This window comes from Pleuronectes platessa, chromosome 19 (genome assembly GCF_947347685.1).
Source record: "Pleuronectes platessa chromosome 19, fPlePla1.1, whole genome shotgun sequence".
In the NCBI taxonomy this organism is placed as follows: Eukaryota; Metazoa; Chordata; class Actinopteri; order Pleuronectiformes; family Pleuronectidae; genus Pleuronectes; species Pleuronectes platessa.
In genome coordinates this window covers 5,097,004-5,221,297 of record NC_070644.1, presented here as the reverse complement: position 1 = coordinate 5,221,297, position 124,294 = coordinate 5,097,004, and the positions used below count along the sequence as shown (strand labels likewise).

The window sequence follows — 124,294 nt, the reverse complement described above, 5'->3', positions numbered from 1 at the left end:
TATTAATAAGTAATGAAAAGGTATGAAAAGTTACAGCAAAGCAATGGGCACCCAACGCACAGCCCCAGCCCTCGAGCAGCACTGGGCAGTCACGAGTGCACCGCACGGACGGCCGTTGTAAAATTTTATAACAGTAGTATAACATTCGCCAAAAAAGAGGGATTTTTTATAACCCACCTGGGCATTGTTCTTTTAACCTTAAATCTAATTCACAAATTCACAGTCCTGCTCTAATCTTGAACAGACCTATAAGTCTGTAGGTAATCATAGTGATGGCGCCACCTACTGGCAACAGGAAGTAAGCTTTGTTTTACAACTATCATTCGATTTACATAACATTTTCTTGTTGAATGAATTTTATAGATTTCTTTGTCTTATTTAGTTATTTATTTAGCTTTAATATCAAATGGTGATCAGACACTATCAGTTCTTTGTAAGCATTTTTTAGAAGTTGTTTTTAACAGAAAACTGCTGTTTCATCATTTATTTTTAAACAGCCGTAACCTTTGCACACTGGTGTAAATGTACAGTTACATTTTTACCACTAAATAATTAAGCTGGGAAACAGATGCAAATATACACATTTATTAGCAAATAAGGAAATCGGCACATCAACTTTATTGCTTTGGCCTTAAACTTGATTTGGGGCTTAGTTGCAACCTTCTGATGTGGATTATGAAAGGTTAGAAAATATGGACATTCATATTTGAAACACTGGGTGTCGCCAAAGCCCAATTAATATGAAGACTAAGAATCTTGTAAGATGATCACTGGTTACTGAAGCCTTAAAACATTGCTTACATTACTCTGCTAATACAAAGTACCACTGTGATGCAATTTTTACCTCAGGCACATTCACACTAGGTTTGTGTATGTGTGTCAATATCCGTGAGTGTGTGTTTCCAGTCTCCTCTTCAAGGTCAGCAGGGCCACAGATCACTGCTGAGCTCCAGATGGGAACTTTGGACTCAGGCCTGGAAGCAACGGTATCTGAAAATACTGCCTGACATGGATTCGCTTTAATGACCACATGTGTTGGATAAGCAGTGCAGTGTTCAGTATCAGTGTTTGCCACCACAAGGCCTTTCTACATTCTTATGCTTGTAGAAAACTGTCTGGGCCCACCCTAAATCAGAAATTGAGACTACTTTCCTTTAAACTATGGCTTTGTAGTAGATGACATCTTGTGCCCAGCAATTCAACTTTTGAATAAAAAAATAGCTTATGGATCTTTCAAATATAGGGTAAGAATAAAAGTAACATGTTAAAATGTCTGACAAGGATCTTTAACTCCACACCTCTTGATTAGATGGAAAACATCCCACTTGCAGATCATGATCTGTTTTTTTTTCTTGATAATGTGGAAACAGGTTCACACAGGTTCATAATAATGGTTTTAATTTAGCATACATTACAGCCATGGTAGTCTTTGGAGACATTAAGGATTAAACAAAGTGTCAGGGGAAAAAAAGTGCTAGTGTGACTAGGCACGTCTGCATGTATTCCTCACCTTTATGACTGTTTACAAGTAGATACACAGCTCACAGACTCCTGGTTGAGACGTGGTGTCAGGTTAACAGCGGGAGAGGCTTATTTATAGCTGAAGATCCCCCCTAACCTCGCGCAAACACATGCACTCTACCCCTGTTTATTCACACTCATAACCCATATCTCTCCCTTCAAACACTCCATGGTTCATGCATTATTACCACCCTGCAACACCGAACAGACTGATGAATATAATTGATCAATGTAGGTCTGCAACTAACAACTATTTTCATTTTTGATTCATCTGCCACTTTGTAATCAATAATATAGTTTATGGAATATTAAAAAAAACGGTTTAAATGTCACTAAGCAGAGGGTGACATCAAAAATATTCAGTTTACAATGATAAATGGCTGAAAAAAAGCCAACCCTCACTTGTGGGAGGCTGAAATGCAAATATTTTACACTTTTTCACTATTCTTGTTTGAAAAATCACTTTAACAATTATTTGATTATCAAAATACTTGCTGATTGTCTTTCATGTTGATCAACTATTCTATTAATCTCGAAATAAGTGATAATAACAATTGAATTCATGCGTTAAATGAACTGCAGGGTGCAAATTATAAAAACTAGACTGAAACATTTAAATCTATATCTCACACCCATCATACTGGAAGTTTTAAGACTTAGTTAGATTCAGGGCAAGGTACTTGACATTAATATCATTGAAAAATACTGTTGCTTCTCTAAAGTATTATACAATGTCCTTTTTCTTTAGTTGGCTCAGTTGATAAAGCAGCTGAACTATCTCCTTGTTTTTCGGGATTAACTTCTGTTATAGCCGAATCCGGTGATTTCATATTTATTTCTTCTGAAGCAGTTTGTTTTGTAGCTGTTTCCCTTTGTTCCTCTTCTACTATTTTGGTGTCTTCCCCCTCGGCTGCCGCTGGTTTCGCGTTTGTTATTTGACTGCTTTCTTTCACACTTTCAGTTTCCTCTGCAGCCAGTGCATATTCAGACAAAGAGGACAGCATGGGCTCCTCTCCATCTCCGTCTCCTTCGTCAGCAGTCTCCTCAGGTGATGCGGTCTCTTTCTCTTCTTCCCTCTGCTCCTTTCCACCAGCTTCTTCTTTTTCCTGTATAATGGCATCAACTGGAGTCAGAGGTGTCAGGTCCAGACTTGCCTTTGGAGAGGTTGTTGCCTTTTTCCTGGGAGGGGCAACTGGTTTTTGCACTTCCAAATCTTGTTTCCACAGTTGCTGATCTGAATTGCCGCAGATATCTTTCTCATCCAGGGTGGTTGGATGATCATCTGTAGTTCCCCAGTCTGGTTCCTCCGCAGGAAACTCAAAGCTGGAGATGCTAAGTGGGTCTACTGGGATTTCAGTGACTTCTCCTACTGATATGGTGACATTTTTTTTTGTCTTAGCTCTAGTCTTTGGTGCTGGTTGCGTGTCGTCCTCCTCTACTGATCGAGAGAGGGGCTCCATATCAAACGGAGAAGAGTTGGCACTAGACCTGAAGAAGTCGGTTATTTCTTCCTCTGAATTTGGCACCTCACCTTTTTCAGGCTTGGACAGACAATCAAAATCATACAAATCTTGACACAATGTCCGAGTACCTTCTTCTGGGCCTTTTTCTTTATCGGTTGCAACCACCTCCACCGCAGGAGTCTCATCTACCAGGGCATATTTCTCTAAATATCCCCTGGCCTCCCTGTCTGAATGCCTACTGTGGAAGGACTTCTCCGAGGTCATACTCTCTGTATCCTCTTCTTTCTGTCGACTGCCGATTGCTTCCTCATACAGGTCGGTATACAGGAAGGCCATGGCTTTGGGCTCCTCTAGCAAAATGGGGTCAATAATTTTGGTAGGTCCTTCAGGTAGAAAGATCGGTGTCAGAATGTCTTCTTGGCTTCCAAATAAAGTCGAACCACTTGGTTTTGACGGGAGCCTCAAGGGCGTACCTTTGGCATCTCCACCTCTGACCTCTCTCTCTTTATTGAGATATTCATCTGTACCAGCGTAGAAGACCTCATCTAGAAGCTCGATGTTAATTTCCTCTAGACTGACTGTATCTGACCTGTCGAGATTCACAGGATTTGCTGTGGTGTTTTCAGACTGCGTTTGTTTTGCAGGATCCTGGCTGTTGGCGGTACCCTCGACCTCGGGCTCCACTTGTCTCTCTGCCACCACAGCAGGACTTCCTGGAGCCTGGGCATCAATCAGGTGGAATGCCTCAAAGTAGTCCACATGTCCTGAAGCTCCTCTGCCTGGAGGTCTGGCCACTGGAGCCCCTGGTGGATCCATTCCATGTGGACCTATGGGAAATGAATGCTGCGTCTGTTCAACTGACACTGTAGGGGTGTCTGTTAAGAACATTATTTCATTATCATTGGTCTCCTCGTTTGCTTTAGGAACAGGGCTCTCCTCCAGATAAGACAAGTTGTCCACCATTTCTTTGCTCTCCGCTTCATCCACAGTATCATGTTTAGGTGGAACAACAATGTTAAGGATTTCGGAGCCTTCAGACACTAAGCTGAATAGCCATTGTTCTTTATCTTCCTGTGGCTCGGCAGATTTCGCTTCAGCTCCTTCTCCTTTGGTTTTCACGTTTGGCTCGGAGACTCCCACTAATTCTGGCCTTCCGGAGATGTTCTCAGAGCTCTCTGCCAAGACTTCTCGTTGTCTCCTCTGACCGCTTGCCCTCTCTTTAGTTTTCTTCCGTCTGGAAATCAGCTCCTCATCCATGACGAAGATTATCTTCCCTGCTGGAACAGACCCAGGCTGTGCATGCCGTACTGCAACCGTAGAGCTGAGATCCAGAGTTGATGATCCAGCTTCGGATGCCCATGGTGTGCTACAGCGACTAGGGGTCGTCTCCCATGCGATCCCGCTGTCCTCTCCTTGCATGGTTACCATGGAGAATGAGGAGTCCATCATCAGGCACTGCATCTTAGGCTGGACGTTGTCATCGTGCACAACCTCACGTAAACTGAAGACACACAAACACAAACAATGTGGCAGTGAGATGACACCACTCAAAATGTATCTATATACAGGTAATGCCAGATATTGCTCCCATGTATGAACGATGGCAGTCAGTTTCATCATGTGTTGAGGAAATTTCACCACGGGAGTTTCAAGTTCTGCTGCTGTAATGAGAAGATGATGATGTTATGAAGGGACCTGATACTATTTGAAAATAGTGATAGTGAGCTCTGAGCTGCCAATGACACCACACCATGGGGCAATGCTATGACATAAATAAGCAGGATGGTTGTAATGGGAAGTTAGATAATATACCAAATGTATTGCTAAAGCAAAGCAGTCTCTGACAGTTAATGAGACGGGACAGTGACTGAGATGGACAGCAAAATAGTATAAAGCAGGTTTTGTTACAGTCCGCTTCATAACAATGGCATCATTTTTAAACTCAAACTCATTCAAATTATATTCAAATTCAGCTTTAGGGAGTATCATTCTTGAGTCAAAGATCCGACCAGCAGGTCTGGACCTCGTGTAAATTTTGTTTATTCCACAGAGAAAATTGGCAAATGCAACAAAGCACTAGTACCTTCCTCTTAACAACAAGTGCTTCTACGAGCAGTTCTCCCAACGGCTGGATGACGAGATTTCGAAACTTGTTGCTGAAAATTAAAGAGACACCAATTGGCTCTTAATCATATTTTACTCCCTTTTGTTTCTTCTTTTTTTTTTTACCTCCTCAGAATATATTCTCTCCCCCGTCCCCCTCTCATGTTTTTGAGAAGGGGGAGGCATAGGTCATTTTTTTACTTCTATTACCTGTATGTGGTCAATTGTTTATGTTGATATGAATGAGTTTTCCTCCAAACTCTATTCTTTTGTCAGATTTACAGTATCTCAAACAAACACACAGTCACCAGTTTAGCTACAGCTGGCTAAGACAACCATACAGGAATAAATAGGAACAATTTATCTTCCAAAAGGATCAAAGTTCAATCTACGTCTTTTTGACACCGTTACAAAAACAGTGCACAATAACCCTCATGATTTACTGACTGTATTGGATTGCATTCTACTGTAAGTGTTACTAATAATCTGCTGAATGTACAAACATGCACCCTAACACCTACAGACACACACAAATACACACACACACTAGTCAGTCACACTGATGCAATTTCCTTAATTATTTGATCATCACTGTGTAATAAACCGTGTCCTCTGAGCAATAATTGGGATTTGTGAAAAACATGATTTCACTTAACAACCAGATGAAAAAACAATTAAGTGACACTACAGAAAAGAACCACAGCTCCTGATCTGCACCTTTTCCGAAGGTTCTCCACTTCATCGCTGGCGTCGAGGGTTTCCTCAATAATATCTTCAGGCGTCAGCGCCGTCATCTCAGCGTCAACATCTGACCGTGCAAAATCCTCCGTCACGCTATCCATTATTGTAATATCTTGATGAATTCTCTCCAGCCTCTCACCACAACTCAGCACTGCCCGGTCGATCCCATTCTAAGCAAGTGGGTCTGAGTCTGGTCTTCATGCTCAGCCTAATCTTGAAATAGAAAACGAGTCTTCCAGTGTTTCATCTGGAGCATTTGCAACATGTTGGGAGGTTAATTTGTCATCTGTTCACACTCTTTATACCCATGTCTTTGGTATGCACTATAAAGCCGGTTGATCTGGGTTAATAAATTGCAGTCAGTGACTAATCAGAAATGTAGAGATAAAATGCAGCCGCATGAGGTAAATGTCTTGGTCTAAATATAAGTTTTTGCTGCCAGCCTGTATCCAGTGTCAAGAGTCTGCACGCCTGCAGATCGGGAGTGGGAACACTTTGGTCTTTAGGTGTGCACAACAACAAATAAGACATCACACAAATTCAAATTTAAGCTTTAACAGTTGACAGATAGGAAATTAAAATGCATAAATAGGAAGCTTGAGCACCACCACCTTTACCTTTATCACTATTTTCCCCTTAATAATTAATACACATGGGCTAGTATTCAACTGTTAATTCAATATTTCTATACTCTATGTAAACAATGAGCCTTTCTTGATTCCTGACAGACACATAACTGAAAATGTGCAGCACAAGTCTGTTGTTGTCTGTCCTGCAGTGTGAGGGGGACAACATGGCAAATGAAAGAGAGTTGCGGGGGAGGGTTCAGTCAACAGGTCGTATCTGGGCAAAAGTTGTCCTTGTGTGCAAACCAGTCCCACTTACCTAATCATAAACTGTAACTGTGAACAACATAATTGAATCTGTTACATTATTACTTAAATGTTATTCCTAATTTAGAGTGTATCAAATCCCAGTGGTTAAATGTAACTAAGTAACATTTCCTGAAGCATTGTAGTTAAGTACAGTTAAATAATAATTAAAAAAAAAACTCTGGCTCCAAATGCACAAGATGGCAGAATTACTATGTTTTATATCTGGATAGTGGGATGATGTGGAGATTTGTCGTCCTTATATACAGTCTATGGGCATGATGGTTATCCACACAGGTTTGTAATGCAAGTTTATCTGAGGCCAAACACTGTTAGTGACATTCTTTCCCACTGTAAACGGCTGTAAACGTCAAACCAGTCTACAGAGTAATGATTTGGTTCTTGGGGGGGGGGGGGGGGGGGGGGGGGGGGGTAACAAGTGGACTTGGTTTGACTCTGGCGGCTGCAGGGTAGTAAAAAAAAAAGGAGGCAGTCGTGGACACATCTCAACTAAATCAAAAGGGGGCTTCATCCCTTGGAGGACCCGGTCAACCTGGATCCAAAACAAAAAGAAACACGCTGATGTACCGAGGCTGTCCAAGATCAGCATCACCAGCTCATCCTGCCTTTATTTTTCTTTGGTTGAGTTAAAGCCTGATACTCAAGCATCAGACGTCTTGTCACTTGCCGGGGGCCATTACCTCTTTGAAAAACGGTTTGTCAGTGGGGGATAGGCTGGGCTATGGATCCATCCGTTGGAACCTTGAGGATGGAAGAACGCATTTGTTGGCTGCATGTGAAGGAACCTTGGAAGTCACGCTGCTATGACGCAATCGGTCCTCATATGCAGTATTTAAAAGGACGCGGCCCCCGAATTGAGAAACGGTGATAAAGTCGAACACTCCAAGTAAAAATGCCCTGCCCAGTCAGGGGGCCCAACAAAGCATTTTTACCCCGGTGACCCCCTACAAGTTTTATACCACAAACATGTGGTATAGTGCAGTGTGATTTGTTGTTTTTTTTACCCATATTTCTGGGCCTTACGTTGCAAACTACACATCTTTATCTTGGCCGCACACCGGAAGTGAGAACACAGTTTGACCAGTGACATCAAAACTTCACTCGGCAACGTGATGACGTCGTTATGGTAACGGTCCCCGAGGGCGGAGGAGGACGATGAATGAGCCGAGAGGGGCTGACAGGGAGCAGAGGGGCCGGGGCGAGACGAGAGGATGAGCCGGCCGACGGAGCAGCAGCAGCAGCATCCGCACCAGCCTCCGACCACATCTGCTGGATCCCACTCGAAGCTCCGATCCGAGTCAGAAATTAGGACGAGCGACCGGCGTTAGTTTCACCGTTAAACAATCCGCCGCTGAGGATGTGATGCCGGAGCCCGGATCATGCACCGATTCCCCCCAGACGGCGCAGGGGAGGTGAAGCCCCGTCATGAAAGAAGATGTCCGCTTTGAAGGACTCGCTCGGCGGCTGTGAAACCCGCTAATCTCGGACGGGGTGGGTCGAAGGGGGGGGTGCGCTGGAGGAGGAGGAGGCGGCGGAGGGGGGTTTGATGGCACAGCGGAGAAGCAACGAAAGCACCAGGGGACTGACAGCAGGGTTGGTGAACAGCGGGGTGTGTTGAGACCGGAGGAATGGACGTGGCTGTCTTCGGTTCGGGATAAGTCTCCAGACAGCACTCACAGACCGCGGGCGAGCGGCGGAGGGGTGCACGTGAACGCTGCGGTTTCCCCCCTACATTTGAACTTGGTTCTTTTCTCAAAGGCAGCTGCGGCGCTGTGAGGGAAATCGGGCTGTAAACCCAACGGTCCTACCGGGGGGGAGTCCGGGTCGCTAATCCCCGCCTGGGCTCAGGAGGAGTTTCTCTCTTTAGCTAGCTAGCATCCACTACTGCCAGGGGCTGCGGTGCGTTCACGGGCACCATGCAAGCGCGCGAGCTCGGGTGAAACCACCGCCAGCCACCAAAATGCACCCAAGGGCATAGCAACAACATTAGCAACAACAACAACAACAACAAGTCATGTCGGACTGACAACGGCACCGTGGCTCCACCGGCCGCGAAGTCCCAGCAGCGACCACAGCGGCTCATTGCCAGGCGGGGAGAGAGAGAGAGAGAGACAGAGGTGGTGGGGGGGATCAGACAGCTAACCCCGCTCACATCGCCCTCCGGAGCCCACCGGCGAGCAGCAGCTTCCAGCTCCTCCAGCCTCCACCTCCAGCCAACATGGGGTAGGTAACTTGTTATTCTCCCCTCAACGTGTCAGGGTGTGGGGGACTGTAAGAGGCGAGCTTTCAGCGGGAGGGGGTTAGCCACCTCGTGCTAACTGCGAAGTGCTCCCTGTTGTTACTGGGAAGTTAGCGACACATGGGGAATAACCAGTGGAAGAATGCACGGACCTGGCCAAGTGTCACACACACAACACTGGACTGTTGTGCCCACGTTCTGCCTCCATACGGGGACGTGTGGGTGACAGAAGCCCAGAGATCAGCCTGTGATGAAGCAGGCTGCTGTTTGGATGTGAGACCACAGGTCGGAGCAGTGAATAACTAGTCATAACAATAACGTGATTTATTCTGTGTAGGAGGTTGATCAGTCACATGTGGAGCTGAAGCTATTCGTTTATGGACTGAATATTTGGGTGGGTTTGTCGTTTCCTGGACTTTTTACAGACGTAAACTGCTCAGAGAAATGTTTTGATGTTTTTCGTAAAACCAAATCTGTAATCGATTAATTCAGAAGATATTAAGCAGAGTAGGGGATAATGAAGATAATTTAGTTGCAGAGGTGGTCATGTGCTTTATGGTCTGTAGCAGTGAACAACTTGGCACAATGTGATTAATATGGTTGAAAAGGAAGTTAATCAGTCCTGTATCAATGTGAATTTATTCATTCATGGATTGAAAGAGAATCAGAATCGAGCAGAAATTGTAGTTATTTGTTTTACCTTGACGTTTGACCGACGCAACCATAAGTTCAGCGAAATGTCTTGATGTGTCGTTAACCAAGCATAAATGGGATTCATTCAAAAGATATTCAGCAGAATAGAGGATAAGGAAGATAATCGTTAGTTGCAGATAAAGTCGTGTGCTTTATGGTTTGTAGAAGGTTTATATTGGTTAATTGATGTCAGACAACGGGTCAGAGCAGTGAATAACTTGGTAATAATGATACGGATGATAATAACTCGTTTTTGTACTGAAAAATAATCTGAATCAATCAAAGATGGTACAAATGATCTCAATAAGAGAAGATTTTGTACGTTTTCTGTGTCACTTATCAATATTAACTACATATTTTGGTGTTGTGTATTTCCAGGACTTTTGAAAGATGTCATTATCCTTTCCAGCGAAATGTTTTTGATGTTTCATAAACCAAATGTATAATCGATTAATTCAAAAGATATATATAGAGGATCTTAAAGAGAATCATTATTTGCAGACATATTGATATGCGTTATGCTGTCTAGAGGTATACGCTACTGCTGATTACTTAATGACTGAGTGTGATGGAAATTGGTTTTGGAAAGTAAGATACACGCATTATTGTTTTTGATTTTCCCGTACAGGAAATGTAGCCATCAAGGAGTGTTATAATTCATTTTGTGCTGCTAGGGAGAGATAAACCTCTTTACATCAGCATCAAGACGGTGATGATCTCTCGTACACTTGGCTCATGCAATGCATGTGGCTCAACCTGCAGATGTATGGTGATTCTCCTGATCAAGAGCGACCTAGTTCTTACTCCAGATGAAAGCAGATGATGTAGCATGTGATTGGTTTGTGGTCGTATTGTGGTTGGAGGATGGGGATGGGGCAGCAGGGGTGGGCTGAAGTGCTTACCTCCACATGCAAAGCACAGCCTCTGTAATTCTCAAGGCCAATGGTTTATAATCCGGTCCACCACCAATTCCTCCGACACAGGCCGAGAGCATGTCCTGTGCCCTCAGCCCTTAATTAGCCAGTCAGACTTGGCTGCTCTGAGAAGTGCTGGAGCTTCTTTTCTTGTATAATAGATGATTGTAAACCAGCTTGTCGCCCTGAAACGTTACTGGCACTTGGAATAAAACTGTCCAGGCAAAAGGTTCTACTGCACCAGTCAGGCCAGCATGTCAGAGATTGATTTGCAGTCAGCCTGGTCTCAGTGGAAACAGATAATTTGGAGTGCACATTCCAAAATATTGATTTGAATAGTCCAATATCCCCCAAGGGGATCAATCGTCTAATCTTATCAGTATTGACTGTTGTCAAGTGTGATGACATAGGAGTTCTTAGTGTGTCCAGTTGAAATTGACTAACTGCTGATGATATCATTAATAAAAACACAGGAGGAAGGAATACTTTGCGGGAAGATGCATTCTGCAATCAATATTCACAGAACAAAATGCATATGGTGACAACAGACAGCACATACATATCTTTTACTGGCAAAAGAAACAAGTACAAACAATAGGTTGTTACTCAGCAGCAACAATTTAGGCAGATGCAACCATAGCACGTTGATACAAGTGTAAAAAAGATCAGAGGATTGAGATGGAAAACAAAAAACTCAGACAAATTCCAACCTGTAAACTTAGTGTCAGAGTCCCATTCAGCCACAGTGTTCGTGAGAAGATAATTCCCTGACACACCTCTGCCAGTTGGACTGAGTCACCAGGGGATGACATTTACTAGCGACGACAAATCAACACACATTTTCCGTAGTTTTTCCTCAACGTCGTCGAGGGATAAGGACAGCAGGCTCACACCTTGTACAGGTTGTCGAGCCCTATATGAGGCCAGAAGTGGTTTGCAAATATGGGGTGTGAAAATAAAATTTGGTTAACATTGATTGACTAGTCTTAATGTCACAGTGAAGGAAAAGAAAAGCCAGTGTATTACTAAGCTATAAAAGATAGGACACTCTTTTTTTTAATCTCCGGTCACATTCAAATGTGATGCTAGGGATGAAGTGATGGAAACAGGAGCTGTGAGAAACTCTTTATGACAGAACTATGATACACAGTTCACATGTTGGTTGAATGGTGCATGGCTGGGGCCAACTCTTTTCATAACATCTTTATGATATTTCATAGGTCAAAGAGAGGTGATCTGAAAAGGATATACTTCCCCTTTCTTGTTGTTCTACTTGTCACATCTAGACCAAGAAGAAGAAGTGTTGGAATGGACATGGCACAAAAATGTCATTAAATTAAAAAAAAAAGCAAGTCTGCCAAGATGGTGTTTGCATATGATCATATGAACAATCCTTCTCCTGTGGCCTCTGAAGCCTCTCAGTGCTGCATATGACATATGGGTGTTTTCAGCTGGAGGTTTGTGCCTTGCCAAGCCCCCGCTGCCTCCCTCCGCGAGTGGGTTAACCGACAGGGACACCGGGATTGGATTGGGCGAGAGAGCATGTGGGAAGGACAGGGGAGAGACAGAGTTGGAAGATGTTCACGGCTCATGACCAGCCCTGAGTCACGTGGGCTGTTTCCATGACGACGCAAGCAGCCGCTATAATGCAGGGTTATTTTTCCAGCGATAGACGGTCTGCTCATGTTGTCGTCAGATTATTTTGATTTTTCTTGCTGTTTTATTTTCCATGTTGCGGATGAGTGTTGAGTCTTTTATAACCCTAACGTGAATTATTATCGCTGAGAACTTGAAGTAGAACTGAAACAATCGGTTTATTGATTAGTCACACACAGTGGCAGTTAGGCACCTGGCCCTCTTTAATGCAATCTAAAAACCGGTTATACAGACTAACCCAGAAAGCATGATGTAAAACCAACAGAGACCAAATGGCCTAGAATTAGTGATCATTCCTTCACCACATGTGAGGGATCCCAGGACGCACAGAAGTGCTTCGATGTTTAAAGTATTTATACATGAGAAAATGCCCGACAGAAATTAAGGGAGTAATCGAGTTCTATTCATAATCCGTGGATCGTGGTGCACGATCAGCTGCCACCAGGATCAGCATCCTCCATCACGGTCACGATCCAGGATCTGGTTGATCCATCATGATCCATGGTCCACCATTAGTGAATTTTGTTTCAAATATGTTTATTGGGAAACCAATCACATAACAGAGAAATTAACAGTCGACAGTTATGTTTCCTTTGTTTTTTTACAGAAGGTGAAAAGTAATCCCTGACAAAAAAGACTAGCAAGTAAACAAGCAATGCCCTGCATCAACAAAACAGATGAAACAAAAAGGACAGGACAAAAAAGAAAAGAAAAAAGACAACAGTGCGTACACCATTAGTGAATTTTAAGCAAGAATAGTGAAAAATGCCACATACTTGCAGATGGGATGTAATTGCATTTGATGGTTCTCACCATCTTATGACTTTAGATGTTGATAATGCTGTAAATTGCAGCCTTACTAAAAATAGTATCTATACATGAGAAAACTATGAATAATTAAGGACTCAGAAAAGGCAGAGTTCAAACTTCATCATCAACTTACTCGTAAAGATTTGCAATCTGAGCATGTTACCTTTTCATTCCCAGACAGCACATATCTTTGTATGCTTCGGTACAAACACCTGTGTGTGTGTGTGTGTGTTTGTGTGTGTGTGTGTACCCTCTGTTCATGTGCGAGTTGTAAGCGGAGAACTGCTGATTTGATAACATCTGCGGTCAGATTCCTCTGTCCAAGCACTTGTCATTGAGACTTGAATGCCTCAGTACGTTTCATTGTGAAAAGGGATTATGGGCTAACAATCACCACACACTCTCATTGAGACACAAACCGCCGCGGGCAGATTCTGATCTAGGCCACGCTGTCGGACTAACACCCTGAATATAATAATGACCCGCTACAGTTTGGACAGGGCAACTTTTTGAGAACTGAGACTTGACCACTGTGTTAAACACAAGTACAGGTTTTTTTTTGTCAGTTCAATTGACTTAATCCAAACCAGCATCTGATCACATCTGCCCCATTAAAACCATCCAGAAGCAGCAACATAGTTGCTGTATAACATCCTGCCCAGTAAAAATATTTTATTCAATACCACTGTTTCCTTTTTGTGAAATTCCCTTAAATGTCAAAATGTACTAACTCGAAATGTTAAAGAAAATGAAAAAAATAAATAATCCTGGATCTGCCCCTTTTAATTGAATCTGCTCCCCCAAAGTTATTTTCTGCTTCCTTTGCCAATAGCCCATCTGTCCATCAAGTTTAAATAAAGTCAGTTTTATAGTTTTTGTGTAGTTCTGTTATTAAAAGTCAGACAAACAGCAATTAGAACAACCTTATAATAAATATAACTACTCATGGATATATACCGTTGTTTTTTGAACCCCCCATTTAACACGATCGCTATCAGTCTTTATTTCTCTTTGCATTAAAATACCAGGACTTCCTAGTTCTGCACTGTAAATATGGATCATGCTGTACTCATTGTTTTAAAATGTACACAGAATTATTATCACCTGCAAGCTTGAACCCTTCCGAACCTGTCCTGATGTTAATAAAAGGGAGTTTTCAGTCGGCAAATCATGTTTGAAAAAAACAAATATGATTTTCATGATGATCACTGCCTCACACTAAACTTCCCCAGCAGTGATAACTTCATTTTCATCTCTTCTCCTTTCTCTGTATCAGGGTACTCACACATGTAATGTACTTCAGAAATATCCTGCATGGTGTATTTAACACACATATTCATATTTACAGTACAGTATATTCTTACCATCTCCACTGCTGTGCTGCCAGTGGGTCTGATCCGGTGTTAATCCCGGGTGCACATTGCCACCATCTCTCTGATTAACCGTCTATCTTTAAATAAAATCTGCCGGGTCTCAACTCTGCTGATTTAATTAACACACTGACTGGGACGTGGCGAGAGCTCCCCAGAGAGGGGAACAACCGCCGTGTCCCAGAGAAGACGACCAGGGACACGACGCCAAGCAATCAGATTTGGTTTCCTTGGAAGTCTCATTAGGGATATGAATGATCCGAATGTCAAAATAAATAGCCTGTATTGTCACCTGGCTACATCTAGATTCATTGATTAATTGTAATTCTAGCATGGTTTTAGCTGCTATGTCTTGTTGGATCTTGTTTGTTTGGCCTGGAATGCAGAAAACGTCAGGATCTCAACTATCTGTGGATCGATTTGGATCCACATTTTCATTTTGATACCTGTGTCTGTCTGTTGACTTTTATTTTGGTGCCACCATGAGACATTATGTCCCCCTCAGCAGGGAGCTCAGTAACCTCTGTGACCCCTGACTTTGACATTTATACCATCATCGGGTTAAGATTTTTATTTGTTTTAGTTTTTTTGGGGGATGAAACTATAAGTCAATTAAATGACTCGTCCAACAGAAAACTAATGGGAAACTACTTTGGAGATCATTCTTTAAACATTTTATAGATCCGGCTGCTGCAGTTTGAGAATGTACTGCTGCTTATCTCTGTTTATTTATAAGTTTACTTACTGTGAACTGAATCATTTTGGCTTTTGCACCATTGACAGAACAATATATTCTAAGATGACACTTTGGTCTATAGGGAAAGTTGTGATCGGCACTTTTCAATAAATGATTAAGAAATATTAGCTGTGTATGTGATGCAGAATTGCCCTGAATATTTAGTTCAGGAAATAAATAATATTTTGATTTATTTGAGAATTTGGATAACATTTTTAATCTTTAAAATGTTGAGAAACAAACCAAAAATGTCTTTCTCAATGTCACAGAGCCAACAGAGATTTAATCTTTTGTCAGTTGACTAACCGATATATTGATAAATTGAAATTGAAATGAATTGTCTCTGTATATTCTTCTATTGAGGGTTATGCTAACCTTACTGTCCATTTATGTTGTTCAGCTTCAACATCCATTTAAATCCCCTGTCCGTATATTGAGCTGGAAGAGATGACTTGTTCATGCGTTGGGTTATTTCCTGAGGCTCTGCATCTCAAGGCAAAAAAATCTGTCCGTTGTGGATTTCCATGAGCATCCAAACCACAACCAGGCTCGTATCGCTTGTTTTGCTTTTAATCCAAGACCCTGGGAGCTTTTGATCCAAAGCAATGGTTGGAGGGCGTCCAGGGCCTGCTGATCCTCCTGTATGTCAGCACAGGTGCTTCCAGGTCACCTTTGGCATCGTTGCATGGCTTCATCCGCTTCATGTCAGGAACACGCTCTGCTGATCAAGTCTGGCCTGCAAGTGCCCACACATACAAGACCTGACTATAGCAGCCTGCCGCTTTTCTAGGTAAAATCCTCCGAGCCGGTCACTGGGAGCTGCCTCTGTCAGGTATGGCAGTAGTGTTCAGGAGGAAATGACTGACGCCTAAACACTAGCAGTGAGAGAAACATGGATGTGTACAAAACTCTGTGCACAGTATCGATCTGAACCCACATGGTCTTGTTCGCTCCGATCAATCGACCTGTTGTTTGTTGATCGGTCTGATCCTCACTTTGTCATGCAACTTGCTCTGGAAAGCCACGGCAGCATTAAAAAGGGTAGCTGGGAGTTGTGACCTCTGAAACCGAAACAGCACTGCCTCTGTGCTCACAGGGAGATGATGGTCGACCGTGTCCGTGTGGGCGCCGCCTCTCTTATTTTTAAAAGTAGAAAGGAATTAGCATAACTGCCCTTCAGCTTGCTTCTTTAAAAAATGCAAGATTCCTCCCTGAGTTTTGATCTCAACGCCGACTCGAGGCAGTAGGTTTAAAGAAAGACGCCCCAAATCTCTGACTGTGTCTTTCTTCCTCCAGGTCAGAACGCTGCATTTCTTATCCAAGGCCTTTTTCTTAACTTTTGAACTATTTCGTCAGTTTTTCTGACTGTTTTTAGATCCACTGAATATTATTGGATAAATATTGGCTTAATGATATTTGCATGATATACTTTTTTTATTTTTGCATACAAAATTATGACTCTGCAGTGGTTTATTTGTTTTTATGAAAAACTACAGCATGCATATATAATGGAGCCGGCATTCTTAATTTCCATGTTTTTTACGAGATCTGAACATGTAAATCTGGTCTTGTGTTGCCACTTAACAACATGACAGGTGATGATGGAAGTTGTGTACACGTGTGCCTTTAAATTTGCACATTGCTACACAAGCACACTTGTTCTGCAGCGTGTTCTCCCCCCCCCCCCCCCCCCACACTCTTCCAGTCACTGATAATACAACAAAACAGCAGGAAAGTGAATTATGGATGTCTTGGGATCTGGGAGCTGTCTCTCTCTCGAATTTGTCAGTACTTCCCCTCTTCCTTTCATTGGTGTTGGGTATTTGATGTGGAGCTTCACTAGCACATTTGCCTGTGTGTCTTTCGGCTGTGATGGTGGGCCTGCTACAGTTTAGTCGGTGCATTACTTTCTTTTGACCTCTGATTGGATTGTTGTTTCATATTCCTCAGAGGATAAATCCCACCAAGTTGTGATTCTGTGACTTTTCTTTAGCGCCTGAAGCAGGTCAAAGTTTCCAGTATTTCTGTAAAATATCTTCAACACCTCCCACGTAGGCTGATGCAATTAGTTTGTATGGATATTCATGGTTCCCTGACGATGAACCCTAAAGACTTTGCTGAATGTCTGTGGACTCATGGTTCATTGGTTTGTCTTTTGTTATTATGTCCACTTTATGTCCACTTTATGTCTACTTGAACTACTGATCACTAAATCAAATTCAATCATTGATCATCACCTGACACAGAAAGGCTGGTGTAAGTCAAAAAGTAGTATCATACAGGAGCTAACAGAGTGTCCGTGCAATTATCAGGTCAACAATCTGCTTCAGTAAAATAAAAATAAAATAGAAGCAGCCACAGATAACTTAGTGTGCAGACTTTTTGACTCTGTCTATACTGTTTTAAAAAAATGGAGCTAGGTCCTCCCTTTAGTATGTGATCACATGTATGTGATCACCATCACTATGTGTATAATGATTACAGCTCTGCAGGTGGTCTCTCATTATTCTTATTCAACTGTAACTCCTGGAAGGTCCGAAAACAACAGGATGTTCCAAACATACTTTTGCTGGAATGTCTGAGACGGCAGTGATGACAGAAACTCCCACACACACAATCTGTATTTGTCTGTTGTCTGTGTAATTAAAGTCTTTTTCCCCCTCGCAGGCCAGTGTTGTTGTTGCACGCTGTACATTTCCGGCAGGTTGACCACAGAGTTCAAGTCCTACAGTGAAACCAGATGCTGATCCCTCCATCTCTCCTCCCTCTGCAGGGAACAGCCCATCTTCAGCACACGGGCCCACGTCTTCCAGATTGACCCGAACACCAAGAAGAACTGGGTTCCCACCAGTAAACACGCTGTCACGGTCTCCTACTTCTTCGACAGTACCAGGAATGTGTATCGAATCATCAGCCTGGATGGATCTAAGGTCTGTTTGTGGGTCGTTTCCTCACTTGATGGGATGTTTCGTACTGATTTTATAAAAGTTCAGTTCCTCACAACTCAGAACCATATTTTGACATAAAAAATCTATGAATGTCACATATAGAGATACTGCAAACTTTAAACCCAATTATATGACTGTTATTTGATGAAATACATTAATGCTGGTTCTAATATCAATTGGGTCGAACATGGCTTATAACGCCATCTAGTGTTTTGAACCATCTTGGCCAATGCTTCCGAGGCTTCTCACGTCATGACCACATACATATTTGAAAAAGTTAATCAACTGCTTGTGAGTGGGAATCTGGAAAGCTGCGCTCATTTTAGAACAACGCTGACACTACACTACACACACACACACACACACACAAACACACACACACACACCATTTGAACCGCTGGCTGAAACAGAAGACAACACAGATAACTAAAGGTGACCCTAATATCCACCTGTAGATTTACGTCTTGTACCAAACCACTGATTGTCACTGCCCCAAAAAAGAAAAATCTCCACCTAAATTTACATGGGAATCAATAAAGTTTGAACTAATAATCATCAACCATCAGAACCTCCCACCTCTACCGCCCCGGCCTGGCCTCTCCGTGCTGACACAGTGAAGGGGCGTCCGGGCCGGTCGAATCTATGTGGCAGTGATTATTTTAGTCTTGGGAGAGGTGCAGGGGTGGAGTTAGCCTGGTTACGCAAGAGCCTCTCTGGGCGACTATGTCTGTTGTTGAACCAGCAAGTTAGCTGTGCTGGGTTCAGCTGGAAATAGCCGAGATTGGGTGAGCTGGTGCTGGAGGACATCATCATCCCCACAACAACACGTCTTCTCAGCAGGGAAGAAGGAAGCACGCACACAGAAACAGATGCAACACAAAGGCAAATCGTTCTGATTGTGTTGCTTCCCCGATTTTAGAAGTGCGCAAACATGTGTTTGAAAATGAAAACACTTCATTTCCAAGGTTCAGCTAAGTTGAGGTTTTCAGAAAATTGCAAAACTCAAAGGTTTTTGTGTAGTGTCAAGAGTTTTCCAAGTTGTGTATTTGAATTGGATGAAAACCCCTTATTAACATGTAGTGTTTGTGTCCCAGAGTTATAGTTACATATCATAAAGTACTACAGTAAAACATTTACAATCCTTTTCCCCCATATAATGCACATGTTCAGGATTAAATCAATTTTTTATTGATTTTTCGATTGAATGTTGGACTCACGTTTGCACATGGACACAAACTGGAGCTGGAGCGCTCAGCCGTGATGTCAGCTCTGGTTTCCAAGCTTGACTGTTAAATCAGCCCTAGAGGTGTTTGGAAACATGGGAAGTTTGAACATCTACAGTGTTGCTGCTGATGAGAAGTGTTTCCATGGTCAAGAATATACTCTCCAGCTCAATTGTTTTTATGATGTATTGCATTGCAATATATTTGAGAGGCAGCAGCAGCAGTTCATTTTTGAAACTATAAATCCTCACAACCATCAATAACAGAAGAGTCGCCTTAGGACTCCTCATTGACTGCTTCCTGTTTACAGTAGGAACGCAAAAAAACACGTCTATACAACACACACGCATGCACGCACACACGCACAGGCCCGATTACACACACACACAGACACACACACATACACTGTCCCAGCAAATATCAGCTATCCAGCTGCTCCAGCCCATTGAAGCCGTCCAACATTTATATTTATCTTTGAATTTGAAAAGCCGTCGTGTGGGTCAGTCATGTGTGTGTTTGTCGTCCACAGGCCATCATCAACAGCACCATCACCCCCAACATGACATTCACAAAGACGTCGCAAAAGTTTGGCCAGTGGGCCGACAGCCGGGCGAACACAGTCTATGGCCTCGGCTTCTCGTCTGAGAGTCTCCTGGTCAAGGTGAGGACACAGGAAACAGACCCAGTACGGCCCCAAGGAACTTTCTGATAAGGATGTGTCTGAAGGAATCCAGCTGTTCTGGCCTGAGTGTCAGGGATTTATGTTTTTCTTTCTATAAAGGAGGTTTGAGTGGGGGGTCGTCTTATATTTGTGGATGAGACAATTTCATGTAAAAAATGTGGTTGAATGAAGTTTGCTCCAGTGTAGCTCTGTTCTCTGCAGAGTGTGTTATTATCAGTGTTGTCTGTCACTAATATACAGAGACAAATATTATATCAAGATTGAAATTTCACAACAGTTGATATCAATAATTATCAGAGTAAATGGAACATGATTATTTCTTTCAAGTTTAAAGACAGATTTTTGCTCCTGAGTGAAGCTCTTGTTTAGGAGCAGACAATGACACTCACGTGATGAACAACAAAACCCTTTATCTAACATTATCTAACAGATAGGCTTCAGTGTTATTGTCCTTAGATGAATCTTCCCTAACATGATAACACCTGTCATCAATATCAGAGGTGTTGTCATGAAAAACAAGATATTAGACAGAGTGGGTGAGGAGGTGGTCTCTTATTCAGGCTCGTGTTGTTACAGTTTTCTAAGTTGCTCCTGTTACTCTTAGTTTGCAGAAAAGTTTGCTGAGTTCAAGGAGGCAGCGCGGGTAGCGAAGGAGAAGTCTCAGGAGAAGATGGAGCTCAGCAGCACTCCCTCTCAGGTAAAAGACACCATCTTCATTGTTGCTACCTCACACACATTTTACACTCGGAGGCCTCTTGAAAGAAGGGAACGTCTGCAACATGTTACAGATGGGTAGAAAAGGGTTGATGTTTATTTATGTGTTTTACTAAAACAACTTGCTGGAAAAAGTAGAATTACCCCCACATGCTGATTGATATCTGTCAGGGCTGCATGGGTTCAGATCAATCGCCCATCGATCAAGCAACGCTAGCGTAAACAAATAAAAAGGTTATTGGTATAGATTTTTTTTTAAACTAATTTTGCTTAAAGTATCTATGATCTAATAATTCAGTGTTAATATGTGAATGAAGTGAATAAAGAGCCTCTTGATAATGACTAAGTGAACGGCCAACCTGTGTGAATCCCTGCTCATTACATATAGATGAGAGATGAATGGAACCAGTTGATTTATGTTTCACTGACACTGTGCTGTTGCAGCCACTAAACAAACACCCTGTGGCTTGCTCTACCTCCCTAACCACTCCTCCTCAGAGCGGAGCTGCCAACAGGAATGTGTTGTCAGTCAGCAAACCTGGTAAAAAGAAGGTAAAAGGAAAAACACGGAAAGAATCTTTTCCATGACTCTGATCCGATGGCCCCCCTTTTTCCCAGTCTTACCCCCAGTCAATGATCCACACCTCCCCCTGGTGTCTCCCCTGCCATATTTGTCTTCTGTGCAACATAAAGCATTAATACTCTGTCTAAGCTGTGAGTGCACATCGATGGATCTGTGGCTTTTTGCATATGAATAAATCCCAGGTTTATCCCTTAGTGATACGATGTTGTTTTGGTGTAATAAGCCGGTCTTTCTTTTCCGGGGACCACCCTGTCATCGGTCTCTAACAACCTCATCCATCATCTTGAAGTTAGAGTAACAACCAGAGGATCCCCTTCTCCCAGAACCTCCCGCTGACGACCCTCCACTTCTCCTTTCATGCTCTCAGAAAGCAGAAAGTCGGATATCATTAGGGATGTTTGAGAAGGAGAGACGAACAGAGACACAGCGTCACAATTGAAATCAGTTCTGAAATGCTTGTGCTCTGACACGTTAACTGACAGTAAACAGTCACAATAAACAAAAGGAGCTGATTGAATCAACAAATTGAGACGGGAACATCGTGTGATTTTAAGTGTTTGTTGTGTCCAGTAGTCATGAGGAGTCGGAACCATTCAGAGATGATAAGGCTCATAACATCCTTTATCTGCATTACTTCTGATAATCTGGTTGATTTTTTGAGAGCATTGAAATATTAACACTTTATCACTGAAAACTTGTCGTGTCTCAAAACCCAAGCTTGAAGGAATCATTTAACATTTCCAGGAAATATGCTTATTAAATGAGAAGATCAACACCACTCTCATGGCTACACATTTAATGTATATCTGCAGCGAGCGGCTGTTTAGCTTAGCTTAGCATAAAGAGTGGGAAACAGCTAACCTGAAGGGAACTAGATCCACCCACCAGCACCTCTGAATCTCAGCAATCAGCATGTCATGAGTTATTTCTTTAATTCATGAGAAATATGAGCTGCCCAAATGCTGTCTTGATCTGTCCTCTGTGCTAAATCCATCTCTCTCGTGTCAATATCCAGAAACACAGTGAAAGAAGCCTTGAGCTGCGACCGGAGCAGGAGAGGTTTAAAAAAAAAAAAAAAAAGATCGTCCCGAGACTTTCAAATTTCATTCAAGGCTCGTCCCAAGTCAACGAGCTCCTGCACAGTGTGACAATATCAAACATACACCAACGGGAGAATTTAAAGCAGCGGTGGTCATTAATGAATTCAGTGGGGAAATACATTGTAACGTCCACTGCCTGTGAGAGGGCGAGGAACAATCCTCTGCCTTCATAACTTTATAATGTGTTTCCCCGTAGTAACAATGCTCCACTGTCATCTCCTGCTCCAGGTGCCAAATACTGTGGCTCTTAACTCTGGAGGATTTACATAACAGGGACGCCCTCCGTGGGAAAGACACAGAGATGTTGTCTAAACAGATGAGTGGGGCAAGTGTGAAGTATCCCATGTCTGACAGAGCATTGTGGGAATGTGAGGTGTTAATATGTCAGTGTTCGAGGTCAGAGCCAGGCTAGCAGTATGCCCCGCTTTACAGTCTTTGCGCTAAGCTAAGCTAACACTCTCCTGGCTCCGTACACAACAGACAGACACGAGAGTGGTGTGAATATTCTCATCGAGCTCTCGGTGTGAAAAGAAAGAAGCATATTGACTAAATGTTGATTTAATAGATAATGTCTTTGACTTGTCTCACCAAAATGTCCAATCAGGAGTCGGCCCCGGGTGACCTGCTGTCACCTTTGACCCCTGAGAGCATCAACGGTACGGACGAAGACAGAGTCACACCAGAGCCACCGCCACCACCACCCGCTGAAGCCAGAGCAGAGCCATCCCAGAATGCACTGCTCTTCACACACAGGTAAACACGAGGTCACAGCGACAATGCACCAGATACCTTTAAGTGACCTTTTCTATGTGATGCTGCTCATCTCGTTTTCAGAATCCGGCTGTAACTGAAACACCAAACAGTTTCTGGTTCTGAAATTCTGCTCAGTTCCTGTATTTTCTTTGTCTAAAGCAAAACATGTCCATCGTCATAACTGACTGATCATTATGCATAAAGGATATAAACTTATAAAACAAAAAGGAATGTCGGTTACGGCTTTAATCAGATTATCAACTTTTTTTTATCCAGCTCTAGGTTTGAGTAAACGGCGAAATTTGTCATAGTTTCACACATTTTATAGACCAAAATCCGATTAGCAGTGAAATGAATGGGCAGATTAATCCTAATGAAAATAAATGTTTGTCTCGCTCACGTTCTTATTTTTTCCTTTTTTTTCTCAGTTCCAGTTCGACCAGCATCAATAAGCACTGGGAGGCGGAGCTCGAGGCACTCAAGGGGAACAACGCCAAACTGACAGCTGCTCTGCTCGAGTCCACAGCCAACGTCAAACAGTGGAAGCAGCAGCTGGCAGCCTATCAGGACGAGGCGGAGAGGCTACACAAACGGGTGATCACCGTGCACAGAAACCACAGAAATACAAAGTGTCAGACTTCTAACAATATAATAAGATATATAAGGGTTTATTTTCCCCACAGCGTGACCAAGGTTTCTTTTTGTCTTCCAGGTGACGGAGCTGGAGTGTGTGAGCGGTCAGACGACGGTCATCAAATCTCAGAAGACAGAACTTAACCGAACAATCGAGGAGCTGGAGTTGGATCTGAGGGCCAAAGAGGAGGTGGGACCAGTGGACGTGTCGGTGTCATGTCAGCTCCCAAACATACGCATCCTGTTTGGTCTTTTTATTTTTTACTCGTTTCTACATATTTCAGGAGTTGGAGCAGCTTAAAGAGGAGGTGCAGAGTGCCCACGAGTTTCAGTCCCACAGAGACTCTCTCACTCAGAAACTACAGGCGAGTAAACACTGTGCTGACATCAACATGTTGCAAATTCTGCCACAGAAACAGTAAATATGAAAGAGAAAAACTCGACCACAGCAACACAACTACTTTGTTGAAAATGCATCAACTGTCATCTGAGGCCAACCATGCACATATATTCTGGAACTGTCACAAAATAATAGGGTTTTGGGGAATGGTCCATAGAATAACACAAGATATTCTGGGATACAAATTTCAAATGAATCATGAGCTGATGTATCTATGTATGTACACGGAGAATGATGTTCAAGATGGGGACTTGTATCTATTCAAGATACTCATGGTTGCAGGTAAAAAGGCCATCACAAGGAAATGGGGGACGGAAGATCTACCCACTCAGACCCATTGGGTAGACACAGTGGGGGAAATAAATATTATGGAAAGACTGACACACAGGCTACGACTGACAGGATCACAGATGGACAGTAAATGGAGGAAGTGGACTCTATGGCAGTTGACCTTGACATGACAGCAGTTTTTTTTTTTTTTTTAATAGGGATGCACCGATATATCGGCCGAACATCGGTAGCGGCCGATTTTCGCCTCGTTTACTGATATCGGCTTATCGGTAATAAACTTGACTTTCACCGATATCATTGGCCGATGTTCATATTTGTGGTAAAACCGCTGGGCACGTGCCGCTCCGTGGCCCTCCTCTCCGCGCCACCGGAGGCTCAGTGTGCGGCACCGGGAGGTCCTCATCCGGTGGCACCTCACCGCGTCATTGGTGCGGGGGCTTTCTTTCTCTTGGACCGCGGGGCGGTGTCCATCGCCGGTGCGGAAGGCGGGCCGTTGGAGGGGACCGGGTACGCGGTCAGAGGCGGCCACTCTGGACGCGTGTCCGGCCCTTCTCGCGGATCACCTCAGCTACGGCGACCGCTGGGGGAACCCTCCGGCTGGCGCCTAGCAGCTGACTGAGAACTGGTGCGGACCAGGGGAATCCGACTGTTTAATTAAAACAAGCATCGCGAAGGGCCACGGTGGGTGTTGACGCGATGTGATTTCTGCCCGACACTAAAAACAGGTCAAACTGAGGAGGGCTTGTTAAGTTGTCTTGACTCACGCAGTGTAACTTGGTGTAAAAAGTATGAGCCTAGCGTCTGTTTAAGTACTTTATTCTCATGTGCACCGGCTCTATTCATCCGTCTCATGCACAGGTAACAAGGGAATTGACAACATACGTTATACACACAGAAGCCGTAACACATCTAATAAACGGCCAATACTGCTACCGTAAATCAATGAGAAGAGCGTTCTCTATAATGATACTTTAACAGGGCTGTTTTAGACAGGGTAAAAAGGTGCTGTTTTAAATTATCCTTGTGGTATTTTGACCAAAATATGTTACAGACATTTCATTAAGATCCCAAGGAACCATTTCAACTTGCGGTAAAATGGGCATAATATGTCTCTGTTAAATAAAGTTTAGTTAAATCAAAGATTGTTTCATAAATCTGATTCAATTTGTGCTCATTAAAAGATAAGAGTGATGAAGGGCTGAAATTTTTTTAAATAGTGCTTTTTAAATAATGATTTAATTATTTTTCTGGCACAAAAAGGTGAATGAATAACAACAAAAAGAAAATAAACAAATATCGGTATCGGTATCGGCCAAGAATTTCCATATCGGTGCATCCCTAATTTTTAATTTATTTTTAGTTTCTGGTTGTCGATGTTGTTGATGACTTGTATTTGTGTAATTGTTGAATAAAAAGAAAATGGTAAAAAAAAGAAAATGCATCAACTCTGCTCCGGATAAACTTTGAGTCCACACTGCTCCAGAGTTTTGAAGTCACAGAAAAGCTGACGTAAAGAAGACCCTCAAGTAGGTCTCTAGTGGAGACGATGTAGCCTTCGCTGATTCGTTAGGCTCTGATCACATGATCCTCTACGGCTAAAAACTGTTAATGACCCTGTTTTTCAGGCGTGTTAGTATCGAATGGAAACGCTTGTGTGGACAGAAATCGTTGTTAGTTCAACAAACTGGAGCCAGAAGGGGCTGCAAACCCATTGTTACCAGTAGTGCAGTGGAACTAAAATCCAGTATTAACATTACTACTGTCAATATGCCTCTTTACTTATTCATGAATTATTTTTAGTTAAAAAGTTATAAGAGTGAAAGTATTTGATTTTCACCACATCTCAACATGTTAACATTGTAAGTTATAAGAAATCTGTTTCTCAATGTGAATAACCATGTGGTTGCTGTGACATTTTTTTTTAGTTAAAAAAAAAATTCTAATGTCAATCTGGGAAATTCCGGTTTGATTTAATGTCAATATGTTAAATTTCAAATTAAATCTACATCTCAGTAGTGTGTGTGAAAAACACTGAGCACCAGGTTCTTCTTTTCATTTCGTTGCTTCTTTGGCTTCATCTGTTCCGACAAATGAGTCACTGAATTAAAGGTGCTGTTGTTTGTGACAGGACACGGAGACGAGGAACCAGACGCTGGAGGCCCAGCTGAGCGACCTGGAGCAGCGGCTGGAGGGCAGCCAGCTGGAGAGAGAAGCCTTTCGCACGAGCCTGCGCTCCCTGCTGGAGCTGCTGGACACCAAGATCTTCGAGCTGACCGAGCTGCGGGACACGCTGGCCAAGCTCATCGAGGGGAGCTAGACACACACACACACACACACACACACACTCAAACTAACACACGCACGCCTCCACTTCCACTGACGTGAGCGCGGCAGCCTGTGTGGCCCGGAGAGGCGCTCCAATGAAAGAATTCACCTGCATGTTGGCACTCACATAATCACAGACATGTACAACAACTTGAATTCTCTTCTCTTTTAGTTCCACATGTATACTATACGTGTAAAAGAGTATGTTTACACACTTTATGCATTAACGGTAGACACACATTTTGCCAGGTCCGCATCGTTTACAAAATGCAGGGGGCTTTGCTCGGGACATGCCTTCCCTCCGCTCGCTCCACTCCGGATTATTCTCGACTTTGTGAACACACAGAAACTCGGAATGAATCAGTTTTTTGGGGAATTTTTTTTAATATCGTTCCTTTCGAGCAGACGTTACATTTTTTCTTCTTGCTTTCTGTTCCTTCCTTCATTACGACTTTTTTTCGGCTTCGCTTTGGTGCAGTTTTGTAAACACCCGGAGCCTGCGATTGTTCCCCGTCTTCTTTTTCTCTCTCTCTTCCTCACTTTTCTCAGCCGCCGGGGGTCATCGTCAGCCAAATGAACACTGTAAGAGTCGACTCTGGCTTTTTCTTACACCCTGAGAGTGATCTTTTTTTTTTTTCATTATTGAAACTCTGGAGGGTCGAATGTGATGATTAAGTACTGATGTTCCTCCTCTGACTGAAATCCACTGTTGGACTGCCAAAAACAAACAAAAAAGGCCCTGGAGGACCTGCAGTATGTCTTATATTCTTATACAATATATGAGCAATACAAAAAGGGAGCGTCTGAGGGTAAATAAACACTTCCCACTCTCACTTTCAGGTACTTTTACCCCTGTCTTGATTAGACCACACTCGAGTTGGGATTTTATTCTATAGTTTTTCTTTCTATCTAATTTTTTTTAAAAGAATATTATTGTAACAAATTCATAGTGCACTTGTTAAAATGGGGTTTGTGTGTGTGTGGGTGAATCAGATGATCATGTTTTCTTTCCCTTATTATTACTGTTGCTACTTGAAGTGCAATGATTTGATCCTTTTTCTTCTTTTGTTAATTTATTACTCAAAGAGCTGAGTTTGTTCTAATGATAAGCTGTATGAAAAAAAGCAAAGATCTTTATTTACATCTCCTTTTCACTTCATCTTTTCTATAGTCTGCTACGTGGGTGTTGAGGTACTTTAGTTTTTTGGGGAAAAACTGGCAATATTTTTGAACTATTTATCAGAGCAAATGAAAAAAGAGATGCCAGGCGACGGAAGTTTGAATTTGCAAAGAATCTGGTTTGTTTCTTTTGCCAAATGACGTTCTCCTGTACAGAATTTTTGCTGATGTTGCCTTTGGTACAGAGATGCATCAACGGTAGCTAACTAGCAGTACTTTCTTTCTTTCATGGGATTTACTATTGCCAAAAAATTCAGCGCCGCCGAGAGGAAGAGGGTACCTTCACCTGAAGAACACTACTTAAGGGCTTGTTGTCGGTTCTGTTACATTTGGGAAACCTGAACGATTTTAGCAGTGACTTTATCACGTTGACTCTTGCAGCTTGAAATGGAGAAAAAAAATAAACATTTGAATAATACTTTTAAATGTTGATTATACCACATGATTAAAAACACAAATTGTAATTTTGAGTTTATAGTAAAAACAAAAATGAAAAATTGAGTTGTGTCGTTCTTTCGCAATCTGATGGGTCTTTTCTGACGGAAACCGACCCCCCCCTCCCGGTCTCACCTGGTCCAGGTCTGGTTCGTTTTCAGGATCAGTTTCTGACTCGACGCTTCAAAATACATAAGTTGCTTCAAAGTAGTTTCAAGGCTGTGGAGTGCAGTGCCCCAATTTCTCCAAACTCATACGCGTGTAGGTTTCTCATTTCAGACTGGATTGATTCATGTCACCCACTATGAGAAGGTTTGTGTTTCTGAGAGTCGATCAACACCAACAAGTCCTCCAGTCAGCAGGGTAGCAGTTTGGACGTGTCGAGTGTACGGGGACAGACATCAGCAGGTGGTGTTACATCAGAGGATGAGTCAGTCACACTGACTCTGACGCGGCGAGAGAAGTGACAGAAACGACAACAGTTAAAAAGGTCGAAGCTGCTTTGAGAAAATCTGCCAATAAAACATTTTCAAAACCTGAAATAAACCTAGCTCATTGAAAAGATAACACATTATCGATTCTGCTTTAGAATTGTTATTGATATTTTCCTATTAAAACTTTTCAGTCACATTAAAACTCGGAATTCCTCCAGGTTATGCCACGGTAATGTAAAAATATGAAGGAACTTAACGCCTGCCCAAGTCTACATTTAAGTGTTTATATGCTGGTTACACACAGACCAATCCAGTGTGACTTTGTGAAGAACATTCAAACATACTTTGGTGTTTATTTTATTTTTATTTTTTAAAAGGACAAAAAATATATATATAATAACTAGGATATAGAAAGCAGAGAGGAATGTCATGATAGGAAACAAAAAAAGCGACAAAAAGAAAAGCTTATAAAGTACATTTACATTTGTAGGCTTTAAAAATTCTTGAAAATGTGAAGCTTCAATAAATACTTCAATACATTTAGGCATGCGGATATAGTTTTTTTTGACATGATTTACATTTCGTTACAGTAAAATCCATAGAATGACTTTTATCTTCATTATTGCACTTATGTTGTGATGGGTTTCATCCTCGAACCGGCCACATGCATAAGGTCATAAAGGTCCAAATAAAAGATGGAGGGAAAACTACGAGTCACAACGTGGATTTCTACAAAAAGCGGGAAAAATAAAAAGCAAATAGAGCAGTGTGAGGAGGTGAAGGTCTTACAGGTAATCTACTGTTTAATATCAGTAAAGGTCTGTGTGTGTGTGTCTGTGTGTGTGTAGAAGAGGAACTACACTCACTCTGAGTAGGAATGATGTTTTACACTTGGCAACAGTGACTGTGTGTGTTTCACAAAGTTCAGCAGGATGAGAAACGCACACGTTCTGCTTTGATGTCGATTTAGATGAGAGGATCGAGAACCACTTCAGTCAGCAGGCAGTTAGCTTAGCATAAAGACTGGCAACAGATATAAACTGTTAGCCGGGCTCTATTCTAAAGCAGCAAAAACTGAATGACGACATTAAAATCATTCATTTACAAGATGCCAGAAGATTTGTTCCCCCCCCTCACAATATGACACCCCATACCTCAGCTCTGTAATATTTAGTAATAAAGTTTTTTACAGCTCTAACACGCTGTTGTAGAAATGGGTTACCATAACGACGTGTAAAAGACCTGAAAAATAACACGAGGTGAGGAGAAATACAGCTTCCATCATTACACCCGTCAGATTGTGTCCCTGTTTTTTGTGAATATTTGGTGACGGTCTGTGGCAGTTGGTAATTGTGTCTAAATGTAAATACACAACAGGGGCCACAACTTACATCACCTTTTAGAATTAATAAAAGCTAAACAATATTGTTTCTCTAGCTGAACTCCTTAATGTGGTTTGACATAGTCCAACAACAGGATGTTGATTTGTGGGTTCAGAGGATCTTTGGATTTGTTTATGCTTCTCATTTAACTCTTGAGCCGTTATTTCCCTTAATGTCAAACTGTTTCTTTAAATGAAGCCATGCCGCTCAGTGCCTACTGACGTGTTAACTACAGGAACATGTGTTTTTCAGCTGGAGACAGGTTTGACACAGGTCATACATAATAAAAAAGAAAAAAAACAATCACACAAACGCAAAACTGAAACAACTCCATGAAGAAAACAAACGTGGAAAAAAACACAACAAGGCAGTGGAGACGGAGAGAGAGACTCTCGGGTAAATAAAATCAGAGTAAAAACCACAAACAAAATAAAAAGGTAAACAACAAGTATGATCCCGATAGCGGTGGGTGTGGCGAGCAGGAAGCTGCTCCAGCAGAGGGTGATGAACTCAGTCCAGTGCGCTTCATGTTTGTTTGTAATGCTGCTCCACATCTGGAGTCTGTTATGTACATGTGCGATAAAGATACTTTTTTTTAAAAAAAAAAAAAAAAAATGGCTGGATGTTGCTTTTTAAAAAACTTTTAAAAACGCATACCCACTTCCTGAAGATCTTTCCAAGACTTCATTAATGCCTTTTTCAACTAATGGATTTTCTGTATAAAATAGTAAAAAAATGCCTAAAGCCCAGGGTGGCATCTATAAATGTCCTTGTGTCCGCCCATTAGTCAGAAGCTTAAATATTTTCAATTTACAGTATAAAACAGTCAAATCGACGGGACGGGTTACGTTTGAGAAGCTGAAACCAGAGAATATTCAGAGTCTTTGCATGGTAAAACTATTGATTATGAAAATAACTGCTGATCTTCTGTTGAGCGATTCTAAGAATGATTTAACGTTGACAAAACTTGTTTTCATTATTATTCATTATGACTGCTTACTGGGATGGTTTCCTTTTGGTCACGTGTTAAAGAGTAACTTAAGGGTGACCACTGTGGAGCTTGTTATTCATCAGAGGGAATACAATTATAACTGAATATCTATTTTGTCCATTTTGTGTCAAAATACTGTGTTTGGGCAACTTTAAAAGTTGTTTAGGATGAATAACCATCAGTAAAACTATTTTAGCTAATATCTCTGACACTGCTTCGGAAAAGATGAATTTAAATGTCTCTGATAATATATATACTCTTGTGAGCTGTAAGTGGTCTATATTTATATAGTGCTGAGCTTCAGTGTGATCCAGTGTGGGAGGTAAGCTGGTTATTAGGATCATAACCTAATATGAAGGATCTCACTTTATACTACAGTTCCATCAGCTACATTATGTATTTGCTGTAGTATAAAATCAAGATAATGTCCTGGATTCAGTAAACTTGAGCTCTAGGTTTTTTGTTAGTTGTTTTTTGGGCCTATGCTTGTTGAGATTTTGTCAGATTTAAAAGTCTTTTAAAATATAATAAATGACCTATTAGAAGTTCCACTGTGCAATGTAGCCATGGGACTATCAGTGGATTATTCTGATACTGAAAAAAACTGATACTTAAAAATGGGACAATTCTCAGGCTCAAGTTCTGCTGGTGTCTGTATTTTTCCAGGATAATTTAATTATTTGTGGAAGTAAAGTTATATATTTGTAAACTAAAGGTTGCACTGAATCTTACAATCCTATGCTGAGCTCTAACCCAGATAAAGAATGTGATCCTCTAAATTTAACTTTCACCATGAGCTGCATCTTTGTCACAACCACCTTCCTCGTGTTGTTTCATATTTTGACTTTTGTAAAAGTGAAAATGCTTTAAGAACTATGGCTAATTCTCCAAATACACCAGTACAATGCTTGTTCTGGCTTTGTAACCCCAGCGTGATGAAAAGGACCCACAAACCAAAATGTGCAACTTTCAGTTGTGTGGCTCCACTTCTCATATCAGACTAATTAACGGAACAGGTCAACATTTTGGGAAACTCACTTATTCTTAGATTATTATTAGAACAAGTGTCAGTTGTGAAAAGTTGATTTCACACATGAAATGAGTTTCTTGCTGTGTTGTTCATGTGTGAAAGAGAAGCAGCGTCCTTATCTTCAAAAATGTCAAAGTATTTCTTTCAGTGAGTCTGAATGGTCTTGTCCTGCATACATGTACATGTTTGGGCATTCTTATGCACTGACATTTCCTATTGTATGTTTGTAATGTAAAAATCATACAGAAAAGGTATCGGTGGAGAGTCCGAGTGCTTTGACAGTGAGAGAGAGAGGTGAAGAGAAAAGACAAAATACTCACTTCTTCAAACAAACCCATCACAGCAAGCTACAGTACAGTACGACATGTGGATGGATTCCCCGGGAGGTCAGAGGTTGAGTCCTCGCCGAGAACGCCACAGCAGCGACATCAAAAAACAACAACAACCTAAGTGGTCCGTCTTCTACAAACCACACGCACAAGTATGAAACTAATTGAGCCGCTTGTCTGATATTTAAAAAAAGTGAATCAAAGGTTTTCTTGTTCAAATTGCACCGAGGTATCACCGGGTGCTGAAACTCTGAGGTGTCCGCTTAACTTCAGCCATTGTACAGTAACTCTTCATTTTGGCTCCACATATCCATGACAGAGAGAAGTAAAAAAAAAAAGAAAAAGGAAAAAGATCCATCTGAGGAACTAGTTTTCCCAGTCAGTGCACGGGAGGCCTTCGTCCTCGGACTCAGACTCGGGCGAGGCCTCCTTGATTCTCCTCAGAGCTTCGTGGATGCTGCGGGTCAGAGCGTCGGCCGAGTGGAGGAAGCTCCTGGCCTGACGCTGCTCCGGCCGGGTGCGGACCTTCTTCAGCCGGACGCCCTGCCGGATCTGGGCCAGGATGTTCTCGCTGTCGTCGTCCGGGTCCGGGGCCAGGACGCGCAGCTCGGCCTTCCTCAGGTGGAAGCTGCCGCGTTTGAGAGAAGCCAGCACTTCGTCCATGGGGGAGCTCGCTGCAGACACACACAGAGACACACAGAGACAAACGATTAACTTCACATAGAGGCAGCGTGTGAGTGAAGCTTTGAAATCACTGCTTGTTTACATTGAGTCTTTATCAGCTGCAAATAAAACAGTCTCTCTATTCACACATTTTAAAAATTGTGGAAATTTTGCATATGCAGATATACCAGGAAATATGTGCTGCTTATTAGCATAAACAGTTTGGTATTAGTATCAGGACGTTGTTCTGGTTTTATACAGTAGACAGACGTCTGGAGACAAATGTGGAAGGCAAAACTTGGATGGCTGAATGTGATTCTGTTCATCTTCGGTCGTGTTAAGGACAAATCAGCTACTTGGTAAATATTTGACAAACCTTCTGAGGCTGTCCCTGCCAATATTAGTTTAAACAAAACACAATATCTTTGTTTCATAAAAGTCAGGATTGCGAGTTGCGTCCTCACCTCTCCTCCACTGTGAGGAGTCCAGCGAGGCCGTCTTCTTCAGCTTGGTCCTCGCGTTCAGCAGCTGGCTGCTGTCAAAGAATCGAGGGGAGAACGGAGCCAGGGGCAGCGAGGAGGGTTCGGACTCTTGTCGCGGCACCGGACTGCCTGCTGCAGGGTTCCAGTGCCCGTCCTCGCCCTGCTGCTGCTCCGAGGGAGGAGGTGGTGGAGGGGGAGGTGGGGGAGGAGGAGGAGGTGGTGGAGGACCCGCTGACAGGGGAGGCAGCGAGAGGAAGGGAAGCGAAGAGGCCAGGCTCCCGAGGTCAACCGTCGGCAGAGACACGGTGTCGCAGCCGCAGGCGTCGGGCGTCGGGGGAGCGGAGAGCCGGGGGAGGTCGGAGAGGCAGTCGGTCTGAACGCCGGCTGCCTGCGTGTCCGGCTGCTGGCCCCCCCTCCTCCGACTGTGACCCAGACGCAGCCGGCTGGACTTCAGAGTCACCTGGCCCGGGTAACGCTGTGTGGGGAACAGACAGAGTGAACGGTGATGACAGCTCAGAGGAGGCTGCTTGAGTCGGACATCACACTGCGGAGTGTTCTCACCTGATTGAGGCTTCGCAGTCGGTCCAGCGTCCTCTGCCGGTCCTGACTCACCCGGGCATTCTGTTTGGCTTCCTCGTCTGCTTCATATTCTCCTCCCTTGACAGGAAACAGTAGATTGTTTTAGGGTTCAGGAGGGGTTATTAAATAGCTCCATCAGTGAGGTTATGTTTCCGTCTGTTTGTTTTTTTTGCTTGTGTGAAAGTTAGAAGGATTAAACAAAAACTACAGGACGGATTACACAACACTTAGTGGAGGGATGTGGTATAGGTCAGGAAAGAATCCTAGATTAACGCCCCACTTTCTTTGACATTGCATTTTTTTTTTTACATTTCTGTTGTTTCTCAGAAAATAATTCAGTGATCTTGATGGAAAAAGTCACGTTTAAAGGACTGATATTTATGAGAGATCAATTTAGTGCAGATCCACATAAGAATCTTGAGATCTAGTGAATTTAAATGTGGCTTCATCAAGGGACTGTTGGGCCTCGGTGCAGATATACGCCCTCTAGTTCTTAAAGTAGTTGCTTGATTGATTGATTTGTTTATTATAGGCGTCTTTCACACACAAAATAACTGGTGTTTTCCTGTTTAGTGTGGTTTGATTTTGCTGGCGTGGAAGTTATCAGACCAACACTACTATGGACAAAACTACCTGGACATGGACAACTGGAAAAATGATTTTTTTATATTCATGCAAATTCTTCAGCTACACCTGTACATCAGCACACAAGGGTTTTGAATATCAGTCTGAAAGCAAAACAGTTCAAACAGGTTTGAGTTGTGCTTGTGTCCTATTCCCTGTGTGTGAGCTGTTCCTCATTAAAAACACATCAACAAACCCCCAGTGACGTCGACAAAGCAAGGGCCCAACCTTTTCCCTCACTTTACTTCCTGTTCATCACTTTTAATGATATACGGGGTCTAGTGGCAGTGTGGATTATTAATGCTCATAATAAATTATTTGTCCATGAACCTATTAGAGAAAATAAATGAATACCCTGGAAACATTGAGCAGGACTTTCCTTTTTACATGACTCTGTGCTGACAGCCTATTGGCTCACAAGATACTCAATGACAACAACAACTAAAATGATCAATTGCTAAATCATAACATGAATTGAAATATATAATATATACAGATATTTAAATAAAAATAATTGTGATTATTTACCACCTTATGTATGTGGTTGTTATAAGTTCTGTCCACTAGAGGGAACACCGACATTAGGTTACCAATAAACATTTGCATTGCAATATCCAATATTTATGAAAATAGAGCAAACACATACATCAAAGAACCAACATACAAAAGTATTGTTTTTTTTAATATTCTAATTGTATTTGACTCCCAAAACAACAGCACTACTTGACCAAGGACGGTTGTGTCACATTTTTTGTCAACTTTTGACAAAAACTCTGGGCATCGCATTTCTAAAACAACCAGACATGGATCCTATCCCATGATCCACTCAATAGCCCACTTCACTGTAAACATGTGAAAGAATTTCTGCCCATGATCGATCTCCATCAAACCTCTCTCTCCTGTAGCTTTTAATAAAACAGAACCTTCCATAGAGTCATAGCAAAAAAACAAAGGTCGGGCCACAGACACAGTTTTCATCTTGTTCATCCCAGAACCAAACACTTCCTGCTTCCTGCCAGTTGTCAACCCTCTGGTACAAAGCACCCTTCTGTTTCACAATGCAGTAAATATGTAGAGGCTCATGTATTGTGTGTTCCATGATGAATCTTCTGAGGTTTACCTGTTTCAGTGGCTGAGGGGAACTGCTGTCAGCCGGGTCACCTTGGCCTCGCTGCTGTATCTTCTGGTTGTGATTGACTATACAGATTTCCTATGAATGGAAAAATAAATAAAACACAGATCATAAAAACAGCTGCACTTTCTCCAGATATCCCCGAAACAAAACCCGACATCATCGTCAGTCGTCAGCGCTGACCTTCTTGTTTTTGAGGTAGAGTTTCTTGGTGGTGATGCGACCCCGGCGAGCCTCGAGCTGCCGCGTCCTCTGCTGCAGGACGCTCAGGTCTTCGTCCCTGAGGGGGGAGGGCGGCGATGCGGGGTCTTCCACTCCCTTCATGGCGTCGGGGCTCTCAAAGGCATCGTAGTACACAACCTCATCCTGACGCTCTGGTGCAACATGAGAAGAGATTCGTCAAAACGCTGCCGTGTACAGGTGGTTAGTTCAAAATGCTGCTGTGACCTGTGACCAAACAATTACCTGTTTATAAGCTTCGAGATGTGTACTGGTAAAAAAAGTTATATTATTAATAAATAATTTGATTTGTGTCTTTATCAGAAGGAGTGTAGAAGTCAAATTAATGATTCATTTGATGCTGCAGCATGATTTCAAAACAGACCAGAAACTAGAGCAATGGAAAACGTTTATTTATAGAAAATTATTCAGCAAGTAGATTTGGTTGATGATGATAATCAGTAAATTTTTAAGCAAATATACAAAAATATCTCTTAAAGGGTGAGAGTTATTTTCTGCTTTGCTTGGTTACATGACTTTTGGTTTGTCGAAAAACTAAAAATAGCACTTTATAATATACTAATATATGAACATGAATAAAGGCACCAGCATGCTACACCCCACTATGTCCATCAGATTGATTATTTTTGCCTACACAGACAGAAAGCATCTGAACTCAGAACACGCAGGTGCTCACCTGTCATCTGCCTGCGCAGACTCTGCAGCTGAGAGGTGAGCAGCAGCTCTTCACAGCGCAGCACCTCCGCCTGGATGTCATACAGCTGCATCTGCAACTCGTAGTACAGCGCCTCCAGCTGGTCCAGACGCAGCATGGCGTCCTCCCCACCTTGCAGACCCTGCATCTGGAGTCACAGCCACATGATCATGTTACACTTCCACAGGAGTAAAAAGCACATGCTGCAGATTTAGCAGATTTTCCAAAGTGCTTTGCGACTCTACCTGATGTGCAATTGTTTTAATAGAAGTGGCTCAGTGGATAAAGAACTTGAGGCACCTTTGCTGTTCTCTCTAAGTGCTGAGCTCCGCCACAGTAGTTTAGAAAAGGTTAACTGGAGTTGGGGAGTATTTTAAAGAAATGTTTTGACACTGGCGGTCATTCCCATTGAGTCATTCCCACTGGTGTAGACCAGGATGTTATGGACTCCATCACAGGATGTCTGAGCCGTGAGGTCATTCTTCCAACATGACTAATATCAGGCTGTTTTATTCATATGTCCTCATCTCTCAGTGGTGTCATTAGGGCTTTTGGGTTGGGCTACTAACTTACTGAGCATTGCCACCTCTTTAAAAACCAACCCATTTAAACTTCACAATCTGACACTGACACACACAACTTGGTCTACATGACTGACACCTTACCTCCTCCTTCAGGCCGTGTTTCCTCTGCTCCAGGCAGATTTCTTTGGCCCTCATCAGCTGCAGAGTTTCTCCAGAGAAATTGTACTGCAGACGCTCCATGCGTTCAACTGCTGCTGCCCACGCCGACTTGCCAAACTTCTTCTGGTCAGCACGCATCCGCTCAAACAGAGCTGCAACACAGATTCAAAGGATTGTGGATCAAGGGAAACAAATTTGGCAAATATTTTGACCATAGCTCGACATACTTGAGTTTCGACTTGTTTCTATTTATTTGTTTTACAGTGAATGTCTTTGAGTTTTAGATTGTTGGTCACACACAAGATGACATTTGAACAATCACCTTGGACATTTTTTTTTACTATTTTCTAATGCTTCAAAGCCTAAACGTTTTTTTTGCGAATCATGAAAATAGTCGAGAACATAATTGTTGACTGAGTGGATGAACACAACAATAACTCTGAGTTACTTGAAACCCATTCCTTGGCTAAACAGCATTCAGTTGTTTCTTTGCATAGCTGAGACAGTTTGTGGATTAAAATACTTTTGGAGCAGGGTTGGGAGAACACTGGCATGTGAGAGGTCAGAGATGAGGGTCCTGTACAGGGAAGGTTGTTTTAAAACGTCGGTTTGAAATCTGCCCTTTCTGTGTTTACCTTTCTGGGATCGAGTCGTGGTTTCGAAGAACTTGACGGTCAGGTCCTGTATGGAGAGCACGGCGGCCTGGGCCTTCCTCTGCCACTCCTCATCCTCCCTCCTCAGGCCTTCCACACGCCGAGGACCCAGCCGCTCCGTCTCCAGAGAGATCTGATGGTGTTAAAACAGGTCAAAAGAACAGTCAGCAGGGGCAACAAAGTTCAGAAAGTATAAATGTCTTTATCTACAGCCAATGGTATAGAACACAGGTTTTCAAAATCTGACATGCACTGTGAGACACCCTCAGACAAGATCAAGACAACTGTGCCCCCATATTATACAGTCTACATGAAAAAATAAACTATACTCTATCTACGTGGTGTGAAACATGACAAAACTTTATATTTAATGTATTTTTCACACCCATTATTCTTTGTCTTCTCTTTGGTAGATACTCATACCCTCAGTTTTGGGGGATACAAACAGATTATATTGTTGTTATGGATTCATTGGGTTAGCTGCAGATATGAGCCCAGTTTCTGTTGTCTTCTATTTACTTATTTGTTATTTTGGACAACTGGCACCACTTAAAGTCAACTTGTTTGCAGTGTGCTCATGGATGCACATAGAACCATCACTAGATTACTTAGGAACTGAAGAAAAGTTAAAAACATGATGATTAACTCTTGGGCCAGTTCTGAAACTCTTCAGCATCTCTTTTCCATCCATGTCAAAACAAATTAAGGGATCTTAATGGACACTTTAGATAATTATATCCTTAATGTCACACTGAATCTAAAAATACACTTGTATTGCAAATGTTTTGGCTAAACTATATTACAAAGAGCAGAAACAAGTTAATTCACTTGACTTAAAAAATGTGGAAAAAAAGTTAACATGTGGTAAGTGCAAAAGTCTGTTAAGCATCAAGGTGAAAATATTTTGCTTTTGGGTTGTGTTGCAACAAGCAGAACAGGGAACATTATACAGATATGAGGGAAACATTGATTCCACTAAATATCTACAAATCCTGAATGTGAATCTCCTGTATCCGTCAAGAAAGTGTAACTGAAAAGAGGCCGAGTCCTAGAACACGACAATGATCCAAAACAGATCTCAAAATTCACCTAAACCACTTGAAGAAACACCAGCTGAAGCTTTTGGAGCTGCAACGGTCACCTGATCTGAACATCAGTGAAAATCTGTGTGTAGATCTGAAACACAGTGCCAAACTTGGGGTTTACTAAGTACTGACTTGGTGGGATGCCCAAACTGCTGCACATACCACAAGTACTGTTTCATTTAGTCCTTGAAATAGAAAATAGCAGTGCATGAACATACATTGCTCTCAAAAATGAAGGGAAAGACATCACACTGAAACAATGTCACCTGCTTTGGGGCAAATGAATGTGACAACAGGTGCAATGGACGCAAAAGCAAGACCGCTCACAAAAAGGAAATGGTTTTACATGTGGTGGCTACAGACAGTCTCTCTCCTCATCCTTCCTGAATATTTTTTTTTATTTTTGTGTTCTGCTAGTGTCCTTGTCACTACTGGTAGCATGAGGCGGCACCTGCAGCCCGATCAGGTTGCACAGGTAGTCCAGCTCCTCCAGCATTACACATCCATACGTGAGGTTTGCTGTGTCTCCCAGCACAGTCTCAAGAGCATGGAGGAGGTACCAGGAGACCGGCGGTTGAACGAGAAGAGCTGGACAGGGCTGGAGCGGTTATTTTTCAATCAATGAGAGCGAAATTGGTCCATTGATCCACTCACAGCGGGCAGGAAACATTATACTGCATTTCCTGCAGCATCCCTGCTGAAAAACACCAGATATGGATTGCGAAGAGACCACCATGTGACCAATGATTTAATATGACGATACAAAGGGTTTTCTGTGGCATCATTGGTAGTATTCCTTATTAACGTCAGAGTCTGTGTATATATATATATATGTATTTTTTTTTTAAACACAATATACAATAGGTACAGTTGACGCTGTAGGCCGTTGCATTAGGGTATAGGATTCACTTTTACTTAAAACATTCAATCAATCAAATTTTATTTGTATAGCCCATATTCACAAATCACAATTTGTCTCATAGGGCTTTAACAAGGTTAAGGAAAAACTACCAAATAAAACTTTTAACAGGGTAAAAAGAACGTACAAACCTCAGAGAGAGCCACATGTGAGGGATCCCTCTCCCAGGCAAACAGAAGTGCAATAGATGTCACATTCAAATGCAAGTACCTATTTTCTTTCACTCAAGTATAAAAAGTGAATCTGTTATGTCTACATTATTACTCTGAGTACATAGCTGTCAATTTATTATTACCATACTAAAATATTTCAGTACTTCCTTTAACCCAGTTTTTACTCTGAATCAATATTCACAAATCACACTCTGATAGTTTTAAAGTAGCTCAGTTGCCTCTATTGTGTCACAGTATCTTCCGGATTACAAAAAAAAAAACACATCAAGCCCATGACCCCCTCTCTCCCGCCACAGCTCACCTCAATTTGAGAACCTACTGGTCCAGATCGCTGACTACAGTTGCTCTGTAATACCAGCACCCTGCAGCAGATGGTGCTACAAGCGAATTATTACTGTAACTTGCCTGTGCTTGTTTACGTCAGGAGTCACACTAACCTAGTGTCCTACTGGGCTGGCATAAAATATTTAAAACATTAAAAAAAATCTGTGATAACAAAACAAAAGAAAACCGAATGCACGCTGGAAGGAGTTGAGGTTATGAGGCACAACTGGGTCAAACAGAATCTGGCTCCTCACAGCTGGCTCGGTTCAGGCCGTGTGAAAAGAGTGAGAAACGGGGAAAAAAACAGTGCCACGTGGAGTTCTGTCCTGGGAGTTCACTAAAACACACAACCTTCAGGAACAAAATTTGCACAGCTTAGCTGAGGGCCTCCTGCACACACAGTCATACATTAATATCTCAATGTTAAACAGATGTGTGCAGGTCCTCAAAAATAAACAACGATGTGGTAATCGCCAGCAAACCTCAAAGGACTTGATTTATGTTCGCCAGCATACCCACTTCTCTGTCCAGGGAGTGTGTGTGTGTGTGTGTGTGTGAGTGTGTGTCTGCACGTGAGGGACAAGAACAGGGAGGGGTCTTTTTAAAAGGGGTGAAACAGTGAGCGAGAGGGGGAGGAGAGATTACGTCAGAGACCAGAAAGAAAACAAAAAGAGAGCAGGCAAGAGCAAAAGGTTTTATATTAAAGTAGAAATTGAACCGGAGTCCCTTTGAGCTATGATCTCACTGTTCAGATATGTTCACTGCTCATATTGCTGTAAGTACAGTAACGTAGAGCAGTGAAAGAGCTGCACCCACATGTGAACCCATCGAACAAGAGGCCCAACACTTCACAGCCACAGAGCAACAAGCAGATGAGTCGTCGTCTTGACACTACGACGCATTTGAAACATCTGTTGTATAACCAGGGGTGGGTAGTAACAGATTACATTTAAACATCATTAGTTTAACGAAAAATAAGTAACTATTATCAGCCCAGTTTCCATTTGTAAGAATACGGTGACATTATAGACGCAGAGTCAAGGATTACAAGAGGATACATTTTGATTAAGTCTTTACCATATGGTAATTTTTGCTGGTAACTAATGAAAAGTATGTCTGCTGTACTGGGTATAACAGAGAAGTGTTCCAGTCTGTAGCAGGGAGGGGAAAAAAATAAGCAGTGTTGAGGTAAGATAGAGGGTTGAAGGAACCGCAGTGTCCCCTCATCTTCAACTTAAAAATGTAAAACATGAGAACGTCTACATCCGATGTCGTTTGTGAAAGTAAAATAAAATCTGGTGAAAACACCTCAACTTCAACTCTGAAGAAACACATGGAGCTGAGTTTCCTTCTCAGCGACCTCTCTTGAAATAGGGAATAGGCTTACCCTGGGTTTTACACTTTTCTTTTGCTTAATCCTGTTAAATTGTCCCCAGAGTGCTGATCTGTGAGATTTATTTCGATTAGGATCTTATTTGCTCCCATACGCATCAGATTATTGTGTCCGCCACAGTAATAAGAATAATAATGGCAGACGGTTTAACTTGTTTGCCAACATACGAATGCTGAATATGTAAAACACGTTCTATCAGGTGCATTGAGAATGTTTTTGAGATGTTGAGAAGATTTGTGGAATAAATTTTGCAGCTACATGCACTTCTATATAAAATATTATGCGGATTTAAATGATATTGTTATTCAGTGGATTATATCATTCATTAGAAAAAGTGCCATGTCATTTGTATACGGTAACCAAAGTGATCTGACCCAACCCTTCGTATATTTATCCTCTTTGCATTTTGTTGTTGTTCCCTTCGTCCCTGCTGACATGTCGGCAATAGATAGTCTGATTCACTGGTTTAAAACAAAGCAGTTTTTCCGGCAATATAAATCTCCTGTAAAAGTTTAGTAGCCTAAAGCTAGTTGGAACATGACACTTCACACTTTACATTACACAGTGGCTGGAAATACATGTAATTATCCTAATTGTCTACGCAGCTAGTTGCTAAGCAGAATACCTTTCAGGGAGACACAGATAAAGAAGCTGGTGAGTGAGTCACTTTCTTAAAGGCAGAAGGACACGATGGAGAAACATCTTTAGAACTCTATCGTCTCTAGTCAGTCACTTTCCCTCTCGGCTGCAGCCTCCTGATGGCACCTGGTAACCTGACCTGATCCTGACCCGCACAATGTAAACACCATTAATTCATTATTGCTCATTAACATACAGTGTGTGAGACAGACTCAGGAGGGAGAAGTGTCACTGACAACACTACATGTTCAAAGTGTATTTTAGCTGAGACACCGATCTGCGTGGTAACTGGAGAATCCTCATGTTTTCTTAATGTTTGGGATAATAAAGCATCACATGTGTTTTCAGGTTTTCCGGCAGCTTGTTTATTGACTCCTCATCGCGAGGCAGCATTGAAGAAGTGATTGAATGACTTCCTTCAGCACCTCTGCTTAACAGCTGCCGGTGACAAAACACAGACGTGACAGACTCACTGAGAATAGAAGTGACACAAGTTCCCGTGGTAAAGTGCTGGGATTACAGCACGGACACCGTCATGGTGGCCCTTATCTCATTTGGTTAAAATAGCCTGTAAAAGCCTTTTTGTGAGTAACACAGTTTTAGATACTAGGCAGTGTTTATCAGGCAGCTGCAACAGCCGACTGCCATGAGTCTACAGAGCTGAAAATAGAAACGATGGTGAGAACCATTTCAAATAATCTCCATTTTTCTTGTTGTCCAATAACTTGATGCAAGTTAAAACCATTGACGCATAGCTACGGCTTGTTCCATCGAGCTCCATTGTTCTCCAACATCTATAAACACTTGGTTACATTGGCACTGTGCTTTTTCTTGAGTCTGAAAATAACATCCTGCTCGTGGAACTAATCACTGCACCAAGTGAGTATTAATCCACTGCAGAAATAGATGCAACATTTCCTTGTTTTGAGCATTGTTTCCTGAAAACAATAGTGCCCATCTGTTAAAGGAAATGATTGTGTCTTTTTAAGAAATAAAACCATGTTAGTTTTAACCATTTCTTATTAACTTTTTAATTATTTAGTAGGATTCAGTGGACAGGGGAGTGAGAGCCACAGACAGAGAAGAGGAGTCGGAAAGTAAAACACTTTGATGGCTTTGGTTTTTAATGAGGTTTGTTGACAAAAAATGGAAAGGTTCAACTCTATACTTGTATCAGAGTTTTAAAAAGAATCCGCAGAATTGGGTTCAGACTTTATCCGGGAGTTTTACTTTTCGCACAACTCAGCAGGAGATTCTTCGCTAACACAGAAATCTCTGGAGCGTTCACGTGAGGGGTGGTGCAGCAGGCAGAGGCAGGATGTAACACATTCATTCTGCTGCAGAGATCACGTGTGTATTTGTTTACAGCACACCTCATCACCAAAAGCTCTCCCGACATCTTCTTCTGTGTTTTCTACGTGTATGGCACATAGCCTTTTGTAAGATATTTGTAGTCTTTTTTGTTTTGCATGCATCGAGTGTTAGAAGCGTCCTCACACCCACTCGGTCGATATGAACACACAGCAGGGGATGCCCACTGGATTCTCCGCAAGCGGGGGGGGGGGGTTGATGAGCGATAGACTCAAAACTGAGATGGACATTTTTTGAAAGCACCTCCGTGAATGTAGTAGAAGTCACAGATGAGGAGGTCAATAGGGTTGTAGTGAGAGTAGCCTACGATGTACTGTGAACTAAATCATGTGATCTCTGCAGTGGAATTATACGTTGCATCCCGCCTTTGTCTGCTGCACCATCCCTCACCTGAATACTTTTTGCTGTTGTGAACGCGTCTTAGTGGAGAATCTTCTGCTGTGCTGTGCATGTGTGAGAGGAGGACTGTAGGGAAAGTGTGGACCCAATTCTTCAGAGTTCCTCCACAGGACAGGTCTAAAAACAGCTATACGGTCCCTCTGGAGAATGTCGGGAGATTATCTGGAGCTCAGTGCATGTCTGAAAGACTGCTTGTGATACAAGGCCTCACATTTTCTTCATAGCTGAACGTACACTGCCGGGGCCTGTACGAAGCAGGATTTGTGATTAGCCAGATAAATACGGGTTTTAACTCAGGGTTTTCATTCCTACAAAGCTGTTGCACTTCTTACCAATGTAAATCACCATTGTAACGTATGCTGAACAGTTTACGTGCTCCAGAGCAGGTTAACTTCAAGACACAGCGCATGGTGACCATTTAGATCAGTGGAAAACCAGAGTCATCGATCTACAGGATCCTGACAGCGAGAAAAGAGTTTACAATAAAGTGACAAATAAAAAGGAGCAGCAGATATTTGTCTTTTTTGATAACTTTTTCTTTCAATGTGTCCACCTTGTTTTTTTTAAACAAAGCTTCTTACAAACTGAGGGAGAGTTCATTACACTAAATGAAATCATAATGATTTCAATGAACAAAGATTCTTTGATTCTCGAAAGAACGCCTGAGACTTTGTGATGATAATTTGAAATAAAAACTAAACCCGCTGATGTCTTTTATTAGAAAGATGATGCACACACTGAGTATAAATGAACATCTCAGTCAGACTGATCTTATCCCAGATAATTATTCTCTTCTTGCTTTCTTCTGCTTTGTACCTCTGCCAAGGAGGTGATGTTTTTCACCCGTCCATTTGTTTATTTGCTTGTCAGCAGGATTACACAGAAACAATTGAATGGTTTTTCAGGAAACTTGGTAGAAGGACGGCACATGGGCCAAGAAAGAACCCATTACACTTTGGCATGACTCCAGACAAAGGGGAGTTCTCCTTTTGTTCAACATTGCAGATGTTTGTTGATATTTTCTAAGATTTCCCAGGGAGTGATTCATGGAACTGGATGAAAAAGTACTAGTGGTCTATCCTGCATAACTTCTGTATCACAAGCTCGTAACAGTTTAGTTTAACTTAATAAGATGCGTTTCTTTTTACTCTAATCATATGATGATTTCACCATGTTGAATGTCCCTTTAGTCTGTAATCAAACTTACCAGCAGATATCAGTGTTTGTTCTCATATCGTATTACACACTTGATTCAGGGTTCAGACGATGTTGCTGCCTCTTCCACATGAATGCGCTCGTAGTAGAGTTAACTGAGACAGTCGACAACCAGCGTCGTTGAACAGTTTAACCAGGATGACCAATGTTAGGTTCAGTGAAGCCTGATAACAAAAAGTCACCCTGGGTATGTTAAAATAGCACACGTGATCACCATGGCGACCGCTGCCATGTAATAATGGAGTTGAAACAGTAACTGGAGCTCACTGTGTTACAAACTGACTTGCACAGAGAAACCACATTTTTTATTCATGACAGAACTCAGACCCTCCAGGCAACAGGACACCGGTGCTGCGGCGCACCGACATGCAATAGGACTGTCCCACAATGCACCATTCACCAAAATACCTGACACCCTTTGTTGATGACTCATTCAGGTGTTCATTCATTCATCCGTCCATCTGCCGGGTCATTGACTGATTCAGTTAAAGTGAGATGTCTGAAACTGAGTCGAGCGGAAAGCTTCCTCTCTGCAGGAAGACACAGCAGAATTATCACCGTAGAGCTGCAAAGCTCAGACAAGAAACTGATCACTTCATCAAACATGTAGCTATTTTGATAATTGATATATTTTTAAAGCAAAACTCCACAATATTCAGTAGCTGCCAATCTTGTATTCTTAATGACATGCTGCTTTTTTTCTTTTTTTAGTTTTCATCAGTTGGTCTTACAAAACAAGTTGTTTTAGACGTTACCTTGTCCTCTGAGAAGTCTCATGTGGGACAATTTTCAATTTCTATACATTTAAAGCTGAATTTCTTTCATCTTCTGAAATGTTGAGTTAATTTGATGATGTGATATTGAGTTTTAAGAAATTGTGATTGACATTTTTCACCTCAATTTGACATTTTATAGACCAAAAGATTAATTGATTAACTATTTAAAAGAGAAAATAATCGGAAGACGATCCAATACTGAAAATAACTATTAATTGTAGCCCTAATTAACGATAGACTGTGTAGCCTCGGTGAACCTGAAAGGGTTGACATTTACCACAGCTATGAAACACTTCATGAACTCCTGATACAAAGATATTTTGGTACATTCAGTCCACAGTCTGAACCCCTCTAATCGACAACTTAACCTAAACTCCAGTTCATTTGGTGTCACGTGCACTCACAGATAAACCCAGAACAGGCTGTAATTCCACAGCAACCAACTGATACTCAGCGGCTGCTCTCTTTGTTTCCCCAGCTTTACTTTGCCTCATCAAGTAAGATGCAAACTGCATGCAAATTTCAGAATCCTGCGTCCTGAGTCCCAAAACGAGAGTCTCCCTCATGATTCCCTGACTCATCAGTTTGGGAGCAACCACCCGTCTCTGCCGGCATCACGGATTAATTTGCATACAGCTTTGTTTTCAGTCGTTGGATCGGCCTGAGGGGAGCAGGTGGTAAATCTTGAAACTTGGGCATCGAGCAGAGTTCAGATTCTGAGGAAGACCCATAAAGCATGTAGCAACAGCGTGGCCCACTAATCTGTTTTTAATAGTTTTTGGAAAACAATGGAGCTCTGGCACAGAGGAGTAACATATATCAAGCTTTGGACACACACACACGTGATCCTTCTTAGTAAGATCAATTCATTGTTGGAGATTCATAGACAATAACAAGATTTTGTATGCATAGGATATCACCAGACTCTAAGGGGAAAGTTCTACATGCGTTTTGTTCATTGTGTTAAATTTCTAAACTTAGATCAGCACCCGCCCAAGAATCCAAATTCCATCATAATACACAGTCATTAACACGCCCACGCAGTCAGTCGTGCTGGTTAGTGACACAATGCTGGATAAGCATGTTGTGTGAGCAACGCATCTCAGAGAAGGGAAAGTACTCGCAGCACAGCAGAGGAGGAATGACAGCGAGTCTAAGACAGACACAGTGGCAGAGATATGGACAACATGTGTCCAGTCATCACTCAGTAACATCGCTGCTCACAAGACACAGACTTTGTCAGACTTTGGCCACAGTTTGAGTCTATAGTAGCACTACTTCTTCCCAGAGTCAACACAAAGTCAAACATGAAAACACATGATGTAAATTTGTTTTTGATCACCGATCAAGGGATAGTACTGGTGTTCACTGCAAAAAAACTTCCGTAAATTTCCTTAAAAAACAAATCATCACAACTTATTTGATAATCAGCAGGTTTTCAAGATATCCTTTTACGTCTAATTATTACAGTGACAGTTGTCTGTACATCTGCAAACACAAACTGCTTGAAGCTAATTTGGCATCTGTTAATGCTGCATGTTTGCCAAAATGGAAACAAAGGCCCAAAAAAATTAAACAGCAACAGTCAGAAAGTGGCAGCTGCTGTGCTGCAATAGCTTGAATGATATTTTGGATTTTGGAATCATGGTTTGGTAAAAAAAAATATGATGAATGGGGTAAAGTTAAAAGACTAACCACATTTCGGCAGGCTTCATTATATAAAATAGACACACTGATGTCAATGCATTTGTAACAGTATTATATGGTAAAATAACTTAATCTCTGAAATGTCATCCCTGGTTTTCCTAGTTTTGAGATTTCTTTAATTAAAAACACAAAAAATGACATTCACTCCTACTAAAACTAGTAATTTGATTATCCATGAGGTCTGGGTAACATATAAATAATGCCGACTTAATAATTGAGTCTATTTTTGTAGTTGGATAGGTTGTTTGTATCTGTAGCTAGAAAATATCCATCCATTCTCAGACTGTACTTTAATGTCATTACATGCATTTGTTCAGAAACCACCTTAATGAGCAGTATGTCACTCCCTCCTGCTGGGCCGTTAATCAAGCAGGACTGTGACCTGTTGACCCCGACCAGGCATGTGTTCACACAGCTCTATGAAGGCTCAGAGACAGTAGAGATTAGCCTGCAGATTTACTTCCCTTTTCAAGCCTCTAATGAAGTAAAACCACAAAGATGGAGGGGAGAAAGAGTGTGGAAAACAGAAGAGTGTGCTGAGGCTGCAGAATTACTGAGTGGTTTAGTGGCTGCTGTAATAATACTTATGCTGGTTGTTAAGCCGCTCTGGGCAGGGGGGGGGGGGGCTCTCCAGCTGATCCTCTGCCCTCCACAACCCCCAGATGCAAAGCTAGATGGAAGCACGGATCGGCTACTACACCATCGCTACCACATGTAGCCTCAGCAACTAATGCTAATGTCATTACAGTGGGCTTAGAAGGGCAGGCTCAATGGAGGACTTCATCGTGCATTGGTTCAGGGCTCGCTCTCCAGCGCCAACCTTGGCTTTTTCGAACCACAAAAGACAGCATTGTGACTGGTGGAGTGCACTGTAGCAGAGAGGCAGCATGACACAAGTCAAAGTGCGTTCCAGGACACACCAGTAACCAGGCTACAGCGAGGTCTAAACCTACTTAAATCAAGCCTTAAAACAGATGGTAGTGTGTGTGTGTGTGTGCGTCTGTGTGTGTGTGTTACCTTTATCTGCTGTCTGCGCAGCATTGCCAGCTCCCTCATGTCCCTGAAAGGCTGAAGCAGGTAGTGGTATAGCTGAGTCGTTGCCTCCAGCAGCTCTGCATACGCCTTGTCCTCCTCTGGGTACACCTGCAGCAGCTCCACCATGCTGTCGATGGCTTTGTGCTTGTCCAACACCTTGGACAAGACGCACAGAGACAAAAAGACACGGTTGGGAAATTGGTGCAGACAAAGATCCACTTCAAACCTGACATGGTCGGCGTCGTTTCATATTTGTCTGTCTACAAATCCAATAAAATCAGATGTCAAAACCAAACATTAGGACTACAGCTCCAGTACATGTCCATCACAACATTGCAGAGTTACTACTCCTTTGGTCCAAAGCCCCAAAACGTTCAGTTTACAATACGGGTTAGGGTTAGTTAACCCTAACCCTAACCCATAATCTGCAAGTATTTGGCATCGTTTCACTATTTTTGCTTAAAGAATAATTGAAAAACTGCGTCAGTCAGTATCTCAGTACTTTCAGCCTATATGTGGCCTGTGATTCCTATTTAATGATTTATTGATTGAAAAGCAAAAACTGCCTAAAGTCTATTGGCTCCATCTTCTCCGGTGTGTGAATGTTTGAAGGTTTATGAAATGTCTGTAACAGTTAACTGAAAACAATTTGGGTTTTGGTTAAGCCAAACAAGACATCAACATATCAACTCGTGCTCCAGGATATTACCAAGAGATTATTATTTATTTAATCAATACATTACAATTTTAAGACATAATTAATAGAGAGAGTAGTTACTGATTAAAGTAATTTTCAATGGTCAACAGTAAAGAGTATGAGAGTGCAGGCACATTGGCAGGTGTGTGTGTGTGTGTGTGTGTGTGTGTGTGTGTGTTTAGGAGTGATACCATAAAATACATTGTTTGAGTGCAGTACAATGAGAATGAATTGGCCCCAACTGTTGCTGATTCATACCATATGTCCAGCGATCCACAGACTCTGCATTGTTGATGAGATAAGCTCCATCAAAACAGCTTTTGTACACACAAACACAATGCAGCTCCCAACTCCCAGAGATCACTGCACCCGAGTCACACAGCACAATACACCTCCTTCACGTCTGCCTCGTCTGATATTGAAATGTACCACCACCCAATCTTCGTCCAGAGCAGTGAATGAAGTGCTCTTCTCTCTATAGATATGAATAGACACTCTTATGTTAACTCCAGGCTGCTTTTCCAAGGCCCTCCATGCTGGGGAGCCGGCTAGACACAGCGCGATTCAGCTCGAACACTGCTCCTACTGTTTACCTTGGGCCTGCGTCTCCGTGGTAACCGCTGACCCAACGTCCACCGACTCCCTGCCCCTGCAGTCCACGCCAGCCAGGAAAACCCCTGGGATAATTGAGTCGAGTCCGGCACATTCTACTTTAACTGTATTTACATGTTCAAATCTGTTTGTTGAAGAGGGCCAGAAGGCCTGCGACTGCTTAGTGTGTTGAGCTGCTGAGCCAGCGGGATTACACGTCTTAATTCGAGCCAAAACTATTAGTCGATTAATCAAAAGCAAAAATGCCAAACATTCTTTAGCCCCAGCTTCCCAGTCCAGAGGATTTCTGCTTTTCTTTGTCCCAAGTGAATATTAACTAAACATTTACTGGTTCTGGACTGTGAGTAGGAGGACAAACAGTCATTTCAATAAGTCAGTTTGAGCCACAACAAGTTGTGATAGACAATTTTTCATTATGTTCAAGGTAAAGAAAATAAAGACATAATAACCAGCAGGTTCGTCAATCATGCTGAGTGTTTATCATGGAAGGTTACCTGGAAGTTCATTTAACAACCTTATTTATTGCTTTTCAGTGAAATTAGGGTGAAATTATATGTTGTTTCACAAAATAATGGTTTCCAAGCAAACTGTCATTAAACACTAAGAAAATAATAATTCATTGAATGTTGTCAGTTTATGACTAGAGACTTGCAGCACAATATGAGGCACCATTGGCCTCCAAACACCCAGTCTGCAGCCAAAGGCACTACACAGTCTCTTTGACATCGTTCTCTTTTAACAGCCTCTAACGTTGTTTATGATGTTGTTGTAACTCTTGTAAATTGTAGTCAAATGCCCCCGACGGCTGTTCACACAGTGTGTGATAGTGTGATACAAAAAGTGCTGCACATAGAAGCGCTGTATGAATGCGTGTGTAAATGGGTAAGGAGATTTTTTGTGAATATCACTTTGAGTGGGCGATTACAATAAAAAAAAAGGTCATCGAGTCCATTTATATAAATGCAGACCATTTAACATTTGTTATTGAGCGAATACACAGAGTTAACTAATCCATTAGTTCACCAACACAAAATTATTTGAAAAATCGTCAGTCTGGTGTTTTACAGGGTCCGAGCAGCTACCGCTATAGGGTCAATATTGACCCCATTGAAAGAAACATATTTTTGTGTGAAAACTCCTGAAATGTTTTGTCTGATTGACTTGATAGCGCCCCTTAAAGTGCAGCCCCCTGTTTTACCAAAATGCCGGAAAATCATATGCATCATGCCCAGACACAGAAAAACATCTGAGGACCCATATTCCAAACCCAAAAGTAAGTCAGCCATTTGGATTAAGTCTTTTTTGCTTGTTATTCGCTATTTGCAGACGTTCTACTTTAATGAAGTCCTCCTAGAGAACAACCTCGACAATGAAAAGTTGTGCTAATCGTGTGATTTCCTTCAACAGCATGCCCATCGCCATGAAACAATAAACAAGATTAAAAGTGTTTGATGACCTGGCGTGACCATTTTTATATGTTAATATTCAACATAATGATCGCACTACCAACTAGCAACAGGATGTGACTTTAACTGCTTCATGCACTGTGTAAACGCACGCACAACACAAGGCCAAGCCCTGTCAACCAACCCAGTATAGCAGCATATTATCTCTTAGTATGCTAATTCAAGTCTTTCATTGTTGTTGCTGATAAATCACCGATGGTATCCCAAACAAATACAGACCAGAACTGCTGAATTAAAGCAGTGTACTTATTTATAACTTTTCCAACTTATTTGAAAGATGTCACAGAAATAAACAAATGTCTACAGATTGCTCTCCAATGTGCAATGAGATGGTAATTACAGGATGTTGTGAGTGATTTGAGCTGCAGTGCAGCCCTGTCATCAGAACTCACTCTTCCAGTTTGTCGCAGCTAAATCTGCTCTGCCTTGCTGGAGCACTTTTCTCTCTGGCTTTTAATTGAAACATCTCACAGGAGGAACACGCCTCCCCTGTGAACCGAGCAGACACAAAAAGCTCTTTTGAAACTGAATGCGAAGGGTCGACAAAAGAAAAGTAAGTCTACAATGGAATTCCAGTTACCTCTTCCACCAATAGTGCTCAGTGGCCAGGTTCTTTACAGAACTGATGCCAGTGGAGAATCAACTGAGCTCAGACCTGCTGCCACAAATTCTTTCAGCAACGTGGTTTATTTCTGGCCAGCATTATCATGTTATGATCAGAGTGGACCAGAGAGATCAGTCAGTACAGCACCAGGCGCAGGAGCATGCAACGCACTCTGCACACATCCCTCCAATAAACATCAGGAAGCTTTTCTGCGACTTTTGTTACAGCTGTTGGTTCAGACATGACACTATCGGCCTCACTGGTTTGTGGTTTGTTCTGCCTTGGATCACTGTCAGCAGGTACTCGCCACCATCGACCGCCAGCACTCCACAAGCCTTTGCTGTTTTGGGGGATGCTTTATCGGAGTCATATAGCCACAATAACCATCTTGTCAAACTGGCTTAGGGCGACTGTTCCCTTAAATTTGAATATATTCCCACACCTTGAGATGTGAAACCCATACAGGAAAATCGACATGAATCACTTCATCTGTTAGTGGGCATAATGTTTCGGCTCATTGTTGTACTATAGGTATTCTTGCAGGTGCAGATCAAGTACAATGGTAATAATAGTACCTGTAGATGACAGCTCAAAGATACCTTCAGGTGATGGTTTACTTCACCACTTGGAAACTATTAGTGCAGTCTAATGTACTGCAATACATCCTCACTGTATGGAGGGGATAATGCTTGGTTTTAGTTGATACTGTTTTAGAGAGGTATTGATTCCAGTGTGTGATTTATTTAGAGGATGCAGTTTATTGTGCTGCTCCACAAAATTGCAGTCTGGGTCCAATGCAACACAATTCAACATCACCTCACACTGCAGCCTATGTAATGAGGGATGAGGTATGTGCATTTAAACATATCAACTTAAAGTCTAGAAACTCATAATATGCTCTGTTGTTTTGCGTCTTATAGACCAAATGATCAATCCCGAAAATAATCAGCGGATCAATCTATAATGAAAACAAGTCGTTGAAGCCCTGAAGTGCTTTGACAGCTGTTACAGGCCAAGTTGACAGTAACAGTCTTGTGTTTGATACCAAACAATGTAGTGTAAACCATCAAGCCTGTTTGAATCATGCTGTTCAACTTTATCCCCCCTGCATAACAGTTTAGTTAATGTTTCATCATTTTTCATTACGCTTTACACGGCCATTACCAACAAAGAGCTTGCATGTCCGGTTTACTGTAGGGGAGCTGTTTGTGTGTAACGACAGGCCACATATAATAACTGTGTCTGTGGTCAATGATTAACAGACAGATGCCCTACATCTTATGACTGTTTTCCACAATCCGTCCTCCTGCATATTTGGCCCCAGCCGTTATCACACATCACAGAGTCAGGAGACTGAGGCTGCATCTTGTGAAAAGTTGTGGTCAGGGTACAACAGTGGTTCTCCACCTGCTCCACACACACACACACACACACACACACACACACAACCACCAGGCAAGATCAATAACCGCCTGGAAAATGTCAGAAACATTGTGGGGATAAAAGGGTTGTCATGGTTTCCCACAACTCATGTGCTTCAGACAGTTTGTTCTAGTCGATAACAAAAGATTAATTTAGAGAAAGAACATCAAATCCTTACATTTGAAAAGCTTGAATCACTTTTGCGCAAAAATGACTAAAGCGATTATTTCCTTCACCAAGGAGGTCATGCTTTCACCCCTGTCAATATGTTTGGTTGATTTGTCAGCAGGATTTTACAAAAGCAATGGAACAGATTTCACAAAACTTGGCGGAAGGATAAGGCATTGGCAAAAGAGAGAGAGAGAAAGAACCCCATACATTTTGGGGAGGAACCAGGAAGTTTTCATCACCTTTCTTAACGTTGTGAGATCCAGTGTTTTTGACAGGGAACAATTAATGGATCTTGATGAAAGACATCAGGCATATTAATGGGAATGATATAAGAGTGCGCTCAGGACCAAGCAGATTTCCATGCAGTTTCAGAAGGGGACGGTTAGGTCTTGGCCAAGGTTTGTACCATTCTAGTTCGAGTATCAAAAGTACCTGCCATTTAGGTTTGTATAGATTAATCAATGCAGCTCAACAGTATATTAACGAGTAACCTCTCATATTTCTGTAACCCACAGGTCAAATGCATTAAAACCCTGAGTCCACCTTCCCGGAGGTAAAACGTGTGTGTGTGTGTGTGTGTGTGTCCTAATTTTCTTCCTATTCAACATTCCAATAAATCTAGACTCTGGCCTCCAAACTACTGGGACCAGGTCAATGTTTGGCTTATAACATTACCTACAGTCCAGGGTTATCAAGAATGGACTCAGTGACCAGGAAATTGGAAAATGGAGGCACGTGAACTCTTTTAAAACTGTCCTGTTGTTGTTCACACTTCAGCAGAGCGGTATTATTTAACACTGTGGTAACTTCTGAGGCTGTAGTTGTTAGTGGCTGGGCTGGCTTGCATTAGATTTCAATGTTTTTCTAACTTTGTGTTAAGATGTATATGGTGAAACAAAAATATAAAATAGACATCTAATAAACACCGAGACAGGATACAAGTTTTCCAAACAACAAGAAGACATTTCAGAAGATTAAGATACTCAAGATACTTTTTGTCAGACCAACAGTCCAAAACCAAAAGATAATTAATGTCCAATGATATAAAACTGAGCAGAAGAAACCTCACATTTGAGAAACTGGAATATTTGGCCTTTTTATTATAAAAAATTGGGAAAATCTATCATAAAAAAAACACAATTGCAGTGGATAAAAACCAATCGACTTATCAACAGATGATATCAGCTCTTCTTCTCTGTATCATTTCAGCTCCACTGGGTCGTCCTCATCCAGACAGACACATTACTCAACTTCCCATTTCCTCCTTGTTTTGGCCAATTCTCCACAGAGAATCCAGGAAACTCAACAACAATAACAGGGGCCATTTCCTTCTGAGATGCGTGTGCATGAAGAGCTCTGTTATCCCGAACACAACTGTGTAGTTATTATGAAGGCTAGAGTTTGCAACCACACGTTTGTTGTGGGTGTTGGCAAGACTTTAGAAAAACCACCACGAAGTGCAACCTCAATAACAAGAATAAAGTTAGATTAAAGTGAGCATCATTATCTCGCCGAAGGGAACATTGATGGATGAGCTATTGTCTGGGATTAAATTATATATAACCAGTGTACCTAGTGAAGTGGCCTCTGAGTGTATAAGTGAGACAATGTTTATGTTTTTCAACACTCTTCCTGGTTACTTACCCTGCTGTTCGTTCTCTGTGTGTTAATCTGCTGAACAAAAACAACAGAGCAGGTGAAAGACTCTGATCAGTCTCCTCCCTGCTGATCATCATGACCCAGCTTGTGTTTACACTTCATAGTATTAGTAGTAGTAGTATCCACTATGCTCTGGTAGGATTTGTCAATAGTACCCGACAATGGGCATAAATTAAAACATTTGTCAGCTCTTTGCACGCTGGCTGAGCTGACTGTGTGTCTCCAGCTTTGTGGACCAACAACTGAAACAGTCCCAACAGCTGTGCTGACACGTCACTTCAGTAACTCCACCTCTGATTGTTCTCCCCTGTGTTTCTGCGCGACTCCCTTCACACTGCCCAGCCAACTGGAGTGTGATGTCTGGCCAGGGCCGATCATATTACAGGCCTGTGAACTCGCAGCAACAGATGGTTTAACACAGGAGGGGGGAGGGAAGAGGAGGAGAATGAGCTGACCAAGAGGCACAATTATGCTCTGAAAACTATAGACTGCATTTCACCAGTTATCTGCAGGTTCCTCCAAGTGAAAGTTTAGACTTCTTACATATCATTGTCAAACAGAATGTCATCTAACACCTGTCTCGTGGTCATGATAGGATATCAATGAAAACCAGTAGAACCACCTCAGAATTAAAGTGCACATTATCTTTCAGTGCTGCTTACTGCTCATGTTATGTATTAATCACTGAATACATGGATTCAACTAATTATTCATTTCATTAATGATTACTCTGCTGATTGTTTACTCATCAAATTAACAATTTGTCTATAAAATCTATATATTTTTTAAAGAAAGTGCTGTTTGACGTTCCTCTCATCCCAAGGTGACAACTTCCACTGACTTTCTTTGACTGGTCTAACATCCAAAAACCAAATATATCGAGTTTCAAGTCATATAACAAAGAAAAACTAAATATTAATGTTCAAGAAGCTAGAACCAGCAAATGTGTTCTACTTTATTTGGTACCAGACTACTTGCAGATTTAGTTTCTGCCCATTCCTAATTCATGAATGGATGGATGTGTTCACACCATAGACTGTATATTCACACGTGGATTTCGAACAGAGTCACAGGTGTGGGACAAGAGAAATGGAGATTCTCTAGTTTTTGTCAATTCTCACATACTACAACTTATTATAACTTGTGTTTTGTTGTTAGGGTTGTGGTATTAGGATATGTTTTTATCTTTTTCAATGCCTCTTTGTGCCTTTATGATGCTTCCTGTTTGTAAAGATCTACAGTGTCTGTGGTTCACCTGTCATTTCCTAAACGACTTTAAATAGTGTATAAAGGCTTTTAGAAACTCTCAACATCATGGGCCAAATAATTCACGTCCTTGATTCCCACACTAAACATCTTCACCTCACATTAGATGTACTTTGAAATGCAGATCTCACCTCTTGCATGCGTCTTTTGGCCCGGTCCTGCGCATCCTCGAAGCCCTTCTGCCTCAGCTCGCTCAGGCTCTCGTAGTACTCCTCCGTGTCGTCGCCCCCGGAGAACAGCACCTGCGACAGGATCTTCCAGCCGCAGGTGTCCAGGGCATGGCCCAGGTACACCTGCAGCTGGTAGCACAGGGCCTCCGTCTCCCGCTGCGACACCCCGGTGGAACCGAAGAGCACCGTCCAAACCCCGGTCGGCTCCTCCGGGAAACACGGCAGACACGGCTCCAGGTCCGAGTTGACGGAGCACAGCAGGAGGTGGGCTGCCCTCAGGTCCTGGAAGGAGAACAGCCCGGCCCAGCTGAAGTCCTCGCGGCCGCTGGCGTCACGGTCCCCTGGGTCGGAGTCATCCGGAGACAGCAGGACGTCCATGGGCTCCAGGATCTCGATGTCTATCACCTTGGGGGTCACGATGTCCCAGGACCCTAACGTGTGGCTGATACACTCTAATGTCTGCGAGCCACCGGCTTTTAAAGCCTTCTTCTCGCCGGCACCAGGCTTTGTTGTGGGCTTCCCTTTGGGGACGGAGTGGGGTCTAACTTTAGCCTCGTCTCTCCTCTTGGTGCCTGGACTTTTAGAGTGTTGTTCCGCCCCGGAGGCTCTGGCGGCAGGAGGCACAGCGGCGCCGGGGCTGCAGTCGAGGAGCGGGTCCAGAAAAGTGGCCCGTCTCTGCACGGTTCTGTTGTGGCAGGTTATGGCGAACTTCCCTTCGACGTCGTTCCAGGCCACGATGAAAGCGAATTTGTGCCTCTCTCTTTCGTCGAAGAGTCGGGGTCGGACGGACACCCACTCGGACTCCAAGTTGTCCTCCATGGTGAATGACATCTCATCCAGCCAGTGGAGAGGAGACGAGCAGATTAAAACGTTAGCCAGGCGGAACAAAATGTCGAGGCTAAAGGGCTTTGGCTAGCGAGCTAACGACAGGCGCCAGCCCGGAGAGCAGCACCGGAGTGGAGGCGAGTAGACCCGCTGAAATGAAGCGGTGACACACAAAGGGATTCGGGCTTTGTTTACCCGCTGCCAGCTGCGTGTGCGCGGCCGAGAGCACAGCTGACGTCGCCGTCCGCTCCGGCGGCTCCGGGGTCCGGGCGTGAGGGAGAAGTTCACCGGACACCGCGGTGCGAACGCAGCGGGCGACTCGGCTTCATTTCGGGGCAGGAGCTTGAGAGGAGGTCGGTGGTCATGACGCTTGTCCGCTCACCTGGCCGCCGCCGCCGGGGCTCGGTCACAACAACGTCGCGGACCGGGATCGTTCCTTTGTCCGCTCGCTCACAATGCGACCGCGTTCCGTCACGTGTGACTGTGTTTACAAGCAGTCAAGTGCGTGCGTGCGCGTGTGTCAAATCCGGGGAGGGATTTCAGCGCTGCAACCCGCCTCCTCGTCCCACGCGATGCCTTCACTGACATGATAAAATACAAAAAATTAGGACTGTTCAAAATGTCGTTTGCTGAATACGTGAGACTAAATAAGACAGGTCAAGACAGTTCAAGACAGGACAGGTCGAGACAGGACTAAACAAGACAAGAAAAGACAGGACAGGACAGGTCAAGACAGGACAGGTCGAGACAGGACTAAACAAGACAAGAAAAGACAGGTCAAGACAGGACAGGTCAAGACAAGACAGGTCAAGACAGTACAGGTCAAGACAAGTCAAGACAGGTCAAGACAAGACAAGACAAGACATGTCAAGACAGGACAAGACAATACAAGACAAGCCAAGCCAAGACAAGACAAGACAGGTCAAGACAGGACAGGTCAGGTCAGGTCAGGTCAAGACAAGAAAAGACAAGACAAGACAGGTCAAGACAGGACAGGACAAGACAAGACAAGACAGGTCAAGAAAAGACAGGATAGGTCAAGACAAGACAGGTCAAGACAAGACAGGTCAAGACAAGACAAGACAAAACAGACACATAAGATAAGAGAAGACAAGACAAGACAAAACAGGATAGGTCAAGACAAGACAAGACCAGACAAGACAGGTCAAGACAGGACAGGTCAGGTCAGGTCAAGACAAGAAACGAAAAGACAGGACAAGATAGGTCAAGACAGGACAAGTCAAGAAGGGACAGGACAGGACAGGACAGGGCAGGACAGGACAGGACAAGACTAGACCGGTCAAGACAGGACAGGACAGGACAAGACAAGACAGGATAAGACAAAACAGACACATAAGATAAGACAAGATAAGATAAGAAAAGACAAGATTTTATTAACCCAGAAGGAAATTATTGTGCCAGTATAAAAACAAATAATGAGTAAAGAGAATAACACAATTGAGTCTAAATAATTTAAGTGAAAATAAGAGTTAAAAGTATTAAATTGATTATAAGTCAAAACTAGAATGACGAAGTTTACAGGAAGTAAATGCAGAATCAGCGCCTAACAGAGGTGAAAATAGAAATGACAATAAAAAAAGTAAGTTGTATGAGACAGTGAACTAATTTAAAGTAAAGGAGCAGTGATAATAGGAGTAAAAACATAATATGATGGAAAAACAATAATATTACACATGAATACTAATATTGCACATTATATTTAACATAATAGGAAGAAAAAACATACATTGTATAACACATGAAACTAACTGAGTTACATGTCATTATTATTATAAGTGTCTATTTGTAGGTGGTTGAATGTTTTTGACACGTTTGTATTAAAAGGGTGTATACAAATCTAATTGTGGCTGGAACTAGCAGGGGTGAGGCCAGAGTAACAAGATTATAGCCAGCAACATAATATAAATAGGCTATTGTACATTCATTTTCTCGCAAAAATCTGGTTTTGAATTCGAGTCATTGCATGTTTTTGTATTTTCCAGAATGTGCCTCATGTTTCCCAGACGACGTGAAGGCACCACAACGGTCCCTTTACTTCAGACTTTAATAAATCAAATGTCAGTCCCTGAGGCAAACAACAGACACAGTTAATAACCACATTGTGTTGTCTCTGTCAGTCATTTCACACTGATGATCGCATAATATCTTCATTTGCCTCCATTGTGGCTGTTTCTTTGTTTCACTCTCGTCCTTCTGGTTCCCGCAGCCGTGCACGAGGAGCATAAACATCTGCACGTGGGCAAATCCATGACGCAAGCACGCAGGGAACGATGCTGTACGGAAACCCGACTCAGACAAAAGACAGTTGGACATAAACAAAGGGAGAAATGTCGCTCTACACCATGCTATAAAGAAACGACAAATATATATGTATTCATATCCATGTTGATCGTACTCTGGAAAAGACAGTGATACGACCACGTGCTTGTTTGAAAGATTAGTGTCAATAATATGTTAAGTAAATACAATCCCGCTCAGGAGGCGGGATTTTATTTGTTTTTAGTCACAGTGCAAGACAAATGAAGCCAAATAATAAGGAAAACCCGAACACCCTTATTTTATTTTGTTTCAGATTCCTCCTGGACGAGGAAGACAGCAGCCTTGCTCACATCTTCTTCTGTCATTCTTAACATCTGAGTCTTTTCAGCTAATCTCTCCTGGAGGGGCTGTTGTTGCTGTCTGTGTCTTTGGGCTCACGCTGATGTTGGAAAATCCCTCTCCTGCCAAGCCTGTTGAGTCCACGACTCATCTCCTCATTCAGCATCTCTTCATGCCATCTTGCATTCAAAGGGAGATCTATAAACCCCTCTCACTCATGCAGCTCCCACATCAGTTCCCTTCCCTACATCTTGTTTCACAGTCGGCACACTGATCCTGGTCAGATCCAAGCCAAACACACTGGAACCAATCTCATCTGGACAAATTCATTTTTTGGTTTCCTCTGACCAGAGGATGTGCTGCCAGTATCCTGCAGGCCTCTTTTCACTTGTTTGGTGAAGTTTCATCTTGCAGTTATGTGGTGGTTGTGAGAAATGCTTCTGTCCAATCTCCTATATCTTCCACAGTATGACCAATAGCCTCGTGATGTCCTCATATCCTCTTCAGTCTTCATGAAGCCTCAGTCTGGTTAATTACATTATCCGACCGCTGCATACCACGTGGAGCCATGTTGCACTCGTCTAAACCCAGGACAAAACGGAGGAAGCCGTGGCACTGACAGGTTCTGTTATAACCATTAACCTTAACTGGGAGCCACAGGCACAATCACTTGCATTGAGGTTGAACTAAAGGCCTATATCGTCAATGTCGATCTGACCCTTTTGTTTGTCATCATACATATGATCAAATTCCCTTCAGTTAAATTCATAGGTCGATATAATTTGGTAAAAAGCTAGTCACATTTCGAGGACTGGTATATATGATGATATTTAGTGTAGCTTGACTGTTGGGCTTTTCTTGCGGAGGTATGTGCACCAATGAGAGACATTTAGCTTCCAGATTATAAGTGAATTTTATTTTGCGTTATTCACTTATAAATGGCTGGCTGCTGAAGATATTGTGCCTGTTTATATTTAATTCATGAATCCAAATCACTGGTAGGAAGTGCTTTTCCCTTTCGGTGTATGAAAAGAGTAGGAAATAAAGATGCAGCTACTTTTGATATTGGCTGAACATTTGAACATAAATGTGTCTCCCGTCTTTTGGAATGCAGCCTCTAGGGCTCATGAGAGCACGTTAAAAGAAGATAAGGAAAAGTGTTTAAAATGTTGTTCCCAGGGTGAAAGTAATGCTTTTATTTATATTAATGAAGTCCACCAGGGGCGTAAGACCACATAGTAATATTCCCATGTCTCTGTGTATAGACGCAGGACGTCAGCTGAGGAAACACAGGAAATCAAAAGTCCCTTTGGACCTTCAGTATAATATCACACATGCAAGTAGATCGTTCTCATAGTAATTAATCTCTGGGAAGTAAAAGATCGAGCAGTGACAATCAAGACTTTAAACTGACATGTTTGGGTTTATTCACAAAGACTTGGGACTCTACAGGTTTTCTGTCCAGCCCAATACACCTGGTGACTTTAACACCATTAGCCATTACAGCTTAACATACAATCACCTGTATGGGGATAAAAACCTTACTTCTACATACTGATTTGATTTAAAATAAATATTTCACAGAATTACTTCATTATAACCCAATTTTTATTTTGTCATTATTATTTTGACCACTAGATGGCAGCAGCAGTTCTTGGTCAAGTTTCAATTTGGACTCGAGAGTCTTATCTGAACTAAAGTAGTGCAATGCTGCCACCTTGTGTTTGTGTTACTAAAGAACAGAACATTTGGTTGAATAAAAGAAAATATAAGGATCATTTTGACCTGAGGAAGTCTCCGGGGCCCAGTTCTTCTGATATGAATAACAGAATAGCTTTCCACTCCGTATTAGATCTGCCCCACTCTCTCTAGCACACTTTAAATCATTGTTAAAAACACCATCTCTTCCATTTGCCCTTCTTTTGGAGTTGAGAACTTTTTTATCCTAGCAGATTTAATTTTATTATATTTTCTTTTATCTTCTATTGTCCCCGTTGGTATTTTTGAAGTATTACTTTTTGCTGTCTTCTTGTTGTATATCTTACTTTGTGAAGCGTTTTGGTCAATCGAGTTGTTTTAAATGTACTATATAAATAGAATCGACATTGACAGAATAATCCACAATATAGGAAATTGTTCATTGTCACATGCAAATCTCTCTTAATGAAAGAGTTTCAACTTTATTATTAGATATGAGTACAATCATATGTTAAAATGTTATTTATGACTTATTTTGACCTGTTGCTACTGTTATTACAATTATAATGAGAATATGCTATCCCTTATAAATAATAATATATATAGAAAATATTGAACTAAAATAATAAATATAAATGTTGCAGAGAGTTAAAAGACAAACATTTTTTTATATTCTCTTGAAAAAACAAGGGAGCCACTTGACATTAAAATTAGAATTTGTTTATGTCAAAACAGATTAAGAAAGGTTGATGATTGTCACTGATTGCAGGAGATGCATCAGTCATCATTCGCTGTTTGACCCTATTCAGTGGGAGTGTCACGTTGTTATAACAGTGATCCAAGTGTCATCATCAGTGGAAACAGTGTGGAGCACAAAGCAGAACGAATGTCACTAAGAATATGCAGGAACACACAATTGAAGGGAATAGTTCTCCAGGATTAAAATCAATCATTGAACCGAATTCAACAAATCATATGAGCTGGATAAGATGACAAAGGTTTGATTTAACCTGATAACAGCATCTTAGCCTGAAGTAAACCACAATTAAAGCACAGGGCCAAAATGTTACAATATCCAAATACATCTCACAAGTTGAAACCTCCATATCAAACACATCAGATCAAAGTTGAGGTAAAATGGTTGAGGTAATATCTTCCACTATTTTGGTCATCTACTATAAAAACGCTAACATGTGTCCTTTATTGGGGGAGATAAGATAAGCCACATTCAGCTTTTAATTTTCCTTTAAGGTCAGGGTCATATATATTATATTCAATATATTATATTTCACATGTTAGCATTAACTTGTATTATTTCACTCCAACTTATTTTAAATTTTCTATCCGATTTGATCCTCTTTTTCTTGCCTATGAAATTTTGGTAGAAATTTGTAAATTGTGCCTTGAGTTTTAACTGATTTTCATTTAATTTCATCACTGTGGTTTTTCCATGTCCCTGTGCAGCACCTCAAATAAGTTTTTTTTAAATTTATGATTTGAATTTTTTCCATGAAAAAAAATACATACACTTAGGAGTTTAGAAAAACAAATAGGAATAAAATCTAAATGAAAAGTTGCAACATAAAATTCAGGAAACGTTTTACCACATCTCTCATAGAACAAAGTGCTGCTAATAGATGCACCGTATACATGTGTGTGTGAATGGGTGAATGTAAAAACTGTACTGTAAAGAGTTTTGAGTGCTCATCAAGACTAGAAAAGCGTTATTTAAATACAAAACCATTTAACCAGAACACGTAACACCTGTCTACACTTCTAGGCTTCACCTGTGTTTGTCAAGTTATTTATTACTTTTTTCTTGAATGTTACAGAACAGCTCCCAGATTTTCAAGAACACATCCAGGTTATCATTTAGCTCATATAATAGAAAGCAGTTTCTGTGAGGGTGTTAAACCAGTTTCGATTATGTGGAATATCACTCCTCTTGCCATGTCATGAACCTCCCTCTGTTTAAGGAAATGTGCTTGATAAATAAAACTGTTTTCCCCTTTATAAATCAACATCCCAATCAATACGAAGAACATCTCACACACACACACTGGTTTTGTTCAATTGGAAGTTTATTGCTACACACAATTCAGTTAAATTCAGACAGCAAGCACTGGTTTGGAGTGTTGGGTTATCACAGCTGCTCTTTTGAGCTTTGTAATTTCACGATTTCATCGTCGTACTGAAACACTCGTCGTTGGTTAAGGCTGGACAGCTAATTTGAAATGTTAGTAAAAAAAGAAAAGAAAAGAATAAACCCTTAATTGAGAAACAATGTCAGGATTTATTTTGGTATGCAAACTTGAAGGGAATGTGAGTGTGGCTCCTCACACTCCCCCCCCCTCGGCCTGTTCCTTTCAAATTGGGCCTGGGGGTGGTGGGGATGGAGGGTTGGGGGGGGGGGGGATGAAGACACGACTCAGTGGCATTTGTTGGCCTTGTCAAAGAGAACCTTCAGCTGCTCCTTGGAGGTGGCCTCCTTCTGCTGCATCAGCTCAGCGTGGCCCTTGGTGACGCCCCAGCCGTCCGGTGTGGACATGGACGGGCAGTAGGGGCGGCCGGACGCGGGGGTCTGCTTCACCCAGTAGTCCTGACGAGCCCTGCGCAGAGGAATAAGGTACTTTTTAAAAACAAAATAACCAAACTTAAAAAAACAAAATGTGCGGAAAAGAGTCGCCTCAACCTACCTCGCTCGAACCCAGGGCTTTGTGTGCATTTCCAGGCCACTTCCCCAGAGGCCGTGCTTCTCGGACGCAGCGGGCAGGAAACCCCTCTCAGGTGCCAGCTCCTCGGCCAAGGCACGGACGTGATAGGGTTCAAATCCGCAGCAGCCTCCGATATAGCGGATGCCGGCAGTGTACGCTTCCCGGGCGTATTTCTGCATGTCCCATCTGGTCAGGATCCTCGGCTCCAGACCTGTGGGGAAAGCAGTTGTTGAGGAGTGTGTGGATTATGATCTTCCATCACAACCGTTAAACTAATAATGTGGAGACGCATCGGTCGCCTGAGTGTGTGTGCGTACTGAAGGGGAACTCGGGCAGATCAATGAAACCCTGGCGCTTGCAGTCAGGCGTGTGGAAGGCCAGCGGCTGGCTCATGTAGTGAGCCTTCAGGCCGGCCTTCTCCACTCCGGCCTTCATCATCTTCACAGTCTTCACGCAGGTCTCCGGGTCAAAGTGGCAGTTGATGCCCACAATGTGAGCTCCTACGAAAAGGAAACAGGAAGTCATCATCAGGTCTCAGAATGGATGCATCAGGGTCGCATTGTGGGAATGGAAGGATTCAGCATTTTTTGGATATGGACTTCATTCAGATTATAAAAGACAGAATCTCAGACTCGGCTGCATTAATTTTGAATTTTTTTTTTCTTGCATTTGCACATGTATATAAAATCTGAACTGCTGTACATTTCAAAATGATTAACTTTCAGGTTAATAGTAAAGATAATGCAGTTTAATGACAGTTCTGCACAACTTTATACTGTTCAGTTAGAGAGACACTGCAGCTATTCAGCCTACTCTCATTGATATAAATGGGATGGACTGATCATTAAATCCTTCATGAAAGTAGGATCTGTTGCCGAACTGTTGTATTAGACAACTGCAATGGTTTCAGCTAAATGTACCTAATAAATTGAATTGTTCTCTCTACTTGCTGCACAGTGGCCTCACTTCTGCATCGTCAGGATGCGTCCCCCCCCCCTTACTCTCCTTAGTGCGAGGACAGTCCTTGACATGTCCTCTCACCTTTGTCTCCACACTGGGACAGGGACTCATGCAATGCAGTGGACTTAGATTCGCCATACCAGCTTTGACAAGTTTGACGGCACAGTCTCCAGGGCTGACTCCATTCATGTCTCCATCGGGTCCAATGCAGAGAGTTGCGGCCACTGGCTTGCCGGTGGCCCTCAACACCTGGACTGCCCACTCAGCCTCTTCCACATGCTCAAAGTACTGCAGAGCAAAAGACAATCCAGGTCAATGAAACAAGTGGATCATTCATCTGAAAGAAAAAATACGTTTTGCATTCACATCAAGTAAAAACTAAAGTTTGGAGGTCAAAGATCAGATCAAAAATAAATTGGGGAGGCAGAGTATTAATCGGAAATTCAAAGTAAATAAAAAACGCTGTGCATTTATTTATGAATTCACCTTCAAAACACATTTGTGAAACGGCAGAATAAAAAACTGTCTCCAAAAGATGGTGGAGATTAACAATCACTACAAATGAGTTGTAATGTGGAGGCACATGAAAGTCCCTCTGGCTACATTTGTCCACCGTGTTATTTAAAGTTATGAAACTGGAGGCACGCGGACAATTCACTACAGGTTCACATTTGTCCTTTGTTTCACATGTTACATAACTTGGCACAGGAACAAGTCGCTGCATATTGCATTACGTCATTACGACTGTTTGAAACCTGACCCGCACATCGGTGTCATTGTTGTGTGCGGTGAGGCTTTCAAGTGAGTATTTAGATTTTGTCTCCACCAGCTACATCACAAGCTGATTTCATCAATATAGCAAATGGGAGTTTCTTGCAGCGCCTGTGGAGCTAGTGGTAGTTGTTGGGGACATTTTCCTCACCTATTTCGCCCATAACACAAAAGACTCCTTGCAACCTTACTCTGGAAGCTGTGGACAGATACGCATCAGGTTCCAACTGCTAGTTTTAGGAATAACAAGATTTACACAGCGCTAAGGAAAAGGTCAGGAATTCTCGTCCTGCGCCGCTTCAGTTCAGACCTTTTTTCCATTTATTAAACAAAACACACTCTAAGAGTTATCTGCAGATATTTAATCTCATGTGACATCAACTTTACATTAAGGTGAAAGAAACTGATCTTTAGTCTTTCCTATACGCACCTCTGCGATCAAGAAGTCCACATTTTTCTGGACAAACACGTCGGTCTGCTTCTTGAAGATGGCCTTGACTTCAATCTCATTCTTGCAGCTGAGGTAAGCGGGAGTCTGAGAGATGCCTCCTGCCACCAGAGCATCCCCCTCATTGGCCACCTCTCTGGCCAGGTCACATGCTGCTTCGTTTATTTGCTGCCCCTGTGGATGGGAAAAAAATGAAAAAGAAGGCTCACTTTTCATATCAGGAGAATATGGAATTGCTACTTCTGTTTCCGTGCTTTGCCTGTGGGCAGCGTGTGAGTGCTTTAAAACCCCCGGTGCCAAGCTGCTCTGAGCAGCTGGAGGAAACTTTATAGCTGCTTTTGGACATGCACTGAACTCTGGATAAACTCCAGACATTCTCAAGAGGGACTCTATGTGAGAATGCAAATGTGTGGTCCAGACATTCTCCAGAACTTCTCTCAGCCAGCCCCTCAGTAAAAAGAGAATTTCTCAATGAGCCCATGTGAGAAATCACCAGGAGGTCCTCCAGTGATCACGAGTTGCTATTCTACATCCTGCCTTGTGCATGTTGCACCCCCACTCACCTGCACACTCCCAACAGGTCTGTGTTGTTGTGAATGCATTTGACCGGATAATCTCCTGCTACATGGTTCATGTGTGAAAGGCAGACTCCGGAGAGAGTCCAGACCCCCCAATTGTGTGGACATTCTCCGGAGTTCATGCCACAAAATAACATAACAACTTTAATATGAACACAACTCACAGTGAAGCGCTGAGTGTGGCCTCTGTTCACCAGTTTGTCATCACTTGCATAGAAGGTGAATGTCTGCATGACAGTGGAGCCTGCCCTCAGGAACTCCCTGTGCAGCTGGCGCACTGCAGGAGGAGAGAAAGTGAGAAACATGTGGCTCATTACGTACCTCACAAAACTGGGTTTGCAGCTCAGCCATCAACCAGAATGTCGTGCGCAATTACAGAGGATGGGACCTTACCCGCCTCGGGGTTCTCGGCTGCAGCCTCAGGTGTCCACGGCCCTGCCTTCACGTAGCCCCTCTTCTCCAGGGCGAAGACGAAGCCTCCGTCCCCGATGACGACCTCTCCCGCATCCAGACGCTCCAGAATACCCTGCGCCAAAACACAGAAATAAGCAAAAAGTTTGGGTACACTTTGCCGCTGTAGGGCGCAAGGCAGTGCGCACACCCACTCTCATTCTGCAGGAGAAAAAATCAAGCGCAATGGACTGAGAACTCGTCCTCTGAAGTCGAGACTTCCCATCCAGTCACTCACCCTCTTTGCTCCAGCTGGTGCCATGTTTATTCAGCTTCAGCGTCCTTCTGAGTTTGGAGAGAGCTCAGTTAACGCATCCATGCTCAATTTATAATCCAAAAAGGGGCGCGGTCGTCCTGGATGTCACGTCCAAATCCCCCCCCCCCCCCCCCCCCCCCCCCCCCCTCGCAGTCATTGTAAGTTTCCACAGAGCAGCCCACTGTTCATCATCCAGCAGAAATATGAAGAGTCAGCTCTAATGATGAACTGGATTGTTGGCACGCTGACTTTTGGAGATATCAATCAGTATACGACATGTGGGAAGATGATTTGACTTGCGTGGAAGTGGCTCTATATGACATATATACATGAATGCAGGAGACACATAAACTGCACTAGAGATGATACAGAGATTAGTGCATGCGAATCGTTTGAATAAATTACTAATTGCATATTCCAGTTTACGGCCTGTAGGTGGAAATGTGGGGCGTAGCTGCCATGGTGTTGTAAGTGGCAGTTTTTTTTATTTTCTGGAATGATGCCAAAGACCCATGTAATGTGGTGAGTGAGAGAACATACTGTACAAGCCCTGGTACTGTAGCAGTGATGTGATGGAGTTCAGAGCTATACTGTGCGGACTCATTGGAAACGTTTGTGTGTGTGTGTGTGTGTGTGTGTGTGTGTGTGTGTGTGTGTGTGTGTGTTTGTGTGTTTGTGTGTTTGTGTGTGTTGTGTGCGTGTGTGTGTTCATGGTTAATAACAGAATGTATTACCCACTGCAACATTGTGGCTTATTGGTGATGTTTGGTTGACTTAAAGTCACACAAATAAGACTTTAGATACACACGTACAACATTTGATTAACATGGACTACAAACATATATGTATATTTATATAATGTAAATTAGAATAATATAATGTATAGTCGTGCAAAGTCAAAGATGCTACTTGTTACTCCACTTGGTTGTTTGAGCTTCACTGCGTCATGTTGAATGAACCTAAATCTGTTTAAACGGTGTCATTATGTGGACTTGTCGTCCTTATGGGAACATAAAACAGGTCTCCATAATGGAAATCATTAGATCCTGGGGGGGGGGGTCAGTAATGATTATGCTCTTTGCAGAGTTTGACTCTACAGGCTGTATTCACATCCATCTGCTGCAAGAACAAAGTTTCTCAATGCTCCACTAAAATCTCCGAGTTTCATGCTTGTACTGTGGAGCATGACTTTAACGACCTCTCAGCTTTTTGTCAGAACCACGTCTGGTTCAATCTTTCGCGAGGATAACGTGCAAAACGTGACTCAAGTGGCTAAAGGGGCGTTACAGTGATGTAGGGCGCCTATAAACATCAGATTTTTGAATGAGGGAGAAGGAGGAGAATTGTTGGAATTCTAACAAGGGAACAAGCCAAACACAAGTTATTATTCAGAGGAAAGTATTTTTAAATGTCTTGAATAACGTCTGGAGTAGTATCTTTAACCTATCGTGGTGTCACCCTGAACATGTCAGCTCTGGCCTGCTTCACAAATATATACAATAATCAGTTTAATACTTTTTAAAGGGAAACTCGAGAATATCGAAATCTGAAACTTTATTAAATTCTGTTGACTTTATGACTGGTTGGATGAGCTATAATTAAAGTAGACTTATAATGTTTTATCTTGTTACATTTTACTACTTGCACTTTGTAACTTTGCTTTGAAAGATGCGTTATAAATGAAGTTAAAGTTAGGTCACATAAGCACTGAGAAAAGGAAAATAAATCGTCATTGGTTAGAAGCTGGATCTTGGTAATGATTCTCATTTTTTTATAAGAATTCACTGTTAATCCTCGAAGTGATTCTTAATGACTGGGTTCATATGTAGAAGTGTTACTCAATAATGATGAGTATCTCTCACTGTCCAGAGGCGTCTGTGAACAGGCTGGAGGAGCTTTCTCACTGTGACGGATCATGCATCCATGGGGCAACCTGCACCAAGCACATGAATACCCGGAGGAGTGACGTCTGTCCGCAATTATAAAAGTTATTTCTTTCATCTTTGCAAACAGAATGTACAAATGTAACGATGACGTCTCATCTGTCCTTACCTTTTCAAGACCTTGTCATTCCACACCTGTCCACCAGTTGTCCTCATTGTCTCACACATGAACCTCCTCAGGTGAACACGAACAGAGTTTTTCTCCTGCTTATATTTAATTGTGTTCAGGGCCGGTCTTTCCTACAGGCGACATAGGCGGTTGCCTAGGTCGCCACTCAGAGGGGGGCGCCAAAAACTGCGCATAGCAAAAAAAAAAAAAAAAAAAAAAAAAAAAAAATATATATATATTTTTTTTTTTGCTAGGCAGAGTTTTTTGCACCCCTTCTATATGTGGTATGGACAAAAATATTGTATTTAATTACTTTAACAGTAATTTAAGTAGTTTCATAAGAGAAATCAGTTAATGACAGCAGCACTCAGGTGGAACGTTTGGCACGGGAGCAGTTGCACCCCGTACTGTCTCTTTGCTGCATTCATCCTGTACTTTACAGGTTAGTAGTGGCTGAGAGTCACCTACGTTAGCTCCTAAAGCTTCGCTTGATCACCACGAGTGTCATTGAGACATGTTGATGTTGTTTTGATTGTCTACTTAGACTGGTAGAACTTAAAAACTCCGCTGGGCAGTGAGGGGAGACACTCGAGCACTAGGTGGGCGGGGCTACATTCGCCTGTATATGAGTTTATTTTACCTGCACGTCGTCTTGCAGGCGGGTCGCGATAGTATATTGTTTACTTTACAGTGTGTAGTTCAGCTCTGACACACACAGACTCTGTAATTCATGTATTGTTATTGTGCCTTATAAAGACCAGTTATAAGCTAATGTTTCATAGGTCTATATTGTAAATGTTTATATTTCTTTATGAGTGATAATGTATATTATGAGGAACTGAAGGCTCTGTGTTATTGCTGCTGCATTCATGCTGTATTCTACAGATATACTTTGTTGCTGTGGTATCAATTTTGGGAACCATTACATATATCTCCAACCAATACTTTGACATTAAAAAAATTTATCTAACATTAGGGTAAAATGAGGCAAAAATCGAGGTACGAACCTCCTTGGTGTTGTCAGAACATGCTAGCACATTGAGGCTTATGGTTAGAGTGTGTGTGTCCAAGCAACCTCGACGAGGTAAGAAATAATTTTATAATAAGTTTTCGTGGGGGGGGGGGGGGGGGGCACCAGGAGTGAAGCTTGCCTAGAGCGCCAAATGTGCTAGGGCCGGCCCTGATTGTGTTTGTAGACTTCACTGTCGGAAAAGCCCTTTTGAAATTGCTGGTGTGTGTGTGACAGTAGAACCAGTTCACAGCCTGTCTCTTAATCTTTCGGGGACAACAGTTCGTTTATTTTTAACCACGTGGTTTGTAATAATCCAGTAAGTTAAACAAATGTACCTCTGCTCAGGCTGGAGGCGTGCAGACACGCAGTTATCAGTTTATCAGGTACACCCCCCCACTGTTTGGCTTGTATCTGTAGTGTTAGAAATAGTATTATAGGATAAAACAGGTGGTAACGCTGCAGAACTGTATTACATTTTACTGACAGTATAAATATTTGGTTCACCCTTGTTATATCAATGATGGTTCACTCAGTTCAACAGCAGCACACATTAAATCCTACAACACAATCACAAACAGTTCAAACAACTACTGGAAAACACAACTTCTAAATGCAGGGTTACTGCAGGCCTGTTGTATTTGACTATTGTAGCTTGATAAATCCAATAAACTGCCAAGTGAGTGAATATGCCGGCCATCACACGAGGGAGGTAGACTGATAACGATGGACTGTCTCCTGCGGTGATAGCCTGAGCGATCAATCAGGGATAATCTGTTCCCTCCCACCCAGTTTGAGAAGGAATGTAGTCAAGCAAGATTAAGACTTAATCACATCATATGCAGGTGTAGCCAGAAGCAGGGTAAAGGTTTTGTGTCAACAACATACTGATGGATTTCCCTCCAGACAAAAACGGTCTTTAAAACACATTTACAAAAACATCTCACACAAACACAATAATTCGGCATGATCATGAACGGTGAAATTTAATGTAAAAAGAAGCAGTTTTGCTGAAATTCACCACTGATTGGTCTGAATATTTCCACTTTAATTATTCTGCATCATATGGTATAAATAACATCACGATGACGTCATTATGAAATGGCATCATCGCAATATGAACAAGTGATGAGAATTAAGAAAAAGCATTGTCTGATTGGGGAATATACAGCCTGCATGCAGGGTATGAATCACCTCTGAATGCTTTTCATCATTTTTTAAAACAGTCTAACTCAGATCATTGTCCTTTATTCAAGAGAGCCCTAGATAGAACACAGCCAGGAGGAGGTAGTTTGAGTTGTAGAGTCTTTCAGATAACATTAAATGCAACTCCATGCTGTTGGTTCAGGGGAATCATCCTACAGTTCATATAAACTGCAAATTGAATCATCACAAGACTACAGAAAAAGTCCTGAAATACAGTTTGCATTGCAGATCGTTCTGTTTTCTGGTCTCAGCCCAGATTAGGATGGCGAAGACCCTCCCTCTTTGGTAATCCAGCCAAGATTAACACCACAGGCAACCACTGGTATGTTAGAGTTGGGGTGAAATTGGGGTGGGGGAGGAGAAGGATTTCCCTTATAAACTGAGAAAAATTTAGCCAGGAGAGAAACACTGATTTGCTGCATGAATCAGCCCATGTTAATGTAATGTTGATGGTAAACAGAATAGATTTATGAATAGTTATATTTTGAGATTTCTTCCAGGATTTCCAGATTATCTTAACACAGTCTTACATGTTGTCATCAGCCGGTTGGTTCAATTCTACAGTGGCCCTGAAAGTATGAAGTATAAGAATGTCAGCAAGAAGATTAACTCTGAAAGTTTTCATCAACTTGAAAACACATACACACACACACACACACACACACACGATAGAAAACATGTAAATATGTACATCAAGAAACACAAGGGATACGTCATACCTGCTGACCATTAACACCAATTGACAAGAGGAAACTGGTCATACTGTTTAAAAAGGTGCAGCTCACTTTTAAGATGCCCCCTTGACCGAGAGGAGGTGGTGGGATGGAAGAAGATGCACTTAAATTTAAATCATGCATTATTTAACGATTTATCTTGGTCGACCCCCATATATTCTTATTTCTACTGTTGCTTATGCAGGCAAATTGTAATGTTGTTTTGAGAGACACAGTCCGACAACAGCTCGCTTTATGGCAGTGTTGGAAAACCATCGTTGATGTTGTCTGCACATGCTGAGTCCGGCTGCTGTTTGGAAAAGATGACAAATATTGGGCACCGGGGAGAATAAAGTTTCCAAACAAAGATGGAGTCCTGTCTGTTTAATGGTGTAACACATGTTTACGTCTTTATTACTTTTTTGAACTATTAGCTCTGCTGTTTTAACACACAAAATTAGGAACTAATATAAGATTATTTTGTCTTATCTAAAATGACAAAAGTGATGACAAGATTATTTTTCCTTTGCCAATAAAATTGTGTAAAAGTAAAAAGAATCAACAGACTTTTCAGAACTGACAATAACCTGATGCCACTTTATCTCAGAGCTGCTACAGGTTTGTACTGTGTTGATTTCTTCAGGCCTTTTTTAAAATATTTTTAAGTAAAATCAAATTGTAACAGTTGGCAAACCTGCCAGCCTTGTTGTTGTTCATTTGTACTTTCTCAGTTTGCATTTAGAAATGCACTTCACTTATCAGGATAAGTGTCCAGTTCAAACCTGCTGCAGTTGATCCAGGAGGGTTAGTGGCTGTGTTGCAATATAAGGCCAGAGGACCAATCAGAGGTAAATGTTTCTGTGTGGATAGTTCAGACTGGATCAGACAGACGCTTCCAGGTCGTGACCACACAACACGATTCAACAACCAATAAATACAAACATCAGAACAGATCTGTCAATCTGCCATTCATTTATTCATCTGCAAGCACATTGAAACATGCTGCATGTATTTTGGATGGTATATTTTATATTTGTATCAAAGAGACTGAATATTTATATATATATATAAACAAATATTAAATAGATTGTCTTTAATTGTACATGTTACTGTCTATGGTGGTCTCATTGTTTTGTTTGGGTTGTTTTTTCTTTGTAGAAATCTGTGTTTTAACAACTGCTGGATGGAATAAAGAAGAATAAAAAAAGATATGTCTAAAAAGGGGTGATGGATTCTGAATTAAAACAATGGCCCAAACTGTTTGTTGTGATGGATTGCTGTGAAGTTGGTGCAAAGAGTGGGGATCCTGTAACTTTTCATGTAGAGCTGTCAGGGTGTGTGTGCGTGTGTGTGCGTGTGATCTATATTTGGGGGCGGTGGCACAACAAGTGTTAATTTGGTTGAGGGTTGTTCCGGGGAAAGTTTCGTCCCGACTTGGTTGTCGACGTGTAGGCGTGTCACCGCGGCTGCGTGCAGACGCAGAGGAGAGACAGTAGTGTCCGCAGGGCACTGGCGTGCTGTTTATGCGTTGAGCTGCACATGTATGGGTTTTTAATATATATTTTTCTATAATCATGTCTCGAATATTAAACCTGCTGAGGGTTCAGCTGCGGAGAGATGTATCCGCGTGTCGTGGGACGGCTCGGGTTCCTCTGAGGGCCATCAGCTGCACGACAAGAAAACACGCTGAAAGGTGAGTCCATTGGACAGATTATACATTTAAAACGTTCTGGTGAAGACTATTAAACTCACACGTGGGTTTAAAGTATAAATAAAACTCTCCAGTGCTGTAGTTTCATGCGTAAAGTTGCACAGCTGGTTGAGTCCTGCAGCTGAGCTGGGTGACAGATTATTGTTTATATACCTATTAAAGATACTTACAGTCAATGTACATCACCTCATATTTTCATGGTGACTTCAGTCTGTGGTTGCAAGATTGCAATTGTTTTGCATGGTGTAAATAATTATTGTGTATTTACCTATCACCGTTAAATCTGCAACAATTAGTCAATTAGTTGATTAGTCCCTTCACAGAAAATGTATTGGCATATATAGTAAACTTTATTTGCAGAATAACGCTACAGGTTTCTATTTTCCAGTCTTGAGTGAGTACCTTTTGGGATTTGCCTTTTGTGTCAATAACTATTAATTCATCTGCTAATTGAAAAAGTAATAAATGAAATATAATCCTAATCGCAGCCCCAACTCCCCCCCTCTCTTTCTCTCCTTCCTCCAGTGATGAGACCCTGGTGTTGGGGAAGCGGTGGAAGGACACGGCGGACACCGTCATCATCGGCGGTGGATGTGTCGGGGTCAGCTTGGCTTATCACCTGGCCAAAGGTGGCGTGAAGGACGTGGTGCTGCTGGAGAAGTCTGAGCTGACGGCCGGATCCACCTGGCACGCTGTACGTCTACCACAGTCTGAGTGTCACTATCCTATGGCATACGCACCATGCTGGTCTCAAGTGTCCCCAGGTTCATGAATGTGAAGGTGGACAAAGTTTGTAAAGGATCAAAATAATCTGTTTTAATGTGGAAGACCCAGATAGGTCTTTGTCCCATAGTGATTTCCCAGCAGCATATGTTGCTACACTCCTGGCTTCCAATACACATCTAGTTAGGCCTGCAACTCATGATTACAATCATTATTGATCCTAATTGATTTCTTGATCCATAACTCCATCCCTAAAATATCAGAAAATAGAGAAAAATGCAGTTTGCGATGGCAGTTTGCCAAAGCCCAAGTTTAGAGCATTCAAGGACTGGATCTATCAGTTTTTCATTTTCTTTTAATCCTAGATTAATTTATTATTCATAATTATTTTTTGAACATTTATTAGATGGCTTGTTCTATGCAATCATTTGCAAAGGAAAGCAGGAAATTGTCACATTTGAAAATCTGGAACCTAGACATTATGAAACCAGTTTAATAATTAGTTTCCTGCAAATCAATATATCAACCAATCCGCTGCAGCTCTCCAGGCAAAAAGCAACTTCTCACAAATTAGAGGCTGCACAGCCACAAGTGACAAAATCAAAGTTCTTTCGTATTGATGCCTTTTCTTGATAATGACCAATTAGTCTGTTAGTCTGACACATGACCAGTAAGAATAATATCTCGAGTGACGGCTGAGCTTTTTAAAGAAACTAGAAAATAAAAGTATGGAGTGATTCTGCCTCGTTTAGTGAGAGTGTTTACCAGCACTTCTGTTTGTGTCATTCAGTCGTAGCATCTGTCACGTTATAGGTTTTCAAGGCATTCAAGGTCTTGACCCACTTACCCCTCCTCGCTGTCACTCATTCACTTACATGCACTTCACTGTAACGGCATTTACATGTTTGACTTCGCAGAAGTATTTGGTTACCCCCTACTTCTGCGAAATCTATCCCAGCATGCACTGGGTGAAAGGCAAGTTGGCAGGTTGATGTTCACTCCGAGGGGCGAGAGTTTTTTTGGGGGGGAGGGGGGGGGGGGGGGGGGGGGAATGGGGCTGTTGGAGAAAGCCGCACCCGGAGTCAACACACACAGACATACTCTTTATAGTATAAGACATGAATAAGATTAAAGATACTTTCCATTAAAAATCTCAATGAAGATGATGCAGTCACGGTAATCAAGCTTCGTTCACAGCATTTTATCAGTGAATAGCTGCATAGAAACGATGCTGCTATAATCAATATGCATTCTTTATTGATATTGCATTGAATGACTTTGTGCACGTTAGAGTTGCTACTATGAAGAGGTTTAGCCTCCTTTAGCTCCATGTTTTGGTTTTTGGTCCACGACCTTACTGTTATCGGCTGTAGCGCTGCTGCTGCTTTTACTTAGGAAGCTTTTAATACTTTCACTGTGCAGCATAAAGCAGCTAAAGAGAGACGGATGTTGTTTCCTTTAGTGGTAGACACGAAAAACAAAGCTAAAAGGACAGTGAATATTGGACTTACAATGATCAGGTGGACACAAACATGACTCCAAGATGATAACAATGATGCCCTGTATTCGCTTTATGTGTAAAAGACCTGTATCATGCATCGTGAATAATTGTGGGTTTTGTTTTCCAGGCTGGTTTGACAACATATTACCACCCTGGCATCAACCTCAAGAACGTCCACTCTGACAGCATCAAATTATACGAGACCCTGGAGGCTGAAACTGGACAGGTGAGCTGCTGTGCTCGTCTTCCGTAACTATGATGAGATGTGTGTTTGTGTGCCCGCATGTCGTTTATATCGGTTCTCTGTGCAGGCGGTGGGCTTTCACCAGCCCGGCAGTGTCCGTATCGCTTCGACAGCAGCCCGGGTGGACGAGATGCGGTACCAGATGACCCGCACGCACTGGCATGTGACAGAACAGTACTTCATCGGACCGGAGAAAGTCCACGAACTTTTCCCTTTGCTCAACATTGACAAGGTCTGTAAGGACCACGGCAACATTACTAATGCATCCCCATAAATGAATGATAGATTGGCATGAAATGCCTTTGATCAATCGATCAATAATGAGAGCACAGCTCGTTGTTGATTGGTTCCACGTCAGTAGCTTCAAGCAAACTTTTTGATTCCTTTATTTTTAGATTTTTTCAATAATAATACTTTTCCTTCAGACTATTTTCAGGAGTGGATTAATACACATTTGTTACTTCAGGGTAGGGATGCACAATATATTTATCGCGATATTAAACAACGTAATCGCATATCGCATGTTTCCCTTCTGTCGTGCAGCAAGCCTTCAGTGATAATCAGTGCTCACAGATTACAGGTGGATGAAGAATCGCAATCTTATTCAAGTGCAGAAAACTTGTTGAACTAGTTTTTTATGTGATGTTTTACGTAAGTTGTTTTGTGTATATTTTCAGGTATTGGCAGGTTTGTGGACCCCAGGAGACGGCCACATTGACCCTTACTCTCTGACTATGGCTCTGGCGGCTGGGGCTCGTATGTACGGCGCCCAGATCTACAACCCAGCCCCGGTAACTGCCCTCACTCCAACCGCTGATGGCAAGTGGGACGTGCAGACTCCTCATGGAACGATCCGAGCCAACCGCATTGTCAATGCTTCAGGTTTGTGTTCAAACAAATGTGCATCTTCTCTCAAATCACAGAAAATGGGAAAGTCAATTTATTTTCTGAAAAATGGATATTCTTGATGTTTATACTTCAGCTTGTTTCAGCTTGAAACAGGACTTTCCAGTCATACACTAATCTACCAGCTTTCCTTTTGGTTTGGGCTCTGAGGTATGACCAGCAGATGTAAGGATTGTAAAACAGAGACCGAAACAGTGTCCTGAGTTTTGCATCACGATACAGAACCAGAAACTTCAGTACCCAAACCCACTGATGCAGCTGCAGCCTGTTGAGCTCTCTTTACTTTACTTATTTAACAAAACTATTTTTTTCATAATTAACACTATAACACATGTGAATGACTAAATTATTATTCCAGTTCGAGCCGGGAAAAGCTGTATATTTTGTTAATATTACACATAACACCTATTTTATTGTCCAACTCTATGTGTCACATGATTATTTTGTTCCAGTCATGTTTAAGGGATCACACCAGTGGTAAAATGTAGGCTTTTCTTAATTAGTTCAAGGAAAATAAAAACCCTGAGGCTGCAGACCCCCCAGTTATCTTCTAGTCAGCAGTCCAAAAATAAGATACTATAAAATACTAAGATAACTTAACTGTAGTTCAATAATCAAGATCTGACCGGAATCGTAGATTTGGTAAATCATTACACCCCCCCCTATCTGTACATAACTGTACATTATTTTAAAAAAGGAGGTTCTGCACCTTATCTTGTTGTTAGACCTGTTGTTAAACAAACTCTGCAGCAGGAGACCTTTGCCCACTCAGACCACTGCTCACCCAGTTCAGGGAGAAGAGTCTCGGCCTGAACTGGGTCATACCAGTTCAGGGGTGGATTTTCCTGCTGTCGCTTGTTTATCTGGTGAGGTTCAGGAAATCACTTTCGTCTCTTTGCCTGGTCTGTAGAGGTTATTGTGTGACATATATCAGTATCTCAGTGAAGTGTATGTGTCATGCATCACCTTGTTTTGACATTGCATTAATTTAAATATTGACCAACAAACAATATAGATAGACAGATAGATAATATAATGAAAAAATTACAATAAATTAAAAAGCTGCGACGAGAGTCCGAAGACTGAACTACAGTCAACTTTTTACTTAAAATACTATGATTCAATTACTTTAATACACTGTGTAGTAGTGCCAGTCAAGTATTGCTAAAAGCATATGTCCTTGAATATTAAACATTATTGACTATAATATTTGAATAAATTTACACTATGTGAATGCAGGTATATCTTGAGGGTCTGAAGTGCAAAACAAAACCAGACAGAATTCGAAGCATAAGCTATAGTATTCATATGAAATCCACTGAATAATGTGTGATTTAATATCCCTTCATCCCTCCATCTTGTGCTTTAAAAGTCACAGGGAGCTGGAGCAAATCATAGCTGACTGTGTGAGTCACGGGGTACAGCCTGGACAGGTTGCTGCTGTATCGCAGTGTTCGCTTCGCTTTATAGAGACAAACATCCATTCATGCTCACATTTATGCCCATAGGTGATTTAAAGTCTCAAATTAGTCTAACCTCAATTTTCAGGTTTTTGGTCTGTGGGATGAATCTGGAGTCCCCAAAGTAAACCAAGGTAGAAACAGGGAGAACATGTAAACATCTAAACTAACCCCAACCAAATAAATGTCTTTCCATAAAGCGTCAGCGCTTACAAATTTCCTTGTGTTGTTTTTGTTTGCAGCAGTACAGTGACAAAAGAGAAACTGGAAAGATTTACAGCAGTTAAATAAGAAAGATAAGAGGGTTAGACTTTTAACAGGTAAAGGCTCAACTATCCACAGTGACTGTAGGTCTTGACGTTTTTTGTCATATGTAGGCAAAAAATTTCAAGAAAATATAATGACCAAAACAATGGTCATGTGTTTTGTTGACTTTTTGATTGGCAAATCTCCAGTACCACTATCTCCAGTACAACTGTCTCCAGTACCACTATCCCAGACTTATGTTATGTACAATTCATATGTCTAATTTTTTCATTAAGATCCATGAATGAATCCCTGGGAAATTGATCAAATGTCGAAAAAAGCAGCCTCCTTAAATGATAAATAATGTAGAAAAAAGTATTGATCCACTCCTTTGTCCAGATTTGATCCCAAACGTGTTGGTTTCTTTTTTGGCCCATGTCCCATCCTTACACCGAGTTTCGTGGTAGACCTTCAAATAGTTTATGCATAATTCTGCCGACACACAAACATATTAATAGAAAAACCAAAGGGAGAGGGGAGAAAAATAGAATCTCCTCGGTTGAAATAAACGTAGCTGCACTCACAAGCACTATACTGTAAATGGCATCAAACATTTGTGCACTCCAAACATCTCATGCACATCTTCTCGCTCCGTATTTTCTCCCTGAATGTGCACATTCTGTTCTCTGGTTGGAGCCGGTTTATGTTGTGGGGCCCAGCAGTTCAGTTTTCATCCAATCTTAAAGCAGCAGTCCATGCACTCCTCCCGAAGGTCGGGTTTATCTCTTTTGCCGCTGGGCCGAGGCTTTATGTGCAGCAACGGACACGTCAAACCAATGTCCATGAGTTTTGCAGTTGAATTTGAGTTATTTAAGTTTGTCTGCATGCTCTAGTTTCATTGTGAGCTAAGTTGTGTGTGTTACATTTTTTTGCAAGTTGCGCTCCAAACTCAGGGTCGCCGTGTGGAGTTTAGGAGTTCAGACTCCGATGCAACAACAGATGCATTGTGAGCTGCAGCCGTAAATCAGCTAGTTAAAAAATTCAGCCTTAATCATCCCACATGACAAAGCAGACATTTCCCAAGAAGCAACTGTGGCCTCAGTCTTTATTTAAATGCATCGTTCTCACGTACTGTTAAAACCCACAGGCAGCTCTTTATGCTGAGCTTGCATAACACCAAGCATCTTTAGTTAAACTTTTCCTCCTCTCCTTTTTCTTCTCCTTTTTTATTCATTCAAAATGCTCTCAGTTTCCACCAGCGACTCCACAGAGACTCACCCTTTTTTTTTTATTCCAGTCAATGAATCTCCTCCCCCCCATATAATATTTCCACAACCTCATACTATGGGCTGTCTCCCCCTGACCAGTGAGCCTAAATAAAATGCAAAGGTCATGTTCCTTGGAATGTGACCCCCCCACACACACACACACACACTCCAATAAGATCAGTTTCCTCAGATCAGCTTTTGGGACCAACAACAGGAGAGCAGTCCTTTGAGCTTCGTATAAACAGGAGCCTGCACTTTTCCAATTATATATGTCCCTCTATATCGATACATTTTATCCGCTTCTGTTTGACATGGATTGTGGTACATGCAACACAAATTTGTTAGTATATGCATTCATTTTGACATCTTTTTCTTCTTTAAATTGGAATATTTCTCCCTATTATCCAAATTTGATTCATCCCTTTTGAATAGTTTTAACTGTTTATTCATTACTCTAAACAATCTGGATCAGTTCTGCATTGTGTTAAGCAAACGATTTCAAGTTCTCTGCTTGCTTTCTAACTACTGGTCACCAAATTCTGATTGTTTATTAGAAATACCATAGATTCATAAATAGAGTTTAAGAGCAGGGACGGCTGACGTAGACACAGCAGAGCTTCAAAGTTTGTTGTATATGTTGTTGAGCTTGTTGACTCCGTGTGTGTTACCTGCAGTGAATTGGCCCAGTGTGCAGGCGCCTGGTAAACAGGCCCCGCTCTTACCTAAACCGCCTGCATTTATCAGCATGTTGTGTTTATGCACCCCCGCCCCTTCATTTACCTTGAGATAAAGTTCACAAATGGAGCCAGTACAGGATTTAAATAGAAGCTGCATTGTTTTTGTTAGATTAACACAAGTTGCAGTGTAAACTTTAAAAATGAAGCTGGATTTGTGGAGCACTGTTGTGTCCCTCTTGCGACACATGGCTGAAGATAGCAGCTGAGACGGACAGGTCCACATGCTCCAGCTGTCTCTGGTCACAGAAGCTGAGTTGGCACAAGGTCCACATTGATTTTTGTTGATGTCACAACTCCCACTTACAGACTCAAAACACACACAGCGTATATTTGTTTTGTGGCTGTTTGTGTCTATGAACTAAGTTACATAAAACCTTTTTCTAATGGCAAAACCTTAAACTGTATGGTTCATTAATGACATAAGATTTAAGTCCAACACTTTTGTTGTTTATCTCAGTAGCTTTGTTCTAAATTGATGCAACTGTTTTTTCAGTAAAAAAACAACAACATCTCCAATAAACCCACACAGGCTTCCTGCTCTGTATCAAACAGCAGACAAGACAAACTCAGCAACTGAACACGCAGGAACATAGTGGAGACCAAAACAGAGCAAAAATGGTAGTAAATAGCATGATCCAATTGTTTTGTTTGTCAATGAATTGTGTTTAAAAAGTATAAAGTATAAGTATAAATTAATAAATAATAACAAAAAAAGTAAATGTATTGTTCTGATATTCTGGTCCATATTAAAGTCAGCTGACTTTTATTTCAGCCTGATATTGAGATGCTACAACAATATTGAAGAGGAACTCTGGGAAATGATAAATTGCTATTGTTACATAATGTAAAACCCTGAGGTTAAATGCTGTGTAACTCAATAATATCCTGTTTGCTTACAAACAGCCCTCAGGAAGTAAATATAATCTTGGCAGTTCTCCTTGATGCTGTGGCTTTGGGCGGTTTATCAGATCCGCTTGAGCTCCTGTGACGAACGTGGACATTTGGTTGCAATTTATCTGACCTTTCACAGCCCATGTGTAGCTGTTTACCTTCTATGTCCCATCCTGTAAGGACAAGCAGGTTAATACAGCAGATTCCTGTGGTGATGAGAAAAAAAAAGGACTTTCCTTAAAATACTTTGAATCCTCCTGTGGGTGACACTAAATCACAGCTTTTTTCCTCATTCACACGTGTCCACACTTTTCTGTGAGTGTTTGCGCATCTGTCTCTGCTCGTGGTGTCTATTTTTGTCCCTGGAATGTGTCTGAAATCTATTTGTACTTATTTCAACATGATGATACATGTGCTCTGTCCTGTACATTTTTTTTATCTGGTTATTAAAAACCTGGACATTTAACAACCCCAGATCATATCAAGCGTTTGCAGTCTCCGATATTTCTGCCTCCACCAGAGCAATGGCACAGAAGTGGTGTTCCTGTGGAGTCTGGATACTCCATAGAAGTCCCAGTGGCAGAAATGCTGCTCAAATAATTTCAATGCAAAATTTTGACAGCATATTTTTCGCAGCATTTGTTGTAGTGCACGATTAATAGGGATTTCGCAGATTACCTGCATTTTCAGCTGTTCACATGATATCTCAAAAAGACAATGAAGGCCTGATTGAAAGTGTCAGCAGACGACTGTGTGTACATGGCTGAAATGAATCAGTCTATAGTATTATGTAGAGTTCTCTGGGTAGGAAGAACATGCTACAATAAGTGCTTGAATTCACATTAATACCAAATGGTATAACAGGGGTGTCGCAGGAGGTGGGACTTGGAAACACTATCCATTCATCGCTTTTTATGCGTCCCCTATAGATCCAATAAAACATAGAGGCAGCTGGAGAACATACTGTACCAGCCCCCTGCAGATTTTCCCTTACAGTATTTGTACAGTGGAAGCGGCTATGAAGGAATCGTTTCACTTTTAAGTTGAGAGCTAAAAGAGAACAGCAGGACCAATCTCATGTCTGTTTGACTAGGCCAATGTATGCTTCTCCGTTTTGACGGACACGGACAGATAGGACCGCCCTCTCCGTGCCTCTCTGAGGCTCCTCGGAGAGCTTTTCGTGCAGCTCTCATTTTTCTAACTACACGTCAGCATGGCGGAGAGCCTACGGATAGCCCTTGGCTGTGATTGGTCCGCTAACGATAGCATTTCGGAACGACATCATTTCCGGACCTCTACCTTCCTGTTTCATTCCCTAAATCACAATAAACCCAAACACACAACTACGATTCTACAATTAATGTGACAAGTGTGTTAAGCCAGCGGCGTTGTCCGGCTGACGGTGGCTGGTTAGAGCACTTACAGCATGTGTGTACGGTCACATGAGGTTATAACGAACTTTGATAACGGGGCTAGCGGGCTAGCCACCATGCTAACTGCGGTGGGAACAGCGCAAAAACCCGCTGACTTTAATCCCACGGCTCTCATGACACTGTTTCTCAAACACCGTCAGGTTAGAAGCAAACACTTGGTAGTAGCTAGTATCGGGTGTCCGTGCTGACTGTGTGTGGAAGCTGGGGGGAAGCTAGCTGCCTCCGTGTAGCTTCAAGCTGTTGCAGCTGTTGAATTAGCAACGCAGTTTGGAAACAAGACCGGGGAACCGCTGCGCTAAGACACGATAACAAAAGCATTTTGACCCGCTGGGTGTCACTTTATTCAGCAAAAACTGTCGCGTCATCAACATCCTTTTTCTGTTAGTTGCCATCGTTCACTGTGTGTGAGGAGCCGGGAGGACGTAAATAAACCAGCGTGGACTTCTTCTATATACCTCATGAGGTAGGCTTGTCTAAGCTCGACTTCCGTTTCGCCATCTACTGTTCTGGCGGTGAATTGTTTTCACAACAAAAAGGCTCGTAGAACTATAAATCAAAAAGGGTCCGTCCGATCCGTCCGTCCGTCATTCCGAAACGGACTCGGAGAAGCATACTGAGGCCTTAAGTTCACAAATACAGGTCCAGGTTTCACCCCGTATGTGACTCAGATCTGATTGGTTAATTACAGTGTGAACAGAACATATCGAAAATGAATCAGATCTTTTCAAATCAGATTTGAGCCACTTTCATATGTGGCTCTAAATCAGATACAGATCAGATATTTGTTTTAATGTGACCAGAAGAAGAATTCACTTATGAAGTTCAAGACCTCATAAGTACTACTCGTGACACGTCTGTACAAGCAAAACTTGAGGGGTCGTATCGTAAACGGTTTGAAAGCATATTAAGAGAAAAATGATAATGTAAACGCTCACATCTGTGGCCTCCATGGTTATCACAGACTTCTTCACCTTGTTTACTTCCATACACGCCGTGCTGCATGGTCTCATCAGGGACATGACCAGTTCACATTGTCTGATACTGGCCCTATTTTAAAATATAATGTAAATAGCTAAAACAATCGGATCTAGAAAAAAAATTCCCACTGTTCAGTTTGAAGCAAAGAATTGCTATAATATGACAATATGTTTTCAGTACGGACCAACCAGCAAGGTATGAAACAGACTTGTGAGCTTTAGATGTGCTGCAGGCAGGTTTTGTTTTTGTATATGACCAGGCCAGATCTGGTCTCTTTGCTAAGCTAAGCTGTTAACTGGCTCCTGCTTCACACTCAGGGGCACATATTGATCTTCTTATTTAACTCCTACCAAGATGAAGAAGAAGTAGATTTTCCAAAGTTTCTAACTATTCGTTTAGTTGCCACAGAATAAACACGAGGCTTTTGGTGCTGATTAGCTAAGTGTTGATGCAACAGGCGACTGAAGGGTTCAAATTTGAGCAACTCGTGAACACTCTTGAACCTATATCTGCGCATCACCAAGAGTGAACTAATTTGGTCAATTAAAAGAAAATCTACATTCAGTTAAAAGTACATTAAGTAATGTATGCATCGTGTTAAATTGTTTAATCTCTGTTGGACAACAGGTTTCTGGGCCAGGGAAGTGGGACAGTTGATTGGTTTCGATCACCCAACCATCCCAGTGCATCACCAGTACATAGTGACAGCAACAGTACCGGAGGTGAAGGCTCTAAAGAAGGAGCTGGCTGTCATCAGGGACCTGGAGGGCTCTTACTACCTGCGTCAGGAAAGAGACGGCCTGCTGTTTGGCCCCTACGAAAAGATGGAGAAGATGGTGCTGCAGGACTCCTGGGTCAGAGATGGTGTGCCTCCAGGTCTGTCCTCCGCAAAGCTTTGTCCATACGTTCAAGAACTACAAGAACATTTCTTGGAGTTTAAATGTAATGTTTCTGTCCACTATGTGTCCCCTCTGGCTGCCACAGGCTTCGGTAAGGAGCTGTTTGAGTCGGACCTTGACAGGATAATGGAGCACGTGGAGATGGCCATGGAGATGGTCCCAGTGCTGAAGAATGCTGACATTATCAACGTTGTGTCGGGACCAATCACATACACTCCTGACCTTCTGCCCATGGTGGGACCACACCAGGGAGTACCCAACTACTGGACTGCCATTGGCTTTGGGTATGTGTGGATGATAGCAGTTGGTAAACACCAGTATTTATGTGTAGTGGAGTGTTTTTTCAACTTTCTGAAAGACACCTTACTGAAAGTGATATTAATGTATATAAATGTTATACAAGCTCACCTTTTTCATAAACAACCGCATGTTTTTACACTTTATCTGCTTTGTTTTGTTGAAGCTTGTCAGATTTTTAGTCAATTGTCGATTAATTAAGAACGTTTATCAGTTTATTCCAATATAAGATAACCGACAGAAACAGAAAGTTCCTAAACATACCATGCTTTTAAACAACAGCATTGCTTCAGGTCAACTGGCTAAATTACCACCTGAGATACAGATATTTGGTCAGAGGAGGAAACAGTTTTATAATCAGGGTCTGCAGATGCATGCTAATACTTTAAATTGAAAGGTAATTTGATCAATTGTACAAATGTCATAGATTTTGTTGTCAAAAGTTATCTTTTAATTAGTTGTAGTTTGTGAAAACCAAGTGGTCCAAAACTATTTCAACGTAGTTTTCATTAAAGACCACTAGAAATAACCAATGCATGTGTTCAGGTATGGAGTCATCCATGCTGGCGGTATAGGTAAGTTCCTGAGCGACTGGATCAGGAATGGAGAGCCTCCTTACGACCTGATTGAATGCGACCCTAACCGCTACGGCAAATGGGCAGATGTGCCTTTCTTATGTGCCAAAGCCAGAGAGTCCTATGGTTTCAACAATGTTGGTAAGTCGAATATATCTGAGAGATCTCTGGGGAAGCACTTCTCTTTATACTAATGAACTCCTTGCACTCTGTCGATGCCTCCAGTTGGTTACCCCAAGGAGGAGCGCTTCGCTGGCCGGCCAACCAGCCGAAAAAGTGGCGTTTACGACCTGCTGAAGGACAGTGGATCTATGGGCTTTCACGCAGGCTGGGAACAACCTCACTGGTTCTACCAACCTGGAGACGACACCGGATACAAGTAATACTTCTTTGTAAAATCTCTGTTTGATTGACCAGCTGCATCCACAGTATCTCAGACCTGACCAACGTTTCCATAAGTAAACATTTGAATAGGATGTTTGAGCTTTTGTTGCTGATTTCATTTGAATTGCTGACTGCTGTGGCTGTCCTCCAGCCACGTCGCCCGTCCCTGCTGTAGATCCACACCACATCCACCTCTGCATTTCAAAATACCCTATTGTAACTGTTTTGAAAGAGGGATAATTTCTAGCTGTTAGCTCTGCTAAGATGAAGCTCTAGATAGAGCGACTGAAGCTGCGTGTAAATAGATCCGTCGCTTTCGGAAGACGCTGCTCGTCACTTGTGCGTAAACTTCAAACTACAAACCAAGAAAACACAACTGTGCGGTCACCATCTGGTTTGTCTGGTTGTGTTACCTCATGTGTGCTTTACCTTGAGCCCCCCCACTCTCGGGCTGCCCCCCCCCACATTATTTATAAACGCACCTAGCCAGGAAGACTCCGCCCACTCTAACCTATGTTTTTGTACTTTTCTCTCTGACCCTTCGAGTCCATCCATGTTTTACTAGAATCCTTTATCATCCAGACACACTATTGTTATTCTAATTATTATTATTGTTATTGACTTTTGTTGGCTGTACAGTACCGTTGTTGAAAAACTTTACCTAATACAGAGTCTTCTACTGTAATGTGTCTCTTTTCAATAAAGACGAGAATAATGCTTCGTAAAAAAAAATAAATAAATAAATAAAAAAAAAAAAAAAAAATAAAAAAAAGAAAGAGGGATAATATAGTGATGGTGCTTGCATACCAGTGCATAAAAAAAGAAGCAACAATAGTCTGTGGTGCGGGATAATCCGCTCTGCATACATGTGCATACTGGGTGAATGATGATGGTGTGAAGGAAGGCATGCCAGAATAAACAGTAAAGGACACAATGTTCTCGGTGAAGATAGGAGGTACGCAGGAGAACAAAAACACATGCTCTCGCACAGAGCTCCCTCCCAGCTCCTTCAGTTGGACACAAATCATCCAACAGACTACACTGACTCCAAACTTTTGAGACAAGAGAACCCTTCATATAAAGAAATACCACTTTGAAAGAACAGAACAGCTGATCACACACAATATCATACGATCTGAGTCTTTAAATGTGCACCATGAAATTCTTTAAACACTCACAGCCAAAGATCTACCAAACCCCGGGTGTCAATTTCAGACGGCCTTCTCAGTGGCTGCATACTCAACTCATCTGTGACACAGATATGTGTCTTTGTACAGACATGAAGGCAGCAGTCATAATCCTGCCATGCAATGCGCTTTGCCCAGTTTTTGCTTTATTGTATTCTAAGGCACACTTGTGGTATTTATGGTGCGGTTGAATTGAATCATCTAAACAGCTGATGCCATGAAATGTGGGTCAGAGATTCAGGCTCCACAGAGAATGAGTCATAACTTTGTGCAAAGCTCGGGTAAAAAGTTCAATTTGTCCAACACTTTCATCATGATGATCAAAAAGCTCAAAAACCGGGTTAATACATTAATCTCCCTCAGGTAAACTTTGTTATAAATTGCTGTTGCTCAGGAGGTACCCACTTGCGGAACTGTCCTATAGATCTACCGTATATACATTTTAAGCAATAGCTTCATAATTCTGTCTCTCTGTAAGAACAATGTTAATTCATTATTACACCCATATACTAGTTTTGTATTGTACAGTCTAATAAAAAACTGCCAATTACAGTTGTGGGGATTAAGAAGTTGCTATTTGTGCATTAAATAATGGATCCAGATGTAAGGCAGCTCTTGACATTGTGCTTGTACTCAGGCCCAGTTTCCGTCGCACCAACTGGTTCGGACCAGTTGGCAGAGAGTGCAAGCTGGTGATGGAGAAGGTGGGAGTGATTGACCTGACTCCTTTTGCCAAGTTCATCGTGAAGGGGAAGGACTCGCACAAGCTGCTGGACCGCCTCTTTGCTAACAACATGCCCAAGGTAGAGCCAGTTTCAAAGTGACAGATTTGGGGATGCACTATTAAATAACTCCTTGACTTGCTTCTCTCTGACTCTGTGTCCTTTCACCTGTGTGTTTTCAGGTTGGCCATACTAATGTCAGCCACATGTTGACAGCCACTGGGCGGGTCTTTGCTGAGGTCACCATCACGCAGCTGGCACCAGGAGAGTTCTTGCTCCTCACTGGCTCGGGCTCAGAGCTACACGACCTCAGGTGAAATGCATCACGACACATGCACAGTAATGCTCAAGTTAACGTTTTTTTATTTTTTCGGGGGGGCCAGAGCAAGAAGCGGTTTACATCAGCGAATCAGAAACCAGCTGGTAACTGTAGCATAGGATTTAGCAGCTTAAGAGCCAGATATTTCCCTCGGGAGCTGGTAGAGACCAAAATTGAGCTATAATACTGGGCTTAGAATTGTCAAGTGGACACAAACACGACTCTAAGTGAATGATGACGCAACTGTTATAGTTGAAAATAAGCTGTAGTTTGTTGAGACGTCCATGATAGGTAAAATAAAATCTAGCAATCCAACAGTTATATGTTTTGACCACTGGTTTTCATTTGCTTTGCATTAGTTCGGCATGACAGCAAGGAGGATCCAATCAACATTGTTGTCTTTAGTTTATACCAGATACCTGTTAACACAGTTGTTTATCTTTTGTACTGATGATTCAATCAGGGGAGTTTCATGCCAATCCAAGCTGTAGAAATTCTCCCATCTGTGCGTCACCTGATATTGTCACAGGAGAAAATTCGAGAAACTATAATTTCCAGGGTAAAATGCAGAAGGATTCAATTGTTGCACATGTGGGAAAGCCTTATTCATATCATTTGTATAACATCATAATAAGGCCTTACTTAATTACTAATCTGATGGCTTGAACTTCACCTTTTGAACGAGGTGTCTGATGTCAGATGGTAGTGATGATGATGATGATGATGATGATGATGATGATGATGCCATTCTGCTGATTTAAGCCAGAAGAACTTCCTTAAGCAAATCCTCACCTCTGTTAGAGCTGTTTCTGACTGCCAAATACACTAAAACTTTCCAACTATCAAACACAGCAGTATTGTCACATAAAAAATGGCTGGTATATTTGTTATGTTTGTTGTTTCATCGCAAGCCAGAGAGAAAAAATATACGTTTCTAGTTGTGTCTTCCAGTGTTTTTGTTGTATCTTGTACCATGTCAGTAATCTGCTCCGGGACAGTCTTTTAAGACAAACTGACACTTTGGATCAATTTTAGCAGCTGCTCCTTCAAAACAAATCAGAATGTCAACCTGGTAGTTATCTGCCTGCTCATGACAGAATATTGTCCCTGTCAGTTCTTTTGTAGCTGTTTGTTGGACATTAACTTTATCCAAGCAACTCCTTCAGTTTATCTGCATGTTTCCACCTGTAATGAATCTTAAAATGTACATTTTTCACCACGGCGACTTTGTTCCAATGATCTAGAGACACAGGCTCAAGTTTGTCCATGACTCTCAGAAAGTTAATATCTGTCATGAGAATTAGCTTGTCCTTCAGTTGCTTTTTTTTTGGGTATTTATGAATTGGCTTGCAGCATGGATCAAATTGTCATGAATATCCTGGAGGCCGGACATTCCCCTTCCATGATTTATCGTCATATGCAATAAAATGCCACAGATGTGTTTTTTTCTAAAGCATTTTTTTTATCTATATATATTTAATACAGATCGTACAAATCTGACACAGTGAAACAATCTAGAGTAAGATTCCTTCTGAAGTAATAATGCTATAGAAAAAAGTAGAGACAATTATGCAAACAAAGGAAGCAATTAAAAGAACATTCCCAGTACTCCCTGATAGTCTTTTAACAAGAACCCTGTGCCCTCTGGAACACAGGAGTTTAAGCGACTATGTACATTTTGGTATATGTGAGCTCTTCCAGTTATATAAAATAAGCTACAATGAAACCCATTATTAAGACCTAACCTCTGCTTTAAGAAACCTTGTTGGCATTGACTGATTCATACCCCAACACACACAGTTGTTGCAGAAATGTGTCCACTTCCTTGGTACATTCCCTCACACATATTCTCCTGTGCTAACAAGTTGATTCATCTTTTTTATAAAGGATAAACTTGCTTGCATAAAACCATTGTTTCTTCTATTTCGATGCATCTTATCAAAGCTGCACATGCACAATAGTAGACACAACATTTCAGTAGTCAGTGTCCCTGCACAAAAAAAAATAGAGTACATGCTGCTGGCAGCAAATGCTTCTTATTTCTCATTCTCTCTCTCACACACTCGCAGACACACACAGAACACATTTGAGTCTCAAGCTGTACTGAATGAAACTCTCTCACAGTCTCTTTTTACGCTGCAGAAACTTTGGACCACTCAGCATCTGTTAACACAACGCCTCTCCATTTGTTCCAATCGGTAGGGGCCATATTAAATCATTTATCTCCTGTCCTTCGCTGTAACCAACACGCCTGAGCATGAAGGAGGCAAGGACAGTTTCATGCTATGTAGCGACCTCTAGTGGTGATGCGACAAGACTACAAATGAGGAATACAGGGGAGTCACTACAGTTCCTTTTCTACCGACACTATGCTGGTCCAGAAGAAAGAGGGCTGGGGGCGGGTCTATCATGACTAACAAGACCAAAACACTTTTGACCACATGAAAAATGTGTTTAATCTGCAAAAATGGTATGCTGTAAAGATGCTTAATGTTAAAATGTCTTTGCTATGCTGTGCTTTTAAGGTGGATAGAGGCAGAGGCTACAGAGGGTGGATTCAACGTGGACATCAGCAATGTAACAGAAGATATCGGCGTGCTGGGCGTTGCGGGACCAAACTCACGCAAAGTCCTTCAGAAACTGACGGATGAGGACATGAGCGACGCAGGATTTAAATTTCTCCAATGCAAGTTAATCGAGCTGGCTGGCATCCCTGTCCGGGCCATCAGGATCTCCTACACCGGTACAGAGCACTCCCTCTTTGTTCTAAATAATTCTTTTGTCGGTCCAGTTCAAACAAAATAAAAAAAATTCCAGTTAATCAGCTCCTCAGGCCAATTTAGTTGAGTCACCAAAAAAAGCAACACAAGAACAGCATAACAATTAATATGTTTTACAAACACAAACAGTGGGATAATGTACTTCAGCGTAATACAGCGGATACAGATGATACTCAACGACCCAAACAGCACAGCAGTGTCCTGTACACTTTACTCGGCTCACCATCCACTACTTAACATTTACAGGACTGAGCTTCGGCTCCAGATCAAGTCCCCTCTTTTCTTATTTTCTTATATGAGCAAAGAAGTGGTTGATATTCTGACCATCCAGCCAACACTTCTGACAGAGAGTACTAGCCCCTCAGATATTCGCCTCCATCGATGTATTCACACTGCCATAAATGGAAAGACAATAAAAGCTGTAAGAATTAAAAAAATATAATTGGCTCTTTTGGCTTTCAAAAACGTGGTTTTAGATGTGATGTAATTCTACAAATTCACATTGAAATGAGTGCCAATAGAATGTAGAGTAAAAAAAGAGAGCTGTTACACAAGAAAAAGTCACCTACAGATGTAGTTAGGGAGTAGTTTGACCAACAGCTGCTAATACTCTGCATCCAGGATGCTTAAGTTAAAAATAAACCTGTGATTTTGTTAGCAGCACTATCTCTAGGATTCTCATTTGGACACAGAAATTCTCTATTTGCTCACGCAGCCCTGTCTCTCAGAGGTGATGGGGAGTGGCTGAGAGAGGATGACACTAGGTCAGGTTTTCAAGAGGGACACATTTTCTGTCATTTCGATTAACCGTGGATGGCATCCCCTCACAAATCGCCTAATACATATGGTGATACTGTATGTCCCTCTCTCTGTGTGCCTCTCTCTGTGTGTGTGTGTGTGTGTGTGTGTGTGCGTGTTTAGGTGAACTCGGCTGGGAGCTGTACATTGACCAGAAGAGCATGGCAGCTGTGTACCAGGCCATGATGGAAGCAGGGAAAGACGAAGGCATCGACAACTTCGGCACCTACGCCATGTCCTCCCTCAGACTGGAGAAAGGCTTCAGGGGCTGGGGAGCTGAGGTACACACACACACACACACACATACACCACACACACACACACACAAAGCTGGTTCTTCAGTTTGGGTGGCTTTGGCTTAGGAGTAGAGCGGTCATCCTCCAACTAGAAGGTCGTTGGCTCAAACCCAGTCTTCCCCACCTGCATGCTGAAGTATCCTTTGGCAAGATATGAATGGTTCCTCATAGAAGAAAAGTGCTGCCCAGAGATGCACTCTATCAATGTGTAAAGCGCCTGAAGTGATCATCAAGACTAGAAAAATGCTACATAAATACAGACTATTAAGCACTTCTGACATTTTTGCTAACTTGTCAATCCTTTCAGATGAACTGTGATACCAATCCTCTGGAGGCTGGGTTGGATTATTTCATCAAACTGAACAAGGTAACCTTCTGTCTTGTTTTCAGTTGTGTGTGACATCAGGGATCAAGATGTCGGTTGCTCTGTCCTGCCTGACCCTATGGTCCAGACTTAATTACTGTACATCCCCTTGTGGAGGAATTGCTACATAATCTGCCAGGGATATAGATAATACAGAACTAAAGTGCCTTGCATAAGTATTCACCCCCCTTGGACTTTTTCCCATTATGTACTGTTACTAACTGGAATTCAAATAGACTTAAATAAACTTTTTCCCGTTTGATCAACAAAACATGCATAGTACTTTGGAGGTGCAAAATAAATTTTATTGTGACACAAACAATGAGAACAAAAAAGTTGACATCTGTTGGGTGCATAAGTATTCACCCCCCTGTGTCAATACTTGGTTGAACCCCCTTTCGCTGCAATTACAGCTGCAAGTCTTTTGGGGTATGTCTCTACCAGCTTTGCACATCTAGAGATGGAAAGGTTTGTCCATTCTTCTTGGCAAAAAAGATGAAGCTCAGTCAGATTGGATGGAGACCGTCTGTGAACCGCAATCTTCAAGTCTTGCCATAGATTCTCTATTGGATTGAGGTCTGGGCTTTGACTGGGCCATTTTAAGACATTAACATTCTTTAATCCAAACCATTCCTTTGTAGCTCTGGCTGTATGTTTAGGGTCATTGTCCTGCTGGAAGATGAACCTCCGCCCCAGTCTCAAGTCTTTTGCAGACTGCATCAGATTTTCTTCAAGGATTTCCCTGTATTTGGCTCCATCCATCTTTCCCTCTATTCTGACCAGTTTCCCTGTACCTGCTGAAGAGAAGCATCCCCACAGCATGATGCTACCACCACCATGTTTCACTGTTGGGATGGTGTGCTCAGGGTGATGGGCAGTGTTGGGTTTTCGCCACACATAGCGTTTTGCATTGAGGCCAAAAGTTCAATTTTGGTCTCATCTGACCAGAGCACCTTCTTCCACATGTTTGCTGTGTCTCCCACATGGCTTCTGGCAAACTCCAAACGGGATTTTTTATGGATCCCTTTCAACAATGGCTTTCTTCTTGCCACTCTTCCATAAAGGCCAGATTTGTGGAGTAGACGACTAATAGTTGTCCTGTGGACAGATTCTCCCACCTCAGCTGTGGATCTCTGCAACTCCTCCAGAGTAACCATGGGCCTCCTGGTTGCTTCTCTGATTAATTTTCTCCTTGTCCGACTCTTCAGTTTGGGTGGACGGCCTCCTCTTGGTAGGTTTGCGGTTGTGCCATATTCTTTCCATTTTCTTATGATGGATTTTATGGTGCTCAGAGAGATGTTCAAAGCTCTGGATATTTTTTTATAACCTAACCCTGCTTCATATTTCTCCACAACTTTATCCCTGACCTGTTTGGTGAGCTCCTTGGTCTTCATGATGCTGTTTGTTCAGTAATGATCTCCAACAAACTCTGAGTCCGTCACAGAACAGGTGTATTTATACTGAGATTAAATTGCAGACAGGTGGACCCTATTTACTAATTATGTGACTTGCAAATGTGACTTGTGAATGCAATTGGTCACACCAGATCTTTGTTAGGGGTTTCACAGTAAAGGGGGTGAATACATATGCACTCAACACTTTTCAGATTTTTATTTGTAAATAATTGTGAAATCCATGTAATATTTCCCCCCACTTCCAAATGATGCACTATTTTGTGTTGGTCCATTACATAAACTCACGATGAAATAAATTTTAATCTGTGGTTATACCATGACAAAATGTAGAAAAGTCCAAAGGGGGTGAATACTTATGCAAGGCACTGTATAATAGATTGTCATAATATTAGGCAATGTTTTGAAGGGAAAGGGGAGATCAAACATATTAGAAAATACCACAAGGAAAAATGTAAAGCTCACTACTCTATCGATAAAGTTAGGCCTGTGTCTTTATCGTTTTCTTCCTAATTTGTCTATGAGAGGAACCAGTTGCCATGTGAGGGGGTTGTCCTACATTTATTCTCTTCAAAATTCTTGTTCCTGTGGCTGACAGAGACGGGGACATGCTCCACAAAGGTTCATTGAAATGTTTCAAGGTCCGACTTTTTGGGGTTTGAACATTGCTGTAGTGTAGACTCTTTGACCCTGTCCACACCTAGCATATATAGGAGGGATATATATATATATATATATATAAATATATATTAGCTTTCTGTGATTTTAAATGCTATTGTATTTCGTTGTCTTTAACGTTTTGAATTCTTCATGTTGAGCACTTTGTAATGACAGATGCTATACAAATAAAGTTATTATACTTATATATTATTACTATTATTTCAATTGAATGTGAACCGTTTGTCTCTGTGTGTGTCCAGCCTGCTGACTTCATCGGCAAAGCGGCTCTTCAGGAAATCAAAGCCAAAGGCCTGAAAAGGAAGTTGTCCTACATCACACTGGACACGGATAACATCGACCCCGAGGGCAACGAGACAGTCTGGTACAATGGCAAGGTAAGCAACCGCGACCAGCCTCTTGAAGTCTTCTGATGAACACTTCCTGTTTCACGTGGTTAGTTTGAGGCTGCTGACCGTGTCTCTCGTGCTTTTCATCAGGTGGTCGGCAACACGACGTCCGGAGCCTACAGCTACAGCAGCCAGCAGAGCCTGGCGTTTGCCTACCTGCCTCCGGACCTGTGCTCTGTGGGTCAGAAGGTGGAGGTGGAACTGCTGGGGAAGAAATACCCCGCCATGGTCATCCAGGAGCCGTTAGTCCTCACCGAGCCCACACGGACCCGGCTGCAGAAGAAGGCAAAGGGCAAAGCATAAGCACAGACTGTCCTCAGATCAGTTTGTCAGCAGCTACAGATGAACAATCCCACTGTGAATTATAGATGAGGGTCTGACTTGATGATGTGTAAAGCTCTCATTGGGAGAAATCATGTGCAATCCATGTACTGATATGTTCTGCGGCCACATCACAGTCACATCATTGACCAGTTCCTCTTCCTGTGCTCTTTCCTGTTGATCAAGTGAGACTGTTTAGTAATCTTCAGAGTGTGTATCTGAGAGAGATCAACTGTTGACTAATGCCAGAGCACCACCGTGTCTTAAAATTTGGGAGGAATAATTTACTTCTTGCAATTGAATGAATAGATGTTAATGTGTTTTGTGAAAAAAGGCTTGATTTTTGCAAAAGAAATCCTTTTTTGTTTATTTCAAAGTCACAAATGATGCCGCTGCAGTTTTCATGGTCATGAGAGCACTCTGACAAAGAATAACAACACCAATAACAAAAAGAAACAGAATGTTTGCAAACTTGTACAAAGATTGTTTTATAAATCTGTTTTTTTTACTTGTATGTAATTAAATTGGTGTACATCGATACCCTGATAATTAAAAAAGCCATTTACTCTGTATTGTAATGAAGTTTTTCTTTGTTTGAAACTTCCAAGCAGTCAAATAAATAAATAGACAGCAAAAATCTAAAAAAAAGCAAAACCACATGAAGAAAACTCAAACCCCAACAAAAGCCACAACTCAAAGACCAAATAGCAAAAAAAGGACAAACAACCAATTAACAAAACCAAATGAAAACCATCCCAGTGGGTGTGTTGTATATGACACAATCAGGTAGTGCTAACTTTGTAAACAACTAAACAAGCATTAAAGTAAACATGTTTATGGATGTCTTAATGGGACACTTTCACAGAAAGCTATGAAGAAAAACAGATGCAATTTATATTATTTTGAAAAGGGTGAGGTTGAGTTATATTCCTATCAAGTTTGGAAAATATCCTTGTTGAGTTATTTTCATCTAAGTCAATAAAAGAATGATAGTTTTCCTTTTCCTTTTTTGGTGATAAAACCAGTGCACCTCAGATTAAATGATGGAAGATTTGACAGCCATGAACCACAAGGGTTCAAATCTAGTCATGAATCAACTACTTCTGGTCCAAATGTTAGAAATAATTTTATAAACAACTACATTTCAATGATTGATGAATGAAATGTTCACCTCCGATTCCGTGGGTCAAAAATGAGACCAGCAGGACACCCTTACTCTCCACTCACTGGTTCTGTTCCTAGTTTATAAATATTGGAAATAAGTATTAAAGGAAATAATTATAAGATATCTTACCTAAACTTGATATTTAAGTGCTTTTATTTACATTTAATACTCTGATTTTGTCTTAAATTAACTTTTACATAAAGAAAACGTTGCACATTGTACAGATTAATTCAGATCAAACAAATAACCGTTTGCTTTGATGATTCAGGTCAGATCAAAGCCAGACCAGATCAAAGCCAACTAACACATATAAGGAGAACTTTCAAGGGGACGGCTGCACGAGATTCTTTTCCCAGCCAACATCCTTAAACCGCATCAGTAGACCAGCGCTTCATAGCAAATATACTTTATTTCAGTCACTGAGGAAGCTGGCTGCTAAGAAAAAAGCTCTGATGGAGCAGGTTGCAAAGAACGCTGCTCTAGGTGCAGAGCACACCTTTCTGAAGAGGCAGCTGGATGCAGAGAACACCGCTCTGAAGAAAAAGGCTGTATATGAGATTGCTCTGCTTGAAGAAAACATTGCACTGAAGAAGAAGCTGGATGCTGCGAACAAAGCTCTGATGGTGCAGGTTGCAGAGAAAGCTGCTGTTGGTATAGAAAACTTTGCTCTGAAGAAGCAGCTGGATACAGAGAACACTGCTCCGAAGAAAAAGGGTGTATATGAGATTGCTCTGCTTGAAGAAAACATTGCACTGAAGAAGAAGCTGGATACTGCGAACAAAGCTCTGATGGTGCAGGTTGCAGAGAAAGCTGCTCTAGGTATAGAAAACTTTGCTCTGAAGAAGCAGCTGGATGCAGAGAACACTGCTCCGAAGAAAAAGGGTGTATATGAGATTGCTCTGATTGAAGAAAACATTGCACTGAAGAAGAAGCTGGATGCTGGGAACAAAGCTCTGAGGGAGCAGGTGGCAGAGAAAACTGCTCTGGGTGTGGAAAACACCGCTCTGAAGAGGCAGCTGGATGTAGAGAACACCGCTCTGAGGAAGCAAGCTGTATTTAACGATGCTGTTGTTGAAGAAAACATTGTACTTAAGAAGAAGCTGGATGCTGCGAATACAGTTATAAAAGATCATGTGGCAGAGAAAGCTATTCTGGAAAACCGGGCTGCAGAAAACGCTGATCTAGCTGCAGACAGACATGCTGTGAAGAAACAGCTAACTGCTAAGAATGCAACTCTGAGGAAGCAGATAGCCTCTACTGCCTTTCAGCTGCATCAGGCCAGAGAGGACTTGATCAAGATTGAGAAGTCTGTGGACACAGCAAGATCCAGAGAGGAAGAGTTGGAGAAAAAGCTCGATGATCTTCAGCTCCAGGACCTGGAAAAGGTGAGAGTGGAACAAGAGTGGAAGGCGAAATTTGAAGATCTGCAGGAGAACTATGAGGCGAAGCTGAGGAACAGCGTCCTTGAACAGGAGGCCAGCTTCAAGCAGATAGAGGATCTGATGAACCAGATCAGGGAGGCAGAGGAGAAGTTGTCTGCTGAGCAGGAGGACTCAGTGGAAAAAGAGCGAAAAATGGATGAAGAATTAAAACTCCTGATTCTGCAAAACATTGAGCTTCAGGTACGTTACATCAGATCAATTTTAGATTTTAATTATACAGATTGATTTGTTTCATGTTCAGACATTGAATAAGCAAATTCTGAAACTTATGTTGTCTCTGTCTTTTCAGAGACTCGTCTTGAAGACCAATGAGTACAGAGAGAAGGTCCAGAAGGAGAAGAAGGAGAAGAAGAAGCAGGAAAAGAAAGAGCAACAGGAGAGAGAGAAGAAGGAGAAGGAGGAGAGAGAAGGAGAAGAAGAAGTTGGGAAGATGTTTTCATGTTTTAGTTTTAAACGACGGAGCTCATCCTAATCTCCTTTCTCATCTTTCCTCTACCTCAACCACCTCGTCATCCTGACTCCCCCCACTTCCTGACCCCTTAACCCCTTCCCAACCCCCCACCCCTCTCCTTAGCCCCGCTCCCTCCTCCCACCTGTATTATATGTATTTATACTCTATATATTTCGAGGGAAAGTACATAACAATGACTTCTTGTCCCATTTTGATCCTTGATTCCAGATGCTCGTGAGTTGACATCTATCTCAATAATGAAAAATAAACATGTACATGAGAATACTTCAATAATAAGAGTTATTATTATATGTGAACGCTGCATGTTGTGATGTTATGATGCCCGGCCTTATATCTGAAACAAGAGTGTCACTCAGTAGAGGATCTGCAGCAATCTCATAAACATCAGTCCCTTAATCTTCTCAGATTTTCTTCCTCAAGATCCACGAATTATTCTCTGAGCAATCAGTAAAACATATCCTTTCTCACCATGTTAAAGAGCAAGAGAAAGAGTTCCTGGATCCATCCCCAGATCCAGACCTGCACCAAAGTGCATGCTTCTTTCTTGACCCACATCCTTCCACCAAGTTTCATGGAAATCCGTCCAGTCGTTTTTGAGTAATCCTGCAAACTCGGGCTAAATTCAGAAAAACTGATACAAGTGGGATTCATGTGACCTCGACGTAAACCATAACCAGTTCATGCCTAACGTTAACTTTAACCAAGTTTAGCCTCAATAGGACCATTCTTTTATCCCCATGAGGTTTACACTGTTTCCTACACACACACACACACACACACACACGCACACACACACGCACACACACACGCACACGCACACACACACGCACACACACACGCACACACACACGCACACACACACACACACACACACACACACACACAAATAAAACCAGAAATGACGAAACTCGAAACCGTTTCCACACGTGACGACACTGGGCTTCCGTACTTCCACCTGATTGGTTGTCTTTCCAGTCTAATTGGTCGCTGCAGCGGAGGCAGGGTTTTTGAGCTGCTGAACAGGGAAGTGAAGAGCAGACGCTGTTTAAATTCGAAAAACACTTGCTTGTGTTTCCGTTCTAAACTAAACAACACATACAAGCTTCAGTTTGATGCGTCCGGTTACTGCTGCTCCACTTCCGCCTTTAAACCGAGCGTCGGGTGACTAAGTCTGAATCTGCTGCGCACATGACAAACACACTAACCATGGAGGAAAGGTTCCTGACAGTGGTGTTTCTGCTCAGCTGCCCGGCTCTGGCAGCTGCCCGGCGGCCTCACATCGTGTTCATCATGGCCGATGACTTCGGTTGGAACGATGTCGGGTATCACAGCTCGGAGGTCCTGACGCCAAACCTGGACCGCTTGTCGGCGGGAGGAGTCCGCCTGGAGAACTACTACGTGCAGCCTCTGTGCAGCCCGTCCCGGAACCAGCTCATGACCGGGAGGTACCAGGTGAGACCGTGAGTGAGACCCGCTGCCTGCAGGCCGGTCCACAGGAGAGGCAGCTTGATTTCTAAAGTTCATCCACACAGGTCGATACTTCACAGGGACAGCAAACACAACAGAGACAACATTGATGAATCAATTTAATATCAAAGAGCACAGTTTAAAACTGTTTTCAAGCAACAAAAAGAGGTAAAAGAAATGAGAGGGATAAATCTGTATACAAATGTAATAATTTAAGTTTAGGTAAAAATAATAAAAATAAAATTAATGGAATTATGTGAAATAATAGAACAAAATTAACACTTACAACAAAATAAAAAAAAACATTATTTCAAGCAAGAGAAACGAGCCAATGTGAAGAAATAAACATAAAAGAGTTAAAGAGATTAAAAGGGATGAAACCCATATAAAAAATAAGTTGAAGGAGAGTACAATAATACAAATGAAACGCACTGCTCAAAACACTTAATCGTCACAGTATAACAGCAAGTCAGTTTCACGTGACAACAGGTGCAATGGAAAAGCAGAAGCACCACAACCCCCAAAAGGGAATGGTTTTGCATGTGCATCATTCCTGACTAATTCTCCTTTAGTTTTGTGTTCTGCTGGTGTCCTTGTCACTACTGAAAGCATGAGGCGGCACCTGTAGCCCTATCAGGTTAGGCAGGTAGTCCAGGTCCCCCAGAAAGGCACATCCATACGTGAGGTTTGCTGCTTCTCTGACCAAACTGTCAGAAACAGACTCCATGAGGGTCGATTGGCATTTGCCAGTGAACACCAGAATTGGCAGGTCCACCATTAGCGCCCCGTTCTCTTCACAGATGAGAGCCGGTTTGCAATGAGCACATGCGACAGGCGTTAAAGAGTCTGGAGAAGCTCTGGTGAACGCTATGTAGATAGAAATGATAATAATTGAATGACAATATACTACAATGATGGTATGACCTTAGAATTTCCAAACTAGTTTAGTTAGTTTCAATTTGTATTCATAAGCTGCAATAGCTGGAGCACTACTGATCCCATATGGCAATTGGTTCCATCTCTGCGCTGCGTAGTGACTTAAAGCTGCTTCTAGAATTTGCCCTGAGTACCAGACAACAGCTCCTGTGGACTCTGATAGTTGTAGATAAAACAGTCATGTATTAATGCCCCATTAAAAGTAAAACCAACAAAAAAACTGAACTCAAAATGTCAAGGTAACCAAATTCAAAAAGTTAAATAATTTTTTTTAGTTAGCTATTAATGCTTTGAGTTGAATAATCCACATGTTGGGTATTTCGTCAGCTGACCAAAGATCAATCTGAAGGTGATGAATAAACAAAGTTATGCAATTTCATCTGATCAATATTGGCTGGATAATGGCTCGCTGTCCCTGCAAAAAGACAGAAAACAACTACAGATGCAAAAACTCTAACAACTTATGAACATATTATTAAACACATCTGATACTAAAACAGATCACTTCAAAAGCCGTGTAAAAAAAAAAACATTTTAACGATGAAGACAAACTGCATTGTCCTCCCTACAGGATGTGTGTTTTGAAACTTCTCTTTGCACCATTGTAACCTCAGAAGTCGGTTAGTCCCGTCTTGGCTTGGAGCCATTATCGACATGCTTGTCCTCCTGCACAGATCCACACCGGCATGCAGCACCAGATCATCTGGCCCTGTCAGCCGTACTGTGTGCCTCTGGATGAGGAGCTGCTGCCCGAGCTGCTGAAGAAGGAGGGCTACGCCACGCACATGGTCGGCAAGTGGCACCTGGGCATGTACAAGAAGGAATGCCTGCCCACCCGCCGCGGCTTTGACTCCTACTTTGGTTTGTCTGCTGTTGTGTAATCATCTCAGAGGGCACAGTTTGACTTAATGCTGTGACTAAAGTGTTATAAAAAAATATGTATAATTTACATTAATTTGGCAAATGTTTAAATCCTTTTTAAATTGGTTTTCATGGAGTCATAATATTAGTACATTTCAAAATACATGTACATTTCTGCATTATAATTCATTAGTCCAGCCCCATATTAAATACTCTAGAGGCCTGATACTTTCTCCTCAATGTTATCATTATCTGCTTTGTGGAAATCAGCTAGAATTATATTAGTATATATGAGTATAACATTTTTTTTTTTTATCTGTAGTGTATTTTATTTGTTGGTCATCAGTTTGTGTTGAAAAACCATTGTATTTCCAATGCAGCTGAAAGCTACAGGTTAGGAGCAATCACAAGTTAGAATTTAATCGCTGAAAATCATGAGCAATTTGAAGAACTCATAACTTCCCTCCTGGAGTTGGGTGTTCGGACAAGCAGAGGAAAATGTTCATTGGTTTTTTAGTCAATAAATCTTTAAAATTGAGTCAGACTAAAATAGGATTGTTTCTACAGCATTACTCCTGAAGTTAACTTTAACTATTGCAGGCTACCTGACCGGCGGCGAGGACTACTTCACACATGAGCGCTGTTATCCCATCGCTGCTCTGAACATCACTCGCTGTGCCTTGGACCTGAGGGACGGGGAAGAAGTCGCCACCGGATACAAAGGAGTTTATTCGACTGAGCTATTCAGCCAGAGGGCTATCAGCACCATTGAGAAACACAACTCCACCCAGGTGACACACACACACATGCAGATCAGGATTTGTGTCAATTAAACTTGGCCTCACCCACAGAGACTAGACTTCACATGTTGTCCTCTCTACCTTTCAGCCGCTCTTCCTCTATGTGGCGCTGCAGGCAGTCCACTCTCCCATGCAGGTGCCAGAGCGCTACCTGGCCCCTTACAGTTTTATCAAAGACCGCAACCGCCAGCTCTACGCCGGCATGGTGTCTGCCATGGACGAGGCAGTGGGCAACATCACCGCAGCTCTGCAGAAGGCAGGACTTTGGGACGACACGGTGCTTGTGTTCTCGACAGGTATGTGTCTGTACTGAAACACTGGATAAATCAGACTGTCTCTCTCTTGGTTGTGATTTGGACCACCGGTCGGGATCATAGATTGTGTATATAAGGCTGGACAACGGGACAGCTCCCAAAAGTGAAGCCAAAGTATCTTGACTGCCCCCTGGTGGGTGTACAGGTCATAAACAAGGTTTATCCACAAATGGGATAATCACATGAACAGCACTTGGAATGCTTTTATATAGTGATTTAAAAAAAAAATGTTGTGCCAGAATGGAAACCAGATCAGTGAATGCTGATGAAGTAAAAGAGTAGTCTCATTTATGTTTGCAGAGAGAAAATCTGATTTCCTTTGAGCAAAAAAGTCAGATCTTTCCAGGGTGAAGAGGAGTTCAGGTGAAGGCTTAGTTCCAGGTTTATTTAATTAATGCATCAGAGGGTTCGATGGCACATTTTAATTCACAACTTGATTTAAGAATGAAGTGGATCTCTTTGCGTCAGAAATTGGATGAGCGCTCATGGTGACCAGAGCCGGAGGGTGACAGGGAGCTGGTTGTTTACAGAACAGGCTGACTGGACACTGTCAGCTCTGTAAGTGACGCTGGTTAGAAAATGAATCACAAATAAAGGGGGGGGAAATCCACATGGAAAAGATTAAAAACAACTCTAAAGAGAATCAAAAAAAGCACAAATGGAAACAAATCAACCAAAGAGGAACCAAATGAAAAGCAAAACGAATAAAGTGACAGCCCAAACACTAAAAGACAAAAGATGTCTATAAACACACAGAAAATTATTGAAAAGACATGAAATGACACCAAACCATCAAAACATAGTGCAAAACCACTTCAGAGTGATCCTAGAAGACTTTATTCATTTGTGTCTCTTTTGATGCATTTCACTTCCTTACATTTCCCATCAGTGTTTAAACAATAAGATATACATGAATGATTTAATAATACAGTTTATTAGACACCAAGAACCAGAGCTTTAAACATTTGACAAACATGGCCCCTTCTTTAAACTGTTCCTGAACCCCTACCCATGCTTTGCATGTTGGATGTTTACAGTAGTTAAGTGATTTTGAGTCATTCTCCACAAATACAGGACTGGTTCAAGTGGGAAAATGCCATTGTTATACCCAGTTTGTCCACTAGAGACCAGTGTTTTCTATTAATTGTTGTAACCGGGAATCTTGTTTATCAGGGTCGAGTGGGACACAGAGATTTAAACAGACAGAAGGAAGACTTCACTTGGCTCATGTCTTCAAATAGACCACTGGAGTCTCAGTTCTGTTGAATCTTGAAAAATATCCATCCCATAAACCTTTTGAGGAACATAATAAGGCCAAGACGAGGCTAGAGCCATCATCGAAACATGTGCCTACTCACTGGTTTCCACATGTGGAACTTATAATGGATTGCATCTGAAGTAGGTAACTCCTTGAAGGGTTATTTTTAGGGGTTTAAAGGGGTAATTAGAAGACAGGAACAATGCTGTGAAAGTAAAGTGTGAGGTTTTAATGTGTGTGGTGGGCTGCGGTAGGTGGCCTGTTTCATTGTTCTTCCACACATTTGGTTGGCTCTGACTCAGAGGATTCAGTCAGCCATGTGCTGTGCAGACACTGACTCTGCTGATTTGAGGCCTGGGGGGGGAAACAAATCAAAGAAAACTCCCTGTTTTCTGTGTCTGTAAATGTTATGCACTGGTAATGTAATCTCCAGAATATAGTTTTTAAACAAATAATCATCCTCTGCTGAAAATGTATCTGATCAAAGGTTTTATTAATGAAATTTCCATCTTGATAATTTGAATTTCTCTCATGATCAAGCTGTTGCTATTGACCCACATGCGTCAGGCCTCGCAGGAAACAAATGAGCCCTGAACTTGTTCCTTTGTGATGAAATTGACTGCAAACTGACCGCCTCTCTGGGACTTGACTGTAAGCAAATAAGCTGCAGTGAAAATGAGGGGTGGCCAGCAGCAGAGAGCCAAGGCAGCTTGAAAAGGCATTAAGGAGCGAAACGGTCTTTTCCAGAACAGTTCAGGAATCGGCACAGACTACTTCCTGGACTTGCACGACATTGTGCCGCTGAAAGGGGAGCCCTAACTGGATGCAATTGGCCATATGTGTTTATACTGGACCGGCATGTTGGGAGAATGACAGTCGGCCTCGCTGACTGTGTGTGCACTTGTGTAATGGTTGGACGGGGTGCAGGAATATTTGTCTAGCAGGTCGGACAAAGGGATGAATATTTCTGTTTGTTTAATGTCTTGGATAACTTGTTTTTATCAATGCTAACTGTTAGTCACCCTGCCCCTTTGATCCAGACTTAGCTATTGGATGGACTGCCATGAATCTTTTTGCAGGTTTTCTTAGTCCCCAGAAGATGAAACTTTCTGAATTTGTCGATCTCTGGCTCATTAACCAGTTATCTGGCTTTTATTACGATATCCCACCGACTATTGGAAGGAGTGTTATGCATGTTTTTGTCCCCAGAAGATGAAGCATAATGACTTTGTTGAGCCCCTGACTTTTCTCCTGGTTCTATCAGGCTTTTATTATTTTTGATTATTGGTACATAATCTTATAGAGTCATTGTTCCCAGAGGAAAAATCCTATTAATTGATTTGTTAGCCTGTGACTTTTCATGAAGCACAACCATGAGGTGGAAATCTGTACTTTAGATTGAATTGTCTCTTGTGGATTTTCTTGAACTTTGGTACAGAAAAACATAGTGTTTGCATCAGTTATGATCTAACTGATATCTACTTTATGTCTGGAAAGATGAGACGTTTGCCAACTTCGACAGACAGACTGTACCACACTACTCGTCTTCTTCATCTAGGAAATTCTGTAGCATCTCTTGCATCCCTCATGTTTTTAAATTGTAATTTTTATTTTTATGCCAGTTATTCAATATCATTATTTTAACATCTGTACCTTTTTCTTGTCACTCGGTAAGTGTATCTTGAAAAGGGCTATAAAATGAAGACCATCGTGGACGACCCCGAGGGTTTCTTCGAGCAGGGGGGCTGGTCCTTCTTAGACCCAGAGAGCGAAGGAAGTGGTAGAGAGGAAGATTCAAACTCAATTGTATTTATAAAGCCCCAAATCATTACAGCAGATGTAAAGAGAAGAGTTGTGTGTGAATTTGAATTGTTTTTCATGGGAACACATGAAATTGACCCCAAGGTTTGAGTTCTATGTGGGGTTAGTGTGGCTGTTGTACATTTACCTCTAAGTCATCTTTATTTTCACTGACTTGAAATTGTGTATTTTGCTGCTTGTGTCTTTACATTTTGTCCCTCCTGCAGATAATGGAGGTCAGACTTTGTACGGCGGCAGCAATTGGCCACTGCGTGGCAGGAAATGGTCACTGTGGGAAGGTGGCGTCCGAGGAGTCGCATTTGTCGCCAGTCCGCTACTGAACCACCCTGGAACCGTCAGCCACGAACTGATCCACATCTCCGATTGGCTGCCTACATTTGTAGGCCTAGCAGGAGCGATCCCCAAAACCCCAAAGCCTCTTGATGGATTCGACGTGTGGCAGGCAATCAGGTGAGCAGGGATGAGGGTTTGAATTCACTGCTGAGAATGTGTAGGTCGTCCTGTGGCCTGCAGTGAGCAGCTCTTCACTTCTGACAGCCTGCCCTCTCTTTGTGCCCCTTCCTGATCCTTCCCCCAGTGCACTCTCGCTCCAACTCTCTCCGTCTGTCTCCCTGACCCAGCGTCTTTTTCTTGTAGGAGCTCCTGCTCCTTCAATAAGCCCTTTGTTACTGTGGCAATGGGAGCTCAGAGAGAAGGAAATTCCATCAGTCACTCTCACACCAATGTGTAGTCCCCCCCCCCCCCCATCTGTTTTTTTGCCATTATGTGCTCTCCATCCCCACATCTGCCTCTCAGAACTATTAAAGCCTACTTTTATGTCAGCTAATTTGTTTATCTGCAAAGTGGAACAAACCTGAGATGTTGTAATTATTTCATGCTTAATATATTAAATCATGTGTTCTTGAAGTTCCATGGTTTGGAGAACTTTGCAAAGAAATTGGTGATTTGATAAATCAGATTAAGCCAATTTTCCATGTTAGTTTGTGCTCAGGTCATCGAACAAGCTGTCGCCAAGTCCCGTTTGACTGACAAATTATATTTGTAAACTAAATGTGGACGCAGTGAAAGAGGTAAAATTGAGGGCTACTGCAGAGCCCCAGCAGAAAATCCAGGCTTAGCCAGGACCACAAACTACTACTCACAGCTTCCACTTGACTCGATTGGCTGGCGCACATCAGCTGACCGCTGGCGTTGCCGTGTGAGACGTACAACAACACGGGAAACAAACTGCTGTTTGTTTGCACCGCTTTACAGTTTCATTTTGTCTTTTTAATTGGCTCGCTGGTTCCAGAAAACAGCAGCCTGACGGCTCCGGGTCGTGAAATAGAAACGGAATGAAACCAAAACAGTAGGCAGGCAGCAGAGAGTGAGTTATTTTAGTTGTGTTATCAGACACTGTGGTCAGTGAGAGCGGTGCGTTCTCTCTGTGGTGCAGTGCGGTCAGAGCATACGACTGCCTGGTGAACATCGGCCAGCTGGTTCAGATTTACACATCCCAGAAAATGTTGCAGTGCTTGAGTTAGACTGTGTTTGTCTCTCTGTGTGTGTGTGTGTGTGTTTTGAGTTTGTGTGTGTTGGTTGTGTATTCATGTGTTTTAGGAGTAACATTGCTTTTATGTTACAGCAATGGGTTGGCCTCACCCAGACTGGAGCTGCTGCACAACATCGACCCTCTCTTTTATGATATTGTTCCATGTAAGTTCACATTTTCACTGTATATCAGAACACGTACATATGCAACTAATGATTTTTTTCATGTAACTTTCAGATCGTTTTCTCAATTATTCAGTTAATGGTTTAATCTTTAAAATATCAAACAATTCTAAAGAGTGCCCATCATGACAGAGCTCAGGTTACACGCATATATAAACAATGAAAAGTAGTCAATTTTTCTAATGGAGAAGCTGCAGCGAGAGAATTGTTTTGCTTTAAAAAGATGACTTGGCTGGGAATATAATTAACACACACTAATGCCTCTAAACTCTGTGTGAATTTATAATAAAAGGTCTTTATATAACCATTCTCACACGCTCGATATGCAGCGCTTCTCTATCACACATCCTTAACACTCATATGTCACAGCCTTCAGGGGAAATTTGGGGGTTCAGAGTCTTGCCCAAGGACATTTCAACATGCAGAGCTGAGGAGCCGGGGATTGAACCACTGACCTTTTGGTTAGCAGTTATTGGACACTCTGTCTCTGCCTCCCCTGTGCTCTGAGCCACAGCTTAATGTATGTACCATACACTGAATATGCTCTTTTTCCAGATATGGTGAAAAGAGAATTTTGACACACATGAATGTTGAATCACACAGTGGTGAAATAGAAACATTGACTGACATAAGCTAAACAGATCCCAGCAAGTCCTGCCAATAGGCTGAGATGATTTGACTTCTATATGTAAATCATTCTTCTTGACGCCGCGTTTTCTCCAAGGAATGTCGTCTGGCATCGGCATCACTGCACGTCCATACTCTTGTCTGTAGTACTTCTATGGTGGATCGAACTACCAAATTAACCCCAGCTAGCACCTACTTTTCTTTACCTGACTTTTCTCCTGCTGATCTCCGGCACCTTGTGCTGTTGAACAGATTGAACACTTCTCCTATTATACTGAACGTCATTAGAAATGAGGTAACGGAGCATTGCTCAGTGTACATATGATACTTAAGCAAAACATTATATTTAATGCATATAAAATTGTATTCTCAGCCTTGAAGAGAATCGTATTGAATTTTAACCCATTGGTTTCCAACTCTTCAGTCTTTAGACATCTTAAAATACAAAAATGTCTGCGTGTGGTCTTCCATTCAAGGTTGAATCTATGGATATGAATAGTAAATGGTCAGTATTTATATAGAGCTCTGCCTTTTTCACCCATACACACACTCACACACACAAAAAGTCATTAATTGTGTGATGAGATTTTTTAAAATTTCCTTAGCCTTGCATATGGTTCTATGGATGGCACTGTCACTGTCAAATGATTCACTACTTTCATTCAGGCGGAGATATTGTCATGGAGCTCTTTTCAGACATTTGTGTTGACTGGATCTTAGTAATGATGGTGATCCTCAGACTTTTCATCATATCCTGAGAAATATCTCAAAATGTACCTGAGGGATTACTACCATATTTTGTACATGCATTCATGTTCCTGAGAGGATACAATCCTCATGATTTTGGTGATCTCTTGAGTTTGTCCTTCAGCAGCCCCAGCAGATTTGAAAGTTAAATATCTCTTTTTGGACCTGTAGTCTTCATTTAAAACTTCAGGATGTTATTTGATGCTTAAAATAGCTTTCCAAGAATGTGCACAGGCATTCATAGTTCCCAGAAGATTGAATCTTGTGATGGTTTTGATCCCACTGTCTGTAAACTATATCCCTTTAATTATCTGCTGACCTCTCTCCAGGTTGGGAACCACTAGTTTAAACCCCATCCATCCACCCATTATCTATGCATGGATGGATGCCGGGGGCCGGAGCCTCCCCGCTCGCACAGGGCGAGAGAGGGGGGGTGCACGCTGGGCAGGTCACCGGTCTGTCACTGGGTTGACAAACAGACACACAACTATTCCCCCCTGCAGGCAGTTTAGAGCCGCCAGTTAACCTAAGCTGCATGTTTCTGGACTGTGGCAGGAAACCCGTGCAGACACGTGCACAGCCCCGGCTGGTGGAAACCCTCGGAGCCGTAACTCATTTCCCACTGAAGGTATCAATTTGACATGGGATGTTGAGTAGATGGGAAACGGGTGATCCCTTTTTTTTTACTCTTGTTTGGGAAGCGTGTTCTTTCTTTTCTAATGTTATTCTGCTGTTGTCTCTCTCACTCTTTTTCCTAAACATGGCCACAAGCATCAAGGCCTGATTGTTTGGGCCAAAAGTCCCAAACAGCAGACATTGTAAAATCCAATTGACGCAGGTTAAAACAGACGGGGGAAGCGTATTACATAACATTTGACTAAACTCAGCCTATTAGCCTATTATGCTCATTACGAAGTTTGTTTGGACTGCGAGTCTCTGGCTGGATGTTGTTTGTGGCTGATCTCACGTGGTTTCTGGATTATCATCAGTGGGTCTCCCATTTAGCCACTATTTATAAATTCTTCCTGCTCCTTATTAAAATGAAACCTTCTCCACTTGTGGGCAAAAGGGATCTGAATTCTCTTAAGAAAATATTGTATCAGTGGACCGATCACTGTACCGCACGCAGTTGCCCTGTGCTTTCATGTGAGGGATGCCGAGGACAGAGGTCTGAAATTGTACTCTGTCACTGTGGAAACTGTAATCAGTCATCGAAGAGGGTTGACGTTTGAGGCCAGGGCGCGTACAGTTTAAACTCTGTGATTGTAGGGAGGTTTCCAGGAAATGGGTCTTGCGACGGCCCTTTACTATTGCTTTGAGACCCGGTGGAGTGGTCTCATTTTTGCCTGAACCACTTACTATTAGGTGAACCAAACCACCGCCATTTCTGAGGAGGAAGCGGGGTCCTGGTGAGAGGCCACTATTTCTGACTTTGTGGAGGACGCTGCACCTTTTTTGTCGAACGTTCAGAAATGGAAAAGGTGTAGGAGGAGACCATTTTGTCCTGAAATGTTTTACAGATGGACCATAATATGCGCATAATGATTCCACAAGGGAGCAGATGCTCAGCTTTTGATCCAGCATGAAGGTATCGCAGAGTTTCTGGTTGATCTGCTTTTTCGTATTTATTTTTTTATCCTTTTTTGCACATGGATCCCTCACATGTGGCCCACAGAGGTTCTCCCCCTGATAATAAAGTTTTTTAGGTAGTTTTTCTTTTCTCTTGTTGAGGATGTGGCACCTTGTTAAGCCCTATGAGACACATTTTCAACTCCCGAGGCACAAATCTGACTCCTCCCTGTTGTTCAGCTTGTTGCTAACTTTCTCTGTGGGAAGGTTGTGTACGATGACATTATCTGAACACGGCTTCCTGTCGCAACCATAAACAAGGTTGACTGAGTGTGGAGACCAAATCATTAATGGTTCAGGCAGTAAAACCAAAACCATTAGCTGAGTGACACTAAAACATTCCACAGATCTGAGGGGGATCTGCAAAGTCACCTTTCACATTAAACTAATATTTATCAGTTGTCAATATGCAAATAGAAAAACTGCGGCCCTTTGAATTAAAAAGGAAAGGAAATTAATGCAAATGTACTTTCCTGATCCTCTAATGGCTAAGAAGTAGCCAAGACCTACTGGGATACTAGTGGTCTCTGTGTGATGAATAATGTCTATGGAAAGTTCCATTTCTGAGAACTGACTGTTTATAAAGCTTCAACCAACCATCTTCAAATTATCCTCCAAGTTTACTACTGGTCGTTACCATTTAAATCACTCGGATGATCAGAGAAAAACCCTGACGCTTTACAAGCCTTCGCCCCCATGTTTTATGTTTTGAGTCTTTATTGTCAGCCTCCACAGTGACAACCAGCCTCCCTCGGTGCATTCCACCCTAAGATTCCACTTTTTCTTTCACCCCCTCTCTTTCCTATTAACCCGGCCTCTGTTTGGAACCGCGCTCTCCACATTTCTTCTCGGCTCCCTCTTCATGCTTCTTTGGGTTTTGTCTATTTAGCTCCTAAAAAGAACGTGGCCCTTTTCTCTTGCATACCGTTCTCCTTTCATGTCGCTGCTCAAAAACCTTCCTCTTTGCTCTTGCACTGTGTGACAAGAGGGATCCCGATTGAAATGGGCCACAGAGGGGTTCCCTGAACTCCTCACTTCTCGAGGGAGTGAGAGCGAGAGACCCTGGACTCTACTAAGTCTTAAATCCCCCCCCCCCCCAAATTTCCCTCCGCTCTCCTTCTAGCAACTGCTTTGCTCTCTAAGGGTCTCTTCCCACCGGTTCTCCCCCTCTCCTCCCTGCTTTTTCTTGAGCCTCTTTGTGGATCCTCCTGCTGTGGATCCAGATGAGCAGGGTCTGTTATGATGTTCTCTTGTCCCGTGGGAAGAATGAACATAATAAAAGTGGCAGAGTTACTGTTGGGGACCGAAGCCCCTTTCCTCCCACTCAGATGTTTGCATGTTCCCATAATTTGTCTTGCATAAGGTAGTCAACACCAGAATACGGCAAGAGGTCAACGCGCTATTCTTATGCAAGGATTTGAGCTTCACAACCTGGATATGCAAGTATGGTTCCGTATCTCATGTGAGGGCAATTAAGACACCCGCATGTCATTTGCGAGCAGTGAAGAATTCCATGTCGCAGCTTTAACATGCGGTTGCAAAAAAACCCGCTGAGATCAGAAATGTTTTAATTCTCCCGTCATGTCGCTGTGGTCCCATCGGCTCCATGAAACGAGTTTCAATGGGAACGTGGGCTCTGTGTGGGCGGGGCTCTGTCCATCTGCAAAGAATGTTGGGAAATAGTTGCTTTTGACAGCGTGAGGAGGCAAAAATTACTTTCAAATCTGTCTAATCAGGACCATATTGTGGGGGTCAACCACAGCATGAACCTGAGAATACTCCCAAGGCCAGATAAAAAAAAAAAAAACTCGACATATGTGCTTACTTCTGGGAGACATTTTCCACGAGAACAGAAATGGCAGCATGCAGGAGGCTGCAGATAATTCTGGACAGGGCAAAAATAAGGATCAATTATTTACTTTTGCCTTGTGAAACTTTTAAACATGAAGCCAGTGGGTATCGAAGTCCCTTGTTCATTCTTTTCTTACCCATTTCCAATCCGCCCCGACTGCAGCAGAGTCAAATTATTCATTGTGCTTGGCAGACGTGAAAGGCTGGTGCTGAGTCGACCGCATTACCACCAAATTTGTCACATTCTTCCAACCCCAAAGTACCGTGTGTTTAAAGAAATTAATACGTCAAATCATTTCTGCTCTTACAGAAAGAGATAGTGCTGAATTTGTTTTGTTTTTGCACCGCTCAGATTTCTGCTGTTTCACTGCACAAAAGAAGTCTTTCTCGCAGCCTGTTTATTTTCACACCTTCACTTAATACAGACTGATTTCCAGGTATGCACGGCTCGGTGCCAGTCTACCAACACAGTACGTCCTGTGTGCAGTGGTACTCTAATATCATCTTAATCTGCAGTTTCTATCTTTGTTTTAAAAAGATCGATGACCTCGGTGATCAGCTCTGTCCTCCTCTCTGTGCAGGTCCTACCAGCGAGCATCGGTTAACTTTGGCCGAGGTGGCCGGAGGAGACTTGTGGGCCAAGTCCGGCTTCAATGTGTCCATTCACGCCGCCATTCGATCCTCAGGCTGGAAGCTGCTGACGGGCTACCCAGGTCAGTATCTCCTGTCGCCCATAATGACATGTTTAGTCTGAGTGGGGAGTGGAAAATCAAGAACGTGTGTGTATACGCACAGGCACACATTCACTTCTTATCTCTGCTAATCAGTGGAAGACTCGAACATTATTGTAAAAACAAGTCATGCATGAAATGTCCTGTTCCATTTAAAGTATTAAAGGAGCTCTTCTCCATTTATCGTGACTCCTCAGGTCTAAGGGGATGAGATGATTAATTGATGAGGAAAGAATCTCTATTGATTGTTTGTAGACTAATCTTTGTCCACTTTAGGTCTAAGTAGATGAGTTTTAAGTCTTTGTCTCATTAATTTCTTTATTTTAATGGCACCATCAGAAGTTTTCAGTGGAAGTAAAGCTACCATGATAATACCAGTCAAGTAAAACAAATCTTGTGTATTTTTTTTCTCAATAAATGGAATGACTAATTTGACCACAGGAAGAGATTAATTGTTAGCTCTTTAATAATTTTGTCAATTTTTTTTAAACGAAATTGAATGTAAAGTAGGTCTAAGCTACACAGCACTTGAGGAAATTTACTTTCCAACACTGGTGCTTATGTCCTCCATCTTTCCTCCTCCAGGTTGTAGCGTGTGGTTCCCGCGGCCCGGCCACAACAGCTCCGAGGCGAGCCCCTCCAGCCGGGATCCACTGAAGCCCGTCATGCTGTTCAACATAGACAAGGATCCAGAGGAGAGGGCCGAGGTGTCTGCTGACTTCCCCGCGGTGGTGGATTATCTCCTCTCTAGGCTCCACCAACACCAGAAGAGTGCCTTGCCGATAAACTTCCCAGACGATGACCCCAAATGTGACCCGGGCCCCGACAGAGCCTGGGGACCATGGGTTTAGGTGGAGATGAACATTGTGAAGGACGTCCATCTTTGTTTTCTTCTGTGGAGAAAGACATAGTTTTTAAGTATGATGATTGATTATTTACAATGAAGACCAATCCAAATTATATGCTGCAGATTTTTAAAGGAGAAAATAAGTTATTCCTTAGCTTTGCAGAATCTCAATGTGACATGTCATCCATCAATTAATTGACTGATAGAGGCTGTCAGAGGTCAAATTAAAGCGATTGCGTAAACCGTGTTAGAGACACATGTTGCTGATTTGTAAAGAGCCTCTCCCTGCTGTTTCAGGTATTTGCACTTGGTTTATCTACTGTGGAGAAGCTGCAGGCTCCTTGTTTTTGTCAAACACAAAGCCCCACAGAAATAGCAGGCAGTATTTAACCTGAGAGAAACATGTCACCATCCAAACTGTGGGGCCTCTCCAGGGTATTTTTCTAAGCTTTTTCTTTTATGATAGAATGGAGAGTAGATTTTGGCCACATTTTGAAATTTAAAGCTGCACTAAACCAGAGTTTTTGTCCTGAAAATCTATGAAGTGACTCCCAGTGATGAACCCACAGAGAGATGTCACTGCATCCTGCACGATCCCTCTGCTCTAGTCTACAACACTCTGGCCATGTGACTTTAATATTGGCCCAATCATCAGCATACTTTTGGACTATGCAGCAAGAAGCTGTATCAGCAGAAAAGCTCTGATGGGTCCACTCTACTCTCCTCAGTACCAGGAAGCAAAAAGACAAAAGCTGCTTTCAGACCCTCGCTGAACACCCAATGGTGGGTGAGAGCAGCAGGAGAACTTCCGCAGGATTCACCACGAGCGAGTGGGCGTGTTGATATTTCTAAAGGGAAATTGAAAAGAGCGATGTTAACTCCATCGTTCCAGAAGAAGCGACGCTCTGTTTATCCAGGAACATTAATATGAATTCAGCAGGTATTTATAAAGATCAGTTCAAAGTGGGTGTGATTAGAGAGGAGCAGAGTCTCTTGTAGATTGACGGTGAGTGATTAACATTTGAGGGAGAAGTTTGAAATAATCTTTATTGATTTGAAGTCATATCGCCCAGCGTCTCTGCCTGCTGCAACAACCCTCACCTGAACATTCTGGAGATTTGCTGTTGTGAACGGATCTGGCCGGAGAATCAAAAGACACTCCGGAGAAAGTCTGGACCCAATTGTGCGAACATCCTCTAGAGTTCATGTCTGAAAAAGTTTGACACGTTGGTAACTAACTGCTAACAAGTCAGACTTTTTCCCCAGGAGTTGATGGAGGCTTGTAACTGCATTTGTTACTGCCACATATCGTTCCCCATTCAAACCACAGGCGGAAATATAACTTTACACTTGTTTTACAACAGTAAGTTGTATCTTTAAAAGATATCTTCATGATCTCATAGATGTCTGCTCTCTGCCCAAAATGCTAAAATATTACTGCAAAATGTCATTAAGCTCTGCTCTTGTTCTTTACTGGGAAAAATGCAACCTAATCTGCTGTGGATCTCCAATCGATTTAAATTGTTTTTGTAGATATTTTGGGTGCCCCTGGTTCAATAAGTAAAATTGAATGTCTCAGTTGGAGCACTTCTTCAGCTAATTTTATTTTAAATATTGGATTTAAATAAAAATGTTAAACTCTTGTGAAATAAGTTGTTTTATTCATAGTTAATTTGTTTTGTATTCAGCGAAGTAAAAGTGGATTGATTTTGAGGTCATTTCTTTCCCTCATTGTTGCCTTGAAGATTCTAATGAGTAGGCGCTAAATGAGTTGGCTGTGTGTTTCTGTTTAGAGACTGAAAATGTGAGGAATCTCATGAGGACTTCAGGTATCTCTGATGTCGTGGCTTCAGAGAGGGCTCCCACATGCTGGTCATTCATGAATTTGAGATTTTTCTCTGCTGCTGTGGAAACCGATTTTTTTCCTTTTGATTTGATCTGCTGAAGTTAGACAGTTACAAAGGATAAACACACTAAACGAAAAAAACGAATCCTTCCAAAGGAGTAATTAGCATATTTGGAGTCAGCGCGGGATAAACAAACTTCTAACCCTAACCCTTTAATACATACTCCCAGTTTGACCCCTGGCCCCTTGGTGTTTGACCTCCTACTGGCAGCAGCGTGCAGACTACCACAGGATATGCTCCCTGCAGAGACAGGGCGGCCCCGTCCTAATGCGGGCTGTGACCCTTAACCCGCCTCTGGGAGTTGATTGGCGGCCGAGCGAGGCAGCAACAATGGCGGTTACTGGGGAAAACAGTGGAGCTGAAAAGCCATTTGACATATACGCTGGTTCGTTTTGTCAGTGAAGCTCGTTTCTTTTATAGATGCGTCTTCTTTGTTTTGGCTCAATCGTCGGACCTGTCACTGTTGCAGCCAGAGAGTTGGGCTTGTTTTTCAATGTCGCGGTTCAGTCCGAGCTGCTCTTTGCTTTTTGTACAGTAGAAGATAAACTAACTGAGCTGGATGTAGTGAGTCTGGCTGCTCCTTTTCACAACCACGTTTTATGCTAAGTTTAGGATTTTTCACACGCTCTCAAAAAGAAACGAAATCAGTTGCGTATTATGCATTTTTTGTAGATGCAATCTGTTTATTTGTTATTTTAATTTCACGGAGTGGAAACTGGGGGAAGCAACTTTGAACCTTGGAAAAAGCCAGTAAGTTGAACTTTAGCTGGGATTTTCTTGTAAACCTCATTTCTGAAACCCAGAATCAACTTTGATACTTCATTAATGAGTAGAGATTTGATGTCGTTTGTCACTGAATTATTTATTTAGTAACAGTCCTCCTATATGGTCGACCCAACGCTACTGTGGGATGCCAGCTACTTTAATGAAATTTGTAAAACCTATCTTCATTTCATGCCTCGGTTCTGGCAACAGCCATCGGCCGCAGGCATTATGTTTTCATTATGCATCCATATAGATGAAGTTAGTGATATATAAAATAGTTGAAGTTGGATCCACTTTCATCAGCTGCAAGATTAAAGTGAAGACATAAATAAATCGACTCCTTATTTAGAAAAATTCCACCGCAACTCATAATATGAAAATGCAATTTTTGGTTCCTAAGGTATTTTTTCATTATTCTTTTACTTCTGTTCCAGTTAAAGCTTGAGCAAAATATTTAATGAAATATGTTGGACTCCTGTATTCAATGTTATTAGGGCCTGAGCACCTCCAGTGGGAGGCCCTATTGAAATTGTAAGGATCTGCTGAGCGTAGTGAACTGGCTTTTTGAGGGCTTCAACGTGCTCAAAAAGTTTCTAAAGTTTGCAATAAATTAGAAAGTGGTGAAACTTTACATATTCTGGTGTAGTGGGAAATGGGCGTGGCAAAATGGCTCAACAGCGCCACCTTGAACACAGCCCCTAGGTTTCCACATAACCGATTTTCACCAAAATTGGGACACAGGTGTATCGTGACTAATCATACAAAAAAGCCTTAAGGAGCATTGTAAAAAACGCAACAGGAAGCCCGCCATTTCGGATTTAGTGGCCATTTTGGCCATATTCCACATTTTTACATTGATGTACTGGTCGTAGAGCTTTCATCAGATCAACTTAAAATTTAGTTGAGTGTCATCACAACAAGATGGAGATAAACTTACCCGAATTTTAACTTTTTGTCACACCGTGTGACCGTGGCGTGGCGTCAAAGTTTGATTACACGCCATCAAAACACGAGCATCTGTATCTCAGACTTATCTGGTCCAATCGAGTCCAAACTAGACATGTATGACAAGAGTCGCGACCTGAAGACATATATTCAGAAATCGTGACGTAAAATCACAGCGCCCTCTAGTTGCAATAGGAAATGTCTTGTCACTTGGAAGAATTTCTCCTCATCCACTTTGCGAAACCATGTCAAACTGTGTCAAATGGGTCTCAAGACATTAATAATGTAGGTATAAAATTACTGGTACTTTCCATAATGCAGATTATTAATGGCGTGTCATCAAAGATCCTCAACTCACCATGACGTACGAAATTGCTGTAACTTCCGTGTTCATGGGTCCATCTCCCTCAAACTACATGTGTGTAGCAACAGCCCCCCCCCCCCCCCCCTGCAGACATTCAGATGGTTTTAAAGAATGGTTGTTGCAAAATATCTGACTAGCGCCCCTAAAGGGCAGACCTGGCACTACGATTGGCCTACATCTACAAAAATCGATAGGGACATGTGTCTTTTCATGACAAAGAAATATGTCTCTTGGATAGATATGCTTGACCAGGGGTTCTCAAACTTTTTCAAGCTGGGCCCCCCCAAAGCTGGTTAGGGGTAGCCCAGCCTCTATGCATCATATGCCTCCAGTTCAACTTCACATAGAGAGAAAACACAAGCTTCATCATCTTTACTGTTCCTCTTCCTCACACACACACACACACACACACGCACTGATGGGTGTAACATGGGCAGAATTAAGGTTTAATCAGAATATGCAGGATCTGGGGGCGAGGGAAGTCGTCTGGTTTCCATTACTAGTTTGAGGAATCAGGTTTGAGCAGGCTTTGGTTGCCCGCAGGTAAACGGTTCATATCAGGAGCAAATGACGAGGAACACATTGAAATGCATTGGCCCTTATCTCATCTATGTAATAGTAATAGGGTGAGGATCCAAATCTGGATTTAGTGAATTTGAATGAATTGGAAGGGTTCACATGGAGACTGTTGGGCCTGGTTGGTAAACTGGTCATATATTTACTTGCTTTTTAAGAAAAGCTGGTCTCTGATTTAACATGAAATGACATCACAACCATGTTCACAAGTGCATGTGGCCATTTTCTACACCGGCTGCTGTGATATTGAATTTAAAGTGGGATTTCGGTAATGGAGGACTACCAGTAGACCGCACGATTATTCTCTGTTTCTGAGAAAGCACTTCTTACACTGCTGAGGCCATAAATTTGTCACTCGCTTATTCTGTTAGTTTACTCTGCAATCAAAACTCTGCATTTCAAGCTGATGGCATGGTTCGTATAATTAGATGTTGCCAGCGCTCGCCAGTCACCTAAAACCGAGGCCTGCGAGTTCCTCAGCTCGGCTGCAGACCACTGCTGCATTTCACAGACCCGGCCTGCGGTGAACTTCTATTCCCCCCCCTCCCCTCCTTGTCATTATGAGTGGCCAACCTTGGCGGTGCCACTACTTGTCTCCTCCTCATACTTTTCAAAGTGGTTTCGGTGTGTTTTTCACACTTAATCCTGCACTTAGACCGGCCCGTGAAGTCAACCTCACAGAGAGTGACAAACACTCTCCTCTGCTGAATCAACAGCGGCCCTGACGTCGCCCTGACCCTCACATGTTGTTTTTTCAGCTGTGACATAGAAGTGTTGGCCTCCGAGGAGAGATATGACAGTGTCAAGATATGACTAGCTGGTGTGATGCTCACAGCTCGTATCTATATAACAGCTAAAAGTCAGATTTTGGGCTTTAATGAAAGATCCCCTCACTTTTACTGACAAATGTTATCATTAAAAACTAATTTGTCAAAGTTATTTTATTATAAAGATCAAAGCAGTGTAGTTAAGAGTAAAATAGATTCAGAATTATTTCAGTTTGTACATTTAAGAGTACTTATATGCCACTTTATCTTGTTTCTTTTGAATTAATAATATGTATGGTGTAAACAAACAAACCAGAATAAATCGGACACATACTAAATTGTCCTCATCACATTTGTCCTCTCTTCTACAAAGAGAACCATTTCTGTATATATAATCTCTGTGTTACATTATGAACTGTTTTTATTTCCCCTGGTTAATATTTTCAATAGATTTCACACAAATTGGGTTTGACAAATAGAGGCCCAGATGTTTTGACGGTGAGCACACGCGGGACACAGAAATGGGAGCCACTTCCTCTTGATTCCCCTCTGTGGTGTAGTTGAAGGTCTCTCGTGGCAGAGAGGGAACTGGAATTCCGAACGAGATTGTGTCTTGTCTGTGTGTGCTGCCCTGCCTGTGAAAACAGATTAAAATTATACTGACCAGTGCAGCCTGGAATGTGTTGAACCTTGAGCCTGGAAGGGGGGAAATCCGACAGCTCATCGCGCCTGACAAAAAGAAAAAAGAAAACCCCCAACAGTCCCTCACCGAGCAGGGAGACCACCACAGAGCATGACTGTAAGTTGGGCGGATCACATTCAATGAAGCTGATGAGCGGCTGCACGGAGACATAATTTATTGAAGTAAAAGTACACAAGAATCAGAAAAATCTAACTTTAATAATTAAAAGTACAAATACTTATGCAGAATGAGCCTGTGTTTTTTTTATATAAAACATTGTTGAATTTTTATCGTGTTCAATTGCAGGATTTTTAAGTTAGCTGCGTGTGGCAGATTTCAACTCTTACACACTGTCGTTTTATTAGGCACAATAAGCTTATGATGCCTTATGATCCTTATGCCATGAAGCCGACAATGGAATTTTTTTCTGAAAAACCTTTCAAAGGTTTTGATTTCCCTGTTTGACCGTTTGGGAGGAAGTACATCATGGCGATGTTGAGGTGTCAAGAGTCAGACAGAGGTGTTTGTGTCTTTTAATGAATCATCATGGATATAAATGACAGACACACCTCTGTGATGATATAACAGAACAGAGAAGCTATTGTAGGTTCTTCTTAAACCTCAGTTTGGATCTTTGGACTAGAGAAAACCACAACTACTTCTCTATTCCTCTTTGTTTTATATCATTTTTAAAAACAGCTAAAAAGATCCTTCTATCCAGGCTTAGTAACTGTGTACACTACAAACGTTTTAAAACTAAGTTCTCTGTAATTTAAAACGTTTGGCAATGTTATATCGTTTTGTAAATAATCTAGTTTCAATTATTTTGTTGTCTCTATGCTGTGACTGTCTGGTAAATACTCCGTAGGTACTATGTAACACATTTCTAAAGCTGTCTTGCCTTCTTTTAACATACTTGCATTTGTAACAGTATCAATACTAAATAATTACACTGTTACTTAGAAAGGTGTCAAATCCTCATTTTCGTTCCAGATCAGTTTTTAATGCAAAATCTGCAGAGAAGCAACCATTTCTTACCGGATTTTTACTGATGTTGGTTAATTTTTGCCAAATCTCTGCTTTCATCTTGTACTTTAACTATCAGGGTTTTTTTTTTCTTTCTCTTTAGCTTTCTTGACTAACAATTTGTCAATAAACAAAAGCTGCTATAAAATGTACATCCATAAATAGTAGAAATATATTGCAAGGTTCTAAAAAGTGTATTTATACACACACATCTGATGGGAAAACGTAGGAAATAATGAATGTGAAAGCTCCATCACCAGTTTCAACTGGCTTCCCCTTTTTGTCTCTATGTTTATCTAAAGAAAGTTCCTGTATATTATAATTGAAACACTGACTACAGAGACCTCAAGTCCATTCAGATCTCAGATAAACTATAAATCTTATGACTCATTTTTAGAAACAATCAGTCATTTGCCCGAGGTAAGTGAGGTCGTTCTACTGCGGCCTGTTGTTTAAGTCTGACAATCAAAGCAGACGTCACTCGGAGTAACGCTGATCCTCACGATGAGGAGCTGGATAACATCAGGCCTGTTATTATTGTCAATAACTGCCGAGCTGTTTAGCAAGAATCTCTCCAACCAAAGTCGTGCCACTGCCTTTGTGTTTTCTCTCCGTTCAGGTCTCATTTTACTGACCAAGGAGCTCAAATAAGAGGGCACTGAGGTCCTGGCACCAGTTGTTTCCTTACTAGACACAACATTCTCGAAATAGACCATTCACGCTGTCTCGGTAGCCATACATGAATATACAAAAGGTTTTGTTTCACACTTTTTTCCTGTTCTGCCAACTGCACCACGTCACCCTATCTGCTGCAAACAGGTGACTTATATTTCAACTGGACTTGGCAACAGTAGAAGTCTTCAGACTGGGAGTGGGTGCATTCATAGACACACATCCGGAAATAATGCAAAATATGTCTTTCTGCTGTGTAGCATGGACGCCGACATGTTGGACCTGACTAAGCCTTCAGAATGTGAGCAATCTGGAGTGACTGCTGTCGGCTGAGGGTCTTTGGCTCAGCTGTTAGCCTCCCTGTGAAGGTTAAGACTCAGATCCACAGAGAGTCAGATGTGTCCGGTGCACAAATGTTCACGTACTGCTGTGTGGATAGTTTATATTTATAACAGGGACTGTCGGAATCCGACTACTTCATACATGTGACAAAATGCTAACTTCTAATCATTAAATTACCTAATGCATTTGTGTCTGCATGTGTTTTTCAAAACACAGAACAGTCAGAGTGAAATCAAATCTGAGGGCTGATGCATCCCCTGTGCCCACCCAGCGTACACCCCACTCAGGCCACACTAACTTTTTTATATTGTAATAAAGCCAATTC

General features: G+C 42.0%; 5 protein-coding genes across 5 annotated transcripts; 3 read left to right on the top strand and 2 right to left on the bottom strand.

The window, feature by feature from the left end:
- The first annotated feature begins 7,864 nt into the window (after positions 1-7,864).
- On the top strand, positions 7,865-28,469 carry LOC128425278 (homer protein homolog 1). Its single transcript, XM_053411819.1, has 9 exons — positions 7,865-8,944; positions 17,913-18,069; positions 19,840-19,971; positions 20,597-20,689; positions 22,994-23,142; positions 23,571-23,736; positions 23,855-23,965; positions 24,060-24,140; positions 26,595-28,469. Exons 1-9 carry the CDS (start codon positions 8,940-8,942, stop codon positions 26,781-26,783), a joined length of 1,083 nt encoding a protein of 360 aa, XP_053267794.1. The 5' UTR covers positions 7,865-8,939; the 3' UTR covers positions 26,784-28,469.
- Positions 28,470-29,183: 714 nt separating this feature from the next.
- Positions 29,184-58,488, bottom strand: jmy (junction mediating and regulatory protein, p53 cofactor). The gene is made up of 10 exons (XM_053411330.1): positions 57,386-58,488; positions 49,340-49,513; positions 38,304-38,454; positions 37,651-37,820; positions 36,968-37,133; positions 36,235-36,425; positions 36,040-36,129; positions 34,278-34,373; positions 33,699-34,191; positions 29,184-33,245 (listed from the first exon to the last, which is right to left on the bottom strand). The coding sequence occupies exons 1-10, from the start codon at positions 58,253-58,255 to the stop codon at positions 32,938-32,940; spliced, it is 2,709 nt and encodes a 902-aa protein (XP_053267305.1). The 5' UTR covers positions 58,256-58,488; the 3' UTR covers positions 29,184-32,937.
- A 6,506-nt stretch (positions 58,489-64,994) lies between these two features.
- LOC128424855 (betaine--homocysteine S-methyltransferase 1) lies at positions 64,995-68,831 on the bottom strand. The gene is made up of 8 exons (XM_053411280.1): positions 68,726-68,831; positions 68,431-68,563; positions 68,202-68,314; positions 67,442-67,633; positions 66,381-66,528; positions 65,598-65,780; positions 65,263-65,491; positions 64,995-65,175 (listed from the first exon to the last, which is right to left on the bottom strand). The coding sequence occupies exons 1-8, from the start codon at positions 68,747-68,749 to the stop codon at positions 64,995-64,997; spliced, it is 1,203 nt and encodes a 400-aa protein (XP_053267255.1). The 5' UTR covers positions 68,750-68,831.
- A 6,315-nt stretch (positions 68,832-75,146) lies between these two features.
- dmgdh (dimethylglycine dehydrogenase) lies at positions 75,147-97,812 on the top strand. The gene is made up of 16 exons (XM_053447663.1): positions 75,147-75,416; positions 75,960-76,128; positions 77,786-77,884; positions 77,970-78,134; positions 78,580-78,784; positions 86,449-86,697; positions 86,806-87,004; positions 87,564-87,733; positions 87,818-87,971; positions 89,801-89,966; positions 90,068-90,198; positions 92,730-92,947; positions 93,906-94,063; positions 94,386-94,445; positions 96,775-96,909; positions 97,012-97,812. The coding sequence occupies exons 1-16, from the start codon at positions 75,298-75,300 to the stop codon at positions 97,222-97,224; spliced, it is 2,610 nt and encodes an 869-aa protein (XP_053303638.1). The 5' UTR covers positions 75,147-75,297; the 3' UTR covers positions 97,225-97,812.
- Positions 97,813-101,267: 3,455 nt separating this feature from the next.
- arsb (arylsulfatase B) lies at positions 101,268-117,565 on the top strand. Its single transcript, XM_053447662.1, has 8 exons — positions 101,268-101,773; positions 103,399-103,585; positions 104,186-104,376; positions 104,474-104,681; positions 107,985-108,228; positions 109,403-109,473; positions 114,927-115,058; positions 115,662-117,565. Exons 1-8 carry the CDS (start codon positions 101,510-101,512, stop codon positions 115,925-115,927), a joined length of 1,563 nt encoding a protein of 520 aa, XP_053303637.1. The 5' UTR covers positions 101,268-101,509; the 3' UTR covers positions 115,928-117,565.
- Positions 117,566-124,294: the final 6,729 nt, after the last annotated feature.

What these genes read in the sequence shown, in the direction of transcription:
- jmy (XM_053411330.1), bottom strand. Translation starts at nt 58,255, where the DNA reads ATGTCATTCACCATGGAGGACAACTTGGAGTCCGAGTGGGTGTCCGTC. An exon ending in CACGACTCGATCCCAGAAAG is followed by an intron (nt 37,821 to 38,303) that starts GTAAACACAGAA and finishes TCTGTGTTGCAG; the next exon opens with CTCTGTTTGAGCGGATGCGT. An exon ending in CTCCTCACAGTGGAGGAGAG is followed by an intron (nt 33,246 to 33,698) that starts GTGAGGACGCAA and finishes GTGTGTCTGCAG; the next exon opens with CGAGCTCCCCCATGGACGAA.
- arsb (XM_053447662.1), top strand. Translation starts at nt 101,510, where the DNA reads ATGACAAACACACTAACCATGGAGGAAAGGTTCCTGACAGTGGTGTTT. An exon ending in AGAAACACAACTCCACCCAG is followed by an intron (nt 104,377 to 104,473) that starts GTGACACACACA and finishes TCTACCTTTCAG; the next exon opens with CCGCTCTTCCTCTATGTGGC. An exon ending in GCTGCTGACGGGCTACCCAG is followed by an intron (nt 115,059 to 115,661) that starts GTCAGTATCTCC and finishes TTCCTCCTCCAG; the next exon opens with GTTGTAGCGTGTGGTTCCCG.
- LOC128424855 (XM_053411280.1), bottom strand. Translation starts at nt 68,749, where the DNA reads ATGGCACCAGCTGGAGCAAAGAGG. An exon ending in GCCACACTCAGCGCTTCACT is followed by an intron (nt 67,634 to 68,201) that starts GTGAGTTGTGTT and finishes TCCCATCCACAG; the next exon opens with GGGCAGCAAATAAACGAAGC. An exon ending in TGGACTTCTTGATCGCAGAG is followed by an intron (nt 66,529 to 67,441) that starts GTGCGTATAGGA and finishes TTTGCTCTGCAG; the next exon opens with TACTTTGAGCATGTGGAAGA.
- LOC128425278 (XM_053411819.1), top strand. An exon ending in TCAGCAGCACTCCCTCTCAG is followed by an intron (nt 20,690 to 22,993) that starts GTAAAAGACACC and finishes ATGTCCAATCAG; the next exon opens with GAGTCGGCCCCGGGTGACCT. An exon ending in GCACTGCTCTTCACACACAG is followed by an intron (nt 23,143 to 23,570) that starts GTAAACACGAGG and finishes TTTTTTTCTCAG; the next exon opens with TTCCAGTTCGACCAGCATCA.
- dmgdh (XM_053447663.1), top strand. Translation starts at nt 75,298, where the DNA reads ATGTCTCGAATATTAAACCTGCTGAGGGTTCAGCTGCGGAGAGATGTA. An exon ending in GGAGACGACACCGGATACAA is followed by an intron (nt 87,972 to 89,800) that starts GTAATACTTCTT and finishes GCTTGTACTCAG; the next exon opens with GCCCAGTTTCCGTCGCACCA. An exon ending in CATCAGGATCTCCTACACCG is followed by an intron (nt 92,948 to 93,905) that starts GTACAGAGCACT and finishes GTGCGTGTTTAG; the next exon opens with GTGAACTCGGCTGGGAGCTG.